Genomic DNA, 144,179 nt, shown 5'->3' on the forward strand with positions numbered 1-144,179 from the left:
TGCTCGTTGTCATGGGGGTTGTGGGCATTGCAGCTAATAGGCCCCTTTATGCTCGTTGTCATGGGGGTTGTGTGCATTGCAGCTAATAAGCCCCCTTTATGCTCGTTGTCATGGGGGTTGTGGGCAATGCAGCTAATAAGCCCCTTTATGCTCGTTGTCATGGGGGTTGTGTGCAATACAGATAATAAGCCCCCTTTATGCTCGTTGTCATGGGGGTTGTGGGCATTGCAGCTAATAAGCCCCTTTATGCTCGTTGTCATGGGGGTTGTGTGCAATACTGCAAATAAGCCCCCTTTATGCTCGTTGTCATGGGGGTTGTGGGCATTGCAGCTAATAAGCCCCTTTATGCTCGTTGTCATGGGGGTTGTGGGCATTGCAGCTAATATGCCCCTTTATGCTCGTTGTCATGGGGGTTGTGGGCATTACTGCAAATAAGCCCCCTTTATGCTCGTTGTCATGGGGGTTGTGGGCATTGCAGCTAATAAGCCCCTTTATGCTCGTTGTCATGGGGGTTGTGGGCATTGCAGCTAATAAGCCCCTTTATGCTCGTTGTCATGGGGGTTGTGGGCATTACTGCAAATAAGCCCCTTTATGCTCGTTGTCATGGGGGTTGTGTGCAATGCAGCTAATATGCCCCTTTATGCTCGTTGTCATGGGGGTTGTGTGCAATGCAGCTAATAAGCCCCCTTTATGCTTGTTGTCATGGGGGTTGTGGGCATTGCAGCTAATAAGCCCCCTTTATGCTCGTTGTCATGGGGGTTGTGTGCAATGCAGCTAATATGCCCCTTTATGCTCGTTGTCATGGGGGTTGTGTGCATTGCAGCTAATAAGCCCCTTTATGCTCGTTGTCATGGGGGTTGTGGGCATTGCAGCTAATATGCCCCTTTATGCTCGTTGTCATGGGGGTTGTGGGCAATGCAGCTAATATGCCCCTTTATGCTCGTTGTCATGGGGGTTGTGGGCATTACTGCAAATAAGCCCCTTTATGCTCGTTGTCATGGGGGTTGTGGGCATTGCAGCTAATAAGCCCCTTTATGCTCGTTGTCATGGGGGTTGTGTGCAATACTGCAAATAAGCCCCCTTTATGCTCGTTGTCATGGGGGTTGTGGGCATTGCAGCTAATAAGCCCCTTTATGCTCGTTGTCATGGGGGTTGTGGGCATTGCAGCTAATATGCCCCTTTATGCTCGTTGTCATGGGGGTTGTGTGCATTACTGCAAATAAGCCCCTTTATGCTCGTTGTCATGGGGGTTGTGGGCATTACTGCAAATAAGCCCCTTTATGCTCGTTGTCATGGGGGTTGTGGGCATTACTGCAAATATGCCCCTTTATGCTCGATGTCATGGGGGTTGTGTGCATTGCAGCTAATAAGCCCCCTTTATGCTTGTTGTCATGGGGGTTGTGGGCAATGCAGCTAATAAGCCCCTTTATGCTCGTTGTCATGGGGGTTGTGGGCATTGCAGCTAATATGCCCCTTTATGCTCGTTGTCATGGGGGTTGTGTGCATTGCAGCTAATAAGCCCCCTTTATGCTCGTTGTCATGGGGGTTGTGGGCAATGCAGCTAATAAGCCCCTTTATGCTCGTTGTCATGGGGGTTGTGGGCATTGCAGCTAATATGCCCCTTTATGCTCGTTGTCATGGGGGTTGTGGGCAATGCAGCTAATATGCCCCTTTATGCTCGTTGTCATGGGGGTTGTGTGCATTACTGCAAATAAGCCCCTTTATGCTCGTTGTCATGGGGGTTGTGGGCATTACTGCAAATAAGCTCCTTTATGCTCGTTGTCATGGGGGTTGTGGGCATTACTGCAAATATGCCCCTTTATGCTCGTTGTCATGGGGGTTGTGTGAATTGCAGCTAATAAGCCCCCTTTATGCTTGTTGTCATGGGGGTTGTGTGCATTGCAGCTAATAAGCCCCCTTTATGCTCGTTGTCATGGGGGTTGTGTGCAATGCAGCTAATATGCCCCTTTATGCTCGTTGTCATGGGGGTTGTGGGCATTGCAGCTAATATGCCCCTTTATGCTCGTTGTCATGGGGGTTGTGGGCATTGCAGCTAATAGGCCCCTTTATGCTCGTTGTCATGGGGGTTGTGTGCATTGCAGCTAATAAGCCCCCTTTATGCTCGTTGTCATGGGGGTTGTGGGCAATGCAGCTAATAAGCCCCTTTATGCTCGTTGTCATGGGGGTTGTGTGCAATACAGATAATAAGCCCCTTTATGCTCGTTGTCATGGGGGTTGTGGGCATTGCAGCTAATAAGCCCCTTTATGCTCGTTGTCATGGGGGTTGTGGACATTGCAGCTAATAAGCCCCTTTATGCTCGTTGTCATGGGGGTTGTGTGCAATACTGCAAATAAGCCCCCTTTATGCTCGTTGTCATGGGGGTTGTGGGCATTGCAGCTAATAAGCCCCTTTATGCTCGTTGTCATGGGGGTTGTGGGCATTACTGCAAATAAGCCCCCTTTATGCTCGTTGTCATGGGGGTTGTGGGCATTGCAGCTAATAAGCCCCTTTATGCTCGTTGTCATGGGGGTTGTGGGCATTGCAGCTAATAAGCCCCTTTATGCTCGTTGTCATGGGGGTTGTGGGCATTACTGCAAATAAGCCCCTTTATGCTCGTTGTCATGGGGGTTGTGTGCAATGCAGCTAATATGCCCCTTTATGCTCGTTGTCATGGGGGTTGTGTGCAATGCAGCTAATAAGCCCCCTTTATGCTTGTTGTCATGGGGGTTGTGGGCATTGCAGCTAATAAGCCCCCTTTATGCTCGTTGTCATGGGGGTTGTGTGCAATGCAGCTAATATGCCCCTTTATGCTCGTTGTCATGGGGGTTGTGTGCATTGCAGCTAATAAGCCCCTTTATGCTCGTTGTCATGGGGGTTGTGGGCATTGCAGCTAATATGCCCCTTTATGCTCGTTGTCATGGGGGTTGTGGGCAATGCAGCTAATATGCCCCTTTATGCTCGTTGTCATGGGGGTTGTGGGCATTACTGCAAATAAGCCCCTTTATGCTCGTTGTCATGGGGGTTGTGGGCATTGCAGCTAATAAGCCCCTTTATGCTCGTTGTCATGGGGGTTGTGTGCAATGCAGCTAATAAGCCCCTTTATGCTCGTTGTCATGGGGGTTGTGTGCAATACTGCAAATAAGCCCCCTTTATGCTCGTTGTCATGGGGGTTGTGGGCATTGCAGCTAATAAGCCCCTTTATGCTCGTTGTCATGGGGGTTGTGGGCATTGCAGCTAATATGCCCCTTTATGCTCGTTGTCATGGGGGTTGTGGGCATTGCAGCTAATATGCCCCTTTATGCTCGTTGTCATGGGGGTTGTGGGCATTACTGCAAATAAGCCCCTTTATGCTCGTTGTCATGGGGGTTGTGGGCATTGCAGCTAATATGCCCCTTTATGCTCGTTGTCATGGGGGTTGTGGGCAATACTGCAAATAAGCCCCCTTTATGCTCGTTGTCAGGGGGGGGCTAATCATGCTCACGCACGTGTCATGCTCGTTGCCGAGGGGTGATGTCCGGTATTTACATTAGCCGTACAATGCCTTGTTGCAAATGGGGGAATAAATATGCTCGTCTCTAGGGAGTTGAAATAGACTTACCTGCAAACGATGCTGCTGCGGAATGAACCGGATCCTCTGTCGCCTGCTGCCGATGTGTCCTCCTCGCTCGTCCGACAGGATGTAGCATCTGGGGCAGGAAGTGAGTGACGTCACAGCGTGATCTCTCGAGACCACGCTGTGTGTCTGTGCACTGCCAGAAGCTGGGCGTTAACGAACAGAAGTGGATGATGCTGATTCGTCAGCATCATACACTCCCATTCACAACGCCCAGCTAGTAAAAGTACTAACAACGCCCCGATGTACGCACATAATACACACCCACTTGGACTTTTACTTTTAAACACACCCACTTGGACTTTTGCAAGCCTCATTTGCATAACTATAAAAATGGTCATAACTTGGCCAAAAATGCTCGTTTTTTAAAAATAAAAACGTTACTGTAATCTACATTGCAGCGCCTATCTGCTGCAATAGCAGATAGGGGTTGCAAAATCTGGTGACAGAGCCTCTTTAAATCCAATGCGCATAATAATTTGGAACACGGTGTATTTATATTTTTTCTACTCATGGGAGTAGTTGGCATTCATTGTAAGCATCAATACATAGTAATCTGTTCCTTGCTGAAACGTGTTAATTACAAAGTATTCGATTTACTGACTCCTCTGGGCTATCGGAATACAGTCAACTAGGCATTTTGGTGATACCGAGGTGCAAGTATTACATGTGTAAGCGTATAATTCAATGTACGTTGTGGGGGTTTAGCATCAGGAGAAGTTGGTACAGCGGTTTCTTAGTAGCCAGAGACAGGGACACCGTGCATTAAAGTTCATAACAGGGCTTTGCCTGTGTTTTATTTTTGTCAAATAAACAGCCTCTTGTACAACAAGGCAAAATACAAAATAAATCCTGCTCGTCTGAGCACTAACTAAGGCCTCATGCACACGACCGTATTTTTTCCCACCCGTAAATACTGGCGTAAATACGGGTCCGGTGTCACACGTATTCCACCCGTTTTGCACCAGTATTTACGAACCCGTGCTCGTAAATATGGGTCCGGTGTCACACGTATTCCACCCGTATTTACGAGCACGTTTTTGGCGGAAAAATAGCACTGCACTAATCGGCAGCCCCTTCTCTCTATCAGTGCAGGATAGAGAGAAGGGACAGCCTTTTCTGTAATAAAAGTTAAAGAAATTCATACTTACCCGGCCGTTGTCTTGGTGACGCGTCCCTCTCTTCACATCCAGCCCGACATCCCTGGATGACGCGGCAGTCCATGTGACCGCTGCAGCCTGTGATTGACCTGTGATTGGCTGCAGCGGTCACATGGCCTGAAACGTCATCCAGGACGTCGGGCCGGATGTCGAGAGAGACGCGTCACCAAGGCAACGGGCGGGAGACCGGACTGGAGGAAGCAGGAAGTTGTCGGTAAGTATGAACGTCTTTTATTTTTATTTTTTACAGGTTTATACTGATCGGTAGTCACTGTCCAGGGTGCTGAAAGAGTTACTGCCGATCAGTTAACTCTTTCAGCTCCCTGGACAGTAACTATTTACTGACGTCGCTTAGCAACGCTGCCGTAATGACGGGTGCACACATGTAGCCACCCGTCATTACGAGTGCTCCATCGACTTCTATGGACTGTCCGTGCCGTTATTACGGCCTGAAATAGGACATGTTCTATCTTTTTCAACGGCACGGGCACCTTCCCGTGAGAAAACGGGAAGGCACCCGTCGCCAATAGAAGTCTATGAGCCCGTTATTACGGGTCGTAATTACGACCCGTAATAACGGGAGTTTTTACGGTCGTGTGCATGAGGCCTAAACAAGATATTATCTAACTATACCAAGTGCCTTCCTACCAGGCACTGGACACAAAGTAACACAGGTCTTTACTCACATAGAATACAGGCTACTCCAGACTTAGTAGTCTCCGGTCTGAGTCAGGGGTGAGACTCACACACACTGTGTCTGCACCTTTTTATACACAGGCTGCAGGTGCAGCTAATTGAGCAGCAGCCTTGTCCTACAAACAGAGATGGACTAGGGATTGGGGAACCCGCCCTGCTCTTCCCCAATCCAACTCCAGGCCCTTTTTCCGGCTTTTCCTTAAGCCGAGATTGGAAAGCTAGAGCTTTCTGTTGCAAAAAATACTCATTCCCTGGAGCCTAGGATACATATGACAGGATTCTAGGGGAAATGTACCTTCCCTCAATGACTTTACCTGTCACTGTCTCACATACCCTCTTCCTCTGTTCGAGCCCGTGGGAACGGACACATTTAGCTACAAGGCAGTGTGTCCTAGACAAAGCGTCAGCATTGCCCTGCAGTTTTCCTGCTCTGTGTTCCACAGTATATTTGAAGTTCTGCAAAGTAAGGAACCACCGTGTAACTCTTGAATTTCTCTCTTTAGCTTGACACATCCACGTAAGAGGAAAGTGGTCTGTAACCAACCTAAACCGACGACCCAATAAATAATATCTCAGGGACTCAAGTGCCCACTTAATTGCCAAGCACTCACGTTCAACTATGCTATAGTTTTTCTCAGCCGGGTTAAGCTTTCTGCTCAAATAGGTCACAGGATGTTCCTCACCACCCACCTCTTGTGACAGAACTGCTCCGAGCCCCACATCAGAAGCATCAGTTTGGACAACAAACTCCTTTTTGAAGTCAGGAGTGACTAAGACTGGTTGGTTACACAGGGCCAGTTTCAACTCTTGAAAGGCGCTTTCAGCCTTCGTGTCCCACTTGACCATGACAGACTTACTTCCCTTTGTAAGATCTGTCAGGGGCGCTGCTGTGCTGGCAAAGTTTGGAATGAACCTGCGGTAATAACCTACAATTCCTAGGAAAGCTCTGACCTGCTTTTTGGTTGAGGGCTGGGGCCAGTTTTGGATAGCCTCAACTTTGTTGACCTGTGGCTTTATCACCCCTCTCCCAATTATGTACCCCAGATACCGTGCTTCCTCCAAGCCTAAGGAACATTTCTTTGGGTTTGCTGTTAACCCCGGGGCTCTGAGGGAGTTTAGTACTGCTTATACTTTTGGTAAGTGGCTTTCCCAGTCATCACTAAAGATTATAATGTCGTCCAGATATGCCGAAGCATACCGACGATGGGGTTTGAGGACTATGTCCATTAACCTTTGAAAGGTCGCTGGAGCCCCATGTAGCCCAAATGGTAAATAAATATATTGAAACAGACCATCCGGGGTGATGAACGCAGTTTTCTCTTTGGCGCCCTCCGTGAGGGGTACTTGCCAATAGCCTTTGGTTAAATCAAGTGTTGAAAAATACCTTGAATGGCCCAGTCTCTCTATTAACTTGTCAACTCTTGGCATTGGGTATGCGTCAAACTTTGACATCTCATTTAACTTGCGGAAGTCGTTACAGAAACGTAATGACCCATCTGGTTTCGGAATCAATACAATGGGACTTGACCACTCACTTTTTGACTCTTCAATAATCCCAAGGTCTAGCATTTTCTTGACCTCCTCAGATATGGCTTGTCTGCGAGCTTCAGGGACTCTGTAGGGTTTCAAGTGGACCCGAACCTTAGGCACGGTCACAATGTCATGTTTTATTATACTAGTCTGTCCTGGCAGTTCTGAAAACACGTCTGTTTCTCTGCACAAACTCTTTTGTCTCTTGTTTCTGTGGCTTTGCGAGTGATTCTGACACATACACATCTGGGTTAAGACTATAGGGGGTACTTACTGCCACGAGGGTCTCTTTCTTTCCATGGCTTAATTAAGTTTACATGGTATAACTGCACTGTCTTCCTTTTACCTGGTTGGTAAACTTTATAATTTACATCCCCCACCTTTTCAATTATCTCATACGGCCCTTGCCATCTAGTAAGAAATTTGCTTTCTACGGTTGGCACTAAGACCAACACTCGATCACCAGAGTTAAAATTTCTAACTTTAGCAGTTCGGTTATACACCCTGCTCTGAGCATCCTGAGCTTGCTCCAAGTGTTCCTTAACTATCGGCATGACCGCAGCGATTCGGTCTTGCATCAACGTGACATGCTCAATTATACTCTTATAAGGTGTGGACTCTTGCTCCCAGGTTTCCTTGGCTATGTCCAGGAGACCATGGGGTTGTCTGCCGTATACAAGTTCAAAAGGAGAAAACCCTGTGGATGATTGAGGAACTTCACGTACAGCGAACATCAAATAGGGCAGAAGACAGTCCCAATCCTTCCCATCCTTACTAACCACCTTCCTCAACATGCCTTTTAATGTCTTATTGAATCTTTCGACAAGACCATCAGTTTGAGGGTGATATATAGAGGTACGCAGGTGTTTAATTTTCAGCAGTTTACATAATTCCTTGGTGATTTTGGACATAAAGGGAGTTCCCTGATCGGTAAGGATTTCCGTAGGTAAACCAGTACGGGAAAACATGTAAAACAACTCTCTTGCAATGGCTTTTGAAGAGGAATTTCGCAAAGGGACTGCCTCAGGGTAGCGTGTGGCATAGTCCAACACCACTAGGATATATTGATGTCCTCTAGAGGATTTGACTAAAGGGCCGACCAGATCCATGGCAATTCTTTCAAAAGGGATCCTAATGATAGGCAAAGGCACCAGCGGACTCCTAAAATGTGGCATAGGAGCAGTTATCTGACACTCCGGGCAGGACTCGCAATACCTCTGAACTTCCGTATATACCCCCGGCCAAAAGAATCGTTGTAAGATACGCTCTCTGGTCTTTTCGCAACCTAGATGTCCACCCAGAACGTGTTTATGAGCCAGGTCCAACACCGTTCTACGATACGGTTGGGGTATCACCAGCTGTTAAATAACCTCCCGACGTACGTTATCTATCCGATACAGCAAATCCTGGTTAACCGCCATGTGTGGAAACACCTTATCAGCCCCTGGATGTTGAGGCACTCCATTTAATACCTTAGTATTTTCCCTGGCTTTTACCAATGTAGGATCGCTAAGTTGAGCAGTCCCAAAATTGTTACATGATACATTTAACTCTGGTATATCAGAAATTTCCTCCTGCTCATCTGTTTCACCAGCAAAAACAGCCAGAGGAAATTTATCAGGCTCAGTGGCCACCCCTACTGCTGGCACCTCAGCATCCTCGTTAAAGGGTTCTGGGCTAATCACAGTGCACACATTAATACCATCATTAACATTTACAGTGGAGGTTACATCTTTCTTCCTCCACAAGTCCCAGAACACTGGGAAGTCTCTCCCCAGGATCACACTGTGCATCAGGGACTTGACCACACCCACTTCATGGCAAGCGGTTCCACAGGAAGTCTCTAGAGTGACCAAAGCGGTGGGGTATTCTTTAGTGTCCCCATGAATGCACAGGACCCCTATACTATGTCCTCTGAATGTTCCAGGGTCTATCAGGCTGGCATGCACCCGGGTAACCAGACTCCCAGAATCCAGCAAGGCACTTACAGTACACCCTTCCACTTTTACGACACACATTTGTTGTTCAGTCTCGTAAACCGTCTCAGCAGAACAAACAGGACGTGCAAACAAGGATATTCGCCTTGCTGCATCACACTCCATTGGCTCAGTAGTCAGGGGACAATTGGCAGCAATATGCCCAGGTCCATAACACCGCCAGCACTGTAACGTGGCCCCGGTCCCCAACTTGAGACCCTGGTCTGGCCTTCAGTGTCTCTCTGGGATTTCTTCCCTCCGTCTGCTCTTCTTCTGAGCCACCTCCCTTAAAGACATTTCTCACCCCTCTAGTAAATGGAACAGTCTTACCGGGTGCTCCGCACGATTTGCTGTTCCTGGGGTTAGAACATCCAGGCGGTACTTTTTGGAGTAGATCCTGAATAGCTCTGTACCTTTCAATCAGGTTCACCAGCTGTTCCGCACCTGTAGGATCTCCTTGACCGACCCAACGCTGAACCTTCGGTGGTAAGGAGCGGATATATTTGTCAAGCACCACGATCTGCGCAGGGGTTGATTCCTCTGGCTGTAGCCATTTCCTTGCAAGATGGACAAGATCATACATTTGTGATCGGGCAGGTAGGTGTTCCACAAAAGTACAGTTGTGCACCCAGACGGGCAAGGATCTCACCCTTCAGCTTGGAGTAATCCTTGGCATCCTGCTCATTGAGATCAAAGTACACCTTTTGCGGCTCTCCGGTTAGGAAAGGTGCCACCACTGCTGCCCACTGATCTGAAGATCGTTCTGCCACTCGCTCAAACACCATGAGATAGGCCTCAACGTCGTCGGTGGGTGTCATCTTCTGCAGAGATGTCTGTACCACTGCACGAGTGGTTTGGCGCAAACCATGAGGCCCCGCTGACCTCTCCACTGAGGCCTGAATTTGGTCTTGCAAATGGCGATTAATTTGCTGCTGTTCTTTTAAGGCCAGTCTGTGGGCTTCACCCAGCAGAATATTAGTTTCAGCCTGTGCACGCATGGCTTCCTCATGCACCATTCGCTGAGTCGCGCTGGCTTCTTGCAGAGCTGTGCTTATCTTCCCCTGGTTGATATTAGCCTGAATCAGCTGTTTAAGTATTTCATCCATTTTAACAGTCTCTTTTTCTAGCCCTTGTGCCGCCTTCACCCAAGACATATGCTTCCAAGCACTCTCGGGGGGGAATTGTGTTGTTGCCCCTAGCAACGATTTTCCGCTTGGAGCAGCAAAAGTCCTTTTAAATAGGTGTATGTCTCTTTAAGACCGTGCCCGCATCGGCCACCATATGTGGGGGTTTAGCATCAGGAGAAGTTGGTACAGAGGTTTCTTAGTAGCCAGAGACAGGGACACCGTGCATTAAAGTTCATAACAGGGCTTTGCCTGTGTTTTATTTTTGTCAAATAAACAGCCTCTTGTACAACAAGGCAAAATACAAAATAAATCCTGCTCGTCTGAGCACTAACTAAACAAGATATTATCTAACTATACCAAGTGCCTTCCTACCAGGCACTGGACACAAAGTAACACAGGTCTTTACTCACATAGAATACAGGCTACTCCAGACTTAGTAGTCTCCGGTCTGAGTCAGGGGTGAGACTCACACACACTGTGTCTGCACCTTTTTATACACAGGCTGCAGGTGCAGCTAATTGAGCAGCAGCCTTGTCCTACAAACAGAGATGGACTAGGGATTGGGGAACCCGCCCTGCTCTTCCCCAATCCAACTCTAGGCCCTTTTTCCGGCTTTTCCTTAAGCCGAGATTGGAAAGCTAGAGCTTTCTATTGCAAAAAATACTCATTCCCTGGAGCCTAGGATACATATGACAGGATTCTAGTGGAAATGTACCTTCTCTCAATGACTTTACCTGTCACTGTCTCACAACGTATATATGGAAGCAAATTAATAAACAATTGAGAAGTTCGTGGATGGGATAAAATGCAGATGCACATACATCATAAATACTAGAATAACAGACACAAAAGTACATATACTCACATGTACTGTACACATATATGCATAAAGTTAAACTACAAATAAACGTAAATAGACGGATGTAGGTAAAAAAGGGAGGGTGATGGGTTAAGGGGAGCTATGTTCAGCCTCGTTAAGGCTGATGGTCATTTTAGTGAGAGTGGGGAGCTGATGATCATTTTACTGTGAGTGGGGGCTGATGGTCTTCAAGTGGTTTCCACCTCTGACCTCCAATTGAAATTACTGTGAGGCAGAAAAAACCTTTGGAGTGTTTTTTTTACTGCGTTTTTTGCATTACCTTCAACTCCTAAAGGAATTTTGAGGCAGATTTTTTCTGCCTTACAAAAAACACTGCGTGAACATACCTTAAGGCCGGATTCACATGAGCGTGTGATTTTTACTCGCGCAAAAGTTCAGTGTGGCATATGTATATGGTGCGTGGCTGCATGATTTTCGCGCAGCCGCCATCATTATGACACCCTGTTTTTATGTTACGAAACAGTAAAGAAGGGGGGGCTTTTATGTTTCCCTTCACTTCTTTAACAACTGTAGCGCGAATCACGCGCGCCACCAAGAAGTGCTTCCGTGTGCCGTGCGCGATTTGCACGCACCCATTGACTTCAATGGGTGCATGCTGCGCGAAACACGGGCAAGTATAGGACATGTCATGAGTTATACGCAGCGGACACACACTGTGTGAAAATCACTGACAGTCTGAACGTCCCCATAGCCTAACATACTGTAGGTCCGTGCGACGCGCGTGATTTTCAGGCGTGTATCACGGACGTAATATACGTTCATGTGAATAAGGCCTAAGAGTGCAGTGCAAGTTTTTACCAGTTTTCTGTCTTTCTCGAAACAATTTTTGGTAGGGGTGCCGAGGAATTTTTTTTTTCCAGGGGTGCCTCGAGTCTGAAAAGGTTGGGAAACTCTGCTATAGACAGTTTCTCGAGTATATTGTTGACAACTGATACGTGGACTGATTTCTGTATATATGTGGGGAGATTTTGCATTGTGTCTGTATAATGGATGAAAGAACAATAGCAATTTACATTGGCTTTCATTGTATTTTTGCAGTTCCTTGATTGTTTTTTTGATGGGTTGGAAATACTAGTAGTTTGTGTCAAAAATTCCTTCCAGCATGCTCTTGACATATTTTTAGATATTTTAGTTAACTTTATAGCCTTGCTGATATTTGGATTGGTGCTATATTTTCAGTAAGTCCTGTAAACTGCCTCTCCTACAATCTGTGTTTTCATTCGAAAGCTGCATTTTTCATAAAGCTGTGGTATGAATAAATGCCTTTTTCCATGATTGGCTCAAAAGGATCATGTGGTACGCCTTAAATCGTAACGATTATAGAGTATATTATTATGTGCAATTTATTTCCTTTTAACCCATACGATCTTATGCATCACGTTGTTCATTCATCCATTAACAGTTTTATTTTGGGGTATATTTTATAAGTATGAATATAAAAGTATAGTATAGTCATGTGGTCATTATAAATGTTTTAAGCTCAATGTTTTGACTTACATATAAATTTAATAGGCATTCGGTTATATCTCTAAAGATATAAAGCTTGTATATTGCATACAACTTTAAAATGTACACATGTCTCGTAAAATAGACGAGCAGGCAAAACTCGAGTTGGGCTATTTGCACATGGACCTTTGATGTTCTGTTGCTGTTTGTATGTGATATGACTATTTTAAATTGAAAGTCTGTAAGTATAATAAAAACTGAGCTTTTCGAGAAGCGTAGTATTGTGTTACAGTATTTCACAAGTAGAGACCTTTATATCCACCCTTCTGTGTTTCAGGAGTTTTTCCAATGGCAACCTGTGACTTTTAGAGATAGAAAATGTTCATACCAACCAAGATAACACTTTGATGTTTGCATAAGGATTTCCACCCCTATGTGTCGTAATTGGAAATTCAAGCTAAGTTTCTCAGACTGCATCTATCGTTTTTATATTTGTGAATTATTTGTAATCTGACCAACTACAATGACTGTGCTGCGTCTGAGGATTATTATCCAGTTATTTGCTGTTAAAGCTCCATTGTATCCCACTGTAGAGGCATACAGGGGTATATGTTGCCTATACAGCCCCCTCCACCTTGACCCTTCCCCCAGCTGGAGAAGTATCTCACTGCTCTTCTGCAGGGTTGTACTACCTGCATAATTGGAGAAGTGCGGGACTGTAGTGTCTGCCTCCGCACACCCATTACTTGCCCTCTATTACCGACTTGCCGTTTCAGTAGAGTAGGATGGGCATTGTCACACTGTGAGGGGACTCTGAGTCCTGTCCACCCAAAAGCCGGGGTGAGTACTGAGGAGCAAGTTCCGGTACATCCCGAGAGAAGCAACAGTAACGTAACTGTTCATAAATGGACAGTTACGTAATTAGAGGTTCCCGGAGAAGCTCCAGTGAACTAGCTAGGCAACTCCAACAGCAGCAACTCGGCCTGCGAGCCCCCAGAGCTTTCCCCGCCGCAGTACCCACCACCGGCCAAGAGCCTGCCAAGGTATAAAGAACAGGCCGCCCACAGCTTCCCCCATATCCAGCAAAAGATCCAAGAAGGATGACGGCAGCCTGGAGGAGAAGTGTGCACTGCTTGGTATCTTCTGGCCAGCGAGTGTTCAGGCGTGCAAAGACTCCATATACCCAATTTTCCTGGTCACCGATCCTAAAACCGGGGTGCTCCTCGCTTTCTCTCTATGCCTACAGAAGCTGTGATGTCCATAAGTGGACAATGACATCACTGGAGCTCTCTGAGGTATCCGTTTAACAGAGGTATGTGACGGATGTCAAACAGCAGCACCCGTCACCCATAGGCTATTATGGCCTCTGTTAAAGGTATACATTTTGGTTTTTTTACAGGACACTGTGGAGTACAATAGCATAGTCTACTACGCTATTCCATCCTTTTTTGGGGGGGGGGGGCGGTACACCGATATACCAGCCAGATGGAGGCCAAATGGATACTCTTTTGGCTTTTGTCTGACAGAGGAAGGCTGTGTCCAAAGCCTCATATTTTATTATGGACTTTAAAGTAACATCTGGCCTCAGCGTTTTACGGCCAAAACATGCCACCGCAAACGCTACTAAACAATGAGTGAATCCATTCTAAAAGTAGTGTTCCCACAGTTCACTTTTTTGTCATATCGACTAGATATACCATAAAGATGTGATTAGTTCATATACCATGTCGCAATCCATGGGTATGTGGACCCACTAGGCTGCACCGCCATAGCGGAGTAGCAGATGGCCAAACAACAGTCCTAGTGCAAGAGTACCTTTGATAGTCCAGACAGTAACGGAGGCTCGGCACAAATTAACTTGCAGACACCAGACGTGGTGTATATCAGCAGACTTGACAGGTGGAACAACACGACTCCAACACTCTAAGGCACAGGAACAACTATAGCATGGGATACAGGATACAGGTAGCAGGTACGGGAACACTGGGAACAGGAGAACACATTTGCAACACTGGGAACAGGATAAGACATTTGCAAGACTAATACGGGTAAACACAACAACGCTCAGGCAATGAGTGAAAGGGCAGAGCCCTTCTTATAGTCCAGGGTGATCATAGGTTAATTAATGATTATATTCATGTGCGCGCGCTGGCCCTTTGAGGCCAGGCAAGAGCGTGTGCGCGCACCCTATAGGACACAGCATAACGGAGCAGAAGTAAGCGCTGGTGTCTCCTGGGGAGGAGATGTGGACCAGCGTTCATAGATCCTTGGCTGCGGCCATCGGGGGGTAAGTAATCCCGATGGTCCGCAGCCGTGGACGCTACACCATACTGTTGTACAGTAAGAAAACCCATTGACCCCTTAAAGGCCATAAAAAAAGCAAAGATTTGTTTTTGGCTCTCTGCATTACAAAAGCCATAAAAAAAAAGTCATTGTCATAGCTGTATGAGGTCGTTTTTTTTTTGTTTTTTTTCAACAAGATGTGGTTTTTTTAGGAACCATTTTGGGGTACAAATAAATTAGCATTTTAAGGGATATCCTTAACATATACATAGGGCCTCCAATGCAGTCACTGGAAAGCTTGATGGCGCAATAAAAGTGTGGACATTCTTAGAATTATGCCACGGTCAGTATTGTCCATGTAGATCAAGAGATTAATCGACCTGGATCAAAGGATTAGGGTGGCCGTATACTTTAAATAGTTGTTGGCCGAAAAGCGGCTATTCCTCTTGCAACCGACCCCCCCCCCCCCAAACCAATACACATGTACGCTTGGCTCAGTGAGAGCAAAGGATCAGGAATGCTGAAATCCAACATGCCTGATCCTACTTTCCCCCAACATCTGCTGTCAGGGTAGAGTCGGACCCCCCACATACACATAAGATGGTCAGCTGGTCATGGGAAATTGGTGGGTTTGTCTTACGTGTATTCGAACCGTTACTCAGCTACACTCTTGCTATAACAATCACTTGCATGCTGGTGTGTGTTAAAGGGGCCACTCCTTTCCTAAATACAGACGATCGACTTGAACATGGCGGCTGAAACCCTTGGTTGTTATTGCCATGGCCTCCAGATTCCCACTGTATAGAACCATATAAACGCATCCACCAATATCAATCCTGCCAACCTAATTATCACACAGGACAGACAGATATGGCTAGTGGGCACAGAAGAATTGCCTACATAACTTTGTCAATTACAAAAGCTTTTGCACTTTTATTCTACTTAAAGGAAAGGTGTCATGATTTTTTTTTTTTTATTAATTGATGTTTTTATTCAATAAAATGTTATATTGACTTTATTTATTTTTTGGCAATAAATGTTTTTTTTTTAAATTTAAACTTTTTTACTTAACTGGGGGCTGCCATTTTTTATTTCATCTGTGTATGTGTCTGTACACGGCACACACACAGATGGAATGTGGCAGCTATGGGCCATAGTACATATGAACAGCTCCCGTTCGCATGTCCTCTGCTACTGCCGTCTAGCTCTGTACTGCGCATGTGCAGTTCAGAGCGACCAGCATAGAAGCTGGTTTATAGGCGGAAAGCCTGCGCCATTTTGGAGACCGGCCACACTGCAGGTAAGTGTGTGTGTGTTCTTTGCATGTTTGTGGCGGGGGTGCTGCGCCCCCTATCGTCGCGGGTCCCCCCTCATCGCGGGCCCCTTCCTTTCTTCCCCCAAATATCTATCTATCTCATATCTATCTATCTAACTATCTAAAAAGAAAAATAGGAGCAGCACAAATGATATTGAAATAAATATAATTGTGTGTGCACAAGCCTTAGGACCTCAGACTCCAGTCCCACATTTGTATTTCCAAAAGAATAGGCAGCACAATACAGGTTCCAATTCAGTGAAAAAAGGTTTTATTCACACATACGACAGTGCAACGTTTCAGCCCCCATGGGCTTTTCTCAAGCATTGCGTATGTGTGAATAAAACCTTTTTTCACTGAATTGGAACCTGTGTTGTGCTGCCTATTCTTTTGGAAATATCTATCTATCTATCTATCTATCTATCTATCTATTTATCTATCTATCTATCTATCTATCTATCTATCTATCTATCTATCTATCTATCTATCTATCAATCATGTGTGGAGGGAGCTCCATGATGCGCCAGAATTATTAATAACTATTAATATGTCTGCTGCATCTCTAGTTTCTGTCCCAGTTCATTGACCTATAGTTTCTTTTGCGGTGCAGGGGGAAGACAGGCATCTGCTATAGGTGAGTATAAGTATTTATATTTTTCCTATTACTAACTTTTTTTTTTTTTGTTTTGCTGGTTCCACTAGATCGTTTGGACTACATCGTAGATTTGTTGGACTACTGCGATCTACGTAGTTTTTTTAAAATAAATAAAATGGTCAAAGAGGGTTGAGTGGGGGAGTTTTTATTTAAATAAAAAAATATTTTCTTATTTCTGTGTTTTTTTTAATACTTTATTAGCGACTTAGTAATGGCAGTTGTCTGACAGCGTCCATTACTAAGGCGGGGCTTAGTATTAGCCAGTAAAAAGGTTAGTACTAACTGCCCATTATTACCCTGGTACCCACCTCCACCAGGGGTATCGGGAAGAGCCAGGTACAATCCAGTCCCCGACCATCTGCAGTGATGGATGGGCACTGGGGCGGCCGCAGGCTAGTATTATGAGGCTGGAAAGGGCCAAAAACAGTGGCCTTCCCCACCCTTGTAATGCTAGGCTGCTGCTGCTTCCTTGTATCTGGCTGCCAATTTTTTCAGCCACATGGTGAAAACGTGTCAAAACCGCACTGTGTGAATACACCCTTACAAAATATTTTTTATTGAAATAGAAACTCCCCCACAGAACCCTCGGTAACCATTTTATAAAAAAAACAAAAACGTAGATCGACGTAGTCCAAACAGTCTAACGGAACCTGCAAAAAAAAAAAATTGAGATAGTAATATGAAAAATGAAAAAAAGTACCTACAGCAAACTTCTGTCTTCTCCCTTTTAAAAACGCAGGCGTTTTTCGCATGTTTTTTGTGCGCTTTTTGCACTTTTTTGGCGCACGATTAGGACTCCCATTGACTATGGGATCACTTGGAGCATTTTACGCACAAAGAGTTGACACGACGCCTCTTTTTTCCACAACGCGGTTTTTGACAATGCTTGCGTAAAAAAGCGTGTTGTATGTACTAACAGCACGCTTTACCATTGATGTAAATGGAAAGCTTAATCAAGCGGGTTTTTTTCACATTTTTTGGTGCATAAAATGTGCCGAAAAACACGTAAAATACACGCCGTGTGAACCTGTCAACTGATAAGAGTACAGTAGAGGCATAGTGGATGAGATTTAACAAATCTCATCCACATGCTGCGTAAAAATTTAGAGCAGAAATTGACCTGTGATGCGTTTTTTTCGTACTGCAGCATGTAAATTCTTGCTGCGGAAAGTGTCCAGAATTGCTGCGTTTTAAAGAGATGTCACCATCTCCCATCATTGAGTAAAAAGCAACAAAATACGCACCATTTTCTGCCGTAAAATACAGAGGAAATGCTGCATTTTTTCCGCAGCAGAATGTCTGCTATTTTCAACGGAATTGCTGCAGACATTTTCTGCAGCAATTCTGTTGTGTGTGGACAAGCCCTTAGGCCCCATGCACACGAACGTGCTTTTGCGGCCGCAATTCCCCTGAAAATCCACGGGAGAATTGCGGCCCCATTCATTCCTATGGGGCCACGCACACGACCGTGGTTTCAATGGTCTGTGCATGGCCCGGGAGCCTGGACCGCAGAAAGAACGGGCATGCCTTATTACAGCTGTGTTCTGCGGTCCAGGCTCATTGAAAACAATGGCCCGCTGACAGTCCGCTGCCGGCCGACCTGAAAATGCACATGGCTACGGTCATGTGCATGAGGCCTTAGCCTTTTGGTGTTCTTTAGCTTCAGTCAGCTACCGTTTGTACAATCTCTTCAAAAATGTAGCTGGACAATGCCTAGCAATTTGAAGACACCTTTTCCTGGCTTCTAGTCAAAAATAGGGAGGGGGGTGAGTCTCCCGCTCACATTTACAGCATACAGCAGCTGTTAGTCAGGTTGCTTCTGCCTGATTCACCTTGTTGTAATTCTTGGAAGTGCTCCCTCTGGCGGCCAACATAGGAAAACATGTTAATTTATTATAAAATTTCTACATATAATAAAAGTGTAAACTTTGCGTGTCTGTACATTGAAAATATTTGCGAAAAAAAATAATCGGAGGGATGAAGGATAAGTGATAGAATACATTAAGATCATTTTTGGAATTTTTGTCTGTTTGTGCACGAATCACGTAAAAACTACTGACCCAATTCGGATGTAGTTATTTAGAAAATATAGGGGTCAACTCATTTCGCTTTTATTTCATCGCAATCGGTTGAGTCAATCAGAAGATATGCGAATTTAATATTTTAAAAAATGTATTTACATTGCATTAGTACAACAAACACATGGAAACCATGGCAACCAATTACATTTTTACTTCCATTTTGTATTGTCTTGTAAAAATAGACACTAGTAGGTTGCTATGGGCAACTGCTCCACATTTCATCTATACTGATTGTTAGATAAGGGAGAGGTTGCAAACAATGGATGCGGCGCAAGTGATAGTGTTTTTATACCTGAATCCCCCTCATTCCAAATAATTTTCCCTTCAGTCAGCTTATGTTACGCTATAACCATCAACAAAGCGCAGGGCCAAACGCTGTGCGTTGCGGGCGTTGCCCTCAGTGTCAGCTGCGTTGCGCACAGCCAGCTCTCATGTGGCTCTCTCTCGTGTTAGCCACTCTACCAATCTTTATACACACATCCCTGGTGGTTCTACCGCTAACATTGTTTACAGGGAAGCGTTGTCGTAGTCAACCTGACTACTGAAAGAAAACTATTTTTAACCCATTTTGCGCTTTAATGACCAAGGATTATTTTTTGTTTTTTCTCGTCGGTCGCATTCCAAGAGTCGTAACTTTTTTTTTATTCCGTGGACATAGCCGTATACGGGCTTGTTTTTTGCGGGACGAGTTGTATTTTGTAATTGCACCATTTTTAGATGCTTATAATATATTGGTTAACTTTTATTAACTTTATTTTAGGAGAGAATTGAAAATAAGCAGCTATTCCAGCATTGATTTTCACGTTATAAATTTACGCCGTTTACTATGCAGCGTAAATAACATGTTAACTTTATTCTATGGGTCGGCACGATTACGGGGATACCAAATATGTAAAGGTTTTATATGTTTTTCTACGTTTGCGCAATAAAAACCCTTTTAGAAAAAACGTACTTGTTTTTGCATCGCCGCATTCCAAGAGACGTAATTTTTTTATTTTTCCGTCAATGTGGCCGTATGTGGGCTTGATTTTTGCAGGCCAAGGTGTAGTTTTATGGGGGGAATGGGAGAAAAGAGAGAATTTTGCTGTTGCGTTTTTTTTGGACGCCGTTCATCCGGCGGTTTAATTAATGTGTTAATTTCATTGTTCAAGTGGTTACGATCGCGGGGATACCGTACATGTGTATGTGTTATTTGTTTGGACACTTTTACTAAATAAAACCACTTTTTGGGCAAAAAAAGTAGTTTTTTTTTTTATTTTGACTGTATTTTTTTTTTTTAAAACTTTATTTAACTGCTTTACATTTTTTTTTTTTAGTCCCACCAGGGGACTTCACTATGTGATCTGCTGATCGCATATATAATGCTTTGGTATACTTAGTATACCGAAGCATTATTGCCTGTCAGTGTAAGGGTATGTGCACACACACTAATTACGTCCGTAATATACGGACGTATTTCGGCCGCAAGTACCAGACCGAACACAGTGCAGGGAGCCGGGCTCCTAGCATCATAGTTATGTACGATGCTAGGAGTCCCTGCCTCGCTGCAGGACAACTGTCCCGTACTGTAATCATGTTTTCAGTACAAGACAGTTGTCCGGCAGCGAGGCAGGGACTCCTAGTGTCGTACATAACTATGATGCTAGGAGCCCGGCTCCCTGCACTGAGTTCTTGCGGCCGAAATACGTCCGTAAATTACGGACGTAATTAGTGTGTGTGCACATACCCTAAAACTGACAGGCAATCTATTAGGTCATGCCGGACGCATGGGCTATTAGGCGGATGCTGAAGACAGACCTGGGGGCCCCCAGCTGCCATGGAAACCCGACGGCGACCCACGATTTCTTTGCGGGGGCGCCGATGGGGTGACAGAGGGAGCTCCCTCCCTCTGTCAAACACATTAGATGTCACTGTAGCTATTGACAGCGGCATTTAAGGGGTTAAACTGCCGGAATCAGCGCGCGCTTCGATTCCGGCAGTCGCCAGGCTGTGTATAATAGCCGTGCTCCTGCCGCTGATCGCGTGTGTACACTGGCGGTACCCACGCGATGAGAGGACGGATATATCCGTCCTTTTACGGGAACTAACTCCTGCACAGGACGGTTATATCCGTCCGTTGTAAAGCGGTTAATTCACGTTTATTTATTGTCTTTGTTTTTTTTACACTTTGTTTTGAGTACGGTCCAAGGCTAGTAGTATACTTATAAAAAACGGTATCGGTACGTTTTTCAGTGTTCTGCGCGTATAAAGTCACGGGCACAGCTAGTTTGTAACACTTTACAGTTTGTGGAGGAAAAAAAAAATACACCAAAAAATATAGAATAAAAATAACTAACATGCTTGAATTTTTTTTTTAATTTGTGACACATTCCGTTTAAACTCGCCATGTCACCTAACTAAAGCTATTTTACCAAGATGTCAATGGAGTTTACAATGTAATTTAGTTTATAAATGAATGGGTACTTGTACACAAGCTGTGGCCTGCTTATGATTCTAAGGAATTGGGATAGCGTTTATCCTTGCAATAAAACATGGGTGTCCTAATGTACAACGTTAGCTTTCTTCATCTCAGTCACACGCGAAAACAAAACCTCTTCTCACACATTGTCAGACACAGGTTCCAATTCTTTCGCGCTCAAATAATTTCGACAAGCCTTGCTTTCTGGTGTGGCCCCGCCCATTCCTCTTCATCTCCTTACTCCCCACCTCTACAAAGAGGACGCTCGCCATTGGTCCACTTCTGAGCTCGAGTTCCCGGATGTTGGCAACGCCATATAAATGGTAGCTGTGGCCGCGGGACGGTTTATGCTTTGAAACCGGGGTGTGTGTAGTGGGACGTGCTCTGAACATGGTAAGTGTGCGCCTCTATTAGGTTACGTACAGGGCCAACTCTGTTGTAGTGAAGCGGCTGGTTTCGCGCGCCGTATGTTGTGTTTTCATCGCAAGCGCGTTAATATCCGTGTTCCCAGCCTGAGGCTTGAAGTAAAACGTGCGCTGCTCATGCTAGAGGCTGTAGTTTGTTTTTCTTTAACACAAAAAATAAGCATTTTTGTGAGCCCCATCACCAGTGTCGAATTCTCCTTTACCGCGTTTTTCCGGCTTCCTGTAACTACTTTCTAAAATCCTTTGTCTGAGAGTTTTCAAATTGCCGTTTGTAGGCCTCCTTTTATTGTGTATGTTAGGGTTACTGTTTCATATAAGGATGATAATAATCTCCCTCAAACTTTCATGGTTAATGCATCGCCATGTTTTCTCGTGCTTTCTTTGTGTATTCAGTCTAGCCGAGATGTGCAGTGGCTTCAGTTTTTTTTTTTTCCTTATTTGCAATCTATCCCCCCCTCCCCCATATGCCCAGAGCCCCCTATGAGATCGCTGAGAATTGTGCATTCCTTGTAGTTCTGATGGTGTCCTAAGGATAAGCGGATCCTGCTGCGGGGCCCTCACTATTCAGATGTTATCTGTGGGGGAATCTGCCAACCAGTGTTCATTCCTTCTGTAGTAGAAATGAAGCTATAAAGTGCCCATTGCAATCAGTGGGCTGTCTCTCTAACGCATGGAAGCTTTGTGGCTGATAGAGGGGAGCCCTAGGTGATGTCCCGAGACCTGTGCATATAATCCATGCATAATAAAGCTGCCTGTGTAGGGCCATCTTATTAACCCTTAATACCGAGGAAATCTTAGCGATCAAGCAGTTATTTTTTTTAAAGTTCTTTCATCTCATTCAAAGAGCTATAACTCTATTTTTGTGTTAACACCCGTATAAGGTTCTCGTGTTTTTGCGGTACAAGTTGTATTTTTTAATAGCACCATTTTGGGGAACTTATAATTTATCGATTAACTTTTTTGGTGGGGAAATAGGAAAAAATACTGAGATTTCGCCACTTTTTGTGTATCGAACTTATTCCATTTTCTATGGTATAAATAACAACTCAGTGGGTCGTTCTGACTGCAGCGATACCAAGTTTAGTGTTTTTATTTTACCACTTTTTTTTTTTTTTTGCTTTTTGCCATATTTATGTTTTATTATTTTTTAGCTATAACTTTATTTTTCTGCTGCCAGCTGTATGAGGACATTTTTTTGTGTGGCGACTTGTAGTTTTTTATTAGCATTTTGGAGCACATGTGACTTTTTGATCACTTATTATAAAAAAAAAATTGAAGGCGTTCTAAACACAACCACAATTCTGGCATTGTTTAATCTTATTTTTTACGGCGTTCACTGCATGTTACATAATGCAAGCGTTTTATAGTTGCGGATGTTACGGACTCTGCAATACCAAATGTGTAACTTTTCACTTTTTTCCATGTATTTTGTAAGCGGAGAAAGTGGGTTTTTAATTTTTTTTACTTGGAACTCCTATTTATTACAAAGTAGGGCTGCACGATGCGTCTCAACTTCGATACTGTGCATCCGCAAACGGTTCGATACCGTTATTTCATGTATTTCGATACTAAGCTGTGTGCCTGCACAGCTCAGTATTGTAACACATGAATGTAAGAGCGGGGCTGCGGTTGTGTAATGGTCATTGCCCCGCTCCTGAGTCCTGACGTGTGTGTGCGCCATCAGGATGATGCGATGCTGTCAGCGCTGCACTGAAGACAGAACATGGCGGGTGCACTACAAAACACCCCCATGTTCTGTCGTGTCTGAACCGCCGCTCATTATTCCATTGTCACATTCGAAGAGCTATAACTTTTTTTATTTTTGCGTCGACATAGCTGTTTAAGATCTTGTTTTTTGCGACATGTCTTGTAGTTTTTATTGGTACCATTTGAGAGTAGATGTGACTTTTTGATCACTTTTTGACATTTTTTTTAAAGTCAGGATTAACAGAAAACAGCAATTCTTCCATAGTTTTTTTATTATTTTTTTACGGCGTTCACCGTGCGGGTTAAATAATGTAATCGATTTATAGTCGGGGTCGTTACGGACGTGGCGATACCAAATATGTACAACTTTTTTGCTTTATTGTTGGTTTTTAATAGTAAAGCAGTTTGTAAGGGGAAAAAGTGGGTTTTTCATTATTTTTTTTTCACTTTTTTTAAATTAACTTTATTCAACTTTTTTTTACTTTTATACTAGTCCCACTAGGGGACTTCACTATGCGATCCTCATAACACACTGCAATACTTTTGTATTGCAGTGTATTATTGCCTGTCCATTTAAAACGGACAGGCATCTGCTAGGTCATGCCTGCAGCATGATCTAGCAGGCATTCATTACAGGCAGACCTGGGGGCCTTTATTAGGCCCCCGGCTGCCATTGGAGACAGACACTCGGCGATCGTATCGCCGGGTGTCGGTAGGAGAGAGAGGGAGCTCCCTCCCTCTCCAAAACCACTCAGATGCGGCGCTCGCTATTGAGCACCGCATCTGAGGGGTTAAACGGGTGAGAGCGATACTTATATCGATCTCACACGGCAGAGCAGGGACGCCCTCAGCTGCCTCTGGCAGCTGAGAGCACGGAGATTTGACAGCTCCCTGCTCGGTTTACTTCTAATGCAGCGCCGTGGAATAGCGGCGCTGTAGAATAAAGCCCATTAATGACCGCCGTGAAAAGGCTTATTGGCGGTCATTAAGGGGTTAAATAAAAAACTCCCATTACAATAAATATTCAAATAAGTCTCGATACATAAAATATACACATTCGGTATTGCCGCGACCGTAATAACATTTATAGCGCCATTCAGGTTTACGCGGTTATAAAATAAAAAAAACTTTCACTTATTAATGTGAGGTATTATGCATTTTGAACCTCCATGTACTTCACATTAATATCAATTAACCCCATCATGTACCTCACACATTAACCCAATGTTGTCCATTATGAGGCACGTGGCGGTTCCAAATTCATCACACCATGCTCCTCACATCAGAAAATGGAAGAATTTTTTTATTATTGGAAAAAGTATCGTCTTGGTATCGCAATACTACACGAAGTATCGGTATCTAAGTCCAAATTCTTGTATCGTAAGATTCCTATTACAAACGAAACCTTTTTAGTCCCGCTAGGTGACTTCACTGTGCAACTTTTTTTTTTTTTTTTGCTTTCATACACTGCAATACTTCTGTATTGTATTATGCCTGTCAGTGTAAAACTGAGGCATCTGGTAGGCCATGCATCTGGCATGACCTAACATGCATTTACTAAAGGCATGCCTGGGGGCCTTTGTTAGGCCCCCATTCCGCCATAGAAACCACCCACACTCCGGGCTTCCATCGCGGGATGTTGGTGGGGTGAGAGGGAGCCCCCTCCCTATAAAACCACTCAGATGCAGGACTCTCTACCGAGTGCTGCATCTGAGGAGTTAAGTATGATCGGAGACAACTGCCAGTGGTCTCCGATTGTTGCATTGAAGCCAGAGGCTGTTAGCGGAAACTTCTTCTGAAGTGCAGACGTGAAAAGGCGGCGCTTCATAAGAGCTGCCATTAATGGCCGACGTAGAAACACTATACGCCAGGTGTTAAAGTTGTAATTTAAAGTATTCTATTAATTCATATAATAGGAGATCATACACCTAATATTAGAAATATTTATTTAAAATTCTGTGTAGTTGCCGCTGTTTATTTTTTTTTTAATGGTTTAGTTCATAGTAATGCACCAGTAGGATAACTGAATGGACTAAAGATGGTGTCAGTCATGTGACCCCCTGGCATTCAGGTAACACTGTCCAGGTATATATCATTTCAGCTCCTCAATAAATTATTATAGTATTTCTACCTCCAACCACACTATCGGTGAGGAGCGTCCTATGTTCTTCCTCTCCTGTGTCTTTTTAAAAATATATTTAATTAACATGAACATCTGAGACGGGCAGCCATACTTTCTAGATTTATAAGTCATCTAGACCGTAAATAAAGGCACCGTGATCTAGTTGTTTATCATAATTCCACTATTGGGTCTCGTTCAGAGTTTTTTGCAGGAGGAAAATTCTGCCTCAAAATTCTGTGTCAGGATTTTGAGGCAGATTTTGCCCTTTCTGCATGTTTGCCGCGATTTCCGCTGCATTTTTTGCTCGTGCCCATTGAGTGCTACGGGCAAAAGTCCTAGTCACTTAGCCCATGCATGTATTTGTTGCCCCAACACGTGTGTTGGTCACATGACTGACCCCTTATGTTTAGCCATATTCAGTTAGATTGTGGATGCATTACACAGGACTAATCTGTGCGCTATACCATTCTACTGTGACAGGGGCCTCATGCACTAAAAAGTCTGTGAGCAGATTGTCTAATACATGTATATTAGAAAACTATTATTTCCTAGTCTACAAGCAAGACAAAAAAATACTGGACAACCCATTTAAGACGGCTTTCACAAATCTCTATTCCTCTTTTTTACAAAAACGTATTTGCAAAGTTATGAGCCTTTTTCTAAATATTTTAATTTGGCTATACTTTCCAAATGGGAGGTTACTCGTTCTTTTCACTCTGGGCGGTGTTTTCTGTATGTCGCTGTCCAATCAGCGTCATACAGTTCTACTCTTCCCAGCCCGGCAAAACAGTGTGATCATATAGTATACAGCTTCCATTCCATGTCTCTGGTTGTTTCACAGCTAGAACTTCGGTCCTTGTAGCATATGAATTATTAGAACTGCTGTTCAAGGTCGTCCACAGCCTCAGATATGGCTATTTGAAGTGACCCCCCCCCCCCCCCCTCCCTCTAGCCTCAGTCTCTCACACTGTGTGAAGCAGCTTCATGCTGTTAGGACAGTGTCAGAGGCTGTGAGGTAGCTCCACCTCAGGAGAATCGCTGCTGTTTACACCCACTTGTCTAGTATAGCCTCATTTGCATATAAAGAAAAAATCTCATAACTTTTAAAACCATAAACATTTTGGGGCACAATTTTCACTAGAATGATCAGTGTGACAGCGCCTATTAGATTAGCTGGGACATTGGGCATTCCTAAACGAGTAAATGTATTTCCACTTTAAATACCCAAACTGAAAGATCCTTTTTAGACGCCTAAATGAAAATCCCATGTAGTGCCATATTTGTGTTGGAGAGCTGACACTCGGCTTATTTCAAAGTTTTTTGACGCGGAAATCGCATCTGTATCCGTGACAAAAAAGGTCGAAATCACAATAGGAAGCAGAGGTGTCTTTGTTTCCCGGATGGCTTTTGGCTGCTCGTGGGGAAAAAAGCGGCATGTTTCTTGCTTCAGTCAGATAGATGCGGGTCCCACCTCTGGGACCCCCCGTACCTATCTCCAGAACGGGGCCCTCTAAACCCCGATCAGCCTCTGTTGTGTGGCTGAATGAGGTGAATTCTGACGACGAAAGGTTATGTGGTCGTGAGTTACGAAAAGCTATGCTGTTTCCGTAAGTCGTCTTGAACTGAATGGTAGTTACGGAAACCGCGTAGCTCCCATGCTATACTGCTTTCTTAACTGCCGTTCACTACTATGGGAGTTACGGAAACTGCATAGCTCAGTGGGCTATGCGGTCTTCATAACTCCCACCTATATAACCAGGAAGCGGCTGGGAGTCAGCGAGATCAGACAAAGCCAGAACGGGGTTTAGAGGGGACCTGTTCTAGAGATAGGTGGGACCCACATCTATCTGACATTTATGACATATCCTTTTTAAGGATTTTTTTTTTCAGCCTACAAAAACTGAACAACCCTCAAAGAGGCTCTGTCACCACATAAGTGCCCTATCGCCTACATAATGTGATCGGTGCTGTAATGTAGATAAAAGAAAAACAATCAATTCTGAGCAATTTTAGATTTATGCTAATTTGTTAATAGACAACTGTGTGTTTTTACATTTTTACCAACGGTGTTGTAAAGAGAAGTGTATGATCACGTGTTCTATCATTCACAGAAACTATACCGAAGTGTCAAGAGGCATCACGTCCTGGCTGGAGGTGATGTCTATTCACTTCCCAAGACACTTCGGTAAAGTTAATGTGGGAGTATGTGACTGCACAGCGTGATCTTGTGAGATCGCGCTGTGTTGCGAGTACTGCTAAAAATGAATGGAGAGAAGTGTATGATGCTGATTGGTCAGCGTCATACACTTCTCTTTACAACGCCCAGTTGTCTATTAACCTAATTAGCATAAATCTAAAATTGTGCATAACTTGCTCAAAATTGATTGTTTTTCAAAATAAAAAACACTTCTCTACATTACAGCACCGATCACATTATGTAGGAGAGCACTTATGTGGGGACAGAACTTGATTAATGATTTTGTTCTAGGATTTTGTACTTTCATTCAGGTATAAGGTTAATACTGTTGCTTTTTTAACTTTTCTTTTTCATAATTATTTTTTTTTACAGGCTGGTGGTAAAGCTGGTAAGGATTCTGGCAAATCTAAAGCAACTTCTATTACCCGCTCTTCAAGAGCAGGACTGCAGGTAAGGGAATGTTAAATGTTGGTATTAAATTCCTCTTCGTGTCATTAGAGTTCTTTGGTCTAGTGTAAAGGGATATTCCAACAAGAAACCCAGGCTATGCCATAAGTGCATTAGCACCTAGAGGTTAGGGCAGGGGTGGGCAAACTTTTTGACTCGCGGGCCACAATGGGTTCTAAAATTTGACAGAGGGGCCGGGCCAGGAGCATTTGGAGGGAGTGTTTGGGCCGGATATACTAAAGCATTAAATGTAGTGTGTGCAAACCTCATAGCACAGTAAGAACACTACAACCCAATTTACTAACTGTCTTTCAAATGTGAAAAATAGCCCTTATCAGTTAATAAATTTGTCTCAAGGAATATGCAAGATATGGCATTTACATACTATTTCGCAGATACTGGGAGAAGGAAATGTAAATAGATAAAAATAACATACGCACTGTGATTTATCAAGAAAAAGTTCTGTTGACTCTGTAAATTAGCTGCCAACCTCTGAGCAGTAGCCGCCCGTTCTTGTGTTGACTGCTTGCTAGCATAGTTTGCATGCTTCGTGGCAAAGTGACGGCTGATATTGTACTCTTTGAAAACCGAAGGGCTTAATGGTGACGTGAAACGAAGTGAAAATTAAAGTGAAATAAAGAGAAATACGCGCCACATTAACCCCTTAATGACCGGGCCATTTTGCACGTTAATGACCAAGGATTATTTTTTGTTTTTTCACGGTCGCATTCCAAGAGTCGTAACTTTTTTTTTATTACATCGACATAGCCGTATAAGGGCTTGTTTTTTGCGGGACGAGTTGTATTTTGTAATTGCACCATTTTTAGATGCTTACAATATATTGATTAACTTTTATTAACTTTATTTTAGGAGAGAATTGAAAATAAGCAGCTATTCCAGCATTAATTTTCACGTTATAAATTTACGCCGTTTACTATGCAGCATAAATAACATGTTAACTTTATTCTACGGGTCGGCACGATTACGGGGATACCAAATATGTAAAGGTTTTATGTTTTTTTTCTACGTTTGCACAATAAAAACCCTTTTAGAAAAAAATTACTTGTTTTTGCATCGCCGCGTTCCAAGAGCCGTCATTTTTTTATTTTTCCGTCGATGTGACCGTACGTGGGCTTGATTTTTGCGGGCCAAAGTGTAGTTTTCATTAGTACTATTTTGGGGTACATAGGACTTATAGATTAACTTTTTATTTTATTTTTTATGGGGGGAATGGGAGAAAAGAGAGAATTTTGCCGTTGTTTTTTGCGGGTTTTTTGGACGCCGTACATCCGGCGGTTTCATTAATGTGTTCATTTTATTGGTCAAGTTGTTATGATCGCGGGGATACCATATATGTGTATGTGATTTGTTTTGACACTTTTACTGAATAAAACCACTTTTTGGGCAAAAAAAGTAGTTTTATTTGATTTTGACTAATTATTTTATTTTTTTTCAACAAACTTTATTTAACTGATTGACATTTTTTTTTTAAGTCCCACCAGGGGACTTCACTATGCGATGTGCCGATCGCATATATAATGCTTTGGTATACTTAGTATACCAAAGCATTATTGCCTGTCAGTGTAAAACTGACAGGCAACCTGTTAGGTCATGCCTCCGGCATCGCCAAACAGGCAGTTGCGGAAGACAGACCTGGGGGTCTTTGTTAGACCCCCGGCTGTCATGGAAACCCGACGGCGACCCGCGATTTGTTTGCGGGGGCGCCGATCGGGTGACAGAGGGAGCTCCCCCCTCTGTCAAACACATTAGATGCCGCTGTCACTATTGACAGCGGCATTTAATGGGTTAAACTGCCGGAATCGGAGCGCGCTTCGATTCCGGCAGTTGCAGCAGGAGCCAGGCTGTGTATAACAGCCGTGCTCCTGCCGCTGATCGCGTGGGTACAGTCTCAGTACCCGCGCCATCACAGGACGGATATATCCGTCCTCCTGCGCGAACTAGCAGCTGCTGAGGACGGATATATCCGTCCTTCGGCGTTAAGGACAACGGTCAATGTGTTTTGAGTGCGCCCTCTATTGGGAAAACGTGGGCATTGCAGGGAAAGGGGGAAAAAAAGGAGGTTTTTACTATGATTTGGACAAGTTCGGCGGGCCGGATTAAAAAGCCTAACGGGCCGTATGTGGCCCGCGGGCCGTAGTTTGCCCATGTCTGGGTTAGGGCCATGGGAGCCAGTAGTTAAACACTCAGCTAAGAGGCGCGCGCCTTGCAAAATAAGACCTATTTATACCACATACTATGGATTTGCCAAATGTCTTTAAAATACCCCTTGAAGGCCCTGTTCACATTAGGGTTGTCTGCCTATGTTGGCGATATAAATCGGGAGGACACCAGACTGTATCTTAGACAGAACGTTACAACATATAGCCCCTAAAACAGGAAAGAACGAGAGGGACATATGAGCTGGAGAAGCAACAAGGTGCTTAGTCAGAGAAATTGTTTGATGTCAGACCTTTCCCCAATGTTACCACTTTCTCTGGAGCAGTGGCAGCTGTCACGCTGGAGGTGCCCAGCTCAGTGGTGGACTTCAGCACCTACCTGTATGACACACAGAAGTTGCTAAGGACAGTTGCCGAGGTGGCACAGGCATCCAGAGTTATTTGGCTGCTAGTGCAATCCTGCAATTGGTCCCTGCAATTAGAAGGTGACTGACATCTTTCACCCCATTACCTGTACCTTGTATGTGACCGCCACTTCTAAAACCTATGTCCCCCATGTACCCTTACCTCTATTCCGGTTACACACCCCTCAGATGGGTGTCTGATTGCAATAGTGACATCTGCCACCAATTTTTCTCTGCTGTATACTTGCATATACTGCTCCCAGCAGAGGATAAACATACACTTTTGGCTTCAGCCAGGTTACGCATGTATGTCGGGAGCTTTTCTAGTGTATACACTAAACGTACAATATAAATATCAGGCAGAGCGAAGGCCCTGTTTGCATCTTTAATTTCCCTCTGTTTTCAGGATCTCTACAGTAAATGGTAACACTTTTTAAATACAGAAGCTAAAAGCTCTCCTGGTCTTGTTATTAAAACACAGACCGGTCTTTTAAATAGTTGGTGTAAGCAAACAGGATCAGCCTGCACTCCAGAAAAGATTGGTGCTGCTGTTTGGCTTTGTTCAGTATCCTCACATGTGAGTTGCAGTTGAGCAGCAGCGCCACCAAACGGTTTAGTTTTGAAATTGCCACAGTTTGGAGCACAACTGCAACTAATACTAGACAATCCTATAAGCTGAGATATTGAAAAAGGAAATAAAACAAAGTGTATTAAAGTTTTGCAACTCTACCGAGGCTGGACAACCCAGTTGATCATTCTAACTGTTAATGTGACTGGTATTTCTACTAGTGAAGGTTGGCAACATTTCTTAAGGACTGCTCCTGCTGTGTGGCTATAGAGGTGTTTACCTGGTTAGGATACTTGCTGAATCTTGCTGTAAGGGGTTATTCATATGGTTATCTAAACTTCTCATTTAATTCAGTTTCCAGTGGGTCGTATCCATCGGCTTATGAAAAACAGAACTACCAGTCATGGGCGTGTTGGTGGAACGGCTGCAGTGTACACCGCAGCAATTCTGGAGTATCTTACTGCCGAGGTAAGACTAAATTATTTCTTGAGTGAAATGGGAGAGGTATTTAAACAAATGCTTCTCATCCCCACAAACTCATGTCTAGGCAATACGTAACTTTAACCCCTTCCCGTCGTAAACAACTTTTAGATTTTCGTTTTTTCCTCCCCACCTTCCAAAAGCCATAACGTCTTTATTTTTCCATCGATATAGTCCTTTGAGGGCTTGATTTTTGCGGGATGAGTTTGTAGGACACAGGGAAAAAATTATTTGTGGGGTAGAAAATGAAAAAAACGATTCCTCCATGGTTATTTGCGTGCCGTTTTTACAGATTTCACTGTGCAATTAAAACGACATGTTAACTTCATTCTGTGGGTCAATACGATTACGGCGATACCAAATATATAGTTTTTTCTATATTTTACTACTTTTACATGTAAAAACCGAAGTGTAAAAAAGAATTTATATTGCGTCGCCAAATTCCGAGAGCCATAAGTTTTTGTTTTTTTTTCGTCTAAGTGGCATGAGGGCTTATTTTTTGCGTGATAAGCTGTAGTTTTTAATACCATTTTGGGGTACATGCAACGGTTTGATCACTTTTTATTTAATTTTTTGGTGGGAGATGAGGTAACCAAAAAAATAGACATTCTGGCGTATACAATTTTTTATTTTTATTTTTTATTAAACCGTGTTCACCGTGCGGGTTATATATTGTGATAGTTCAGACTTTAACGGACGTGGCGATACCAATTTTTTATTTTATTTTTTACTATGCTCTAGTGGGAAAAGGGTGGTATTTTGAACTGTAAAATGTTTTTTTGTGTAAAAAAAATTAATTTAACTCACTTTTTTTTTTTTAGTCCCCCTAGGGGACTTCAACCAGCGATCGTTAGATCGCTTGTACGATATACTGCAATACTAATGTATTGCAGTAGATCATGATTCTAACAGGCACCTATTAAGCCCTGCCGGAGGCAAGGCTTAATAGGTGTACAAAGATGGCGGACCTTGGGGGCATTCATTAAGCCCCCAGGCAGCCATAGCAACCATCGCCTCCCCGCGATTGCCTTGCGAGGGGCGCAATGAGCTGTTAGAGGGGGCCGCCCCCTCTTTCTGACGATTTAAATGCTGCGGTCGATATTGACCGCAGCATTTAACGAGTTAACATAGCGGGCTCGAGCGCGATGCCGCTAGTTACTCTGAAGTGTCGGCTGTAACATACAGCCGACACCGGCATTCCCTAACCGACTTTGGTGTATGGATACGTCAAACGTCGGGAAGGGTTAACTATTGCTCTGAATGCTAATCTAATGGAGTTTAGGACTTGTGATCTCTTCTGAGTCTTTGGGGCTTGTCAGGTTAATTTTAAGTGCTAGTCATAGATATCTAGATCTCATTCTAGCAGAAGGTTTTATATTAAAAAAATGAAATAAAAAAGCTGACAATTGATAACTGGTCAGTGATGACTAGCCCACTGCGCAATCTTAGTTCATATGAACAATATGGTAGAAAATAGTGCTGTATGTTTCTGAGATCAGTTATTGATTTACACTGCTCTGAAATTTAACGCCAACTTTACTGGATTCCACAAATTTCACCCAGTGTTCAGTGTATCCATACCAATGTTTAGTTTCTTCATTGTGACTACTAACGGTTTTCAGACAACCTTATGCAATTCATCCAACCGAGTGAGGCCTCATGCACACGTCTATTCTGGTCAGTATTTTTCTTCGGTATTTGGAAGCAAAAACCAGGTGTGGGTCCAAAGCACAGAAGAGGTGCAAATCTTTCCATTATAGGTTTTCTCTGTTTGTTCCACTACTGGTTTTGGCTTCCAAATACTGACATGTGCATGAGGCCTTAATGTTGGAGTGAGCTGTAGATGTCTTAAATATATCAAACTGTCCAGAAGGCGTGCTACCGTGTCTTGTGTAATGCAGTCAAATGCTGAAGACTTCGTTTACTCTTTGCTTTAAGGTACTTGAATTGGCAGGAAATGCTTCAAAAGATCTCAAAGTGAAACGTATTACACCACGTCACTTGCAGCTTGCTATAAGGGGTGATGAAGAACTGGATGCCCTCATTAAGGCTACTATTGCTGGTGGTGGTAAGTATACAGATTGCTTCTTTCAGATCTAGTTTGTTCAAGCAGACTACTTATCATTGGGGTTAAAGGGGTTGTCCAGTCCTAAGAAATTGATGGCCTATCCTCAAGAAAGGCAATCGATATCTGATCGGTTGAGGTTAAACTTCTGGCACCCCCCACCAAACAGCACTTTTGAAGGGGCATTTTCAATCTTCACATTCAGCAGACGATGCTTGTGAATAGGGTATTTTACTACCACCATTTGCACACACTAGAAAAACTCAATGTATAATAATGACCGTGCTGCAGATTTTTAAATTTGCTGCTTGTTCAATACTTAAAATCTGTGGGTTATCTGTGTTGAATTACAACAGAGCCAACCCGTGTGTAGATCTGCTGCCCAGTCTGCAGCAGAAACTGTTTCTAAAAAAAAAAAAAATCCTTGCCAGATTTGCCTGACAATTGTAGAATACATTGGCCTGGTGACTTGTATCAATTAAACCATGCTCACTGACGTTGCATGCACAAAGTAAAGAAGTGGTAACACATGTGGTTCAGTTAATAAACTCGTTGCTGTCCATCTTTATTAAACCCCCATGTGATTTTTCTTTCTAGGTGTCATTCCTCATATTCACAAATCCTTGATTGGCAAGAAAGGGCAGCAGAAGACTATTTAACGGAGTTGTATTCATCAAACATGTATGTGGACTTGACGTCTCTGGAATTTGCTTGACTCCCCATCTGAGTTACAACCAGATATTTGTCATTTGGAATGTAACCAGTTAAGTTTTGGCTTCAAAGAAGCCAGTTCTGCATTGCGTCGGCTGGGATATTTTTTTTTTTTTTTAACTTTTTAAGATTTGGAGATTATTTTTTTTATTTTATTGAACTATAAACTTTTTGCTGACTTTGAATAAATGTAAACCATTCTTTGTGGCTCTGTAGTTGTCATAGATATGATCTAGTTGTATGGGTTGACTGTTTAATGTAGTCATTGCACTATGAAATTACTAGTGCAAGTGGTTTTGTAAATCACCTCAATTTGTGACCGTGAATGCATCTTGTAAATTGAAAAGCTGATTTTGTATTATGTTTTAAAGTAAAACTTCATGTGAAGCCGAGGATCTTCTAGCCTTGAGGTAGTATCCTGTGAAGTACACTACAGAACCGTAGTTGTATTAGTCTTGTAATACTAGACTTGTGTTGCATGACCAAAATGTAACAAACCAAAAGGAAAATTTCACTAAGCTAATCTTCCAGATCCATGTGTGTGTGTATATACAACAAATGTAACACTTTACTTATGGTGAGTTGAGTAGAAAACACTAGATTCTTTCTTAAAGGGGTTTTCCCAGAATCCTAAGTCACCTATCCACAGGATAGGTGATAACTTTCTGACTGCTGGGACAACCACCCATAGCAAGAACAGTGGATCCTGAACCCAGCACTTAAAAAATATTACCTATCCTGTGGATAGGTGATGATTTTGTTTCTGGAAAAACTTCTTTAGCGTGTGTTTACACAGAGTTCTTTGCAGGTGTTTTGTGGCATTATTCTGTTGCGGCAAATAAAATAAATGTTGCCAACACTTTTTCTTCCTCATTGATGTCAATGGGAGGTCAGAGACAGAAAAACCGGAAAGAGCATGTCGCCGTTCTGCTCATGGGAAAAAACCGCCTCTGCCTCCAGTTGAAATCAATGGGAGGCATTTTATGGGGTGCGGTGCCAAAAAAATTGTGAATAGGCCTTAGTCTGTCACCAGTTTATTAATTCCATATCTCCTAACTAATCTAATAGGTGCTTTGCTTTTAGTGTGATTTGTTTTAAAGTTTATTTGCAAAGTTATGAGCATTTTTCTAAATATGCTAATGTGGCTCTAATAACCAAATAGGTGGTGACTTTCTTTTCACTCTGGACAGTCATACAGCTTCTCACTTGCCCAGCAACATGGCCTGATCTTCTAGTATACAGCTTCCATTCCCAACTGTGTATTCAACTGGTGATATCTCTGGTTGTCACAGCTAAAGCTCTGATCCAGGTGTCCTATGAAAGATTAGAATCTCCTTTCATATGCCTCCAGTGCTGTTCTCGGTGGTCCTACATCTTGAGATATGGCTTTTTGAAGTGATTCCCCCTTGCCTCCCGCCTCAGTCTCTCACACTGTGTGAAGCAGCTTCATGCTGATAGGACAACATAAGAGGCTGTGAGGTAGCTCCATCTCAGGAGAATCGCTGTTGTTGACACCCACTTGCCTAATAAAGGCTCAGTTAAATATTTAAAAACTAAAAGAGCTCAAACTCTTAAAATAAGCGTTTTGGGACACAATTTTCACTAGTCATCTGTGTGACAGCGCCTGTCAGACTAGCTGGGAGATAAAGCATTACTAAACTAGTGACAGCCTAACTGGCTTTGTTCATATCTGCGCCAGGGTCCCATCCTGTCGAACGGGACCCTGACTGAAACTGAAACCTTTGGTTTCCGTTTGTCAATCACTATTGCTTTCAATGGTGACTGATCCGGCGCAAATGGTTTCCGTTTGTTTCAGTTTTGCGACGGTTCCATCAGTTTGACTGAATCAACAGCGTAGTCGACTATGCTAGTCATTTTGTCAAAACGATGGAACCCTTGCACAACTGAGACAAACTGAAACCATTAGCACCGGATCTGTCACCACTGAAATGAATGGTGATGGAAACCTGTGATTTACCCTTTCACCTATGAATGCACTCCTGGAGAGACCTTCCATTTGCTGGACAGGAAGCCTGAGGATATAAAATAAAAGGACACCCCTCCACACACCCAGTCAAGTTTCCTGTCCTCCGGATGGGATTGTCCTGTTCAGGAAAAAAAATAACTTCTCCATGGGTTGCAGACCCCCTAGCGAGGTTACCTTTTCTCACTAGGGGTGTTCTGGAAGGTAGGACGCCTCTGGAGGGAGTAAAACCTGGGTTTGGTTACTCCCTCCTCTCCCAGTCTATTGCTTCCCTCACTAGAGGTGGTTTTAGGTCCCACGAGGTTAGACCTGCCTCTGACGGGAGAGCGTGTCTCCTGGGGCATACTCTGTTCTGGTGGGGCCGGTATGCATGCCCAGCGTTGGCGGGTTCTGGCACACTGCAAGACTTTCTGTTGTGGTGACGTGTCACTTCTGGCAGGGTGATGCATCCTATGCTCCAGGAAGTGGTGGTGCTGGTGACCCTAATGGTGAGGTAGAGCTCTAGGTGTCTGGAGCAGAGAGCCTCTTATTCAATTTGTTCTTAGCAGAAGACTTAGACCAGCTCCTTAAAACTGTAAGAGCAACTATGAATATCGATGACCCCCAAAGACCTTTGTTCCGTCCAGGACCTAACAATGTTTTAAGGCTTAGGGCCTAGTAAACAGAGACCCTATTCATAAGGATGTAGTAAGCCTCATTAACCCCTTAGTGACCAGCCCATTTTAGGCCTTAATGACCAAGCTATTTTATTTTTCTATAGTCGCATTCAAAGAGCTATAACTTTTTTTTATTTTTTCGTCTACATAGCTGTATGAGGACTTGTTTTTTGTGGGATTAGTTGTGCTTTTTAATAGCACCATTTTTGGGTACATACTTATTATTTTTATATTAACTTTTATTAACCTTTTTGGGGGGGATTATAAAAAAAAAACTGAAATTCCGCCATTGTTCTATGCATTTTTAAATTGACGCCGTTCACTATACGACGTAAATAACATGTTACTTTTATTCTATGGGTCGGTACGATTACGGCGATACCACATATGTAGAGTTTTTTTTTATGTTTTACGACTTTTGCACAATAAAAACACTTTTGAACTAAAATTATTTGCTTTTGCATCGTCTCTTTCCAAGAGCTGTAATTTTTTTATTTTTCCATCAATGTAGTGATTTTTTGGGCTTGTTTTCTGCGGGACAAGACGTAGTTTTGAATGGTACTGTTTTGGGGTGCATGGGACTTATTGATTCATTTTTATTATGACTTTTTTGGGGGGCAATGGAAAAAAATTGCAATTTCGCCATGGTTTTTTGCGTTTTTTTTTTTACGGTGTTCACTTTGCGGTTTAAATGACATATTAACTTTATTAATGGAGTCATTACGTTCGCGGCAATACCACATATGTGTACTTTTTTTTTTTTTTTTTTTACACTTCTACTAAATAAAACCACTTTTTATGGAAAAATGGTTTTTTTTTTTTTACTGTACTTTTTATTAATAATCTTTATTTCACTTTGACTTATTTTATTAGTCCCACTAGGGGACTTTACTGTGCGATGTTCCGATCGCTGCTATAATGCTCTGGTATACTTCGTATACCAGAGCATTATTGCCTGTCAGTGTAAATCTGACAGGCAATCTGTTAGGACGTGCCTCCGGCGCGTCCTAAAGGAATATGTCCAGGGCAGACCTGGGGGCTTTTATCAAGCCCCCGGCTGCCATGACACCCCATCGGAGACCCGCGATTTCATTCGCGGGCCGCCGATGGGTGACAGAGGGAGCGCACTCCCTCTGTAAACAAAGTTAAATGCCGCGGTCGCTATTGCAGGCGGCATTTAACGGGTTAAACGGCCGCGATCGAAGTAAACTTCATCAGACAGCAGAGCCCCGGCTCCTGCCTGCACAGGAGACCCGTGCAGGACTTAGACTAGGCTGACGTGAAAAGGCATCAGCCTAGCCTAAAGCCCATTAGTGACCGACGTAAAAAGGCGTATTAGTGGTCACTAAGGGGTTAAAAGGGAATGGAAAAATCCAGATAGGAAAATTGGTATTCTCACATTTCTTAAAAGAAAATATCCTATTGAAGAAGAGGTCTGCAAGGACTGGGATAATACCCCAAGACTTGATGCCCCAGTGGCAAAAGTATCGAGGAAGATTTCTCTTCTGTTTGAGGATCTAGGCTCTTTGATCCCATGGATAGGAAAGCAGATTACTACCTCAAGAGAACCTGGGAAGCTTCTAGGGGGACTTTTAAGCCAGGCATTGCAGCCAGTTGTGTGGCTAGGTCTCTAAAGATATGGCTAGTGCAATTAGAGCTCCACATTCAAGATAAGACTTCTAGGGATCAGATCCTCCTCCCTTCCAATGTTATCTAAGGCAGCAAATTTTTTGGCCGATGCCTCGGTAGAATCTGTAAGCCTCTGCCAGATCAGCGGCTCGCAACTGGGCATGTTTTTACCTTTTACCAACTTGGCATTGTACAGAGGAGTGTATGACGCTGACCAATCAGCGTCATACACTTCTCATTGTTCCAGCCCAGTGTGATTGTGCAGTGAAATAAGCTGGACTGGAACAATGCGAAGTGTATGACGCTGATTGGTCAGCGTCATACCCTCTCTACAATGCCCAGTTGGTAAAAAGTAAAAACACGCGAAGTTGTCTATTAACCCCTTCCCGACATACGCCAAAGTCGGGTAGGGGAAGTATGGAGCAGGACACGATCACTGTGTCTGCTGTATGTTACAGCCGACACTTCAGAGTAACTAGCGGCATCGCGCTCGAGCGTGATCCCGCTAGTTTAACTCGTTAAATGCTGCAGTCAATACCAACCGTAGCATTTAAATAGTCAAAGAGGGGGCGACCCCCTCTAACAACTAATTGCGCCCCTTGCAACGCAATCGTTTTTTGCGGCATTAGTTGTACATTTTGATAGCACCATTTTTGGGTGCATATAATTTTTTTATTAACTTTTTTTGGGCGGATTATAAAAAAAAAACCTGAAATTCTGCCATTGTTCTATGCGTTTTTTAAATTGACGCTGTTCACTGCGACGTAAATAACATGTTAACTTTATTCTATAGGTCGGTCTGATTACGGCGATACCACATATGTAGAGGTTTTTTATGTTTTACAACTTTTGCACAATAAAAAACACGTTTGAACTAATTATTTGTTTTTGCATCGTCTCATTCCAAGAGCCGTAACATTTTTATTTTTCCATAAATGTAGTGATTTTTTTGGGCTTGTTTTCTGCGGGACGAGACTTAGTTTTGATTGGTACATGGGACTTACTGATTCATTTTTATTATGACACCCCTTCGGAGACCCGCGATTGCATTTGCGGGCCGCCGATGGGTGACAGAGGGAGCTCACTCCCTCTGTAAACAAGTTAAATGCCGCGGTCGCTATTGACCGCGGCATTTAACAGGTTAAACGGCCGCGATCTAAGTAAACTTCGATCGTGGGTGTTGGAGCAGGAGCTCAGCTGTCATCAGACAGCAGAGCCCCGGCTCCTGCCTGCACAGGAGACCCGTGCAGGACTTAGACTAGGCTCACATGAAAAGGCGTCGGCCTAGCCTAAGGCCCATTAGTGACGAATGTGAAAAGGCGTATTGTTGGTCACTAAGGGGTTAATAGGTGCCTGTCAGAATCACGATATACTGCAATACATTAGTATTGCAGTATATCGTGCAAGCGATCGCTGGTTGAAGTCCCCTTGGGGGACTAATAAAAAAAAGTAAAGTTTTTTTTTTTGTTTTGTGTAAAAAAAAAATGTAAAGTTCTAAAGACCTCCCTTTTCCCATTTTTCCCCCTAGAGCATAGTAAAAAAATAAATAAACATAATTGGTATCGCCGTGTCCGTAAAAGTCTGAACTATTACAATATATCATTATTTAACCCGCACGGTGAAAGCCGTAAAAAAACAAAACAATTGTGAATGCCTATTTTTTGGTCACCTAATCTCCCACAAGTAATGAAATAAAAAGTGATCAAACTGTCGAATTTACACAAATGGTATTATTAAAAACTACAGCTTATCCCGCAAAAAATAAGCCATCACACCAGTTACTCGACGGAAAAATAAAAAAGTGAGGGCTCTCGGAATTTGGAGACGCAAAATAAATTATTTTTTTTTACTTAGGTTTTTACATGTAAAATATAGAAAAAACAATATATATTTGGTATCGCCATAATCGTATTGACCCACAGAATAAAGTTAACATGTTGTTTTAATTGCACGGTGAATTCCGTAAAAACTAATAATTTTTTTTCCTGTTTCCTAGTACATTATATGGCAAAATAAATGGTGCTACGAGAAACTACAACTCGTCCCGCAAAAATCAAGCCCTCATAGTACTATATCGACAGAAAAATAAAGACGTTATGGCTTCTGGAATGTGGGGAGGCAAAAACGAACATTAAAATCAAAGTTGTTTACGACGGGAAGGGGTTAAGAAACGAATTAGCATAAATCTAATTGTAACTTGCTCAAAAATGATAGTTTTTCAAAATAAAAAAACACTTATCTACATTACAGCGCTGATCACATTATGTAGGAGACAGGGCACTTATAATCTGGTGACCGCCTCTTTAAATCAAACGTGTTTTTTGTGGGGTTTTTGTACGGCCGGTTTTGGAGCTGGTTTTCTATAGAGCCAATGAAAAATGGCTCAAGAAGTGACATGCACTTTTTCGTGGGTGTCTTTATGTGCTGTTTTCTGAAAATGAGGCGTAAAAAAAAAATGCCCCGTTGGAACAGCGCCGTATGTTCTGTTTCCGATTTTTACCTATTCACCTATGACAGCACCCCTGGAGAGACGTCCCATCCGCTGGACAGGAAACCTGAGGATATAAAAAGGACACACCTCTCCACACACCCAGTCAGGTTTCCTGTCCTCCGGATGGAAGATTCTCCTGAGGAAAAGACACTTCTCCCAGGATTTCAGACCTCCTAGCAAGGCTTACCTTATTCCACTAGGGGTGCTCTGGAAAGGTATAAGTCTCCCTCTTGGGAGCAACCTTAGCCTGGGATAGGTACTCCCTCCTCTCCCGGTCCATCGTCTCCCTCCTGCTGCAAAGCAGGATGGTGGTTTAAGGTCCACAGAGCGGGCCTTTCTCTGGCGGGGAGCGGTTCCCCGGGGCTCGTTCGGTTTGGAAGGGACCAGACCCAGTGTTGGCGGCTTTCCGGCGCTCTCACTGGCATGTCCGGTCGCCGCGACGCGTCACTTCCGGGTGCGTCCAACACTCCAGGGTTTGGTGTTCCGGTGGCCCACGTGGGGAGGAGGTGCTCCAGCGTCCGGAGCGAGGGCCTCCCAGCCGATCCTTGGCCTATTTTAGGCCAGAAACAGGAGTTCGTTCTCCAGTCGTCTTCTGCCATGGAGTCGCCAGGAGAAGTACCAGGACGCACTGAACGCTCGGATGCCAAGTCCTCCAGTCTGGTACTTGAGGACGCCAGGAGTGGGGTAAGAGAAAAACCTCTCCCTTACTTAATACTGTTCCCCTTTCTCTTGTGCATATGTTTAGGCCAGGGATTGTCCTAGGAAAAAACGGGATAAGGCATCATTTAGACGAGCGTAATATGCGTGCGTGCTTTTCACGCGTGTCGTACGCACCTATATTAGGCTATGGGGCAGTGCAGACAGTCCGTGAGTTTTGTGCAGCGTGAGTCCGCTGCGTAAAACTCACGACATGTTCTATATTTCTGCGTTTTTTGCGCATCACGCACCCATTGAAGTCAATGGGTGCGTGAAAACCACGCAGGTCGCACGGAAGCACTTCCGTGCGAACTGCGTGGTTCGCGCAACAGCTGTCATTCTCTGAATGTAAACAGAAAAGCACCACGTGCTTTTCTGTTTACAAACATCCAAACGGAGTGTCAAAATGATGGCGGCTGCGAGAAAATCTTGCAGCCGCGCATCATACACTGATGACACGCAGCTGTTAAGTGCCTTTTGCGCACGCAAACTGCCTCGTTTTTTGCGTGCGCAAAACGCACACGCTCGTGTAAATAAGGCCTAAGGCCCATAACAAGGAATGTGCGATATGTAAAAAGAAACTCACATCTTCCTATAACAAAAGACTGTCAGAAATGTCTAGATAATATTATATCGGAAGAGTCCACAAATTTAGCCACAAGCATTAAGGATATTGTAAGGGGTGAAGTGAGGAGCTCATTAAGGTCCCTTTGGAAGAGATCCTCCGGCTGCTTCTTCTAGCAGGATGGATTCCCCAGCCGAAGGGGACCCCCAGCTAGGTGAAGAAGGGGAGTACAGCTCCTACGACTCCTCAGGCGAGGAGGAGGGAGAGAGAAATATGTTCCCAACGGAGGACGTTGACCTACTCTTAAAAACAGTCAGGGCGACTATGAATATAGACGACCCCAAAGAACCACGGTCCAGCCAGGACGCTATGTTTCAAGGGCTAGGACCTAAAAAGAATAGAACCTTCCCCATCCATAGGAACATATCTAACCTTATTAAAAAGGAATGGAAAGCTCCTGATAAAAAGATAAGCATTCCCAAGTTTCTCAAAAGGAAGTATCCCTTTGAGGAGGACGCATGCAGGGACTGGGATAGCATCCCCAGGCTCGACGCTCCAGTAGCCAAGATCTCAAGGAAACACTCCCTTCCCTTTGAAGATCTAGGCTCCTTTTCTGACCCTATGGATAGAAAGGCCGAATTCTACCTTAACCCCTTTAGGACACAGCCTGTTTTGGCCTTCAGGACACAGCCTATTTTTTCAAATCTGACATGTGTCACTTTATGTGGTAATAACTCCGGAATGCTTTTACCTATCCAAGCGATTCTGAGATTGTTTTCTCGTGACATATTGTACTTTATGTTAGTGAAAAAATTTGGTCGATAAATTCAATATTTATTTGTGAAAAACTTCAAATTTTAGCAAAAATTTGCAAAAATTTGCATTTTTCTAAACTTAAATGTATTTGCTTGTGAAACAGATAGTAATACCACACAAAATAGTTACTAGTTACCATTTCCTATATGTCTACTTTATGTTTGCATCATTTTTTTTCACGTACTTTTATTTTTCGAGGACGTTACGAGGCTTAGAACTTTAGCAGCAATTTCTCATATTTTCAATAAAATTTCAAAAGGCTATTTTTTCAGGGACCAGTTCAGTTCTGAAGTTGCTTTGAGGGCCTTATATATTAGAAAGTCCCCATAAATCACCCCATTTTGAAAACTGTACCCCTCAAGGTATTCAAAACCACATTCAGAAAATATTTTAACCCTTTAGGCGTTTCACAGGAATTAAGGCAAAGTAGAGGTGACATTTACAAATTTCATTTTTTTTGCCGAAATTCATTTGTAATAAAAAAAAATCTGTAACACAGAAGGTTTTACCAGAGAAACGCAACTCAATATTTATTGCCCAGATTCTGCAGATTTTAGAAATATCCAACATGTGGCCCTAGTATGGTAATGGACTGAAACACAGGCCTCAGAAGCAAAGGAGCACCTAGTGGATTTCGGGGCCTCCTTTTTTTAGGAATATATTTTAGGCACCATGTCAGGTTTGAGGAGGTCTTGTGGTACCTAAACAGCCGAAACCCCCCCAAAGTGACCCCATTTTGGAAACTACACCCCTCAAGGCATTTTTCTAGGGGTATAGTTAGCATTTTGACCCCACAGTTTTTTTGCAGACTTTAGTGGAATTAGTCTGTGAAGATGAAAATCACCTATTTTTCTGTGGAAACATAGAATTTTTTCATTTTTACAAGGAATAAAGGAGAAAAAGCCGCCCAACATTTGTAAAGCAATTTCTCCCGATTACGCCAATACCCCATATGTGGTCGTAAACTGATGTTTGGACCCACAGCAGGGCTCAGAAGGGAGGGAGCGCCTTTTGGATTTTTTGAAGCAGATTTTGCTGGATTGGTTTTCAGTGCCATGTCGGGTTTGCAACGCCCCGGAGGGACCAAAACAGTGGAAACCCCCCAAAAGTCACCCTATTTTGGAATCTACACCCCTCAAGGAATTTTTCTAGGGGTATAGTGAGCATTTTGGCCCCTCAGGATCTTTTTTAGAGCTAGGGTGACCAAAAAACAGCGATTTTGGCGCTTTAAATTCTTTATTTATTACAGCGTTCACCGTGCGCAATAAATTACGTTTTAATTTATTCTGCCGGTCGGTACGATTACGCCGATACCATATGTGTATAGTTTTTTTTAAGTTTTGCAGCGTTTGCACAATAAAATGAAGTTTCTATAAAATAATTTATTTTCTGGGACACGCTATTCTGAGCCGTAACTTTTTTATTTTTTCGTCAAAAAAGCTGTGGGAGGTCTTGTTTTTTGCGGGACGGGTTGTAGTTTTCATTGGTACCATTTTGGGGTAAATGCAACTTTTTGATCACTTTTTATTCTATATCTTGGGAGGGGTGGTGACCAAAAAATAGCGATGCTGACCGTTTTCAGTTTATTTTGTTTGCGGCGTTCACCGTGCGGAAAAATTAACATTATAGTTTCATAGATTGGGTCGTTACGAACGCGGCGATACCAAATATGTGTACTTTTTTTTAACGTTTTCATTTTTTCCCTATAATAAATGACTTATTATAGGAAAACAAAACCTTTTATTTTTACACTTTTATAAAACATTTTTCTTAACTTTTTTTTACTTTTTACACTTTATATTTTTGTTTATTAACTTTTTTTTTTACTTTTTACACTTTCTTTTTTTGACCTGCAGCTCTGATCGCTGCTAGAATACATTATACTACCTAGGTAGTGTAATGTATTCCAACTGTCAGTGTGACGTCACAGTCACTCTGACAGTTGGTCTACGAGGATCAGCAGAGGCTAATCCTCATAGGCTGACATACATGGCAGACCTGGGGGCCGTTGTCTGGCCCCCAGGTGCCATCACAAGCATCAGAAGCCCCCACGATTGCATGGGGGCTGCTGATGCGCTACAAACCCGCTACATGCGGAGATCGCAATCGAGCCCCGCATGTAACGGGTTAATTGCCGAAATCAGCGGCGATGAGCCGCTGATCGGCAACACTGGAGAGTGTCAGCTGTCGGGGACAGCTGATCTCCAAGTTCCCGATGCACACTGTCGCCGACAGTGTGCATCGGGAACGGCACAGTGACTTTCTGTCACTCTGACAGGAAGCCTATCAGGACCAGCCGAAGGTTGGTCCTGATGGGCTTCTGTCCATGGCAGACCCGGAAGCCATTGTTTGGCTTCCGTTTGCCATACTAACTATCGGCAGACCCCGCGATTTCGGACGGGGGTCTGCCGATATGTTAGAAACCCCTAAAATTCGGCGATTGCACCCGATCGCCGAATTTAAGGGGTTAATGCGCCGAAATCAGCGGCAAAGGACCGCTGGCCGGCAAGAGGGGAGTGTCAGCTGTCGGCGACAGCTGACCTCCTGGTTCCCGGTGCACACTGTCGCCGACAGTGTGCACCGGGATTAACTCAGTAACTGTACGTCCTCGTGCGGGAAGTAACTTCCTGCAACGACGTACAGTTACGTCCTGGTGCGGATAGGGGTTAAGAGAACCTGGGAAGCCTCTACGGGGGGGTTTCAAACCAGCCATTGCAGCCACCTGCGTGGCCAGATACCTGAAAGTGTGGCTTGCACAACTGGAGGTACATCTGAAAGACAAGACCCCTCGGGACCAAATTTTAGCCTCCCTCTCAACACTTTCTAAAGCAGCAGACTTCTTGGCAGATGCCTCAGTAGACGCGGTACGCCTTTCCGCCAGATCAGCGGCCCTGGCGAATTCAGCTAGACGAGCTATCTGGCTAAAGACCTGGAAGAGGGACACCGGATCCAAAGGGAAGCTGTGCGCTATCCCCTGTTCAGGAGATTACCTTTTCGGGCCCCCACTTGATGACCTGCTGGAAAAGGCATCAGACAGTAAAAAGGTGTTCCCGGCACAAACAAGGCCAACAAGAGAGTCCTTTCGTCCCAGAGGGCCAAGTAACAAAAGGGGGGTACGCTAACCCTAGGGCACAGGACTTTAGACCCTTGAGATTTCCAAGGAAAAACAAGTCCTTTCTTTTCAGGCCCCAGAAGGACCCTAAAAATAGGGACCAACAATGACGCCAAGGAGGCAGTGGGGGAGGGGGTCGCCTTTCCCTGTTTCTCAAAGATTGGCGGAAGATTTCAGCAAATCCTTGGATTCTGGGAATCATAAAAACAGGGTACATACTAGAGTTCACAACCCTCCCCCCAGACCGATTCCTTCCCACGAGGGACCTAAGGAACCCAGTCCAACAAAAGATCCTAGAAATAGAAGTTCTGTCACTTATAAAAAAAAAAGAGGTCCTAATCCAGGTTCCAGACACAGATAGGTCGAGGCTTTTATTCCGCCCTCTTCCTAGTGAACAAACCAGGAGGAAAACACAGGGTCGTTATAAACCTTAAGAAACTGAACTGCTATCTGACCTACAAAAAATTCTGCATGGGGAGTATCATGTCAACTATAAACCTCCTCTCCAGAGACTGCGTGATGGTCTCAATAGACCTAGAGGATGCCTATTATCACGTACCCATATGTCATCGTCATCAAAAGTATCTAAGGGTAGCAGTAACACTCAACGGATCCGTATGCCACCTACAATACAGAGCCCTCCCCTTCGGCATCTCTCAAGCCCCAAGGGTATTTTACAAGCTGATAGCGGAAATGACCTCATACATCAGGATGAACGACATTCTCCTGATTCCATATCTAGACGACTTCCTGGTAGCAGAAATAGTTCCAACTCTGACCCTACACATACAGATAGTCCGGGACATACTGACAAAATTAGAATGGAACATAAATTTAAAAAAATCGAATCTAAATCCATCGAAAAGATGTATATTCTTAGGAACCCTGCTGTAATAATGTTTTCAGTACGAGACAGTTGTCTTGCAGCGAGGCAGGGACTCCTAGCATCGTACATAACTATGATGCTAGGAGCCCGGCTCCCTGCACTGTGTTCGGTCCGGGACTTGCGGCCGAAATACGTCCGTCAATTACGGACGTAATTAGTGTGTGTGCACATACCCTAAGAAGATGTCATGTCCAGTACCTAATGGTTACCCAAGATCTGAGATCATCACAAAACTTGTTTATCCAGTTTCAGGGTCACAACAACGGTTCAGCAGCCAGCAAAGCTACCATAGCAAGTTAGATCAAGCAGGTCATACGGCTAGCCTACATAAATCAAAAACTCAAATCCCCAGAATTCTTTGGGGCACACTCGACTAGGGCCGTATCCACTTCATGGGCAGAAAGAGCAGATGCATCCCTAGACCAAATATGTAAGGCTGCCACATGGAGTTCTCCTCATACCTTCTTTAACCCCTTAGTGACCACCAATACGCCTTTTTACGTGATTCACTAATGGGCTTTAGGCTAGGCTGACGCCTTTTCACGTCAGCCTAGTCTAAGTCCTGCACGGGTCTCCCGTGCAGGCAGGAGCCGGGGCTCTGCTGTCTGATGACAGCTGAGCTCCTGCTCCAACGCCCGCGATCGAAGTTTACTTCGATCGCGGCCGTTTAACCCGTTAAATGCCGCCGTCAATAGCGACCGCAGCATTTAACTTTGTTTACAGAGGGAGTGCGCTCCCTCTGTCACCCATCGGCGGCCCGCGAATGAAATCGCGGGTCTCCGATGGGGTGTCATGGCAGCCGGGGGCCTGATAAAAGCCCCCAGGTCTGCCCTGGACATATTCCTGTTAGGACGCGCCGGAGGCACGTCCTAACAGATTGCCTGTCAGATTTACACTGACAGGCAATAATGCTCTGGTATACCAAAGCATTATAGCAGCGATCGGAACATCGCACAGTAAAGTCCCCTAGTGTTTTTATTGTGCAAAAGTCGTAAAACATAAAAAAACCTCTACATATGTGGTATCGCCGTAATCGTACCGACCCATAGAATAAAGGTAACATGTTATTTACGCCGCACAGTGAACGGCGTCAATTTAAAAACGCATAGAACAATGGCGGAATTTCAGGTTTTTTTTATAATCCCCCCCCCAAAAAGGTTAATAAAAGTTAATATAAAAATTATATGTACCCAAAAATGGTGCCATTAAAAAGCACAACTAATCCCGCAAAAAACCAGTCCTCATACAGCTATGTAGACGAAAAAATAAAAACGTTATAGCTCTTTGAATGCGACTATAGAAAAACGAATAAAATAGCTTGGTCATTAGGGCCTAAAATGGGCTGGTCACTAAGGGGTTAAACACTACAGATTACAACTACATACAGCCTCTGACTTGGCCTTCGGTAGGAAGGTACTACAAGCTGTGGTCCCACCCTAAAAATATTGATTCCTATTTTACATCTCCAGGGGTGCTGTCATAGGTGAATAGGTAAAAGATCGATTACTTACCGGTAATCTGTTTTTCAAGAAGCTATGACAGCACCCCACTGTTACCCTCCCATGTCTGTAGTAGATGACCCTCATAAACTGGATCGCTACGTTTAATTTGAGCATCCCTGTAAATATTGTACATATTAAGGTGTGAGGGACTCTCACAAAAAAAAAAAAAAGCACACATATAAACTAAACTACTTCTCATCCTGAGTTCTTCCTAAAGACTGGGTGTGTGGAGAGGTGTGTCCTTTTTATATCCTCAGGTTTCCTGTCCAGCGGATGGGACGTCTCTCCAGGGGTGCTGTCATAGGTTCTTGAAAAACTGATTACCGGTAAGTAATCGATCTTTTTGTTTTTTCCAGCCATTTTTCGAGACGTTTACGGCCAAAATAACGGCTGCAAACACTACGCGTGCACATCCCCTAAGGCTATGATCACACGCTTACTAAAACAGCCTCTGATTTTCAGGTGTTTTTGAAGCTGAAAATGAAGCTTTTAACTTGGAGCTTCTTTTCAGGCGTCTGAACACTATGAAAAACGCCTCAAAAAATTACTCAATGGAAAATCAGCTCCAAAAACGGCCGTAAAAAACGCAAGTTGCTCAAAAAACGTCTGAAAATCAGGAGCGGTTTTCCCTTGAAAACGGCTCCATATTTTCAGACTAAGGCCGGATTCACACGAGCGTGTGTGTTTTGCGCTTCACACTTAGCAGCTCCGTGTGTCATCACCATATGATGTGCGGCTACGTGCTTTTCGCGCAGCCGCCATCATTATGACACTCCGTTTGGATGTTTGTAAACAGAAAAGCACGTGGTGCTTTTCATTCATCCTTTTCACAGCTGTTGCGCGAATCACGCGCGTCCCACGGAAGTGCTTCCGTGTGGCATGCGTGATGCGTGAAATACGCACAAAGAACGGACATGTCGTGAGTTTTTCGCAGCGGACTCGCGCTGCGTAAAAATCACACAACTGTCTGCACGGCCCCATAGACTAATATAGGTCTGTGCGACGCGCGTGATTTTGCACGGACGTATATCCCGTTCGTCTGAATAAGCCCTTATTTTGTTAATCGTGTGCACATACCCTAAGGGTATGTTCACATGCTTACCAAAAAACGTCTGAAAATACGGAGCTGTTTTCAAGGGAAAACAGCTCCTGATTTTCAGAAGTTTTTTGAGCAACTCGTGGTTTTTGGAGCTGTTTTCAATGGAGTCTAAGGCTATGTTCACACGGGGTCTTTTGCCGAGTTTTTTGACGCGGAAACCGCGTCGCAAAACTCGGCAGAAACGGCCCGAGAACGCCTCCCATTGATTTCAATGGGAGGCGTCGGCGTCTTTTTCCCGCGAGCAGTAAAACTGCCTCGCGGGAAAAAGAAGCGACATGCCCTATCTTCGGGCGCTTCCGCGTCCGACCTCCCATTGACTTCAATGGGAGGCAGGAGAAAGCGTGTTTTATGCCCGCGGCGCTCAATGGCCGCGGGCGAAAAACGGCGCGATAATTGCTATTCACACGGAGTATTTTGGGGGAGGAATATCTGCCTCAAAATTCCGTTTGGAGCTTTGAGGCAGATATTCCTCCCCCAAAATACTCCGTGTGAACATAGCCTAAGGCTTCCTTTCCAGCGAATGGGATGTCTCTCCAGGGGTGCTGTCATAGGTTCATGAAAAACCGATTACCGGTAAGTAATCAATCTTTTCCGTTTGTGTCAGTCAGGGTCCCGTTCCGAAGGAAAGCTCCGACGTTCCTTCGGAACGAAGCCCTGGCGCAGATGTGAACGAAGCATAAGCTCTATGATTTCAGATTTTTACTGCAATAATTAACTGATGCCCAACAGGAGTATAAATTCCATGTCCTAGATAGAAATTGGTGCTTGATGCTGTCAGCTGGGCAAAAGATCCGTTTATTCATACAGCTTCAAATGTACCCAACAGGCATAGATCCACCTCATACAGGACAGCATAAAGAATTGGCTTTAAGCACTTACTAAGGATGTTCATATGTGTTTTTGTTCTGTCAAATATCCAGCGCTTCCTTCATTTTCTTCATGTTTGTCACATGACGGACACTAATGGTGCCTGATGGGAACATATTGACTTTAACCCCTTCGCGCTCAGCAACGTACTTTTCCGTTGCGCTAAGTGCATCGTTCGTGCTCAGCGCCAGAATAGTACGTCCCCCGGCGTTTCATCGAGCTGTGATGCCTGCTGTTTCCGACAGCAGGCTATCACAGCTCAGTGTGCAGGGACCAATCGCAGTGGTCCCGCCTCCGCGATCGCTGCTATTGGTTAGTTAGTGATGACTGACCAATAGCAGCGATCGCATACGTAATTTCCTGCTGTGACCTCAGATCCTGCCGCACCTGCTCTCTGTTGAAGTTTGAGAGAGGTTGTGGCGGGAGGCAGTGCAGTTTAGTTTAGAAGAAAACATGCAGCGTAGTTTACAAAACCTTTCCCACCTTCTATCCACTTCCCACTCCTGTCCTTGTGTTCCCCTTGTCACCCACGTTTTTGGTCAGTGATCTCTATCACTAACCACTTTTGAGTCTTCAGGGCCACATTTTTTGGTCCCTGGGGATTTTTTATTTTTTTTATTTTCTTCAAAAAATATAATAAAAACAAAAAAAAAGTCAGTTTAGAAAGTCAGCAGATAGCTTAGTATAAGGCTGGATTCACACGAGCACATTACATCCGTAATGGACGGAACGTATTTCGGCCGCAAGTCCCGGAACGCACACAGTGCAGGGAGCCGGGCTCCTAGCATCATAGTTAAGTACAATGCTAGGAGTCCCTGCCTCTCCGTGGAACTACTGTCCCGTACTGAAAACATGATTACAGTATGGGACAGTTGTCCGGCAGGGACTCCTAGCATCGTACATAAGTATTATGATGCTAGGAGCCCGGCTCCCTGCAGTGTGTTCGGTCCGGGACTTGCGGCCGAAATACGTCCGTCAATTACGGACGTAATTAGTGTGTGTGCACATACCCTTACATCTAGGCAGTTAAACTGTTGTTCCCTCTGATTCTTTGGGGAGTCACAAAAGGAGGGAAGGACAATGTCTTGGTTTAGGTGAAAGGGTGAAACCACTTTAGGAAGGAATTCTAGTAGGGTTTTTAAGATGACTATCATCTAGCAGTAGGGTATGTGGAGGAAAGGCAGAGAGGGCCTGGATCTCGCTCACTCTACGGGCTGATGTAATGGCTAATAAAAAGGTAATTTTGAGTGTTAGCATCTTCAAGGAAATAGAGTATATGGGTTCAAAGGGTGGTTTTATCAAAGCCGTCCGTCCATTATGGACGTAATGTGCTCGTGTGAATCCAGCCTTAGGGTTCGTGTCAAAAAGCGTAGTTAGGTATAGTGTGAGGGAATTTAGCGTCAGCAATCAGTCTCAGTTAGTTAGGTTTAGCGTCAGAAATCCATCATCGTAGTTAGGTTTAGCGTCAGGAAAGCTCAGAAAATTCTAGTTCGGTCTAGTGTCAGGGAATCGTCGCCGTACTTAGGTTTAGAGTATGTGCACACGATAACTGCATTTACGTCTGAAATTACGGAGCTGTTTTCAGGAGAAAACAGCTCCTGAATTTCAGACGTAATTGCCATGAATAAGGACGCAAGAAGCGTCTGAAACGCGTAGGCGCACATCACATACGATATTTTCTCCTTATTTTCTCCTTATACTATGGGATTTTACAATTCAACTAAGTCCTATTTTTTAGACTTTAACGAAATTAAACTTGGAACGATTTTTCCGTTTTATACATCCACGCTGGATCCAACCTTTCACCCTATCTGCTATCTATTTGCCGTGTGCCGACACGAGGATCCCTGCGGGTTTATCTGAGCAAAATCACAACAAAGGTGAGCTGGAGGTCTTCTCTCTATATTGTGCTAGTAATTGCTCGTACTCGCGTTTTGCGGGGCATCCATTACGGACGTAATTTGGAGCTGTTCTTCATTGGATTCAATGAAAAACGGCTCCAATTATGTCCCAAGAAGTGTCCTGCACTTCTTTGACGAAGCTGTTATTTTACGCGCCGTCTTTTGACAGCGACGTGTAAAATGACAGGTCGTCAGCACAGTACATCGTAAAGCTCATTGAAATAAATGGGCAGATGTTTGCCGACGTATTGGAGCCGTATTTTCAGGCGTAATTCGACGCGTAAAACGCCTCCATTACACCTGAAAATAGGTCGTGTGAACCCAGCCTTAGGGCTTATTCAGACGAACGGGATATACGTCCGTGCAACGCGCAGGATTTTCATGAGCGTCGCACGGACCTATATTAGTCTATGGGGCCGTGCAGACAGTTGCGTGATTTTTACGCAGCGAGTCCGCTGCGAAAAAGTCACGACATGTCCGTTTTTTGAGCGTATTTTGCGCATCACGCTCCCGTTGAAGTCAATGGGTGCGTGAAAATCACACATGGCACACGGAAGCACTTCCGTGGGACGCGCGTGATTCGCGCAACAGCTGTAAAACTATGTAAACAGAAAAGCACGTTGTTCTTTTCTGTTTTCATTCAAACATCCAAACGGAGTGTCATAATGATGGAGGCTGCGCGAAAATCGCGCAGCCGCGCATCATACTGGGCTGACACGGAGCTGTTAAGTGCCTTTTGCACACGTGTGAATCCGGCCTTAGTGTCAGGGAAGTTCACATAAAATCTAGTTAGGTATAATACGTCTGTGCTACACGCGTGATTTTCACGCGCCTCGTACGGACCTATGTTAGTCAATGGGGCCGTTCAGACTGTCAGTGATTTTCACGCAGCGTATGTCCGCTGCGTAAAACTCACGACATGTCTTATATTTGCCCGTTTTTCGCGCATCACGCACCCATTGAAGTCAATGGGTGCATGAAAACAGCGCACTGCACACGGACGCACTTCCGTTTGCCGCGCGTGATGCGCGCTACAGTAGTCAAAACTATGAATGAAAACAGTGTCATAATGATGGCGGCTGCGCGAAAATCACGCAGCCACGCATCATATGGTGATGACACACGGAGCTTTTATGGACCATTTGCACGTGCAAAACACTGTGTTAAGAACCCTCGCCCTAGTTAGGCTTAGGCCTTATTTACACGAACGTGTGCGTTTTGCGTGCGCAAAAAACGCAGCGTTTTTGCGCGTTGCAGTTCCGTGTGTCATAAGTGTTTGCTGCGAGGCTGCGTGATTTCCACGCATATGCCATCCTTATGACACGCGGTTTTGAGAAAAAGAAATGAAGGAGGTGGTTTTATTTTTCCCTTCGTTTCTTGATCTACTGTTGCGCGAATCACACGCAGCACACGGAAGTGCGTCCGTGTGCTGCACGTGATTTTCACACACCCTCTGACTTCAATGGGTTGCGTGATGCACAAAAAACGTTTAAGTATAGGTCATGTGAGTTTCAGCGTGTGTCCGCTGCGTGAAAAACACTGACTGTCTGAATGGCCCCATTGACTTACATAGGTCCGTGTGACGCGCGTGATTTTCACGCGTGTATCACGGACGTGAAACACGTTTGTGTAAATAAGGCCTTAGTGTCAGAGAAGTCCACTCGTTCTATAAATCAAAAACACGGAAAAAAAAAATATATATACAGTGAAGGAAATAAGTATTTGATCCCTTGCTGATTTTGTGCGTTTGGCCACTGTCAAAGTCATGAACAGTCTAGAATTTTTAGGCTAGGTTAATCTTGCCAGTGAGAGATAGATTATATAAAAAAAAAAAAGAAAATCACATAGTCAAAATTATATATATTTATTTGCATTGTGCACAGAGAAATAAGTATTTGATCCCCTACCAACCATTAAGAGTTCAGCCTCCTCCAGACCAGTTACACGCTCCAAATCAACTTGGTGCCTGCATTAAAGACAGCTGTCTTACATGGTCACCTGTATAAAAGACTCCTGTCCACAGACTCAATTAATCAGTCTGACTCTAACCTCTACAACATGGGCAAGACCAAGGAGCTTTCTAAGGATGTCAGGGACAAGATCATAGACCTGCACAAGGCTGGAATGGGCTACAAAACCATAAGTAAGACGCTGGGTGAGAAGGAGACAACTGTTGGTGCAATAGTAAGAAAATGGAAGACATACAAAATGACTGTCAATTGACATCGATCTGGGGCTCCATGCAAAATCTCACCTCGTGGGGTATCCTTGATCCTGAGGAAGGTGAGAGCTCAGCCGAAAACTACACGGGGGGAACTTGTTAATGATCTCAAGGCAGCTGGGACCACGGTCACCAAGAAAACCATTGGTAACACATTACTCCGTAATGGATTAAAATCCTGCAGTGCCCGCAAGGTCCCCCTGCTCAAGAAGGCACATGTACAGGCCCATCTGAAGTTTGCAAATTAACATCTGGATGATTCTGAGAGTGATTGGGAGAAGGTGCTGTGGTCAGATGAGACTAAAATTGAGCTCTTTGGCATTAACTCAACTCGCCGTGTTTGGAGGAAGAGAAATGCTGCCTATGACCCAAAGAACACCGTCCCCACTGTCAAGCATGGAGGTGGAAACATTATGTTTTGGGGGTGTTTCTCTGCTAAGGGCACAGGACTACTTCACCGCATCAATGGGAGAATGGATGGAGCCATGTACCGTCAAATCCTAAGTGACAACCTCCTTCCCTCCACCAGGATATTAAAAATGGCTCGTGGCTGGGTCTTCCAGCACGACAATGACCCGAAACATACAGCCAAGGCAACAAAGGAGTGGCTCAAAAAGAAGCACATTAAGGTCATGGAGTGGTTTAGCCAGTCTCCAGACCTTAATCCCATCGAAAACTTATGGAGGGAGCTGAAGATTCGAGTTGCCAACGACAGCCTCGAAATCTTAATGATTTACAGATGATCTGCAAAGAGGAGTGGGCCAAAATTCCATCTAACATGTGTGCAAACCTCATCATCAACTACAAAAAACGTCTGACTACTGTGCTTGCCAACAAGGGTTTTGCCACCAAGTATTAAGTCTTGTTTGCCAAAGGGATCAAATACTTATTTCTCTGTGCACAATGCAAATAAATATATATAATTTTGACAATGTGATTTTCTGTTTTTTTTTTTAATATAATCTATCTCTCACTGGTAAAATTAACCTAGCCTAAAAATTCTAGACTGTTCATGTCTTTGACAGTGGGCAAACTTACAAAATCAGCAAGGGATCAAATACTTATTTCCTTCACTAATATATATATATATATATGTTTAGATACTGTGTTATCTGCAGCATCTCAGCTAGTATTAGGGCATGACCACACGTGGCGGATTTCCTCCGCAACTGTCCGCATCAATGCCGCACAGAATCTGCGTTGCAGATTCTGCTGCGGATCTGCACAAAATGTGCAGTAAATTGATGCGGACTAGCTGCTGCGGACTGCGGGAAAAGTGCTTCCCTTCTCCCTATCAGTGCAGGATAGAGAGAAGGGACAGCACTTTCCCTAGTGAAAGTAAAAGAATTTCATACTTACCGGCCGTTGTCTTGGTGACGCGTCCCTCTTTCGGCATCCAGCCCGACCTCCCTGGATGACGCGCCAGTCCATGTGACCGCTGCAGCCTGTGCTTGGCCTGTGATTGGCTGCAGCCGTCACTTAGACTGAAACGTCATCCTGGGAGGCCGGACTGGAGACAGAAGCAGGGAGTTCTCGGTAAGTATGAACTTATATTTTTTTACAGGTTGCTGTATATTGTGATCGGTAGTCACTGTCCAGGGTGCAGAAACAGTTACTGCCGATCGCTTAACTCTTTCAGCACCCTGGACAGTGACTATTTACAGACGTCTCCTAGCAACGCTCCCGTCATTACGGGAGCCCCATTGACTTCCTCAGTCTGGCTGTAGACCTAGAAATACATAGGTCCAGCCAGAATGAAGAAATGTCATGGCAAAAAAGCAAGACGCATCCGCAGCACACATGACATGTGCATGACAGCTGCGGACTTCATTGCGGAACTTAGAATCTCCATTGAAGTCAATGGAGAAATTCCGCCATGAGTCCGCCACTGCTCCGCAACAGACAGAGCATGCTGCGGACACCAAATTACGCTCCGCAGCCTATGCTCCGCAGCGGAATGTTACGCATCGTCTAAACGAACACTTCTAAATAGAAGTGGAAGTCAATGCAGAAACGGCTCCGCTGCGGATTAACGCTGCGGAGTGTCCGCAGCGGAATTTAAGTGAAATTCCGCCACGTGTGAACCCAGCCTTAGGGTATGTGCACACGATAACTGGCTTTTACGTCTGAAATTACAGACTGTTTTCAGGAGAAAACAGCTCCGTCGTTTCAGACGTAAATGCTGCTCCTCGCATTTTGCGAGGCGTCTTTGGCGCCCGTAATCTTGAGCTGTTCTTCATTGAATTCCATGAAGAACGGCTCAAATTACGTTTCAAAGAAGTGTCCTGCACTTCTTTGACGAGGCAGTCATTTTACGCGTCGTCGTTTGACAGCTGTCAAACGACGACGCGTAAATGACAGGTCGTCGGCACAGTACGTCGGCAAACCCATTCAAATGAATGGGCAGATGTTTGCCGACGTATTGTAGCCGTGTTTTCAGGCGTAAATCGAGGCATAATACGCCTCGTTTATGCTTGAAAATAGGTCGTGTGAACCCAGCCTTAGGGTTTGTTAGTGTCAGGGAATCGTTCTATAAAAAAAAAAGTTTTAGGTAGCATTCTATTACTTCTACTAGTACTAATAAAAATACTTTTATTTTGTTCTTGTCAAGCACACACGCTCTGCCTGTGCAAGAGAACACATTTTGCTGTATACACAATACACGTGTCTAAGCACACAATTTACACGTGTGACACATAAATACTAAAATATGTCCCAAAGGTCATTTTCTCTTGAAGAGGCCTATGCGTTTCTTGCCTCTGACACAGACTCGTCAGATGGCGAGACTCTCTTTTATTTATCAACCTCCTCATCCAGTGATGAAGAGGAAGGACCCCATAGGAGACGCCCCAGGTCCTCCACCACAGTTAACCCCTGAGAGAAGTGACCCTGCAACAGTTGAAACCTCCGAGCGAAGTGACCCCATTTGGACCACCACACCAGACAATTACAAGCCTCAAATTCCTGAGTACACGGGCAGCCCAGGGATAAAATTTAATGTGGCAGGGCTCAGTGAGATGGACTTTTTCAAGTTCTTTTTCACGGATGAATTTATAGAGCTTATGGTGTCCCAGACCAATTCAAATGCCCAACATTATATTACAAAGAACCCCACATCATTTTATGCCCAATTCCACAGGTGGACTCCTGTAGATGCAGCAAAATTGGGCAAGTTCTGGGGACTGCTCTTGAACAAGCCATCCATTAGGACCTACTGGAGTATAGACATATTATACCACACCCCGATGTACCGCATGGCCATGTCCAGGATGCGTTATGAGGTAATACTTTGCTTCTTACATTATGCTGATAATGAGCAGTGCCCAACCCGAGATGACCCCAGTTTTGACCGTTAGTATAAACTGAGACCCCTATTAGACCATTTCAGTGCCCGGTTTGCCCAAGCATACACCCCCGAGAAGTGTATTTCTATTGATGAGTCCTTGGTACATTTTAAAGGGAGGCTTCAATTCTGCCAGTACCTGCCGAGTAAGAGGGCAAGGTATGGCGTGAAGATGTATAAGCTGTGTGAGAGTGCATCAGGATATAGCACCTGGATAACTTTTATACCAGTGTCCCACTCTTCTAGTGCCTTGCTTCCAGAAGTCCTGCGGCATGCGGCACTGCTAGAAAAAAAAAAATCTGAGAGGCCTCCCCCAGGGCACAATCCAGCAGCAAGATATTGTGTGTCAAGTACAAAAGAGATATCTTTGTATTGACAACAATACATGGCCACACCAGTACCCATGTACCTGTACGAGGTACCAGTACAGAGACCCCCAAACCAGACTGCATCCTGGACTACAATAGGTACATGAGGGGGGGACTTGTCAGATCAAGTCCTGAAGCCCTACAGTGCCATGCAGAAATCGAAGCTGGCCGTGCGCATCATACAGATGGCATTGTACAATGCGTACGTGCTACGTCGATGTGCAGGCCAGAGGGGAACTTTCCTGGAACCTAAAGAGGTGGTTATCACGAACCTAATCTTTAGAGACCAGGAAGGACGGCCACATGCATTGTACAAGGGCAACACTTTCCAGGAGAAGTTCCCCAAACTGCCATGAAGGGAAAGAATCAAAAGAGGCGCAGAGTCTGCTCAAAGAGGGGGATAAGAAAGGACACGATATAACAATGTCAGACGTGTCCTGAAAAACCAAGGCTCTGTATAAAGGAGTGTTTTAAAATTTATCATACATCACTTGATTTTTAATTTACCCCAGTTTTATTTACCATGATGCATTCCGCACAGCTTATCCCCCTCTGAACCCTGCCATGTGCCCAGGGGGCAGATAAGCTGTAATGAATATGAGCATTTCAAATTCATTCCGAATTTCCCAAAAGTTTTGGGATCCGTCCCACATGAATCACTTAAAATGACAGAGAAGAAGGATCACTTGACCTACCTAGGTCCTAAAGACTATCATGGACTGTTGTTTGGCCAGCTGCTACGGCGGAGTGGCCTAGTGTGTCCACACACCCCATAGCCATGACAGTACGCTCAGGCCATGGATCCCGCTGGTCAACCCAAAACCGCGGTCCAGATGATGCAAGCGGACATGCGTGACCTCTGGACACGTCAGGATCAGCTCCTACAAGCTGTAAACTCCATAATTACCTGTTTGGATCTTCCTTCCTGTACTGCCTCTGGCTGCTTCAGCTGCTCCTCCACCTGCTATCCCTCCTGCCTGTCCCGGGTCTGTAATTTCGTTGCCTCTACCTCCTCGCTACGACGGGGATCCTAAGACCTGTGGCCACAAGGGACATTTCGTGCACCAATGCCCGCAAAAGCTGGGAAACTCCAGCACCTAGGTTTGATTGGAGAGACAATAGTAGGTGAATCTCCCTCGACTACTAAATTCTCTCCAAGACTTTCTATTCCTGTATCGTCACGGTGAAGGATCACACTCTGTTAGGGTATGTTCACACACAGTGTTTTCAGACATAATTCAGGCGTTTTACGCCACGAATTACGCCTGAAAAAACAGCTCCATTACGCCTACAAACATCTGCCCATTGCTTGCAATGGGTTTTACGGTGTTCTGTTCCCACGAGCCTTAATTTTACGCGTCGCTGTCAAAATACGGTGCGTAAAATGACGGCTCGTCAAAAGAAGTGCAGGACACTTCTTGGGACGTTTTTGGAGGCGTTTTTCATTGACTCCATTGAAAAACAGCTCCAAAAACGGCCATAAAATACGCTGCGAAAAACGCGAGTTGTTAAAAAAACGTCTGAAAATCAGGAGCTGTTTTCATCTGATAACAGCTTCGTATTTTCAGACTTTTTTGGTCACTGCGTGCGAACATACCCTTACCTGCTTACTTGAATTCTGGAGCAGCTGCAAACTTCATCCAGTAGGACTTAGGCCCCATGCACACGACCGTGTTCGGTCCGTGATATACGGTCCGCATGTCGGCTGCATGTCCCGGACCGAACACAGTGCAGGGAGTCGGGCTCCTAGCATCACACTTATCTATGACGATAGGGGTCACTGCCTGTCCGCGGAACTACTGTCCCGTACTGTAATCATGTTTTAGTGTGTGACAGTAGTTACGTGGATAGGCAGTGACACCTAGCGTCATAGATAAGTATGATGCTAGGAGCCCGGCTCCCTGTACTTTGTACGGTCCGGGACAAGCGGCCGACATGCGGACCGTATATCACGGACCGAACACGGTCGTGTGCATGAGGCCTTAGTAGACCGTCTCCACTTGGCTACTGTTCCTCTAGAAAATCCTCTGGCAGATGCTTCTGTTGATGGACAACCTCTGCCGGACCCTTTCCTGTCTATCACCAAACCTCTGAGACTACAGATAGGAGTCCTTCACTCTGAACTGATAACTTTCTATGTCCTAACCAAAGCAATAAACCTTGCCATGGCTACGCCAGCACGCTCCAGTTAATTATTGTAATTCTGGAGGGGTCCTCCAATAGGGTCCCTGATGTCTTTACCGCTGTCTGCCTCAGGTTCGTACTGTTCTTTCTCCACTACCTCTGTCTCTCACTGGACTACCTCCTCAATATGCTAATTAGGCAGATGTCTTTAGCAAGAAGGAGGCAGAGGTCCTTCCTCCTCATTGTCCCTATGACTGTCCTATTGAGTTGCTCCCTGAAGATTCACCTCCTTGTGGACGAGTTTATCCTCTCTCCTTGCCTCAAACCCAGGCCATGTCGGAGTGTGCCAAGGATAACCTGAGGAGGGGGTTCATCAGAAAATCTTCTTCATCAGCCGGTGCCGGCTTCTTCGTGACCGTGCATCGATTACCATGGGTTAAACCTAATCATGGTAAAAAAAACAAGTACCCCTTGCAGCTTATCTTCGAGAGGATTCGTGGAGCCAAGATTTTGAAGAAGCTGGATCTACGCGGGGCCTATAACCAGATCCATATTCGCAAGGGTGATGAATTGAAAACCGCATTCAACACCAGAGACGGTCACTACGATTATCTCGTAATGCTCTTTGGACTGTGTAATGCTTCAGCGGTGTTTCAGTACTTTGTAAACTACATCTTCCGTGATCTTCTGTATGGCCTGATGCACACGACCGTGTTCGGTCCGTGATATACGGTCCGCATGTCGGCCGCTTGTCCCGGACCGTACAAAGTACAGGGAGCCGGGCTCCTAGCATCATACTTATCTATGACGCTAGGTGTCACTGCCTATCCACGTAACTACTGTCACACACTAAAACATGATTACAGTACGGGACAGTAGTTCCGCGGACAGGCAGTGACCCCTATCGTCATAGATAAGTGTGATGCTAGGAGCCCGACTCCCTGCACTGTGTTCGGTCCGGGACATGCGGTCGACATGCGGACCGTATATCACGGACCGAACACGGTCGTGTGCATGAGGCCTATGTCTGTGTGGTGGTTTATCTGGACGACATCTTGATCTACTCCCCTGATCTGACGGCGCATCGGAAGCATGTTCGCCAAGTCCTGTCGCGGTTAAGGAGTAACAGCTTATACGCATCTATCTTCTCAGATTGTTTCTCATCGAGCGCTGTGTATAGAATAGAGGCAGTGGCAGCGCCGCTGCTTTTATTGGTCCTGGTGATCATGTGACTGGTCACATAATCATCGGGATGCCGTTAGTGGCAGGCTGATGCTGGGTACAGCCCTATTAGTGACAATAGTTCACACTGAGTTTTTTGCAGGCAGAAAATTCTGCCTCAAAATTCCGTTTGGAATTTTGAGGCAGATTTTCAGCTGCCTGCACACAACGTTCGTCTGATTTACAGGGCAGCAACACTCGGACGAGCTCCGAATCTCTATCATTGTTTACCAGGCACAGCACCGTACACTTTGTAGTGGCTGTGCCTGGTATTGCTGCTCACTGCCGTTCAGTCTCATTGAAGTGAATGGAACAGAGCAACGATACCGGGCCCAGCCACTACCAAATGTATGGGAACAGAGGCCACTACCAAATGCATGGGGACAGAGGCCACTTCAATCAGCTGAAGTGCAGGGAGTGGGACACCCAGCGATCTGATATTGATGGCCTATACTAGGGATAGGTCATCAATATCAAAGTCCTGGAAAATTCCTTTAATGTTTGTGAGGAGCCTGTAAACCCCTCTTATATAACTATACATGGGCTGGCTCTTCCAGGGTAGTAGCCGTGCCCGGGCCCACATGTCCCATAAGAAGACAGCAGTATTATAAATGACACGTAGTAGGCGGCAGATGCCAGGCTTTTATGCTCATTGGTAGGTAAACCTTTACTGCAGACCTTAGTAGCTGATGACAGAGCGTTGTGTATACGGGAAATGCTCGAGTCATAGACACGTATGTTTCCTACTGTCCCTGCTCTTCCGTGTATACATGACAGTGTGGGTGTGGTAAAGCGTACGACGACTCCAGCAGCAGCCACCACACACAACACAAATTGTAGGTGTAAAAAAGATGGAGGCCGCGGGGAGGAGCCGTCCGACCTAACCCCTCCCCATTATTCTTCCTACCGACTGAGCTGCCGGGGCCGGAGGAGGAGAGGAGCCCCGGGACCATGGAGAGTAATAAGGATGAAGCTGATCGCTGCCTGCAAATTGGGAGGGTGGCGCTGCTGAAAGGTGACCGGGGGAAAGCCCGGAAATTCCTCAGCAAAGCGGAGCGGCTGTACCCGAGCACCGAAGCCCGAGGTGAGCAGAGAGCGGCCTGTCCTGTGTATTGGTAATGCTGACAGGACATGTCTATGTATGTATAGCATGTGTAGGGTTAATGTGCAGAGGTCATACCTGTGTCAGCGGAGGTGGAAATGGCCTCAGCCCTAATATATATATATATATATATATATATATATATACACACGCTATGGAGGTGACTACCCATGAGCACTGAGATGTCACCCTACTCACACAGGAGAATGGAGGTAGGAAGATGTGGTGTCCTGGCCCCGTGATTGTCCTGTTACTAAATAGTAACATATGGAAAGTGCTGCTTTATTTTAGGCCTGTCATGTTTGTGTTGTCACTCTACTGTCCGGGATCTGTGACGTGAACTTAAGGGGGTCCTCTGTCTGCTTGTAGTAAGATCCCTCCCAATACACTACTATCAGTTGCCCCTCCAGCCTATTGATAACGTATATACCACATACCGCCGCAGAATATTGCGTAGTCTGCTGACATACTACAGGGAGTTTTCTCCGAATCTGCCCATTACTAGTCCCAAATGCCTTCCGTGTACATCAGGAGCGATTTGGGGTTCCTTTTCTATATCTTGTGTGTTGGAGGTTCCCTTTATTAATTCTACTATGTGGCTGCACTGCTGTCGTGCTTGTATATGGAAGATTGCTGCAGAAGAGATGGACGGCCATGAAATCTAATATTGTTTAATGCTAGATGAAGCGCTACTTACCACAAAGGTCCATTTACGTAAGTGGTGCCCTTCCATCTTCTAGGCCTCAGCTGAAGCCTGTACCGGTATGACAACTCCGCAGCATGGTTATAAATGATCCCGTGTACAGGAGGTAGTTCAGCTGCAATGGTTACTGGTCCCAGTTGCTGCTCCGTTGTCATCACTAGCACAGGCCTCAGCTGTGTCCAGTAGGGGGCTGCTTTTCTGGTAAACGTTGGGGGCAAATAGAGCTCTAAGTCTAGACGAAAGCTAAGGCCTCATGTACACGACCGTAGCCATGTGCACGGCTTGGATTTTCGAGTCGGCCGGCCGCGGAGTATCACCCGCGAGCTGCCTGCAAATCGGGGGCCGTGCACATGGCTACGGCCATTATTTACTATGAGCCTGGACCGCAGAACACGGCCGTAATAAGACATGTCCGTTCTTTCTGCGGTCCAGGCTCCCGGGCCATGCAAGGACCACGGTCATGTGCATGGGCCCATAGGAATCAATGGGGCTGCAATTCTCCCGTGGATTTTCGTGTGCATGGGGCCTTATACTGTGACAGGCAGGAAAACCAATTAGAAACTGATTGGAAATATATAGAATCAATCAACTCCTCAAAACACATGGTAGACCATCATTTTTTCTCCCTCTTTACTATAACAAATATGCGTGGCCCTAAACGTCACTTATTTTTTTTTGTTTTACTTCATATTACAGTAGGTTCTTTGAGATTGTATTTGCATGTTATAGCATTTACCCCAGCCATGCAATGGTCAACATCCATGTAATTGAGGCCGGAGCATTTACGATGGTCAAATATGGGCCTATATTGTGGGACCAGGATGCCACTGCCTATCCAGCAGGTGTGTGTGTGTGTGTGTGTGTGTGTGTGTGTGTCTTTCAAATGAGTCCCGACGTTATCCTCCGACAGAAGGCACCAACGTATCTCACTGTATAAGCTTACAGTAAGATACGTCGCGTGAACTCCCCGGGCATCGTGCTAATTTAAGCCCGGAGAAAGCCTCCATATATGGACAGTGATGTCAGGGACTTTCAACCATGGAGTCCCTAGCCAGAGCATTGTAAGCTCACTGGCCGGGGACTCCTTTCCTGGGAAATCCCTTAACATCACTGTCCATATATAGACACTGACTTTGGGGATTTGTAATGCGATAATCCACGGCCAGAGCTTTGGCAATGCTCTGGCCAGGGATTCCGCTCCTAGATGGAGCCTCTGATGTTACTGTCCATATATAAACCGTAACGTCAGGAGATTCTCTAGTCCCTGAGTTCTCGGCCAGAGCGCTACCAATGCTCTGGCCGGGGACTCGTAATTGAAAGCCCCTGACATCACTGTCCATACATGGACAGTAATGTTCGGGGCTTCCCCAGGGCTGGAATCCCTGGCCGAGCGCTACCTGATGCTCTTACTGGGAATTCCAGCCCTGGGAAAGCTCCCTAAGGTATACGTTTAACATATACCTGTGACAGATGCCATATGTCACACGTAGGCTTCCATGTAAAAAAAAAAGGATACAGCGCGGTATACGTTTTTTTTGTTTTTGCGGTATCCCTCAGGATGGAATAGCATAGTGTGTTACGTTATTCCATTCTCCAAAAAAAGGTATATTGGCGTGTATGAGCGCGACCGGGGCCAAAATACTCTTCTGGACTTAGAGGCTCTGTCACCACAGTATAAGTGCCCTATCTCCTACATAAGGAGATCGGCGCTATAATGTAGGTGACAGTAATGCTTTTTATTTCGAAAAACGATCTATTTTTACCACTTTATTAGCGATTTTAGATTTATGCTAATGAGTTTCTTAATGCCCAAGTGGGTGTGTTTTTACGTAGACCAAGTGGGCGTTGTACAGAGGAGTGTATGACGCTGACCAATCAGCGTCATACACTTCTCTCCATTCATTTCCTCAGCGCATAGGGATCCTGCCAGATCCCTATGTGCAGTCTTATACTGACACATTAACAATACTGAAGTGTTTAGACAATGACTAGACATTCCTTCCAGCCAGGACAAGATGTCTTTTCACAATCCTGGTACTTCGTTAACGTTTGTGTGTGACTTACAGCAGAGCAAGCGCAATCTCGCCAGATCTTGCTGTAAATGACAGGTTACAATGAGATTACTCTTGCTCTGCTGTAACTACCACAGACAGAGTAACGAAGTGCAGAGATTGTGAATAGACATCCCGTGGAATGTCTACTCACTGTCTAAACACTTCAGTAATGTTAATATGTCAGTATAAGACAGCACATAAGGATCTAGCAGGATCCCTATGCACTGACTAAATGAATGGGGAGAAGTGTATGAGGCTGATTGGTCACTGATTGGTCAGCGTCATACACTCCTCTGCACAACGCCCACTTGGTCTAAAGTAAAAACACACCCAGTTGGGCATTAAGAAGTAATTAGCATAAATCTAAAATTGCTAATAACGTTGTAAAAATTGTTTTTCTAAATACAAAGCACTGCTGTCACCTACATTACAGCGCCGATCACATTATGTAGGAGATAGGGCACTTATAATGTGGTGACAGAGCCTCTTTAAGTCAGGCTAATGGAGCCCTATGGACCGGTTTAGCTTGTACGTAGGTAGCTTTCCCAACATGCACGCTAAACGTAGGACTAAAACGTGATGTTAACAGCTCCTAAGCCGCATTGCTACTAGTGAAGCCTTGTAGTTACGTGTGGGGATGAGCACTTCTTCTCTCCACATTGCCCTGCTTAGTGTAGATGAATGGGCAGCATTATACCATGCTTCTGCCAGTGTCACACGTGTCAGGAGCTGTCATGTAGCCAGGGCCTTCATCGGAACTGTTATAATTGTGTAATATAGTATGATAATGACTTGTGGAACTAGTAGCTAGATGGCATTCTTCATAATTATGGAAGGAGTACTTGTGTCACACCATGTAATATAGGTACCTTTCTGGCCACTGTAGTATAAGAAAGACATAGGATAATTTGAGTGTTTAGAATGTAAATTGGGAATTAAAAAGGTGACCTAATATGTAAAACATATAACCGGATGATCTGTTATGTTTACACCTCGGGAAGTTCATGTGACTAAGGCCATACTCACACGACAGGGATAATCGGCCGTGTGACTGCTGTTTTTTTTGTTTTTTTCTAACGTCCGTAACAAGACTGCATTAAAATCAATACTCTTCTACAAGGCTATTCACACGGACAGTTTTTTAACCCCTTAAGGACGCAGCCTTATTTTGGCCTTAAGGCTCAGAGTCCATTTTTCAAATCGGACATATTTCACTTTATGTGGTAATAACGTCGGAATGCTTAAACCTATCCAAGCGATTCTGAGATTGTTTTCTCGTGACACATTGGGCTTTATGTTTGTGGTAAAATTTGTTCGATATATTCCGTGTTTATTTGTGAAAAATTGCAAAATATAGAGAAATTTAGAAAAAATTTAATTTTTCTGAATTTAAATGCATCTGCTTGTAAAACAGACGGTTATACCACCCAAAATAGTTACTAGTTCACATTTCCCATATGTCTACTTTAGATTGGCATTGTTTTTTGAACATTCTTTTATTTTTCTTGGACGTTACAAGGCTTAGAACATAAACAGCAATTTCTCATATTTTTATGAAAATTTCAAAAGCCTTTTTTTTAAGGTACCAGTTCAGTTCTGAAGTGGCTTTGAAGGGCCTATGTATTAGAAACCCCCATAAAACACCATTTTAAAAACTAGACCCCTCAAAGTATTCAAAACAGCATTTAGAAGTTTTTTTTAACCCTTTATGCATTTCACAGGAATTAAAGCAAAGTGGAGGTGAAATTTGCAAATTTCAATTTTATTCCATTTTTTTTCCTGTAACACAGAAGGTTTTGCCAGAGAAACACTACTAAATATATATTGTCCAGATTCTGCAGGTTTTAAGAAATGTCCCACATGTAACTCTAGTGTGCTCGTGGACTAAAACACATCTTTCTTTGACGAGTTAAAACATGCATCATTACGCCGTATTGACACGAACGGGTGTCAAATCGGCTGTGAAAAACTGCCATTTTTCGCGGGCGATTTGCATTCGCGTGGGACCCGTTTTCACGGATTCCTCAAAGACTTGGGTCTATTGAGGGATTTGGGAAAATGGGCAAAAATATTACTCGTCCTATTTTTTACGGGCCGTTCACACGGTCCATTAACCCCTTGGCGCTCAGTGACGTACTATTCCGTCATGATATCCATAGCATTCGCGCTCCATGACGGAATAGTATTGGGCAACAAAATGGGGTATTTTGTTCCTTGTGAAAATAAGAAATGTTGATGAAAAATTACATTTTATTGGAAAAAATTTCATTTTTTTTAAATTTCACAGCCCAATTCAAATACGTGCTGTTTAAAAACTGTGCGGTCAAAATGGTAACAACAACCATAAATGAATTCCTTGAGGGGTGCAGTTTCCAAAATGGGGTCACTTTTGAGGAATTCCTACTTTTTTGGCACCTCAACACCTCTTCAAACCTGGCATGCTGCCTAAAATATATTCTAATACAAAAGAGGCCTCAAAATCCACTAGGTGCTCCTTTGCTTCTGAGGTCTGTGTTTCAGTCCATTACCGCACTAGGGCCACATGTGACTTTTCTCTAGTAAAACCTTCTGTTTTACAGAAAACAATGGAATAAAAAGGATTTTCTGAGAAAAAAAATAAAATGTACATTTCACCTCTACTTTGCGCTAAATTCCTGTGAAACACCTAAAGGGTTCATAAACTTTCTAAATGCTGTTGTGAATACTTTGAGGGGTCTAGTTTATAAAATGTGTGTTTGATGGGGGTTTCTAATATATGGGCCCCTCAAAGCAACTTCAGAACTGAACTGGAACCTAAAAAAAAAATAAGTGAGGCAATACTTCGCTTCTTACATTATACTGATAATGAGCCGTGCCCACCCCGAGATGGCCCCAGTTTTGACCGTTTATATAAACGGAGACCCCTATTAGACCCTTTCAGTGCCCGGTTTTCCCAAGCATACACCCCTGAGAAGTGTATTTCTATTGATGAGTCCTTGGTACATTTTAAAGGGAGGCTTTAATTCCGCCAGTACCTGCCGTGTAAGAGGGCAAGGTATGGCGTGAAGATGTATAAGCTGTGCGAGAGTGTATCAGGGTATACCTACAGGTTTAGGATATATATAAAGGGAAGGACACCAGTGCTCAGCCCCCAGAATGCCCCCCCCTTACTGGGAGTTAATGCAAAAATTGTGTGGGATTTGGTGTGCCCACTGCTGGACCAGGGTTACCACCTCTACCTGGATAATTTTTATACCAGCGTCCCACTCTTCAACTGCCTCACTCCCAGAAGTCCTGCGGCATGCGGCACTGCTAGAAGAAATCTGAGAGGCCTCCCTAAGACACTGCTTGGGCAAACACTCAGAAGGGGTGAGAGCAGGGCACAATCCAGCAACAACATATTGTGTGTCAAGTACAAGGACAAGGGAGATGTCTTTGTATTGACAATACATGGCCACACCAGTACCCATGTACCTGTACGAGGTACCAGTACAGAGAACCCCAAACCAGACTGCATCCTGGACTACAATAGGTACATGGGAGGGATGGACTTGTCAGATCAAGTCCTGAAGCCCTACAGCGCCATGCGGTGTGGTATAAGAAGCTGGCCGGGCACCTCATACAGATGGCATTGTACAATGTGTACGTGCTACGTCGATATACAGGCTAGAGGGGAACTTTCCTGGAATTTCAAGAGGTGGTTATCAAGAACCTGATCTTTAGGGACCAAGAAGGGGGGGCACCCAGTACTTCTGGAAGCGAGGCCACACGCACCGTACCAGGGCAACACTTTCCAGGAGAAGTTCCCCAAACTGGCAAGAAGGGAAAAAGTCAAAAGAGGTGCAAAGTCTGCTATAAGAGGGGGATAAGTAAGGACCCAATATATCAATGTGACATGTGTCCCGAAAAACCGGGGCTCTGTATGAAAGTGGTTTAAAATTTATCATACATCCCTTGATTTTTAATCTACCCCAGTATTACTTACCCTGATGCCCTTCCGCACAGCTTATTCCCCTCATCTTTCCCTTCTGAGCCCTGCTGTGTGCCCAGGCAGCTAATAGCCACATTGAGGGTATTGCCGTACCCTGGGGAACCCACATTACAGTTTATGGGGTGTATGTCTCTGGTCAAAATGCTCACTACACCTCTAGATGAATGCCTTAAGGGCTGTAGATTTTAAAATGCGGTCACTTCTGGTGGATTTCCATTGCTTTGATACCTCTGGGGCTCCGCAAATGCAACATGGCACCCGAAAACCAATCCATCAAAATCTGGACTCCAAAGAACAAATAGCGCTCCTTTCCTTCTAAACCCTCCCATGGGCCCAAACGCCAGTTTATCACCACAAATGGGGTATTGCCGCACTCAGGACAAATTGGACAACAAAATGGGGTATTTTATTTTTTGTGAAAATAAGAAATTTTGAACCAAAACGACATATTATTGCATTTTTTTTAAAATTCACAGCCCAATTCAAATAAGTTCTGTGAAAAAACTGCGGGGTCTAAATGATCACAACACCTATAAATGAATTCCTTGAGGGATTCCTACTGGTTTGGCACCTCAACACCTCTTCAAACCTGGCATGCTGTCTAAAATATATTCTAAAAAAAAAAAGAGGCCCCAATATGCACTAGGTGCTCCATTACTTCTGAGGCCTGTGTTTTAGTCCACGAGCGCACTAGAGCCACATGTGGGACATTTCTAAAAACTTAAGAATCTGGACAATACATATTTAGTAGTGTTTCCTCTGGTAAAACCTTCTGTGTTACAAAAAAAAATTGAATAAAATTGAAATTCAGCAAGAAAAATGAAATTTGCAAATTTCACCTCCACTTTGCTTTAATTCCTGTGAAATGCCTAAAGGGTTAAAATAAACTTTCCAAATGCTGTTTTGAATACTTTGAGGGGTCTAGTTTTTAAAATGGGGTGTTTTATGGGGGTTTCTAATACATAGGCCCCTCAAAGCCACTTCAGAACTGAACAGGTACCTTAAAGTTTTTGAAATTTTCTTAAAAATATGAGAAATTGCTGTTTATGTTCTAAGTCTTGTAACGTCCAAAAAAAATTAAAAGAATGTTCAAAAAATGATGCCAATCTAAAGTAGACATTTGGGAAATGTGAACTAGTAACTATTTTGGGTGGTATAACCATCTGTTTTACAAACAGATGCATTTAAATTCAGAAAAATAAAAAAAAATTCTACATTTTTCACCAATAAATACTGAACATATCGACCAAATTTTACCACTAACCTAAAGCCCAATGTGTCACGAGAAAACGATCTCATAATCGCTTGGATAGGTTTAAGCATTCCCAAGTTATTACCACATAAAGTGAAATATGTCAGATTTGAAATATGGGCTTTGAGCCTTAAGGTCCAAACTAGGCTGCGTCCTTAAGGGGTTAAGTGATTTAAGTTGGATATACAGTATAATTATACTTTTTAATAAGTGGTTCAAGCTCTGTTCACACCATGTTTACACTTTCGGCACAGGGAAATCTCCCTACATATTTGTCAAATGTAAAGCCTTAAAGAGGCTCTGTCACCACATTATAAGTGCCCTATGTCCTACATAAGGAGATTGGCGCTATAATGTTGGTGACAGCAGTGCTTTTTATTTAAAAAAAACAATCTATTTTTACCACTTTATTAGCGATTTTGGTTTATGCTAATGAGTTTCTTAATGCCCAAGTGGGCGTGTTTTTACTTTCGACCAAGTGGGCGTTGTACAGAGGAGTGTATGACGCTGACCAATCAGCGTCATGCACTTCTCCCCATTCATTTACACAGCAGCATCGCGTTCTTACTAGAACGCGATGTGCAGCCACATACACAGACATTAACGTTAATCAAGTGTCCTGATAATGAATATACATTACCTCCAGCCTGGACGTGATGTGCATTCCGAATCCTGACACTTCTGAATCTTTTCTGTGAGATTTCCAGCAAGGGAAACGAAATCTCGTTTACCTCGTAATCTCACGAGATTACGCGTGGTTTGCTGGAATCTCACAGAAAAGATTCAGAAGTGTCAGGATTCTGAATAAACATCACGTCCAGGCTGGAGGTCATGTATTTAGATTGTGAACCCCAATGGGGACAGTAAAAAAAGAGGACCTCTGTACAGCACTGCATAATATGTTGGCGCTATATAAGTAACTGAAATAAATAATAATATCAGGACACTACGGTAATGTTAGTGTTTGTGTATGTGGCTGCACATAACGATATAACTATATCGCTAGTGCGTGTAAATGAATGGAGAGAAGTGCATGACACTGATTGGTCACTGATTGGTCAGCGTCATGCACTCCTCTGTACAACGCCCACTTGGTCTAAAGTAAAAACACTCCCACTTGGGCATTAAGAAACTCATTAGCATAAAGCTAAAAAACGCTAATAAAGTGGTGAAAACAGATAGTTTTTCTAAATAAAAAGCATTACCGTCACCTACATTACAGCGCCGATCTCCTTTATATAGGAGATAGGGCACTTATAATGTGGTGACAGAGCCTCTTTAACGCATCTGCATATGTTGTCCATAGGCCACCATTGTAAAAAGAAAGAAGGAATGAGTATTTTGCAGTGGTCAACTGTACATGAACGTGCTGTAGGCTGTACCAATGTATACCTGCCCTGTGGATGCCAAAAGGATGCTCTTTTGGCATCTATCAGGCCGCTGGGAGTCTATGAACCGTTCAGCGTATGCCCACGCCTTCCATTTATTTTTTTGTGGCAAGCCTTTTTGTTTTGTATATATTTTCGGTGGGTACATTACATGCATATGTTTGTATGTAAATATCTTGCTGACTTTCAGGAGTTACTAGGTTGGGACCTAAGCAAGTTGCTGACAGTTTAGACTGGCTCGGGTAATAGTCTCTGTACTATATGCAATGACTTGGCTTCTAACTTCGTAATAGGACCCTTCGCTTTCATTAATTTACGGAGATCCTGTCTAGAGTTCCATGTGCTAGAGTTGGTGATCAAGTACAAAATAAGACTTCACTGCAATGTCTGAACTACAGAGTTTTTAATATAAGGGAAAAAAAAGTATAGTTAGTTATTCAATAGGGTCAATCTCCACCTCGGTTTCCAATGATGTGGCAAGTAATGGACGTAGTGGCATGGTCTCCTTGTTGGAAAAGCAAACCATAATGCCATCCTAGGAAGTTTCTTGCCCTGGGTGGTATTGGCTCTATGGCAGCAGGCAGAGACTAGGATAGGGCACGTTAGATTTCAGTATGCCTGATCCTTTGTTCTGCATTTTTATGGGGGAATGCGGGAAGATGGCTGTCAGCTGAATGACCGTTTGACCAGCCGCTATGTAGAATGTGTAGTCGGAATTCTTTTTACTGCTATATATGTCCCCCTTTATCTGTAGTGTTCCGAGGTCACACCAAACCATGTTTTAACAGTGCAAAAGATGCAAAGTTTAGTACGTGCCGATAGGGCATTATAAAACTATTACAAAAGGACGTTGTATACTTGTGTTTACAAGGTAGTGTAAAAGGAAAACTCTGGAATGCTCACCTGTAATCCTGATATCGGACGTCTCTGCAGAGTCCTTTAGGCTTTTGAATTATAAAATATCAGGCAAAATGTGCGCGTGCCATCACATAACAAAAATCCAGGAATGCACTGGGTAAAAACTGCCCATGACATGGATGCTGCTGCCCAGGTCAGTCTGCAGCCTCTCTTCTGCCCTTTCTGTGCATTGGACCTTTAAGGGTAGGAACACACTAGGCAGAATCCGGATGCATATGCTGCGTAAAATTACACCGCGTATCCGCCCTGGTAGCCACAGGGAATTTTGCCCAAATAACTCACCAAATTTACGTTTTCCGGCCAGTCTCTCTCTCTTTCTCTTTTTCTTTCTCTTTTTTTTTTTTTCTCTTTTTTTTTCTCTTTCATCATCATCCCAGGAGGCCGGGCTGCGCTCCGAGGAGAGGATTGCGTCGCCGTCGTAACACACAGCACTTTGTTGCAGGTTTTACCACTGCAGCGGGAGAGCAGTGATTCCGCAGCATTAATTGAAATGCTGCGGCGTCAGACACCGCACCTCAGGTCATTTTATGAACTTTTTTTCGTCTGATATGTGTGGAGATGAGATTTGTTTAAATGTCACCCACACTGCTGCTACTGTATTACACTGCGGATTTTCCCCAATGAAATCTGTTGCGGAAAATCCGCAATGTTTACGCTGTGTCTGTTCCTACCGTTACTGCGGCTCGACAGTGTCCTGCTCATAATTTGGAATGATCTTTAACAGGGCTAATCGAGCTTACCTTCCAGGGTCTCCCCAACAAAACCATGGTAACACCTAGTTCTTACTAGCAGTCTGAATCCAGAAATGTAGAGTGCAGCTCCAGTACCAGCCTCTGTGCATGCAGTAACCGCCAATGTGTCAGCACAACACAACTTTTCCACGCTCCGGCTGAGAGAAGGACGTTAAAGTGGTTTTCCAGTACATCCCTCATGACAGCACTACAGGAGGTTGCCCTATTGACCTCTGTAGGGACAGGAAGACAGAGAGGTTAAAAGGCCCCTCCCACCACCCACTTGCCAGTGTTCTTCCTGTCCCCACAGGGTCAGGAGCAGAGAGCGTCGCTCCTGTGTTAGTGCAGGAAAGAAACTCGGGCAGGGGGCAAGAACGGGGGGTCCGTGCACTCCCCCTCCTCTTCCCCCTAAAGCCCAGGCTAACACCCCTCAAGCGAGGGGTCCCTTAGCTCCCTCCCTGAGACACCTACCTAAGGAATCCTAAGCAGGGTTCTGGTAGTGTGTGGGGGCTGGGGTTTCCCAAGCAGGCTTCGGACGGGCCGCGGACCAGGCGGGGACCGGCAGCTCCATAAACATGGACGCACCGGCAGGGATCCTCGCTGCACCGCATAGCAAGCCTCAGTCGCCGGCTATGGCGGCTGCACTCCAGGAACACGCTGGACGAATAGCCGACCGAAAATGACGTCGGGCTACTTCCGGTCCGCGGCCATCTTGGAAGGCGGGAAATTCAAAACGCCCGCATTTAAAGGGACACGCACAGGTATGTAGTTAGAGCTGATAACTCTAACTTGGATTATTTTTTTGTGGATTGCATATTGCATTGCCTGTTACCTGTCGCGGTATGGAACTTCCTCGTCCTGATGGAACTCCAGATATGTCCCAGGGTCACGAGAGTCTCACCCTTGGGGAAGGGTATGACCCCTTATGTATGTACACCATACTTTACCTACCTTCTGTTTTCTCTAGGAAAAAGATTCCTCTCAGAGACAAACTGATAAAAAGAAGGTTAAAAAATGTGCGACTTGTGCAAAAAAATTGCCAGAGTCCCATAGGAAACAATTGTGTCAAGATTGTATTGCAAAAATACTAAAGGAGGAACAACCAACGTTCATGTCTGAACTTAGGTCTATGATTCGTGAAGAAGTGGGTCAGTCAGTAGCCTCCCTCGCCCCTCCGCAAGAAAGTCCCTCACACTCCTGGGCAAAAAGACCACGGCTTGAAGTGGATCAAAAATATTGTCCTCCTTCTCAGGGGTCTGACTCTGAGCAGGAGTGTTATTACCTATCGGAGGATGAGTTAGAAGAAAGAGAGGAACTCTTGCCTTCAACTTCTTCCACTCAAGAGAAAAAAAATTTCTTCTCTTCCGAGATGTCGGATACCTTAATTCATGCAATACGGGAAACTATAGATATTCCCGAAGAAGACCAACCACATACCATCCAGGATGAGATGTTTGGAGGTCTAACGAGAAAGAAAACAAGGGTTTTTCCGGTAAACTAAAATCTCAAAAGAATGGTGACAACTGAATGGGAAGATTCAGAAAAAAGGCTCTTCATTTCAAGAGATTTTAAAAACAGACTTCTCTTTGATTCAGAGGACACTAAGCCTTGGGATGAGATCCCAAAAGTAGATGTCCCAGTAGCCAGGGTTGCTAAAAAAACCGCAATCCCATTTGAAGATACCTCTCAGTTGAGGGACGCCATGGACCGAAAGGCAGACAGACTACTGAAAAGAGCGTGGGAATCTTCCTCTGCCTTGATCTCAACTAATATCGCGGCCACATCAGTAGCAAGAGCAATGTTTATATGGTTAAACCAGCTAGAGACCCATTTGATGATGAAGACATCACGACAAGATCTATTAGAATCTCTACCTTTACTAAAAATGGCAACCGGATTCTTGGTAGACGCTTCAGCGGAATCTATTAGATTTGCTGCCAGGAATGGGGCTCTCTCAAATGCTGCTAGAAGAGCATTATGGCTCAAAATGTGGTCAGGAGATACGAAGTCCAAGAACAAGTTGTGTTCTATCCCATTTACAGGGTCTCTGATGTTCGGTCCTCTCCTCGATAACATGCTGGAGAGTGCAACAGATAGAAAAAAGGGGTTTCCTGAAGAGAAACCAAGAAAACCCCCTCAGTTTGGAAGATTTCGCAAACAGAGGGATCCTACCTCACAGAACTACAGCGGGAAAGGGAAATCCGGTCGCTGGAGTTACCCCAAAGGAAAAGGATTTCAGCCTCAGAAGATTCACCAAAGCGGTCTCTAAACTGAAACCTTCCCTAAAGAAATCAGTTCCTACCTGGGATTTGAATGTGGTGTTAACGACTCTTTGTGAGCCCCCCTTTGAGCCGCTCGACACAATTAGTATGCATTTTTTAACTCTAAAAGCTGCATTCTTAGTCGCTATTACTTCAGCAAGAAGGATTGGAGAAATCCCATCTCTGTCAATCATAGAACCGTACCTAAAAGTACAAGAGGATAAGATCATCCTAAAGCTGGACCCTTCCTTTATTCCAAAGGTATCTACTGCTTTCCATAGAGAACAAGAAATAATTCTACCTTCCTTTTATCCAGATCCAAAAAACCAACAAGAAGAAAAATTCCATTGCCTGGATGTCAGGCGAACAATTCTTCAGTATCTGGATAGAACCTCCTCCTGGAGACAAGATAAAAATCTATTTGTCCTGTTTGGGGGAAAGAATAGAGGAAAGAAAGCCTCAAAAGGCTCTCTAGCGAGATGGGTAAAAACCACCATACAAGAAGCCTACAAATCCCAAGGACTATGTGCCCCACAAGGCATCAGAGCCCATTCAACGAGGGCAGTCTCGGCATCCTGGGCAGAAAGAAGAGAAGCCTCTATGGACCAAATCTGCAGAGCTGCCACTTGGTCAAGCCATCATACATTTTGCCAACATTATAGGCTCGATGTTCTGTCCGATACGGATTTAAGTTTTTGATGGAAAGTCCTTCAATCCATAGTCCCGCCCTGAGCATTATAATCTGGTATTGCTCCTGTAGTGCTGTCATGAGGGATGTACTGGAAAATAGCAATTAGACCTACCGGTAATTGTATTTCCAGGAATCCATCATGACCGCACTCTTACATTCCCTCCCTTATTGAATTCTGATTTGTGCAATTAACATGTCAGTTATTATCCCTAGAAATAAAATAGGGTTGCATCCATCCTGGTGTAGTAATTGAAAAACACTGGCAAGTGGGTGGTGGGAGGGGCCTTTTAACCTCTCTGTCTTCCTGTCCCTACAGAGGTCAATAGGGCAACCTCCTGTAGTGCTGTCATGATGGATTCCTGGAAATACAATTACCGGTAGGTCTAATTGCTATTTTCTAGTGCCTAAAAAATGATAGCAGATCACTGGGGGTTCGACTCCCAGGATCCCTGGCGATCAGCTGTTTTGAAGGGGGTGCAGTGCTCATATGAGTGCTGCTTTCCCTTCATTTCTACTTACTCACTGTGAATCGTCGACACACATGTAGCGGCGATTCACAGTATTGCAGCCTTCTCCCGTTCACTGCTGTGTCGGTGATTCAAAGTACGACAGTAACCGGAATGAAGGGGAAGCAGCGCTTCAGAGCCCGAGCGATCAGCTATTGATGGCCTATCCTGAGACTTTTTAGGGACTGGAAAACCCCTTTAGGGGTATGTTCACATGCAGGGTTTTTATGGCCTCCAAATACGCCTGGAAAAAATGCTAGCCAAACGCCTACAAACATCTGCCCATTGAATTCAATGGAAAAAAATGGCGTTTAGTTTAGACGCAGCCCTTGTTACAGGGCAAATCAGCCCTCTAAGGGCATGTTCACACGCAGTGTTTTCAGGCGTTCTTCAGGGCGTAAACACCTCGAAATATGTCTTGAAAAATGCTAGTGAAAGGCCGATTAACAGCTTCCCATTGTAATCAATGGGAAAAATGGGGTTTTATCCAGACGCAGCGTGTTGTTTTTTTTTAAGCCGCTATTTTAAAAAAATTTAAAAAAGATGCCACCGTAAAAAGAAGCGTGTCTCTTGAGCCGTTTTTGGAGCTGTTTTTCATTGTGTCAATGGATAAACAACTCCAAAAAAACGTTTTCGGCTATAAAAGCGGCTGAAAATCAGAGGATGTTTTCCCTTGAAAACAGCTCCGTCATTTTCAGCCGTTTTTGATTTTGCGTGTAAACATACATAAGTGGGTATGGGGGCCTAGTTACATGGGGGAAAATAGAAGAACACGGTTATAATGTGGCCTAGATTAGGAGTGGGGAGGTGTTTGCGGGGGTTCCTCTTCAAGGAAAGTTTTTGACAAAACTTCACTACATTTTTGGAGAGTTAGGCTCTGTTCACATCTGCTTCGGAGACTCCGACGCGGTCATCTGTGACGGGAAGTATATTTCAGCACGCAGTGCTATACTTCCAGTCAAAATGACAGACGATGGACCCCATTATGTGTCAGTAGGGTTCGTTGGGCACCGTTGGCATGCGACGGATCCAGCGTTTTTCTGCTCCTATAATGGAACAGGACAACAGCATTGATAACGACGGTGTTTAGTTTTTACTTCTGAAGAGTATACAGACCAAACTTCTCAGTGCAAGTCGACGCATACGCTTTATAGACCATGAAGCAGCAATAAATGTGGAGATGTGCACTCAATATTGATGCATCTTGGGAGAGATCACACTTGCAGTCAAATGGGACTTGTATAGGATAAGACCTCTGCAAAGCGAGTGACCCTGTAGTAACAATAATGGAATAGGAAGGACATAGAGAGGAGCTTTAGATAAAATACAAGATAATCTAAACTATTAAAGGGGTTGTACCAGATTCCACAATTATCACCTATCCACATGATAGGTGATCATTGTCTGATAGCAGGGAGCCCCACTGCTGAGAGTCTCACTGATCGTGAGAACTGTTCCTGTCCCGTACCCCCTGTTCCTCCTCACTCCTCAACCACAGTGAGGAGGACATTGAATGGAGTGGCAGTAAGCATGCTCTACCGCCGCTCCATTCAGTCTATGGGAATGACAAACAGCCGAGCACAGCGCTCAGCTGTTTGTCAGTCCTATAGACTCTGAATAGAGATGCAGGCACATGCCTCCTCATCACTGGAGGGGGGGGGGGGTGCAGTGAAGAGGGACGGGATTCGGGACCCCTATTCTTGCGTTCGGTGGGGGTCCCAGCAATCAGACAATTATCACCTATGCTGTGGATACTGTAGGTGATGATTGTCGACTCTGGGAATACGCGTTTAATGGCTTTGTGTGAAAAACAATGTGTTTCAGGGTTATAAAATCTTGTTTGCAGTTTGATATCTTTTTAATGATCTTTACTTTTTTGTCTTTCTTGTTTTAAGAGCTGCTGGAAAAGCTTGAAAAGCATGATGGAGCATCAGGAAATGGACCAAAATTTGCAAAGATGTCAAATGGAGTGGAGCAAAATAAAACCAGTGCAGAGAAAGACCGTTCTACTGGGGACAGTGGCAAAAGTTTTACTAAAGACCAGATAGAATGTGTAAAAAGGTAGGCAGTTTTATTTATCACTTTCATGACAGGGGGAGTTTGGGGCCTTCATGCCCAGAGCAAAATTTCACCTTTTGGAATGCTGCACTGTAGAGGTTGGTATTTTCCCAAATTATTATTATTATTTTTTTTTTTTTTTGCGGGACACGTAAGGATTTTTTATTATTTAGCAGATTATTTAACACCTTATCTATGTGTTCCCTGCTTTCCCCATATACAGATCATTTATAACCGAGATCTAATGGTGACCGGCTAATGAGATCAGTTATCTGTATACAGAAACAAGCAGAGAAGATCCCATGTTCTCCTAATGCCTCCAAGCCCCCTCTACACAGGGAATCCCTGTCTGTAATGACATTGTCACAGGGTTTCCTAGCAATAGCCGAGTGCAGAAGTTGGAAACGGCAAAGTAAATTAGCACTATATTGGTTGAGAATATGTAAAATGTGATTTAAAGAACTGGCTTGGTGTTCGTTTCTATACTACATACCAGTAGAGGCGACAATGCAGCTTGTGACTCCTGTCCCCAAAGCTTCATTGTATCTGACGCTTATTAAAGTTGATGGCCCGTGCCGCCACCAGCACCTGGCAGATCAAAGTGCAGTGATGCCTCTGACTGTGAGTTGGTCACGAGCTAATACACGGGGCCAGAGGGTGGACTGCGGGCGGCATTGTTACTTACCTCCGCGCTGGATAATTTTCCTCCTCCTGCAGACCTACATGCACCATTCAATAGGAGTTGGAGGAGGGCAGGCTAAACCAGTGAGACTGGAGGGAGAGGTAGGGATTTGTGTCATCTGGCTGGTGTAGTATTTTAGTCTGGTCTGCTGAAGTGACGGTTATTAATATTTGGTGGAAAATAGCATGTTAAAAATACTTAGCAGTTTAGCAAAACTGGGCATTTTTTCTTGATTTTGCAAAACTGCTGCATAATTTTCGCTACGATTTTGTGCAAATTGTGGGAAGGAAAAAAATAAAGCCACAAAAATGGCAATTGTAAATACAGTCTTTAAATTCTCTAACAAACCAGACAAAAGTTATACTCCCAACTGGGTTCTCAGGGTCCAAAGGTGGACTCCAATCCCATTCAGTAGTACAAACAAGACGAGCTAAAACTGCACTCTAGAAGAATACAAAAATATGGTCTAGACTTTATTCACCCATGGTAAAAATTGATTTCTGGTGGTGTTGCAAACATGTTAGCATAATTCCATGATTATGGCTCCTGAAAAGCAGCCAGCAATTTTTGTGGCTCTTAACCACATTAACTCCCCGATGATAGTTCCCAAACTATTGGTGTACGTTCAGTCAGGGCGGAAAGTATTGTCGTGAAAATCCAGAAGAAATCTACGACAAAATCCGCAGCTTGCCCTAAAATCAGGGCAGATTATTTTTTTTTTCCCTCTGGCGCGAGTGAATGGGGTTTTGTAAAACCCCATTTCTTTACATTGCACTTTACTTTAAGTTACTGTAATGACACCGGCTGATTACAAGAAAAGCCGGATTGTGAACCAACCTGATAGTCGAAGGGAAGGAAATTATGTAGCATGTATCGCAATACTGACAGGCAACAAAAATGCAAGAAACAAGGACTGGCGATAAAAGACAGGGATAGAACAAGATGAAGAGGACAGAAGGATGATGGGAACAAACAAGTGATTGGTGATAAGTCAGGTGATGGTATCCATGAACGATGGATCATGGAAACCAAATGGATGATGATAAATGATAACAAGCGAAATGTAACTAGCTCTCTCTATATCTATTCCTAAGCACTGACCCTAACACTATAGCACTAACCCTCACTGTCCCAAACACTGTACCTTATGGAGTCCCTAATGTGCAGACACTCAGGAAAATACTCGGAGGCAATAAAACCGCACAAATCATTCTCAAACTCAGGGAAGCTAGGTAAGCAGAAAATAGAATAACGAAACAGAATGAAGATAACCAATTAACAAGACTTAACAGAAGCAAACGTGGACTGAGGAAATACTTAGGCAAAGCTGCAAAACACAACACTAGGCTGCAACATGATCTGATTCTCACATGGCAAACACACATAGCAAGTAATATAGCAGACACCCGAATACTGAGGCCAGGGATTATTAAAGAAGCATCCCCCCCCATTTGAAAATGTGATGACGTGCAAGTTAGTCTGGTGTATTGGCTTTCGTGGTCCTTTTATTTCACGCGTAGCCGCTCCGTTCAGGCTGCTGTTGGGTCTCGTAATCTCCATTCTGACTCCACGAATCCTCCTCCTGCGTCCACAGTCTTGGCCAAAAGTTCTAACACTGACACAAATTTTGGCTTTCACAAAGTTTGCTGCTTCAGTTTTATTGTGGCAATTTCACAAAAACCCCATTTCCACTGCATTTCAGGCCTGCCACAAATTGACCTGCTGACATCATTTCAGTGATCTTCTCGTTAGCTCAGGAAAAAGTGTTAATGAGGACAAGGCGGCTTATATCACTCTGTCTTGCTGATTGAATATAAGAGCAGACTGGTTGCTTTAAAAGGGGGATGGTGCTTGAAATCATGGTCTTCTTCTCTTAAAGAGGCTCTGTCACCACATTATAAGTGCCCGATCTCCTACATAAGGAGATTGGCTCTGTAATGTAGGTGACAGCAGTGCTTTTTATTTAGAAAAACAATCTATTTTTACCACGTTAGGAGCGATTTTAGCTTTATGCTAATTAGTTTCTTAATACCCAAGTGGGCGTGTTTTTACTTTAGACCAAGTGGGCGTTGTACAGAGGAGTGTATGACGCTAACCAATCCGCATCATACACTTCTCCCCATTCATTTACTCAGCGCATAGTGACACAGTGTTGTTCACTATGTGCTGTCTTATACTGACACATTAACGTTACTGAAGTGTTTGACAGGGAATAGACATTCCTTCCAGACAGGACAGGATGTCTATTCACAATCCCGGCACTTCGGTAACGTTTCTGTGGTACTTACAGCAGAGAAAAGCATAATCTCGCTGTAACCTGTCATTTACAGCGTGATCTCGCGAAATTATGCTTGCTCTGCTGTAAGCACCACAGAAACGTTACCGAAGTGGCGGGATTGTGAATAGGCATCCCGTCCTGTCTGGAAGGAATGTCTATTCACTGTCCAAACACTTCAGTAACGTTAATATGTTAGTATAAGACAGCACATAGTGAACAACGCAATGTCACTATGCGCTGACTAAATGAATGGAGAGAAGTGCGTGACGCTGATTGGTCAGCATCATACACTCCTCTGTACAACGCCCACTTGGTCTAAAGTAAAAACACGCCCACTTGGCCATTAAGGAACGAATTAGCATAAAGCTAAAATCATAAAAATAGTTTTTCTAAATAAAAAGCACTGCTGTCACCTACATTATAGCGCCGATCTCCTTATGTAGGAGATAGGGCACTTATAATGTGGTAACAGAGTCTCTTTAACCATGGTTACCTCCAAGGAAACACATTGTCATCATTTCTTTGCATCAAAAGGGCTTTACAGGCAAGGACATTGCTGCTTATAAGATTGCCCCTAAATCAACCATTTATCGGATCATCAAGAGCTTCAAGAAGAGAGGATCAATTGCCGTGAAGAAGGCTTCATGGCACCCAAGAAAGTCCAGCAAGTGCCAGGACCATTTTCTAAAGAGGAATCCGCTACGGGATCGGTTCAACACCAGTGCGGAGCCTGCTCAAGGAATGGCAGCAGGCAGGTGTCAGTGCATCTACACCCACAGTGAGAAGGCTTTTGTAGGCTGGCCTGGTGTCAAGAAGAGCAGCAAAGAAGCCACTTCTCTCCAAGAAAAACATTAAGGACAGACTGATATTCTGCAGGAAGTACAGGGATTGAACTGCAGAGGACTGGGGTAAAGTTATTTTCTCTGATGAAGCCCCCTTCAGACTGTTTGGGACATCTGGAAGAATGATTGGCTGAAGAAGAAAAGGCGATCACTACCGTGAGTCCTGTGTCATGCCAACAGTAAAGCATCCTGAGACCATTCATGTGGGGGGGGGGGGGTTTCCTTTTCATCCAAGGGAGTGGGCTCACTCACAATTTTGCATAAGAACACTTCCATGAATAAAGGATGTTTCTAAACCTCCTCCAAGAGCAACTTCTCCCAACGATCCAGGAACAATTTGGTGTTGAACAATGCTTTATCCAGTATGACGGAGCACCATGTCACAAGGAAAAAGTGATCACTAAGTGGCTCGATGAGCAAAACATTGAAATTTTGGGTCTGTGGCCAGGAAACTCCCCAGATCTCAATCCTATTGAGAACCTGCGGTCGATCCTCAAAAAGAGGGTGGACAAACAAAAACAGATCGTGTTAAACGGAGCACTGATTCGGCAAGAATGGGTTGTCATCAGTGAGGATTTGGCACAGAAGCTGATATCCAGCATGCTAGGGCGAATTGCAAAAGTCTTGAATAAACAGGTCAACGCTGTAAATATTGAGTCTTTGCATAAACTTGATGTATTTGATGTAATAAAAGTTTAAAAACTTATTAAATGCTCCTAATTGTACTTCAGTATACCATAGAAACATCTGACTAAAAGATCTAAAAACACTGACACAAATTTTGGTATTCACAAAGTTTGTTGCTTCAGTCTCAAAACGTTTGGCCAGGACTGTACTTTAGGAATCGGAGGTCAGTCTCCCAATGCAAGTCTATGAGACTCCTTCAAATACGAGCCGACTCTTCAGACATCTTTGCTTCAAGCACAATGGCACAGAGACCTTAATAAGAAAAATACATCCCTGATCTGAATGTCTACAAAGGAATATATCCTAATCTAATTCTGATTACACCCCAAAAACTGGTGGGGAAACGTCTTTGCTGGATAACCACTCCCCTTGGGCGCAACTGAAGCCTGGGCTGCTCATGACAATTTGAGCAGTTCTGTCATGAGCCACTTGGAAGTACTACAACTGTCAGCTACATGAGTTAATGACCATGTGATAATTGAGAAGAGCGCAGAAGTTTTTATAGGAAATACTCTAACTGATACCGGTTATTATAGATATTATGCCGATTGCATGTATAGACAGTATGTTCACAATACAGTAACTCATTAAAAGCTGGGCAGAAAAAGAGAAAAGGGGATCTGAGGGGTAAAAAGATTAGTTGAGATAAAACTGGTTTCCTAAATAAAAAAAGTATTGAAAATGGAACTGTCATGGTGTAAGCAGATCTCTGTTTGGGCTATACTGCAGGTATCAAAGCCTGAATGATTGTCAACACAGAGTGATGGCCGGTATTGTCACAGCAGACCCTGGATGTGTGATTCAATGGAATGTCAACAGAAATCACTTTTCCTTGCTGTCATGCACTGCATGGGAAAGCCTGAAGATCAATCCTTGCTGTGTATATTCGGTGACATCAATATTCTGCGTTTTTGTTTCTTTTGCAGGATGAAGTGCTGTAAAACATTTTATGAGGTACTGGGAGTGACTAAAGATGCGGGAGAGGAGGACTTGAAGAAATCTTATCGGAAGCTTGCACTTAAGTTTCATCCAGATAAAAATCATGCTCCAGGAGCCACCGAGGCATTTAAAAGTAAGGCCGGCAGGTTGTCAGTCTACATGTGCATCATCATCATCCTCATCACGTTCTTATCACATGATCAGTTTTCTGAGAGCCCTGCATTGCAGAACCACTGTGAAAGCATCAAATCCTCCCTCGCAGCAGGATCTTAAAATAAACCATTCACTCATTTTCAGTAGTTGTTTTTGCTTTTCAAGGCCTATCCATTCATTTATACATTAAGCAACAAAGTATTTCTTGAAGCCCCTGCATTGACTTCTTTTCAATAGCATAACACTGATATTATTGCTCTTCTGTCACGCGTTCTATGTCCGCTTCCATGCTACCCACACAGCGATTACTATCTCGAGATCCTCACTTCAAGCTAATTTATGTGCCATTTGTCTTGTAGTCAAGGCCATCCTTCTACAAAGGCTCTGTTCACACCTGCATTGTGGTCTCCGCTTATAACAGAAACCGTAACGCACAGCCGGATCCTGCGAATCTGGGATACCACCAGCAACTGAGGAACCCCATTGACTTACAAGGGATCTGTCTGGCTCCGCTGAGTGCCTGTCCTTTTGAGATGTAAAATACTGCTGCATACAGTACTATTTTACTTCTCAAATTTGATGGAATCTGCGAACTGAGCCTTAAAAGCAGATGTGAATAAAACCAAAGCTGTACAAAGTGTATATTTCTTTCCTAAATTTCTCCTACACAATAAATGTAATATTGATTGTAATAGTAATGGATACAATTGCTTTATTCATTGACAAATTCAATATAGATCATTATATGCTTGTGTGGGGTCACCTGTCACATTAACAGGCAGCAGGGATGCTGGAACTAATCCATCTGTTTGGCCCTTCTCCATCTCTGAGGGATCAGTGTCGCAGCTATACTTCCTATTTTGTAACTTTAACTGAAGACGTCGACATTTTGTTTAAAGGGGTTGTCCAGTTTCAACAAATACATTTTATCCTGTCATTCAATAGGAACCTTCGTATTTACTTCCAGTGAATACAATTCCGTTTATGGTCATGTGATGGACACACAGGTGTATGCCTTGTCACAAGACACCGCTTTGATAGACAAACTGCAACGAGCTGTGCACCTGCGAGTCCATCACATGACCCTGGACAAAATTTCATCCACTGGAAGCAAACCATGAATGTTCCTACTGAATAACAGCAAGCAAAGGTCTTGAAAACCGTGAGGATTGATACAGAACGTATATTTAAAAATTGTAGAACTTTTTATTCAATTTGCTTAAAACGGACAACCCCTTTTTGTAAAGGTTTTGTACTGTAATTCGGTACAGTAATCCTGTGTCCTCGGAATCTGGTTGCTGTATCAGTAGTGGAAATATCGGAGATCTGCTGAATGCATCATTATTGGCTTTGTCATTTTTTTTTAGAAGTCTGTCTCAATGAAAGTGCTGCTGGTGTTCTTATTTTATGTTTAATATAAATGCCACTTGAATTCCATCCATTTCTCTTTTGACGTCCGTACATGGACCTTCTATAGTCATGTGTGCAGTTGTGGTGGGACTACGTGATCATCATCCTAATCCCATCAATTTGTGTTTTATCTTTCTGTCATAGAGATTGGAAATGCATATGCAGTACTAAGCAATCCAGAGAAACGCAGGCAATATGACCTAACTGGAAGCGAGGAGCATGTGCGGAGCAACCACAGAAATGGTGGTTTTGACTACCACAGGGGATTTGAAGCAGATATAACTCCGGAGGATCTGTTTAACATGTTCTTTGGAGGAGGTTTCCCTTCAGGTATGTATATTCAGGCTTTCTAAAAGTTTGTCATCTAAAATATATTTGTACAAAAGTAGCCATACAAACAAGGCCTGCTGCTTGTGTGCGCACCGCTTTAACTTCTGCTCAGCGTGGTGGCTCGGTGGTTGGCACTTTTGCCTTGCAGCACGGTGATCCAAAATTTGAATTTGATAAAGGGCCACGTTTGTTCTCCACATGTTTCCGTGGGTTACCTCCATATTCCAGTTTCCTCCCACAATCCAAAAACATAAGTGGCCTTGTATGAAACTGGCCTGTGTGCGTCTGTCATTCGAAGATGTCCGGTCACTGGAGACAGGAATTCTAATGGAAGCTCAACCCATAGTTATCCCTAGGCATAATGTTTTTTCACTTCTTCACTGAAATAGCCAAGTGCATAAAACACAACTTTTATTAGTCCGTTTGTTAACTTGTTTTTGTTTTGTGGGCTAAGCTATCAAGAACAAAGTGGTAAAATTACGGTCTATCTTGAATATCCATATTCTCCCTGCAATTGGCTTCCCTTTAACCCCTTCCCGCTCCTGGACGTACTATTAGGTCATGGCAGCTGTATCGTTCGCGTTCCATGACCTAATAGTACGTCTCGGGAGTAACGGCCGTTTCGGCCGTCCTCCCGACACATACAGGGGCTGTGACAGCTGCTGTCTCGTACAGCAGCTGTCACAGCTCCTACAGCGGGGACCGATCGCTGTGTCCCCGCTGATTAACCCCTTAAAAGCCGCGTTCTATAGAGATCGCGGCTTTTTAGGGGTTAAGCTGCCATCGCCGGCCTGCTACACGATAGCGGCCGGCGATGGTGACTATGGCAACCGGACACCAAACAATGGCATCCGGCTATGCCATAGACGGAAGCCTAGTGGGTCCTGACAACGTCAGGACCCACTATGCTTGCTGTCAGTGAGTAGCTGACAGTTCTAATACACTGCACTACGCATGTAGTGCAGTGTATTAGAATTGCGATCAGGACCTCCTGCCCTCAAGTCCCCTAGTGGGACAAAGTAAAAAAGTAAAAAAAAAGTAAAAAAAAGTTGTGTAAAAATAAGAAAATAAAAGTTTTAAAGGTATTAAAAGTAAAAATCCCCCTTTTTCCCTTATCAGTCATTTATTATTAATAAAAATATATAAACAAATAAACTATACATAATTGGTATCGCCGCGTCCGTAACGGGCTGAACTACAAAATTATTTCGTTATTTATCCCGCACGGTGAACGCCGTAAAAGAAAATAATAATAAACCGTACCAGAATCACAATTGTTTGGTCACTTCACCTCCCAAAAAATGGAATAAAAAGAGATCAAAAAGTCGCATGTACCGAAAAATGGTACTAATCGAAACTACAGTTCGTTACGCAAAAAATAAGTGCTCGCACGGCTTTATTGATTGAAAAATAAAAAAGTTCTGGCTCTTAGAATAAGGTAACGGAAAATGTGAATGATTTTTTACAAAACGTATTTTATTGTGCAAACGCCATAAGACATAAAAAAGCTATAAACATCTGGTATCGCCGTAATCGTATCGCCCCGCAGAATAAAGTGAATATGTCATTTATAGCGCACGGTGAACGCTGTAAAAAAATTGAATAAAAAAACAATAGTAGAATTGCTGTTTTTTAGTCACCACGCCACCTAAAAATAGAATAGAAACTGATCAAAAAGCCGCATGCACCCCATGAAAACTGCAATGGATTCCTCAAGGGGTCTAGTTTCCAAATTGGGGTCACTTTTGGGGGGTTTCCACTGTTTTGACACCACAAGACCTCTTCAAACCGGACATGGTGCCTAATAAAAAAGAGGCCTCAAAATCCACTGGGTGCTCCTTTGCTTCAGAGGCCGGTGCTTCAGTCATCACCGCACGAGGGCCACATGTGGGATATTTCTCAAAACTGCAGAATCTGGGCAATAAGTATTAAGTTGCGTTTCTCTGATAAAACCTTTTGTGTTATAAAAAAAAATGGTATAAAGAGGATTTTCTGACAAAAAAAAATTTTAAATTTCACACCTACTTTGCTCTAAATTCCTGTGAAACACCTAAAGGGTTCATAAACTTTCTACATGCTGTTGTGAATACTTTGAGGGGTCTAGTTTCTAAAATGGGGTGTTTGATAAGGGTTTCTAATATATGGGCCCCTCAAAGCAACTTCAGAACTGAACTGTAACCTAAAAACATAAATAAATGAGGCAATACTTCGCTTCTTACATTATGCTGATAATGAGCCGTGCCCACCCCGAGATGACCCCAGTTTTGACCGTTTGTATAAACGGAGACCCCTATTAGACCGTTTCAGTGCCCGGTTTTCCCAAGCATACACCCCCGAGAAGTGTATTTCTATTGATGAGTCCCTGGTACATTTTAAAGGGAGGGTTCAATTCCGCAAGTACCTGCCGGGTAAGAGGGCAAGGTATGGCGTGAAGATGTATAAGCTGTGCGAGAGTGCATCAGGGTATACCTACAGGTTTAGGATATATGAAGGAAAGGCCACCCCCAAACCAGACTGCATCCTGGACTACAATAGGTACATGGGAGGGGTGGACTTGTCAGATCAAGTCCTGAAGCCCTGCATCGCCATGCGGTGAGGTATAAGAAGCTGGCCGGGCACATCATACAGATGGCTTTGTACAATGTGTACGTGCTACGTCGATGTGCAGGCCAGAGGGGAACTTTCCTGGAATTTCAAGAGGTGATTATCAAGAACCTAATCTTTAGGGACCAAGAAGGGGGGGCACCCAGTACTTCTGGAAGCGGGCCACACGCATCGTACCAGGGCAACACTTTCCAGGAGAAGTTCCCCAAACTGGCAAGAAGGGAAAAAGTAAAAAGAGGTGCAAAGTCTGCTATAAGAGGGGGATAAGGGAGGACACACTATATCAATGTGACACGTGTCCCGAAAAACCAGAGCTCTGTATGAAAGAGTGTTTTAAAATTTATCATACATCCCTTGGTTTATAATTTACCCCAATTTTACTTACCCTGATGCACTTCGACAGCTTATCCCCCTCATCTTTCCCTTCTGGGCCCTGCTGTGTGCCCAGGCAGCTGTTAACAGCCACATGTAGGTTATTGCCATACCCGGGAGAACCCACATTACAGTTTATGGGGTGTAGGTCTCTGGTCAAAATGCTCACTACACCTCTAGATGAATGCCTTAAGGGTGTAGTTTTTAAAACGGGGTCACTTCTTGCGGGTTTCAACTGTACTGGTACCTCAGGGGCTTCTGCATACATGACTTCACACTAGAAAATCCCCAGTAGGCCAAATAGCGCTCCTTTCCTTCTGAGCCCTCCCATGGGCCCAAACGGCAGTTTATCACCACAAATGGGGTATTGCCGCACTCAGGACAAATTGGGCAACAAAATGGGGTATTTTATTTCTTGTGAAAATAAGAATTTTTGAGCTAAAACGACATATTATTGGAAAAAAAGATATTTATTTTTTTAATTCCCAGCCCAATTCAAATAAGTTCTGTGACGAAACTATGGTGTCTAAATGGTCACATTACCCATAAATGAATTCCTTGAGGGGTGTAGTTTCCAAAATGGGGTCACTTCTGGTAGGTTTCCATTGCTTTGATACCTCTGGGGCTCTGCAAATGCGACACGGCACCCGAAAACCAAACCAACAAAATCTGCACTCCAAAGAACACACAGCGCTCCTTCCCTTCTGAGGCCACCCATGGGCCCAAACGGCAGTTTATCGCCACAAATGGGGTATTGCTGCACTCAGGAGAAATTGGGCAACAAAATGGGGTATTTTGTTCCCTGTGAAAATAAGAAATTTTGATAAAAAATGACATCTTATTGGAAAAAATTTTTCATTTTTTTCATTTCACAGCCCAATTCAAATAGGTGCTGTGAAAAAACTGTGTGGTCAAAATTGTAACCACAACCATAAATGAATTCCTTGAGGGGCGTAGTTTCCAAAATGGGGTCACTATTGGGGGATTCCTACTGTTTTGGCACCTCAACACCTCTTCAAACCTGGCATGCTGCCTAAAATATATTCTAATAAAAAAGAGGCCTCAAAATGCACTAGGTGCTTCTTTGCTTCTAGGGCTTGTGTTTTATTCCACGAGCGCACTAGAGCCACATGTGGGACATTTCTAAAAACTGCAGAATCTGGACAATACATATTTAGTAGTGTTTCTCTGGTAAAACCTTCTGTGTTACAGAAAAAAATAGAATAAAATTGAAATTCAGCAAGAAAAATGAAATTTGCAAATTTCACCTCCACTTTGCTTTAATTCCTGTGAAATGCCTGAAGAGTTAGGGCGGGTTCACACATAGCGGAATTTCACTTAAATTCCGCTGCGGACACTCCGCAGCGTTAATCCGCAGCGGAGCCGTTTCTCCATTGACTTTCACTTTAATTTAGCAGTGTTCGTTTACACGATGCGTACAATTCCGCTGCGGAGCATAGGCTGCGGAGCGGAATTTGGTGTCCGCAGCATGCTCTGTCTGTTGCGGAGCAGTGGCGGACTGGTTGCGGACTCATGGCGGAATTTCTCCATTGACTTCAATGGAGAGTCAAAATTCCGCAATGAAGTCCGCAGATCTTATGTGTGCTGCGGAGCGTATTGTTTTTACTACCATGACATTTCTTCATTCTGGCTGGACCTATGTATTTCTAGGTCTACAGCCAGACTGAGGAAGTCAATGGGGCTCCCGTAATGACGGGAGCGTTGCTAGGAGACGTCTGTAAATAGTCACTGTCCAGGGTGCTGAAAGAGTTACGCGATCGGCAGTAACTGTTTCTGCACCCGGGACAGTGACTACCGATCTCAATATACATGTATCTGTAAAAAAACATATAAGTTCATACTTACCGAGAACTCCCTGCGTCTGTCTCCAGTCCGGCCTCCCAGGATGACGTTTCAGTGTAAGTGACGGCTGCAGCCAATCACAGGCCAAGCACAGGCTGCAGCGGTCACATGGACTGGAGCGTCATCCAGGGAGGTCGGGCCGGATGCCGAAAGAGGGACGCGTCACCAAGACAACGGGCGGTAAGTATGAATTTCTTTGACTTTCACTAGGGAAAGTGCTGTCCCTTCTCTCTATCCTGCACTGAATAGGGAGAAGAGAAGCACTTTTCCTGCAGTCCGCAGCGGCCAGTCCGCATCAATTTTCTGCACATTTTGTGCAGATCCGCTGCAGAATCTGCAACGCAGATTCTGTGCGGCATTGATGCGGACAGTTGCGGAGGAATTCCGCCATGTGTGGTCATGCCCTTAAAAAACTTTCTAAATGCTGTTTTGAATTCTTTGAGGGGTCTAGTTTTTAAAATGGGGTGTTTTATCAGGGTTTCTAATACATAGGCCCCACAAAGCCACTCAAGAGGTACCTTAAAAAAAAGGCTTTTGAAATTTTCTTAAAAAATGAGAAATTGCTGTTTATGTTCTAAGCCTTGTAACGTCCAAGAAAAATAAAAGAATGTTCAAAAAACGATGCCAATCTAAAGTAGCCATATGGGAAATATGAACTAGTAACTATTTTGGGTGGTATAACCGTCTGTTTTACAAGCAGATGCATTTAAATTCGAAAAAATGCTATTTTTTCAAAATTTTCTCTACATTTTGCCATTTTTCACCAATAAACACTGAATATATCGACTAAATTTTACGACAAACATGAAGCCCAATGTGTCACGAGAAAACAGTCTCAGAATCGCTTGGGTAGGTTTAAGCATTCCGACGTTATTACCACATAAAGTGAAATATGTCAGATTTGAAAAATGGGCTCTGAGCCTTAAAGAGGCTCTGTCACCAGATTTTGCAACCCCTATCTGCTATTGCAGCAGATAGGCGCTGCAATGTAGATTACAGTAACGTTTTTATTTTTAAAAAACGAGCATTTTTGGCCAAGTTATGACCATTTTTGTAATTATGCAAATGAGGCTTGCAAAAGTCCAAGTGGGTGTGTTTAAAAGTACAAGTCCAAGTGGGCGTGTATTATGTGCGTACATCGGGGCGTTTTTACTACTTTTACTAGCTGGGCGCTGTGAAGAGAAGTAACATCCTCTTCTCTTCAGAACGCCCAGCTTGTGACAGTGCAGATCTGTGACGTCACTCACAGGTCCTGCATCGTGACGGCCACATCGGCAGCAGAGGCTACAGTTGATTCTGCAGCAGCATCAGCGTTTGCAGGTAAGATCGACTTACCTGCAAACGCTGATGCTGCTGCAGAATCAACTGTAGCCTCTGGTGCCGATGTGGCCGTCACGATGCAGGACCTGTGAGTGACGTCACAGATCTGCACTGTCACAAGCTGGGCGTTCTGAAGAGAAGAGGATGTTACTTCTCATCAGAGCGCCCAGCTAGTAAAAGTATTAAAAACGCCCCGATGTACGCACATAATACACACCCACTTGGACTTGTACTTTTAAACACACCCACTTGGACTTTTGCAAGCCTCATTTGCATAACTACAAAAATGGTCATAACTTGGCCAAAAATGCTCGTTTTTTTTAAATAAAAACGTTACTGTAATCTACATTGCAGCGCCTATCTGCTGCAATAGCAGATAGGGGTTGCAAAATCTGGTGACAGAGCCTCTTTAAGGCCAAAACGAGGCTGCGTCCTTAAGGGGTTAACTGGTTGATGACGCATGGCGGGTATGCTCGTCATGAGTTGCCGCAACATGAAGACCATACTCCTCATGCTGGTTGCACGGATACAACCAGTGTGCCCATGCAATCAGGAGTAGGCCAACAGCTGTAATACACAGCCGCAGCCCGCTCTAACGGCCGAGAGCAGAGAAACCTCCAATCTCTGTTGTTAACTCTTAGAATGCTGCAATCAAAGTTGATTGCAGCATTTAAAGGGAAAGGGTCAAGGGGGGACCGCCCGTTGATCGTGTCACAGGAAACCTACCTTGTATGGATAGACAGCCCAGGGTCCATTGAAGGACCCCAGGGCTGTCTGACCATATTTCTTGTTGTTAGGGCATACTTAGGTATGCCATAATAAATGCCTGTGTACTATCACTACACAGGCTAATATACTGGCATATAGATATATATGGCAGTACATTTAAAGTTTAAAAAATAAAAATCTAAATAAAATCCGCCTATGGAATAAAAGAAAAAGTAATGTCAAATAAAATACACGCACGTGCATATTTTTTACAATAGACAAACTTTAAGTCCCAAAACATAAAATAATACAAATTTGGTATTGCCACGGCCGTAACAACCATCACAATGCGTTTTTTTGTAGCATAATTTATGAAGATCGTTGTATGCTGTAAAAAAATAAAATAAAACACTGCACCGAAACTGCTTTTTTTTTTTTTTTTTTTTACACTTTTGCCAAAATAAAAATTCAAATACATAATGGTTTGATTTGTGTACTGAAAAAATGGAACCAACATAAAGTACAACTTGTCCTGCAAAAAAGAAACTCTGTCGAACAATAAATAAAGTTATGAGCGGCCTGATGACAAGTGAAAAAAAAATTGTTCTGGTTCTCAAGGCCAAAATTGGGGGTTAAATGGGAGAATTCAGGGTGCTGTCCTGAAAAGGGCACGCCTAACATGGAACATCAACCTCCACAAAATACTCCTTTAAACTGTCCACCGGCTTGGGAGGCTTCGAGAGCTAAAAGACTGCATTTACCTGGAAGCACCGGTGTAAAGCGTGAATGACGACACAAACGTATGTATTTTACTCTCCTCAGCAAATGTTCGGACGTTTTCCAGTGGACCGACAACGTGTAACCACCACCATCAGCATCAGCATCACAGTGGTCATGAAAGGGAAGATGAGAGGGGTGATGTAAGTATCGCGAATGTTCTGGTGAACTATTATCGAACATTCACAATTCCTATCGGGATGTCCTGATCTGTAAATCCTGACCATATGGGCCCGGGCGGTTGTCTTGTCACAATGGAGTCACTTAGTTGTTCGTGTACAATCTGCATTGTGCTGCGTGTTTGGGTATGTTGGGGTGCTTTCTAGTCTTGTGTGTGACACTTGTAATTCCTGTCCCTTGTCTTTTCCCTCCACAGGGTGGTTTCTCCATGCTAATCCAACTACTGCCTATAATTGTGTTGATACTTGTGTCTTTGCTTAGCCAGTTATTGGTCTCCAACGCACCATACAGTTTGTATCCCAGATCGTAAGTAAAGTTTGCCATGAAACGTCACATTTAAATTCCGCTTTCCGATGTACATGAATTTATAGTGTCAAGTGAAATGAATATATCTTTGTCTTATCGTACTGGAAGGACCATTTGTATTTACAGTCTGCTGGATTCATGGATATGGATTTCTACACTATACAGAATCCATAAGTAATATAAGGCTAAGACAAGAGTTTAATGAAAAAATCACCTTGCTTCCGAAAAATAATACGAAAAGTTGTATGTACTCCAAAATCGTACCAATAGAAACTACAACTCGCCCTATGAAACCATATAAATTTGGTATCGCCGTAATCGTAATAATACGCAAAATAAAGTTAACATGTTTAAACTCATTGCTTTTTTTTTTTTTTTTTTTTCCCCACAAAGAATTTTTCAGTTTCCCAGTACATTATATTGGACATTAAATAGTACCATTTAACCCCTTGCCGCACCAGGACATCACCCTACGTCCTGGTGCAGGGGTTGAAGTATGGAGCGGGCTCACAGCTGACACCTCACACTAACTGGCAGGAACAGAGTACTCTGATCCTGGCCGTTTAACCTCTTAGGTGCCACAGGCAATAGTGACCGCACCATCTAAGCTGTTTTAATATGGGGGGCAAACCCTTCTGTCAGCCCGCGACGTGGGGAGCCGATGGTTTTCATGGCAGACCGGGGACCTAATGAAGGCCCCCCAGGTCTGCCTTCTTTCCAATTCCACCCCACAAAGGAATTTTTCCCAGTACATTATATGGTACTTTAATTGTGCTAATAAAAACTACAACTCCTCCTGCAAAAAAAAAAAAGCTCTCACTACTCCATTGACGAAAAATAAATAGTTATGACTCTTCGAAGGCGGGGAGTGAAAAACGGAAAAAAAGCCGGTGGAGCCAAGGGGTTAAAAACTACAACTTGTCCCGCAGAAAATAACCCCTAATATGGCTGTCGACGGAAAAATAAAAAAAAGTATTTTTTATATAAATTGCAATGGAATGTTGTTTTTGTTTTGTTTTTTTCTTGTTTTTCAAACCAAAGCCAGTAGAGGATAAGTATTTTCTTCATCCTTTTCCTGTCTTTAGGATCCGCTCCGGACTATAAAAACTGTATCGAACTGTGTGTACCTGATGTGGGCATTGGAGGGCTGCTCTTATAAATGGTAGCGTGTTGTGTGCAGAGATTATTTTAGGCTGTACTTTTTTGATTATTTCAGTCAGTAAGGGCTAGTTCACACAGCAGATTTTGTGCGGCGGTTCCCGCTGAATTCCTGCCAATGGCACGAAGACTCCTCCCTCCCATTGATATCAATGGGAGGTTCGGGCGGAATCCGCCCAAAGATCGAGCAGGATTCTTCTTTTTCCTGCTAGCTGAAATAATCAGCTAGCGGAATAAAGAAGCATCTGCCTCTGAAATGAATGGGCGGTGGAATCGGCAGAAGATTCTGTCGCAAAATACCTCCATGTGAACATACCCGAAGTGTTTCAATCTTCCTTTTTTACGCTGCTTATTTCTGCATTAGATGATAAATAATGCCTTCCCTGTGGTCCTTCAAGTTTAATATGACACTCTCCTTTTAGCGGTCAAACTATAAAGCGTGTGACAGAAAATCTTCACGTAGCCTATTATGTCAGCAAGGACTTTCAGTCTGAATACAGTGGGATGTTACTACAGAAGCTGGAGAAGAACATTGAAGAGGATTATGTGGCTAACGTGCGGAATAACTGCTGGAGGGAAAGACAGCAGAGTAAGTGACTACCGTCTTTAGCCTCGGTAACTTGTCCCCACAGTAGAGATCATGTCTTGAAGTCCTGCATTACTAGCCAGCGCCATTTTAGTTGGATATTGAAAACACGTCAAGTGAGATATATTTAGCTTAGACACCACATATTCAGTGCAGATAACTCTCCATGGCATTGGCGTTACAGAACTTTGTACAGGGACCCAGCCACTTATAAGTGTAAAGGCCGAGTATAAATAACACAATGTGAACCGGTCAATCCACATTCTATTGACAAGGGGAATGGTAACGCCCAATAGTCAATGTATTTATAAATTTCCAGGAGTAATAACAGAGGAACGGCACAATGCAGAGTTCTAAGAACTGATGCTTCAGAAATGTTGTTTCATGATGAATGCAAGTATTTACTAAAACAGACATGTCAGAAGAGGTGACTGGTCCTCTTTACATCTGACCATCTGACACCCCCCCCCCCCCCCCCCCTGTGCTGATTGATTGATTCCTCAAGTTTGAGATGTTAAAATCTTTTTACATGACTTCTTGTTGTGACGTTTGTACTCTTGTTTTTAGAAGCAGATTTAATACATGCAGCAAAAGTTTACCGGGATAATAGACTGAAAGTGAAAGCAGAGTCGATATCTATGGATAATTGTAAAGAACTCCAGCGACTGACCTCAATCTACCAAGGTGGATGATGGATGACAGCAGCCCCCCCTAGTATACGTACTTTCTTCCCTGTAATATCAGAACTATACATTTTATCATGAAGCGGGAGTGAGACATGACCCATCCGTCCAGCTAATGCGGCTCATCGTTCAACTTCCTGACAACTTGAAGGTCACGGTCCATTTTTTTTTTTTCTTATTTTTTTTAATATAATTTTTTTTTTTTTTAGTTCCATTTAATTTGGTAACTGATTAACAAAGTGTAAAAATGATAGAGTTCCATGAACATGATTTTTCCTGTGTTCATGGGTATCTTGTAAATATGGCACTTACTTGTCTTGTGTATATAGGAGCTAATGAATTTATATGTGAAGTTTTTGTTTTGGGCAGATGTTTGTTTTTGTTTGTTTTTTAATTTACAGTAACTGTGAAGAATCTCTGCACCAAAAAAGTATTTAATTTCCAATATAATTTATTTATTTCTTCCAACACCATTTTAACCTCCCAGCTCATATTAGGGTCTATTGCCCAGCATTTGCCATGTACGGCGAAGGTGAGCGTCGGGAATATTTCCACCGTCTTTCCTTTCCTAATACGAATATGATCCGGCACTACATGTGCATGAATTGTTGCCATTGCGGTGACTATTATTTTTATTGTTTAATTATCCATTTTTGGAATATGATCTTCCTTCACTAGAAAGCTGGGTACAGGACCCATTTTACTCATTGTACTTTAGGTAAGAACGTGGACAGCAGAAAACCAGCTACATAGACATTCCTTTCTCTTTGGTTTCATTAAAGAGGTTTTTCACCTAAATCTGCTTTTTAAAAATCTGATGAATAATTCTGCCTTAGATGTTGCAGAGCGGAGACGGGGATCAGCCGTTTACCTACAGTCAGTCCCTGTCGTCTGCACAGGGCCAATCCAGCTTTGGGTAGAACATCTGAATCATGTGAGTCGATCAGGCAGCGGCGTAACTGTAGCGACCAAACAAATGGGGTTGTCAAGCATCACCTCCTTAGCAACTTCCATTACTTGGGTCTTCAGCTTCGTGCAGATCGCCACTAAACTTAGGACAGACACGTAGCAAACAGGCTTGGCAACATTCAGACCATCCCTTTTTTTTTTTTTTCTTAAATCTCTTGCTTCTGCACTAACCATATTTTTCAAAAAAATAATTTAGGCTTAAATATAAAGCAATCCAAGACTAATCTGACTGTTGTTCCATAAAGCTGTTGTGCATAGCCGTACACGGCATTTACAGTCTCTTTTTTACAAGAAATTATGGGAAAACACTACGAGTTTATCAAAGCTAGTCGGGCAGACGCCCATAGCGCCAAATCTAATTTTATTTTTTTCCTCTAAAGGGCCTCTAAAATACAAGAGCAGGAATCTGGTTGGGCACCTGCCCCACTTTTTTTTTCTTGAACCAGTTTTGATAAGGCTGTGCTCACATGTTGTGTACAAATGGAGGTATTTTCTGGCGATTTTGCGACTTGTGGTGGAAATAAACACTATGACCACACCCTTAAAGGGGTATTCAAGTTTCAGCAAATTAATGTTATTGTTTGTGTAATTTAAAAGTTATACAGTTTTCTAATATATTTTTTGTAGCAATTCCTTATGGTTTTCAAGATCTCTGCTTGCTGTAATGTGATTGGAACCTTCACTGATTACTGGATAAAAATCTGTCCTGGTCATGTGATGGACACCGTTGCACAGCTCTGATACACATACTGTAATCAGCCCTGCACCTGTGTGTCCATCACATGACCAGGACAGATTATTATCCACTGGAAGTAAACAATGAAGGTTCCTATTGAATGACTGCAAACTGAGATCCTGAAAACCGTGAGGATGTTGATATAGAAAGGTACATTGGAAAATGTTAACTTTTAATTATACGAAGAATAACATTTATTTGCTGAAATCGGACAACCCTTTTAATCTACTCCAATATTCTTAACAATGAACTATAACGATGGAAAATCTTTCTCATGGGCTTATCTAATGTTTCATATTAACTTATTATTCTCCGATTTTTAAATATACAAAATAACGTTATTTTAGAATAGACCTGCAGCACGTAATTTCCACTTTCCATTAAAAAGGATTATTATTGATGATCCTGCTAATTAGTCTAGTGCTACCTGGCGATTCGGGAAATGTGCGACACACGACATCTAAGCCTCGACAAATAGAGTTTGGTGGTAGAATTTACTAGAGTTTATGCCCAACATGACAGACGTGTGACTTTTAGGCTAGATTCACACGAGCGTAGCAAACCTCGGAGGTGAAAAACTGCAGTTTTTCACATCCGAGGTGCATGCGCGCTCCATCCCTGCGGGACGCGTTATCTCACATCCCCCATAGACTTGTCTATATAGGGATGTGTGAAGTCCAAAAAAAATAGGACATGCCCTATTTTTTTTACGGACCCTTCACACGCTTTGTTGAAACGACCGTGTAAACGGCCCCATTGAATTACATAGGTCTGTGTGACGGCCGTTGTTTCAACGGCCATCACACGGACGTATTCAACGTTCGTGTGAATAAGGCCGTACGCTCGTGAAAGTGTTGACCGCAATAATCGGACCAAATTTGCAATTCAGTTCTATTGAAGTGCAACTGGAGGATATAAAAAAGCTTGCCCAATAGTCACATCATGCCTTTCTAGGCACGTGACCCACCTGGGGTTAGGATTGAATGGCTAAAGTTGCCTTGTTACTATACTGTGTATCCACAAAATAGCAATATCCTCCCATGGTCTGTCCTGCAACTAGAAATAACGAGGAAGAAGTTTTATCAAAAATGGTGCGAAGGAAAAGTAGGAGTAGTTGTTTCTAGCAACCATTCGGGCCTCTGCTTTCATTTTCCAAAGGACCTTTGCAATGTGAAATCTGATTGGTTGCTCCGGGCAACTACTCCACTCTTCTTTTACGCGAGTTTTGATAAATTTCGGCATTGTTACGAACTACCCCCTCTGTGCCTTTCCCCCTCTCCGTGTGTATGCAGCATTTCAGCATTTAGTGCTGCCACTTATCTCCATGTTGTTCTATGCACTTTTCAACACCCATTCTATCATTTAGGACGTAGACTAGTTATGCAAACAATATTTTACCAATGTAGAATTTTAAATGGTATTCCATGTTAACTGGGCATTAAAGAGACTTCATATCTAGTATCAAATATTAACGTATCCACTACTTATTCTTCTATAGTATTTCTCTCAACCTCCTCAAAGTCTCATTTTCTTTATCTATTATCGATCTATCTCATTATTTTTGCTGGACAAAAATTCTCTTAAGATTTTACATTCCCCAACGCTAAGGGTGCGGTCACATCAGCATTCGCGTTCCGTTCGACCTTTCTGTCGGAGGAACCGATGAAAGGCAAGCCAAACGGAAACCATAGCTTCTGTTTGCATTACCCTTGAGTTCAATGGTAAATCTTCCGTTGCAAATGGGTTCCATTTTGTTTCTGTTCTGTAAGGTTTCTGTCTTTATTAGCGGAATAGCGTAGTCTACTGCGCTATTTTTCCGCAAAATTTTTTTTTTACAGAACGGAAACAAACGTTTGTATTTCCATTCATTGGTTACTCTGACGGAAAGGTCTAATGGAACCCGTGAACGGAACCAGACACTGATGTGAACAGGCCCTAAGCAAGAGAAGCGAGACCCTACTAGACAGATACACCCACCAAGTAACCTGTGACCATCTTGTGACTCTCCGCAATAGTTTGCAAGTAGGAAGGTTTTCTCAGGAGCAGGAACTTGATCATGTGGTGCGTTGTGAACACTGAATTGTATGAGCCAGTAATAGTGACTTTCACTATGGAAGCCATGTTAGGGCATCCATAATCCATACCAGAAAATGACCAGAATGACTTTGGTTATATGTTTGTACACTGTCTTTGAATAAAACGTATGTGTTAATTCCATACTCGTCTTGTCTCCTTCAGTCAGAGGTTACATTGTAATATCGGAATATTCGCACTTTATGATTACTTGTGGCCTCATGCTTTTTCATAGCGTGGGTAAAATTAGGAGTACATAACATATCTATAGATCACTTCAATAGAATGGATATTCTCATACAGGGAAGCAATATAGTGCCCACATCAGCTGTCCTTTTTCTGAAAATCTCATGCTCCGTATATATGCATATGTTTTATTTTCACGTGTTTTACCATAAATAATGGCGTACACTACACCTCTCCTCGATGCCGCCAGACTCGTCTTGGTAACTTCTAAGTTCCTTTATTAATTATTGCAGAAAAGGGCAGTCTTGATGTGTTTTAGAACACTAAATCCCAGCTGCATAACGGCATGCTGGTGGTTGAGTAACTCCGAACATAGTGACAGGTTCCCTTTTAAACGTCAGCATGTAAAAATGCATTTCTTAGTGATCTTAAGCGCCACTTCATAAAGCAATAGAGCACCAAGACAGGCAGGAACGAGTCCTTTGGGAAACGGTCACAGATTTGTAGAACTATGTATTTTTTTTCCATCGCTCATGACAGCACCCATGTGAGGAGACCGCTTATCCCAGGACACGAAACCTTAGGAGATAAAAAGGTTCACCCCTCCGTTTCAAGTTTCCTGTCCTCCGGATAGGTTATCCTGGGGAGCTTCTGCTCCCATTGGGGAAATGTATCTCATTTTTTTATTTTTTCTTCACACCCGGGACTGAGGACTGGAAGCTGGAGTGAATTTGCCTTCCTTTCCTGGTATGTCTTTGTAAAATGCAGCCTATTTACCTAGTCTGCTTCCCTGTGTGCTGCATCCTGTATGTCTGCTGTGGCTAGGTTGGCAGCATGCTTGTCCGGCGACTCTTCCCTTCTTGGAAGGAGGAGTAGTAAACACGCTGTGGGTAGGTAGGATTCTCAGTGTGGGCTGGGAAGCGTCTGGCGTCTCTTCCGGTGGCGTCTGACGTGCCAGTAACAGGTGGGAGGAATCACAGCACTGCTGGGCGCTATATAAATAGGAGGCGGGGATGCAGCCGGCTCCTGCAGGTCCTCCGCAAAACTAAGTTTTCAGCCTATAATTACTATGAGCTGTAAAACCAGAGACATCACAGTGGTGAAACACCATGACTGATACTGGTGATGTCCATTCAAGAAGTGCTGACCCATCAGAAGCTCCCAGGCCTCAGAGCTCGGTATTTGTCCTGTGCGATGATGGGATCCACTCAACATTTGGTAAGATGCCTGTTCCATTATCTTAATAATTATTTTCTATGGTTAAGAAGTCCAGCTCTAGTAAAGCCAGGACTTGTGGAATGTGAAAAAAGACTTTATCATCCTCTATATCTAAACCCCCTTGTCAAGTTTGCCTGCATAAGGTCATTGCTGAGCAGGCGCCTTCTTTATCCCCTTCCCGCTATGTGATGTAATAATCAGTCACAGGAGTTGTCCTGTTAACGCAAACTGACGGACTATTACGTCACAGCATTAACGGTACTGTGTCGGCAGACGCATCTGCCGACAGTTTTAAAGCAGTGATCGCTTAACGCTATCACTGCTTCAAGGCCAGGACCAGAGCTAGCCTCCGATCCGGCCGATTAACCCCTTAGATGCAGCACTCAAAACCGAGCGCTGCATCTATGGTGTTTACAAGCAGGTCGGAACCCTGCAATGAAATTGCGGGGTTCCGATGACTGCTCTGGCAGACCGGAAGCCTAACAACGGCCTCCTGTCTGCCTAGAATGGATGCCTGCTAGGTCCCGCCCAGAAGCGGGGCCTTAAAGGCGTCCGGCCACAGTTTCAAGATGGCTCAGAAGCTGAGCCTGCGACATCAGCCGTTGGTGTCCACTGTATTTTACAGCTGACACCGTGCTGGAACGGATCTAGCTCTGATCCCTGCCATTAACCCCTCAGATTCCGCGATCGCGACATCTTAGTGGTTTGCAGCGATCGGCATCGACACTGTTATTGGGACGAATCCGATCGCTGCTGTGGCAACCAAATAATGGCCTCCTGGTCTGCCACGTACCATACCCTATTAGGCCCCGCCCACAGACGGGACCTAATAGGCTTGCTGTCAGTGAATGACTGACCGCTCTAATGCCTTGCACTACGTGGGTAGTGCAATGCATTAGAGTAAAGATCAGAGGTGCAGGACCTTAAGTCCCCTAGTGGGACAAAAAAAAAAGCTGAATAAAAGTGTAAACATAAAAGTTCAAGTTAATAAAAACAAACACTGCCTTTTTTCCTATAATAAGACTTTTATTATTGGGATGAAAATGTAAAAAAAAAAAGGTACACATATTTGGTATCGCGCATCCGTAACGACCCAAACTATAAAACTATAATATTATATTTCCCGCACGGTGAACACCGCAAAAAAACCAACAAATGCCAGAATCCCTATTTATTTTTTTTTTTTTATCACCACCCCTCACACAACATGGAATAAAAAGTAATCATAAAGTTTCATGTAGCCCAAAATAGTACCAATAAAAAGTACAACCAATCCCGCAATAAACAAGCCCTTACACAACTTTTTTGACTGAAAAATAAAAAAGTTCTGGCTCTCAGAATATAGTGACACATAATGTGCAGTGTCCAAAAGCGGATAAGATCAGGCACCATTTATCAGTGCGACACTGGCCACATGTCACTGAAATATTATTTATTTACCGCATTATTATGTCCTGATGTGCCCCTCACAGCTTACATATACCCTCACATTATAAACTGAAATACCAGTAAAACTTCCAAGCAAAATCTGCGCTCCCTCTCTTCTGAACCCTACAGCGTGCCCAAACAGCAGTTTACGTCCACATATATGGCATTGCCTTGCCCAGGGAGAACCAGCTTAGCAGTTTGAGATATTTGTCTTCTGTGGCACAAACAGGGCACAACATATTGCGCACTAAAATGGCATCTCAGCGGAAAATTTTAATTTTCACTTTGCATCATCTGCTGCGCATTAATTACTAATGGAAAAACGCCTGTGGGGGCAAAATGCTCATTACACCCCTTAAAATGCCTTGAGGGGTGTCGTTTCCAGAATAGGGGTCACTACTTGGGGGTTTGTTTTGCTATTTGACCTCAGAGCCCTGCAATTGTGGGCCAATGCTGTGAAAATCACCAAAATGGACCTCAAGTGCGCATGTTGCTCTTCACTTCTGAGCTCTGTCATATGTCCAGGAAAATGTTAAATGCCTTGAGGGGTGTAGTTTCCAAAATGGGGTCACTTCTTGAGGGTTCAGGGTTATGCAGATGCAATCTGGCACCCAAAAAACAATCCAGCAAAATCTGCATGCCAAATAGCGCTCTTGCCTTTCTGAGCCCTGCCGTATGTCCAAACAGCAGTTTATGACCACTTGTGGGGTATTGCCGTACTCTGGAGAAATTGCTTTACAAATGTTGGGCTGCTTTTTCTCCTTTATCGCTTGTGAAAATGAAAAAATTCAACTTTTTAGTGGAAAAAAATGCTGATATTCATTTTTACAGCCCAATTCCAATAAATTTAGCAAAAGACCAGTGGGGTCTAAATGCTTACCATACCCATAGATTCCTTAAGGGGTGTAGTTTCCCAAATGGGGTCACTTTTGGGGGGTTTCCTACTGTTTTGGTCCCGCAAATGTGACATGGCACCCGAAAACCATTCCAGCTAGATTTGAGCTCCAAATGGTTCTCCTTCCCTTTTGACCCATGCCGTGTGTCCAAGCAGCAGTTTATGACCGCTTATGGGGTATTGCTGTAAGCGTGAGAAATTGCTTTTCAAATGTTGGGGTGCTTTTTCTCCTTTTTATGCCTTGTAAAAATGTCAAAATTTTATTAGAAAAAAATTTAGATTTTCATTTTCACGGCCTAATTCCACTAAAGTCAGCAAAAAAACTGTGGGGTCAAAATGCTCACTATACCCCTTGATAAATTCCTTGAGGGGTGTAGTTTCCCAAATGGGGTCACATTTGGGGGGTTTCCACTGATTTGGTCCCTCAGGGGCTTTGCTAATTTGACATGGCACCCAAAAATCATTGCCGCAAAACTTGAGCTCAAAAAGCCAAATGGTTCTCTTTCCTTTCTGAGCTCTGCCGTGTGTCCAAACCGCAATTTATCACCACATATGGGGTATTGTCGTAATCGGGAGAAATTGTTTTCAAATCTTGGGGTGCTTTTTCTCCTTTTATGCCTTGTAAAAATAGAAAATTTCTTAGTTTTATTGGAAAAAATGTAGATTTTCATTTTCACGGCTTTATTCCACTAAATTCAGCAAAATAAACGTGGGGTCAAAATGCCCATTATGACTCTATTGGCAGGATGGAGGAGCTCTTGAGCTGGGAGCTAAGAAAGCATGATGGCTATTTGAAGGTGTGGACACAGTGGTTGACTTTCCGTGCCTCTAATACCTCCCCATCCTGAGTTTCCCTTTACACCTCAGGATCTTTGGTGGGTAGCTGAAGTTGATTACCTTAAGATTGCACAGATTCCCTCCACATGTGAAGACCCTAGCGCTACTCCTTTCCTCTCAAACGCTGTAAGACATCGGACCTCTCTCGTATCATTTTCTTGACTTAATTTTCTCATGTTATGACACGGGTAACCTGTTTATAGTTACTAACGTTTCTACTTCATTGTTTCTCATCCTGCATAGTCATTATTGAAAAGAACTTCGGCCTGCGTGCCGTAAACTTTCTCTACTGTTCCAAATGATCTATGGACGGATGTTCTTTTGTTGTATATCTTGTTATATATCTTCAATAAAACAAAGATTTGATAAAAAAATAATGCCCATTGTACCCCTTGATAAATTCCTTGAGGGGTGTAGTTTGCCAAACGGTGTCTTTTTGGGGTGTTTCCACTGTTTTGGCATCACAAGACCTCTTCAAACCTGACATGGTGCCTAAAATATATTCTAATAAAGAGGAGGCACCAAAATCCTCTAGGTACTCCTTTGCTTCGGAGGTCTGTGTTTAAGTGAATTAGCACACTAGGGCCACATGTGGGATATTTCTTAAAACTGAATCTAGCCAATAAATATTGAGTTGCGTTTTTCTGGTAAAACTTTCTGTGTTACAGAAAAAAAAAAGGATTAAAAATGAATTTCTGCAAAAAAAAATGAAATTTGTACATTTCATCCCTACTTTGCTGTAATTCTTGTGAAACGCCTAAAGGGTTAATAAACTTTCTAAATGCTGTTTTGAATACTTTGAGGGGTTCAGTTTTTAAAATAGGTGTTTGCATTGTATGGGCCCCTCAAAACCACTCCACAATTGAACTCGTCCCTGTAAAAATGGCCTTTTGAAATGTTCTTGAAAATGTGAGAAATTTCTGCTAAATTTTTAAACATTGTAATGTCCTAGAAAAAGAAAAGGACGTTCAAAAAACTATGCCAATCAAAAGTAGACATGTGGGAAATGTTAATTCGCATTTATTTTGTGTGGTATTACTATCTGTCTTACCAGCCTTTAAATTAAGAAAATTGCTAATTTTTGCATTTTTTTTATTTTTTTTTTATACATTTTGGTGTTTTTCACAATAAAATGCTAAATGTATAGACCAAATTTTGCCACTAAAAATCCAAAAATATACCTGATGTATAAATAACATCAAGTAGACAACAAGAATAAAAATGTATAAATCTTTATTATCCCATACGGGAAAAATTACCCACAAAAAAACATACGTTTAAAACACAAAAAATTAAAAACACCCCGGATGGGAATGTTCACCAAGTCCCATGGTAATAGCCATGAAATGTAACAGTATTGCAACAATGTAATGGTGTGATAGAGTCAAACCAGAAGATCAGGTATCTAGAATGATCAACTTTAAACGGCAAAATACTATCATATAACTCAATGAGTATGAAAGATGACATCAATATATCAATGGGCTGTTCATTTACCTAAGGTAGACATGGTGAAAAGAGCACACTCCGATCCGAGGACCACCTCGACGCGCGTTTCGCTTCCTTAGTCAGGAGGTGAAGTATGCTTAGTGTTTCCCCTCTTAAGTACACCTCCAAATGAGGTGATGTTTGCCGGCGCATGACAGATCACGCCCATCTCCATGCGTCAGACCATCCGCGTCACGGCCGGAAGTTGTACCTGGAAACCAGGACTCGTTCTCAGACCTAGAGACAACTTCCGGTCTGACGCACAGGAGATCACGCGACCCGCACGCGCACCCATCTAGTACCCAGTAAGTAAAACACGAAGCGTACTATCAATAGGCAAAAAGTGTCATTTATAGTACCGGTCTCTAAAAAGCAAAAAAATCCATGTACGTGCACATGAAATAGACCTGATTATATCAGAATGTCCTTATGAGTATTACAAAAATGCCAGAAATAAATCATTCATTAAATAAATAAATTAATGTCAAATGCATGACTATATAAATACTTAAATACCATCCATATATTAAAGTTCCATAAAAGATTATTATATAATACAAAATAGGACAAACGCTATACCACCAGCTAGTCCAAATAGAAAAAATTAATTGATTAAATAAAATTATACCAATTCTGAACGTAAAAACCATATGTGTTAAAAAAATAAAAATAAAATGTAAATTAGGAGGACCAAACCGGACCAGACCCTAATGTAATTAATAAATATAAAGTGCACATTTATAGGTTAATGGATTCATGGATGATGATCTCAATCGGAAACCCGACCTGAGACCAGGAATCACGGGTTCCGACCCAAATGAGCATCCCGTATCCAAAAAGAAGGTGAAAAACTAGTTCATACACATAGAATTATACGTACATAATATTTACAATAAATTATAAGACATTTTCATATCATAAAATAAACACAATTGAATACATAATAGCAAAAACCCATAGTGATTACAATAAATATACATATGTATAAGGATACATAGTTAAATATCAAAAAAATAAATATAAAACTAAAAGTGAACAGAATAGTACACATACAGCCACAAATAATTATATAAATAGATAAACATTTATGCCCAGTGAAAGAGCGCTGAAAAGTGTATACGCGCATAAACTACCCATAATATGAAAAAATATATCTATACACACATATACAATTATATAAAAAAGGAGGGGAGGGACATACATACATATACATATACAAATTCATTACTCATATGACCGCTTATACATACATAAAACCACATACATATACAACTCATATATATTCTATACAGCCCTGCATTTTGTTCGTAACTTCATATCCTCCAGCATATATGATCATAGGCACTGTTCCATATAATTCAGACCTTTTCGATATTCGCTTTCTACAGAAATCCATTATTTCGACACTAGCAACAAATTAAAAAACAGCATTAGTCCTAAACAGAATAATTACAAAAAGGATGTAAAACTTTGTGATTCATTCAGACCCCTTGGGGACAATGTGTCTAAGGTGACAATCCATTTCATTTCCTTTCTCAGGAGATTTTTCACAGTATCTCCCCCCCGCCACCCCTCCCCCCCCCCGCGGTTCCCAGAATAAATCCGATCAATTCCCTTTACTTTCAAAAGTCTCCAGTTGCTGTTATGGAACTCCTTAAAATGCCTTTCCAAGAGGCTTACTTATATCACCAAAAAGGGTATCCTCATCTCCATTATGTCTATGTTGAATGCCCTTAATGTCCCTGATATGTTCCATTATCCGTATTTTCAGGTCCCTTGAGGTCATTCCGATATATATCTTATTACAAGGACAGCGTGCGTGGTAAATGACATTCCTAGTATTGCAATTAACAAAATGTACAATTTTATACACTTTGGTGCAATCTGAGCCGGAGAACGAATCAGTTCTCTCCATTGTTTGACAAGCTCCGCATTTACCACATGACACGTTGCCCCATTTCGGCCCTCTTGAACCAAATAGATATTTATTAGATGTGGAAGGAACATAATGACTCTTTGGTTCAAGAGGGCCAAAATGGGGCAACGTGTCATGTGGTAAATGCGGAGCTTGTCAAACAATGGAGAGAACTGATTCGTTATCCGGCTCAGATTGCACCAAAGTGCCACCGAACTTTGCGCCTCGCATGGACCTATGTTAGTCTATGGGGCCGTGCAGACAGTCAGTGATTTTCACGCAGCGTGAGTCCGCTGCGTAAAACTCATGACATGTCCTATATTTGTGCGTTGTTCGCGCATCACGCACCCATTGAAGTCAATGGGTGCAGGAAAATCACGCGCACCACACGGAAGCACTTCCGTGCGAACAGCGTGATTCGCGCAACAGCAGTCAAACTATGAATGTAAACAGAAAAGCACCACATGCTTTTCTGTTTACAAACATCCAAACGGAGTGTCATATGATGGCGGCTGCGTGAAAATCTCGCAGCCGCGCATCATACGCTGATGACACGGAGCTGTTAAGTGCCTTTTGCGCACGCAAAATGCCACGTTTTTTGCATGCGCAAAACGCACACGCTCGTGTAAACCAGGCCTAACTCCAATAAATATAGCAAAATACCTGTGGGATCAAAGTGCTAACTATACACCTAGATAAATTCTTTGAGGGGTCTAGTTTCCAAAATGGGGTCACTTTTGGGGGGTTTCCACTGTTTTGGCACCACAAGAACTCTTCAAACCCGACATGGTGCCTAAAATATTATCTAAAAATAAGCAGGCCCCAAAATCCTGTAGGTGCTCTTTTGCTTCTGAGGCCGGTGTTTCGGTCCATTACCGCACTAGAGCAACATGTGGGATATTCCTAAAAACTGCAGAATCTGGGCAATAAATATTGAGTTGCGTTTCTCTGGTAAAACCCTCTTACAGAATTTTTTTTATTACAAATTAATTTCGGCAAAAAAAAATAATTAGTAAATTTCCCCTCTACTTTGCTTTATTTCCTGTGAAACGCCTAAAGGGTTAAGAAACTTTCTGAATGTGGTTTTGAATACTTTGAGGGGTCTAGTTTTTAAAATGGGGTGATTTATTGGGGGATTCTAATATATAAGGCCCTCAAAGCCACCTCAGAACTGAACTGGTACCTGTAAAAATAGCCTTTTGACATTTTCTTGAAAATATGAGAAATTGCTGCTAAAGTTCTAAGCGTTGTAACGTCCTAGAAAAATAAAAGGATGTTCAAAAAACGATGCAAGCATAAAGTAGACATATTGGAAATGTTATCTAGTGACTATTTTGTGTGGTATTACTATCTGTTTTACAAGCAGATACATTTAAATTGAAAAAAATACAAATTTTTGCAAATTTTCTCTACATTTTGGTGTTATTCACGAATAAATATTGAATTTATCAACCAAATTTTTCCACTATCATAAAGCACAATATGTCACGAGAAAACAATCTCTGAATCGCTTGGATAAGTAAAAGCATTCCGGAGTGATTACCACATACAGTGACACATGTCAGATTTAAAAAATCGTCTGTAAACAGGCTGCGTCCTAAAGGGGTTAAGGCTACATGCACACGTTGCATATTTTACTGCGGAAAATACGCACCAAAACTGCAGCAATGTGCAGATAATTCGCAGGTAAAAACCGCACCTAATCGTGCGTTTTTTACGTTTTTATGCATTTTTTGGCGTATTTTCATGCAGCGGGTTTTGGTGAGATTTTCCAAAGCACTAGGCAGATACAATTCGCAAGCGGAAACGCAAGATAAATTGACATGCTGCAGATTTTAAAATCCACGCTGCAGGTCAATTTATGTGTGGAAAAATACTGCAGTGTGTACATGAGATTTCCTGGAATCTCATTGACTATGCTGGTACTGCATTACGCTGCGGTTTTGCTGCACACAAATACGTGTGGCAAAACCGCACGTAATACGCGTCGTGTGCATTGACCCTAAAAGTAACATGTATTCTTTATGGTATTTGTACCAAATTGCTCCAAACTTGTGAATCGTTTCAACAGCAAAAAAATTCTATAAGCAGACATCCTGTTTACACTAGTCCTTATATTAAAAGGGTTGTCGACTACTGGAAAACTGATGACCTATCCACCGGATAGGTCATCAGTATATCATCAGTGCGGGTCCAGCACCCGGGCCCCGCACCGTTAAGCCTCTCCGGTTACCTCCGGGCACTGGACATACATGCTGGAAGCAGTTCAAGTGAATAGGAACAGAGCTGCAGATCTGCAGCACGACTGCCAAGCTATGTACGGGGCCAACTGCTTCCAGCTCCATACATCGCATAATGGGCAAAAACATCCTGTGCCCGGAGGCAGCTGGAGCAGCTTAATGGTGCGGGGTCCGGGTGTCTGACCCGCACCAATGATATACTGATGACCTATCCGGTGGATAGATCATCAGTTGTCCAGTAGTGGAAAACCTCTTTAAGGACATGTTCATCTTTTGAAGGTATTTTATTTCTCTATTGTTTTTGTTTTGTGTTCTTAAGGCTATGTTCACAGCATATTACAATAGCAGCTAAGTGGATAAGATTTTAACAAATATCATCCAAATTCAGCATGTCAAAAAATGCTATGGAATTGTTGCATTTTTGTTGCAGATTTTCCCTATTAGGCCGGGAAACTCCCACGATTTTCCCACATAGCGTAAACGCTGTGGAATTTCTGCAACGGCATTCTGTGAGGAAATTCCGCAGCATTTACAGTGGTTGAGATTTAGTAAATCTCATGCCCACGCTGCAGCAAAAAAATGCAGCGTAGACGTTAATAGATTTATCTGCGGTGCGGAATTGAAATCCGCACCGTGTCAATTTATGCTGCATTTTCGTTGATTTTCTGTTGCGGTTTTCCCCATTGAATTTAATGGGGATGCAAAACCCGCAACAGAAAGTAAAGTGTTGAGATTTTTGGAATTGCTGCGATTCCACCGCAAAAGTCGCAACTCAGGAAAAAAATAAATCATACTTGCCCAGAGTTCTCTCCTTCTTTCTGCAGTCCAGCCTCCTGGGATGAGGTTTAATCCCATGTGACCACTGCAGCCAATCACAGGCTGCAGCGTCACATGGCCTGTAGTCATCTTGGGAGGCCTGACTACGTGCAAAAAAGCGGGAGGCAGTAAGTATGGTTGTTTTTTTTCTACCCTAGTGCTGCATCCCCCCGCGGAAATTCCATTTGAAAAACCGCACCACAATGTGGTTCGGTTTTTCAAACCGAAGATGCTGCAGATTCCAGGTCGGATACGCTGCGCAGTTTTTACGCAGCGTATCTGACCCATGGGAACCCGGCCTTAATGTAAATGGGGAAGTCTGCAGCAAATGTTGCTATTGTTTCTGCCAAAAAGCTGTGAATCCGCAGCAAAAATCGCAAGAAGGGGGGAAAAATACCTAATTACTGCTTAAATTAGAAAGCGGTCCATACTCTCCTCCTGTGGAGTTCTGGACTAAAATCTGCACCAAATTAAACACAATTTAGTGCGGACTTAAGCCTGTAATTCCCTGCGGGTTCTGGGTCAGATATGTGCCAGTCTTTTCCGCATATCTGACCAATGGGAACATAGCCTTACAACTCGTACCTCATGTAAAATTTGAGTACAAGACTTACATTGGCTACTGTGGAATTCACGTATCGGGTGTCATGGTGACGCAGAACTATAGATTGTCAATCTTCTTTTTCTGTACGTTCTGTCTTGCTTCAGATTCCATGGTGACAGCTTGTGCATATTAATGAAAGTCTTGCAATGTTAGGAAATCTACGGAGAGGGATTAGTATAGAACTGTACCAGTAAAGACTTCAGTTTTTCTTTTTAATGTGGTTTCTGTAACATCTGAATAAAATTATTTTCAATGTGAATACTCTTTTATTGTTTACTTTTTAGTTTTTGTTGCATTTAACAAGAAGCATAAAGGAGAGGAATGTGCACGGAGCCCGTACAGTGGCATATGCAGAACCTCTTATTCATTTCTTTGATACAAGTTGATGGCATCAGTCTTGTTTTGTTATAATCCACTTTTTTGGCTATAGGCTATGTTCCCACATGGCAGATTAGCTGTGGATTTTATTATTATTCTTATGTCCTTCAAAATGCTCAAATGGCTGTCTGGCTAAATGCCCAGAAATAAAGTGCAACTATTTCTCTTTATCTTATGTACTCCCTGTAGCGTCCATGGCCTTGGACCGTCTGGATTACTCAACCCCGGCGGCCGCAGCCATGGATATGTGAGCGCTGGCCCACATCTCCTCCCCAGCAGACGCCAGCGATCACTTCAGCTCCGGTCTGCTGTGTCCCGTAGGGTGCGCTCGCACCTGGCCTTAAAGGGCCAGCGCGCGTTCATGGGAATTATCATAGATTAGCCCATGATCACCCTGGACTATAAGAAGGGCCCTGCCCCTTTGCCTGAGCGTTGTTGTGTTTTCCTATGTTAGTCTTGCAAATGGTCCCTTAGTGTTATCCTGTACCCGTTGTTCCCGTGCCCTGCTTACCTGTACCCTGTATCCCGTGCTATTTGTTCCTGGGCCTTAAACCTGTTGGAGTCGTGTTGTGCCACTGGATCCGCCTGCTGTGTTACACCACGTCTGGTGTCCACTGTCAATGTCCCATCTGTGCCTAGCTCTTGCTACTGTCTGAACCACTACAGGTACCCTTGTGCTTGGACTATTTATATATTGACTTGGTAGTCTGTTGGCCAGCTGCTATCCCACTACGGCAGTAGGGCCCAGTGGGTCCACAGATCGTGACACTCCCTCTATGGAAAGAACAGCTAACACCACCCCATTGTATGCTTGCCTCCAGGTGCAATTCTGATGTCAACATTTTAATGAAAAATTATAATAATGCATTTGAAATATTCTCATGGTCTGCTATTGGCTGAATAAGAGTTATTGTCACATTGCCTCTGATTGGTTAACCTCAAGCCTACACCCTTTTTGAATGATACTATTATAATTGAGTTTGGCAATAAACCTCAGAGGAGTATTTTGGGCATACCAGCAGCGTCTGTGTTTTTTATTCTTTCTCTCTCATATCGATATGAAATCTACTGATTAGGATGCTGGACTCCTGGCGTGAGGGTCTGCTGGAACACTCATCTAGATTTCATTCTAATGTATTTTGACCCATTGACTCCCACAACAATATGTACTCGAAGATCAACTCTTCCAACAAAAAAATAAAATAAAAAAACAAAAACCTTTCAAGGCGCCACTAAAACAGAAAAGTTATGGCTTTCAGGATGCCGGGAGGCAGATCCTGAAGGGGTTAATGTTTGCTATGTAGTAACTTCCGTGATACTGGGGGGGTAATACTAATTTCTACTATAGACGATGACGTGCATATAAATAATATGGTCGCATGAGAAACATTGCCCACGTTACCCCTAGACTGTGTACACATAATTTAGCCCCGCACGTAAACACGTCATGTAGGCGCAGCTCAGCCCTCAACAAACATGGCCGCCCGGAGCTACCGGAAAGCGAGTGTCACAGCAGATCATATGACCGCGGCTTCCGGTCAGCTGACAGCGGTGGCGACAGTCTGGGGAGCTGGAGGTAAGTGGTGGAGGGAGCTCCGCTCGTGTCTCCGGTGCGTATACGGTACTAGGATTGTGCATAGAGGACGGTACACGTAGCGATCAGCGGTCCATATATTGCTCCTCAGGCGGACGACGTAATGGTAGATGTGAGGACACTGCTGAGACTGTTTATGCCAGCAGCTGTGCCCATGGTATATGTAGGAAGTTCAGATATCAGCAGGACAATACTGTATAGTGACAGAGCTGAAGCATTCTCTGATGTCCTAATTGTATGTGGACAGTCTATCATTGTAGACTAATGGACGAGACCACCTCTAGGGATGGAAGAATGACCCCCACAACGGTGCTCGCTTCCTAGCTCCTGTATTCAAACTACTCCTGACTAAGGCCTCATGTACACAACCGTAGTGGTGTGCGCGGCCGTGGTTTGCAGCTCGGACAGCCGTGCGGTGTCACCTGTGAGCCACCTGCAGATCGCGGGCCGTGCACATGGCCGCGTGCATTAATTTCTATGAGCCTGGACCGCAGGATGCGGCCCTAATAAGACATGTCCGTTCTTTTTGCGATCCAGGCTCCTGGGCAAAGTACGGACCGTGGAAACCACAGCTGTGTGCATGCGCCCATAGAAATGAATGGGGCCGCAATTCACCCGCAGATTTACGGGTGACACTCCGCGGCCGTCCGAGCCACAAATCACGGTCGTGTGTATGAGGCCTTAGAGAATTTGAGAGCTCCGTATCCCCATTGACTTCTATACATGGGAACTGTAGCGTGGATGTTCCAGAAGAACGCCCGTGTCGTAATAATCCTCTGATAGGTGTAGACCGCTCCTGACCTGGATCATTTCCCATAGACCACTATGTTTGGGGGAGTAGAGACTATTCCTATAAGTATCACACACACACACACACACGAGTTCTCACCCTTTAGCTCCTGGGTTCTAAAAGCTCCCGACTTGCACAGCCGTGCACCTTGCGGGCAGCTCTGCTTCCCTGTAGACTTCTATCTATGGGATAAGCCAGGTCAACCTCCTAAATTGACATCCATGGGATGGTCCCATTTTGCACAATCTGTATCTACTTATTTCTCTACTGTCAGGAAACTTGCAGAGCGCAGGCAGCGCCACAGTTATGAGTCCAAGTATGTTCATATATTCCTGCTGCCCTCGGCCGCTAGTTGACCCTCTTCTCCCTATGCAGAGTAATAAAGAGAAAAGTATCAGTCAGCGGCTGAAGGACGAGGGGAGTATGAATATATCTGGACTCATACTATCTGCACGTCGCAAGTATAAGGGCTTGTCCGCGCGTAACGGAATTGCGTATTTTCCATCCGGAATGGCGGACTGAAATTACGCAGCAGAATACGGTCGCAGCAAAGTGGGTGTGAATGAACCAACCTCACCCACACGCTGCGGAAAATTTCAGTCCAGAAATTCACCGACGTTGCTTAGTTTTAGTTACGCAGATTGTCAATTCCTGCTGTGGAAAGTGGACCGATTCCCTGCGTTTTTCAGAGGAGACGTCACCATCTCCCAGCATTGAGAAAAACGCGGCAAAATCCGCCGTATGCTGCTAAATACTTCACTTTTTTTTATGCTGTACTCAGACTCGGCAGCATCAATATCTGACAGATCCCCTTTAGTCACTGTGTAAATGAAAAGTTCTACAATTTTGAAATGTATTTGTGTTTCAATCCTCCTTGTTTTTCAGATATTTGTTTGCTGTCAGTGAATGATGACACATTTTTAATTTATTTATTTATTTATTTTAAAATTTAAATTCCCAGGTGGAAAACCAGGTACATAGAGTAGCTAGTCCTGCCCTCCGCTATAAAGTGGATACAATTGTATCCAGTGTAGGATATGCTCTGTAAGGCTGGGTTCACACCTGCATCAGTTTTTCCGTTGTTCTGCTCTGTCAGAGTAGCAGAACAAGAGAAGACCTGAAGCAATGGTTCTATTGCACAACGGATACCTTAGACGGGAACCATTGTTTTTCCGTAGGGGTGTCCATAGCTTTACCGGAAACAATAGTGAAGCATGCTGGTAATCTCGGCCGTATCTGCGACGAAGGCCCTGAACAGAGCCTCCGACGCAGATGTTAACTAGGTCGCCTGGTTGATCGCAAACTATCAGAGATTTGTGCAGATGCTACTGTATTTAGCTCACAGAGCATTGCCTCCGGACGAGTCGCATGAAGCCACAACCCATGGCGATGTGCGGCTTTACAACAAATCAATATAGTTTTGCAATGTTTTTCATGTACACACGTTTTTTGCTTGCAAAACTGCAAATTTACCTCCAAAAAAACACGGCCGACCTAAATGAGCATTCTAAAACCGGGCTGATTTGGGGTAAAACTACGTGCCGCCATAGTGTCAAATCTCCTCATTAACCATATGTGTGATTTCGGTTTTCCTTAGGTTTCCGTGTAGCGAAAGCATGGCTGAAGTAAGTAGCCGCACTGTGCGGGGTTCCTTTTCTGCACAATCTTGTGTTGACATTTAGTTTGCAGTATAATTCCATATTAATGTACAATGTCTTGCAAAATTATTTCTGTTTTTCCTGTTTTGTTGCATTACAACCTTTGAATTAAAATCGATTTTTGGGCGGTATGTACCATTTGAGTTACACAACATGTTTACCAATTCTTTTTTACTGTGACACAAACGATAATTGCAAAAAAGACATGCGCAGTGCATAAGTATTCACCCCTGAGGCCCCATGCACACGAACGTAGAAATGCCCGTAATTACGGACCCATAGACTTTTATTGGCCACGGGTGCCTCCCCGTATGCTTACGGGAAGGTGCCCGTGCCGTTGAAAAACATAGAACATGTCCTATTTCAGGCCATAATTACGGCACGGGCAGGCCCATAGAAGTCTATGGGGCTCCCGTAATTATGGGTGACTACGTGTGTGCACCCGTAATTACGTGAGCGTTGCTAGGCGACGTCAGGGGATAGTCACTGTCCAGGGTGCTGAAAGAGTTAAACGATCGGCAGTAACTCTTTCAGCACCCTGGACAGTGACTTCCGATCACAATATAGATCAACCTGTAAAAAAAATAGAAGTTCATACTTACCCAGAACTCCCTGCTTCTTCCTCCAGTCCGGCCTCCTGGGATGACGTTTCAGCCCATGTGACCGCTGCAACCAATCACAGGCTGCAGCGGTCACATGGACTGCCGCGTCATCCAGGGAGGTCGGGCTGGATGCCGAAAGAGGGACGTGTCACCAAGACAACGGCCGGGTAAGCATGAATTTCTTTTACTACGGAAAGGGCTACCCCTTCTCTTTATCCTGCACTGATAGAGAGAAGGGCTTCCGATTAGTGCCATGCAATTTACGGGCACGGGTCCGTAAATACTGGTGCAATACGGGTTGAATACGTGTGACCAAGGACCCGTATTTACGGGAGGAAAAAAATCAGTTCGTGTGCATGAGGCCTGATAGTTACTACTTTGTGGAGTCGCCTTTTGCTACAGTTACAGATACAAGTCTCTTGGTCTCTATTAGCTTAGCACATCTAGACACTGGGATTTTTCTCCATTCTTCCAGGCAAAACTGCTCCAACTCCTTCAAGTTCCGTGGGTTGTGTTGGTGCACAGCAGTCGTCAAGTCAAGCCACAGATTCTCAATCGGCCGTTCCAAGACATTTATGTTTCCCCTTAAACTACTCCAGTGTAACTTCAGCAGTGTTTAAAAAAAAAAAAAAATCTTTCTTAGTTAACATTTTAATCAAATTGTACAATAGTAAATATAAACACATTAGGTATCCCCACATCCAAAAATGCCCGAACTATAAAAATATTTATCCAATACGGTTACGGGGGTCACAATATGGCGATGCAAAATATTTTTTAGTTTCTTTTAAACTTTTACATTGTTTTTTAAAGGTACTAAAACATAACAGAAATGACATGAATTTGGCATCACTGAGATCGTTCTGACGCGCAGAATAAAAATAACATGCCATTTTCACCGTACAGTGAACACTGTAAAAATGAAAAACATCAGAAAATGGAGTAACTGCTGTTTTTTTTTTTTTTTTACAATTCCACCCCATTCTGAAATTTTACCAGCTTCCCAGTACATTACACACCCTATTAAATAGTACCATTAAAAAGTACTTGTCCCGTAAAAATTAAGCCTTCGTATGGCTGTGTCAACAGAAAAGTAAGAGTTATGACCTCCTTGAAGGCAGGGCGGAAAAAACAAAAGCATAAAAAGGATAATTAGTCTGGTCCTGAAAGGGTTAAAATCTCTGTCCGTCTAAGGCTGGGTTCACACGAGCACATTACGTCCGTAATGGACGGACGTATTTCGGCCGCAAGTCCCGGACCGAACACACGGCAGGGAGCCGGGCTCCTAGCATCATAGTTATGTACGACGCTAGGAGTCCCTGCCTCTCTGTGGAACTACTGTCCCGTACTGAAAACATGATTACAGTACGGGACAGTTGTCCTGCAGCGAGGCAGGAACTCCTAGCATCGTACATAACTATGATGCTAGGAGCACGGCTCCCTGCACTGAGTTCGGTCCGGGACTTGCGGCCGAAATACGTCCGTCCATTACGGACGTAATGTGCTCGTGTGAATCCAGCCTTAGGCCTCATGTACACGACCGTAGTGGTGTGCGCGACACGTGATTTGCGGCTCGGATGACACTCTGTGGCCGTCCGATCCACAAATCATGGGCCGTGCACACCACTACGGTCGTGTACATGAGGCCTAAGTCTGGACTCCCACAGTGCAGATTTTGCCTGCATTTTGTAAGCCAAAACCAGATATGGATTCAGGAGGGGATACCTATTAGGCCGGCCTTCTGTTTAGGTTCTATTCCTGGTTTTGGCTTAAAAAATACTTGCAAAATCTGCAGGAAATCAGCACTGTGGGAACCCAACCTAAAACAGGCTTTCCTAAAGAATTACCTGCATTTACTGCCCTCCATCTTTCCTTCACTCCTGATCAGTTTTCCAGTCCCTGACAATGAAAAGCACCCCCACAGCATGATGCTGCCACCGCCGCGCTGCACTGTGAGAATGGCGTTCTTAGGGTGATAGGAAGTGTTGGGTTTGCGCCACACATAGTGTTTTCCATAATGGACAAAAAGTTCAATTTTAGTCTCATCTGACCAGAAAACCTCCTTCCATGTGTCTGGGGCGTCTGCCATGTGCTGTTTGGTCAACTCAAAATAGGTTTATATATATACCTATATATATATATTGAGGTATCTGTCCATAAGACCACTATGAGCCGTACACTCCACAGAGTGGGGCTATGGAACACTGGCCAGAAAAAAAACTATTTCTTAAAAAATATATATATATATATATATTTATATTTTTTTTAAGCAATAGTTTTTTTTCTGGCCAGTGTTCCATAGCCCCACTCTGGAGTGTACGGCTCATAGTGGTCTTATGGACAGATACCTCAATCTCTGCTGTTTATCTTTGGCGCTCTTTCACTATTATCATTGGTATCTTTGATTAATGCCCTCTTGTGCCCACACTGATTAACTGAACGTAAAGTCCACTTCTAACAACTGAACGACTCTAACATCTAATCGAAATGATAAACTACCCTAGCAACTGACCTGTTGACAAATGACCCTAATAACTAAGGGCCCTTTTACACGGGCCAATAATCGGCAAATGAGCGTTCATATGAAGGTTTGTTCCTGATCGTTGCCCTGTGTAAACAGGGCATTGATTAGCCGTTAAATGAGCAAACACTCGTTCATCAGCTGATTGGTATAGTTTATGCAGCAGAAAATCTCGTTGTCAGCAGGACATATTTCGGTGTAAACGGGGAAATGTGCTGCTGACATGATAGAAATGTATGGGGACGAGCGATCGGAGGAACGATCGCTCGTCCCCATACATTACTGATCATTGCTCCTTCTGAGAGGAGATGAGCTTCCTTGTTGATCGGCGCTCGTTTTCACGGGCCATGTAGGAGGGCAGGATAGGCGATCAATATCTGATTGGTCGGGGTCTAACTCCCGGGACCCCCGTTGAAGTGAATGGAAGAAGGCTGCAATACTGTGAATCGCCACTACATGTGTTTCGACGATTTACAGTGTGTAAGTTGAAATGAAGGGGAAGCAGCGCTCATTGGAGCACTGCACCCCCTTCAAAACAGCTAATCAGCGGGCGTCCCGGGAGTCGGTCCCCGACCAATCAGCTTTTAATGGCCTATCCTGAGGAGACACCATAAATTTTTGGAGACTGGAAAACCCCTTTAACAACTAATTTGTTTGGCTGAGGTTTTACCTCAAATCTTTGTGGTTTTCAAAATCTAATATCTGCATGATTTTTGCAGGTAAAACTTCTGTTTACCTGCAAACGTACAGACTTAGGCTTCGTTCACATCTGCATCAGGGTCCCGTAGTGACGTTCTGTCGGAGCTTCCATTCAGAACGGGACCTTTGCCGAAACAAACGGAAAACATAGGTTTCCGTTTGCATCACCATTGATTTCAAAGGTGACGGATCCGGTGCCAATTTTTTCCGTTTGTCTCAGTTGTTGCAAGGGTTCCATCGTTTTGACGGAATGAATAGCATAGTCAACTACGCTTTTGATTCCATCAAAACAATGGAACCATTGGCACCGGATCCGTCACTATTGAAATCAATGGTGATGCAAACGGAAACCTACGGTTTCTGTTTTTTCCGGCAAGGGCCCGTTCTGACGGTAAGCTCCGATGGAACGTCCGAACGTGACTCTGACGCAGATGTGAACGAAGCCTTAAACAATCGTTTGAAAAGCACAACAATTTGCGGTAAAACTACATATCGGCAGTTTTTGGCTGCTGCATGTGTCTATACTATACCTTATGTATAAATTATTTGAAAAAACGGGACCCCATACGGCGCTGCTACTCAGGAACGGATACAGTAGTAGTTTAGAATTGAAACTTTATTGTAGGCTACGCTGAGGAAGATGCCGCTGCGGCATTGAAACGCGTAGCCTACAATAAAGTTTCAATTCTAAACTACTACTGTATCCGTTCCTGAGTAGCAGCGCCGTATGGGGTCCCGTTTTTTCAAATAATTTATACATTTACATCGCGGTGGTCCTTCAAGATTGACCGGCTGGGATCTCGGCAGCAGCACTCATCCATTATCTACCTACTATACGCTCCTGACATTTTCACCTGTGGTAAGCCTCCATCTGTCAAACTAAGTTTGTTATTTCTTGGGCTTACTCACACTATGTGGCGCCGTGCTTTTCTCTCTCAATTCTCTATACTATACCTTAAGAACTGATCAATTGACGAATGATTTACAGGACCATACTGATCTGCTTTATCTTTTCCTAGGACTTAAGACGGTTCTTGTACAAAAAGCTTCCAAGGTACTGTATTTGGCTCATTTTATGTATGACAAATTATTCTGGCCCTTGAAAAATTGTATGTTGTCATGTGTTTGGCTAAATGGATTTGTTCTGCATGTACTATCCCTCCACATTGAGATCAGTGGGAGTGATGGAAACCTTTGACAGCCCCTGTAATAGAGGTTTTGATAGAATTCCAGTGTATGCGTTAAATGTGGACTCCCACAAGATTTATATAAAATGTCATCTAGCGTGGTTTAGAAATGGTGAACAAATGTAACGACTTCAAATCCGCGCTATCCCCTACTGAATTGTCAGGCCTTCTGTCACAAGCAAGTGTATGGCTAAGTGCTAATGACAACACTTCCAGCCTCCGCAGCTCTGGTGGTACATTGTTGTCACGGGGGAATTGTGTGAATTCCAATTCTTTATTTTGTTATGTAGACATCCATGTGTTGACTCATTGGAAAAATAATTGTGACAATCCACATTATGGTAAAGTGATTGAGAATTTGTTCTGCAGGCATAAATGTAGTAATATGAGCTACTTAACAACGTTTTAATTGTCGTTTTAATAGTGTTGAAGGACTTCATGGCATTGTAGTGTCAGACAGAGATGGTGTGCCTGTTATTAAAGGTAAGAGTCAAGAATGGATGTAAATACAGCAGTCTTCCCCAACCAGCGGCTCGAGAGCTCCCCTCTATATCTCCAGCACATGGCTGAGCACCGTATCTCTACTGCTTGTCTGCTGGGTGTGTGAATTAGTAATAATGTGTTTTTTTGCCTCAGTTTTTTACTGCGATTGCGGTCCAAACCGCAGCTAAATCAGATGTATTTGCGTGTGGCTTTGCCATGGTGTGGGTCTTTGCGTATGAAACCCGCCCTTATAGCCAGTTTACACATTTAAATTTTTCTAAACTACGATTAACCGTGATGCTATTATATGTAGAAAAAAATGAAGGTAAAAAATTATTGTAGGATCCCTTGCATAGGTTGAATGTTGTGCACGGAGTCACACGTTTTTGTCAAAGCCTGTTTTAATATTTATGCATCCCTTCTACAAAGCGTCTGGCCGTTGGTCCTCTCCGGTGTTCCCATCGGGGGCCAGTAGAGAAAATGCACATTGAAGAAAATAGTGAAATTTAGACCTCCCCCTTTTTTTTTTTTTTTATATTTTTGAGCAGTGTAGCTGTGAATCCAGCACTGGGGTGAGCGAGAACTCTTACTATAAGCTGCAGCAGCATCTCTGTGTGACTTTCTGCCTCTCTCTCTCTGTTCCGCTTCCCCTCGCCTCCCCTTAAACATCTATGGGCAGCTGTAAACTGATCCCTCAGTAAGCGGTTAGTCTCTCACCTTTTGAGAGGATGGGTTTAGCAATAAATTCAGAGTGAGTGAACGTTTGGGGGGGGGGGGCGTGATAAATAGAAAGAGAGACTTTTTCTCTAATAAGATACATTACAAAGTTGTTGTTTTATGTTTGGATATATCATTTATTCAGTTTATTTATGGCCATCAATGTAATACATGGATGGCTCGAGTTCTCTCTGACTTATTAACCCCTTAATGACCGCCGATACGTCTTTTTACGGCGGTCATTAGTGGGCTTTATTCTAGAGCGCCGCCAAACTACGTCGCTGCATTAGAATAAAGTAAACAGAGCAGGGAGCCGTGAAATCTCCCTGCTCTCAGCTGCCAGAAGCAGCTGAGGGCTGGGGGCGTCCCTGCTCTGCCGGGTGAGATCGATATTAGTATCGATCTCACCCGTTTAACCCTTCAGATGCGGTGCACAATAGCGAGCACCGCATCTGAATGGTTTTGCAGAGAGGGAGGGAGCTCCCTCTCATCTCACTGACACCCGGCGATAAAATCGCCGAGTGTCTGTGTCTTCTATGGCAGCCGGGGGTCTAATAAAGACCCCCAGGTCTGCCTGCAGCGAATGCCTGCTAGATCATGCCGCAGGCATGACCTAGCAGATGCCTGTCCGTTTTAAACGGACAGGCAGTAATACACTGCAATACAAAAGTATTGCAGTGTATTATAATAGCGATCGGAGGATAGGGAAGTCCCCTAGTGGGACTAGTAAAAAAGTAAAAAAAAGTTTAATAAAGTTAATTAAAAAAAAAGTGAAAAAAAAAAAAATGAAAAACCCAGCTTTTCCCCTTACAAAATGCTTTACTATTAAAAAAAACTACAATAAAGCAAAAAAGTTACACATATTTGGTATCGCCGCGTCCGTAACGACCCCGACTATAAAGCTGTTACATTATTTAACCCGCACGGTGAACGTCGTAAAAAATAAAATAAAAAACGATGGAAAAATTGCTGTTTTCTGTTAATCCTGACTTAAAAAAAATGTGATAGAAAGTGATCAAAAAGTCGCATCTACTCTCAAATGGTACCAATAAAAACTGCAAGTCGTCCCGCAAAAAACAAGACCTTATACAGCTATGCCGACGCAAAAATAAAAAAGTTACAGCTCTTCGAATGTGACAATGGAAAAATGTAAAAAATCGCTTGGACATTAGGGCCCAGAATGCCAGCAGGGGGAAGGGGTTAAGTGGGGTTCTAATAAGGTCTCCATGACGTCCATATGTCCTTATTCGGCATATCTACGGGTTTTCTTCATGTGACGACTCCTTTTTAAGGAGAAAAAAATAGAGCATTGTTGCATCCATATTTGTGATGGAGTTTGGTGTCTTACCATTTATCCTGTGAACTCTATCCCAGGAAAAAAATAGGTGTAAGCCCTATCTGAAATGCATTGGCTTATTGGAGATGTTGACATTCAGACACTGACTATTTCGTGCCTTGTTGTTTTCGGTTTCTTTGTCATCAGTTGCTAATGAGAATTCCCCTGAACATGCCTTGAGGCCATGTTTCCTATCCACATTTGCATTGGCTACTGACCAGGGAAGCAAGTTGGGACTCTCTAAAAACAAAAGCATCATATGTTACTACAACACGTGTCAGGTATGTAACGTTGTAGAACAAGAGCTGCGCCATGTCTCGCTTACCATACAAGTAGTCACTCCGATATGGAAAAATATATCTCTCAGCAGCGACCAAAAAAACCATGAAACCCCCATTTGGAACAAGCAACTCAGAAAGTGGGATACGTAGATAAGAGAGGGCCCAATATTTGCAAAAATCAAACCGTGGCTGCCTCTTGTGGTAGTCAACAGTCAGCACACCCCTTCCTTACTTTTTGTTTTGGAGAGAAGAGTGGCTTGACTCTGGTTTTCTTTCTTTGGTGATCTTGCATTACAGTACCCATCAGGAAGAATAAAACTGAGGTCACCCCCTCCATGTCCATGGTCCACATAACATACAGGCAGTCTATGCGGCTGCTATGTACTCCCTTTGTCTTCTGTTGCAGGTGTCAAAAAATCTCTCTAACGTTTGTTAAATATAGTGTGCACACGCACGATCATATCATTCTAGTGCTTAACTTAAAACAATGGGGGACTACGCTATTGATTCCGTCAAAACGACGGAACCCCTTCACAACTGAGACAAACTTAAACCATTGGCGCCTTATCCGTCACCATTGAAGCCAATGGTGATGGAAACGGAAACCTTTTGGTTTCCATTTGTGTCAGGCAGGGTCTGACCGGGACCCTAGCGCAGATGTGAACGAAGCCTTAGATGTGAGCAGGACATGATCAAGACGGGTTATTAGATTCTATAAGGCTATTTCCTAATTGCAGATTTTGGCGTGTATTTAGCGCCAAAATATTAGTTAGAAAAAAAGTCCCACTCGTGAAAACCATATTTTGCGCAGAAATGTGTAGAAATGCAAAAATCGTCCCATGCTTTAAAAACACGTGACCTGTCACTTTTTGCCATGATTTGCGCGCGTAATCCGCGTGAAACTGTCGGTAAGCCACACGCAAATTAACCCTATTGAATGGGGCTGATCTGTGTGAAGACCTGCAGTCCATCAACTGCAAAACCAAAGGCTGTGTTCAGACATGTTTCTTTTTGAAAAATCCGTTGCTGATTTGCTAAAAAATCCACCCTTGGATTTCTGCCGCGGGTTCTTTGGAAAATCCGCAACGGAAATATGTCTGAACATGGTCTAAGGGTATATTCAGACAGTGCGGTGGTGCTGCAATTGTTGCCACGCGCCCATAAACTAGCAACTGCACTGTACAGTAGAACGCTTTCATGCACGGACAGCGAACGGATCCTGAAAATGGGGGGGGGATTGAAAGTATATTGGAAAGTTTCCGACATCTTTCATTGGAAACCCCCTTTAAGTACCATGGAAATGTAAAAGTTCCATAAACCTCTCGATCATTACCTTCTGTGAGTTATTGGTTATGTGTTTCAGATCGTCCAGTTCAACAGGCTGCCATTGGTTGTGAGCTTCATAGCTAGCAACGATGCCAATACAGGTGGGCATTTGTTGTAAACCTCCGTCTTTATTACTTATTTAGCTGGGTGAGGTGTGTGTGATGTTTGTTTTATATAAATTGTGCACATAATACACATAAGATGGTCTATAAATAAGCACATTCATCTTGGCTATCTGTGAAGGTTATTTCAGGTGGTGGATGGAGATTCTCTGCCAGAAACAAAGTATACGATGGGTATAAATCCAACCTGCTTGCGTCATTGATATCAGACAAGGTCCTGTCCAAATCGATGTGATCCTCCAAACAATATTCAAGGCGTCTGACCAGGTTTACGTTGCAGGGCAGCCTAACTGCTACTAAACTCATTTTACTTTATCCTGCAATGTCCTCGATCTCCTTTTTGCACAATCTGTAGCACAATGTAATCTTATACAAAGGAAATACGATGTTACGTTGTGCAGTCAGTGAAATAAAATGGCTGATAAATACACACATGAATTAATTACACCTTACATTTAATGAACAGCGCTCTAAATGTTCGGCAAGGTGAGCGGAAGAGGTTAAATTGAATAAGTTAGATTATATAGGGAAATGGTGGCATTTTAAAAATTGTTCTTTAAAGGCACGGACAACTGATGACTTATCCACAGGATAGGTAATTGGTATATGATCGCTGGGGGTCTGACACCCGGACCCCGCACCGATCTGCTATGGCTTCCTCTGAGCATCGGAGGCAGATGGCTCCGGTCACGGAATAGCGGCACGGCTGCTATGCAGTGGTCGGAGCCATCTGCTTCCGTCTCTGAATATTCCATACCCTGCATAACATCCGTCAGCCGGAGCAGCTGATTGGTGTGGGGTCCGTTGTCTGACCCCCACCGATCATATACCGATGACCTATCCTGTAGATAGGTCATCAGTTGTCCATCCCTGGACAACCCGTTTAAGTGACAGGATTGCTATAAAAATAATGAACAAACCTGTTGAGTTCCACGTGTGAAAAACACGTCTCAGAAAAATCATCGCATTTATTAAGACCTTATGAGTTAAGAATATATTCAGCAATTGCAAAAGGAGTAACATGTTATGGAGAATATAATGAGTTCTACTTTAAGCTGTTGGAGGGTTTTATACAGAGATGTTGGGATTCTGAAATGCCCACAATTTCCCTTGGAAGCAGAATACAGGAGTATTTTCCAGCAGCCTGCAGTCTTTCAATGAGCTCTGGACTACAGATGTTCATACAATCCCTTTCTAATGCATATCACCATTGTACCTATTGCCAGGATATGCCATTGTTTTCTGATCATGGGGTTCAGATTGCTGAGACCCCCCCCAAGGTCCTAAAGGGGGTTTTACGCAGGACGATTATCGGGCAGACAAGTGATAATATAACGCTCGTTGCTGATAATTGCCCTGTGTAAACATGGCAGTGATCAGCAGATGAACGAGTAAAACGCTTGTTTTTCTGCTGATCGTATAATTTAAAAAAAGTTTCATATTATCGTTGTTGGCAGCACATCTCCCTTTGTAAACAGGGAGACGCGCTGCCGACATGATGATAATGTATAGGGACTAGCGATCGGAGTAATGACCACTCATCCCCATCCATAGCTCCGTGTGACAGGAGCAAACGAGCGCCGATCAACGATGCCTCGCTGATCGGCGCTCGCTGCACCGGCCGAAATCTGCCGGTGTAAAATGCCCTTGACAGTGAATATTTTCTTACATCGTGATACTTCACTTAAATGTTGCCTTTTCCCTGCTGGGAATTACCAAGAGGAAGTTGGAGCCACACTGATCAGAATGTTCTGGCATTCCCCTTATAAATATGTCAATAAGGACAACTTCTTCTTTATTTATCTTCTAGGTCTAATCCTTAGTTTAGAAAAAGAGCTTGGTCCCTTGTTTGAGGAGCTGCGGCAGGTGGTGGAGAATTCGTGATCTGTGGGGTCAGCAAAGCAAATCCTCAACTTTTGCTGTGGAAAAAAAAAAGTGACATTTGCAAAGTAATCCGATGCTTCGCACTTGTAGTTCCTCCAGTGCACTGAAAAACGCTCATATCCGCTGGGGAAATGGAAGACCTCTTCTTCTTTACTTGTAGTACGGATAGGTCACCCAAAAGAAAGCGCTACCAACTGTCGAGGAGATGCGTCCTGTTGTAGTTACGCTGGGCAATGTACCAAATAATTCCTTGCATAGTCCGATACTTCTCACTGAACTGTATATAGCTTTTGCTAACCACATTAAACTTTAACCTGCTGATTGTTTCCGTTCACTTGGATTCGTTTTGATGAAATCCGTTTTAGCTTCTCAATAATATCACAATTTGCTAGGAGTTTGGTATTATTTCTGTACACAGGCATTGTAATAACTGCTTAAAATGACATATTACTGGCAGGTCTTTCCTGTATAGCAAGTTTTTAATAAATATTTCAGCTGACATGTAAGCTTATATAAGTGGGAACATTTTTTTTTAGAAATCAATAAGAAAATATCTTTACAATGTATGCCACTTGGGAAGGAGACACAGAATCGGGTACATGAGCGCTCTCGGCAGCTGGGTCAGAGCTGTGGATTGGCCCGTGTGTTGGAGGGCAGTTTTCACAACGCGCAGTCACAGGTAAAACCCAGGACTGGAACTCCATGCTCTCCAGCTCCCCCTGCTGTCTGGCCTCCGTGTCACATTAGGTCGAGGGGGACAGTTACACATGAAGACATGAGCAGGGTAGCGCTGATGTCCCCCCTTCCCATTGTCCATCTGTTTACCAGCAGCTATTGTGAGTTAAGAAAGCTAACCCCGTACTTATAGTGTAGTCTACATCCCTGCAGAGAAACCCTGGTGATATTTAAAGATGGCCACGTGTTCCAGTAAACAGCAGAGAAACAAGCGGACAAACTCCTTAGATAGTGGCGCTTTTCAGAGTGTGAACTGACGTATACAGCTCAGGGTGCATCTCTCAAATCCACCTTTAAAGGGATCCTGTCATCAACATCTTACCTGTTAAACTCGCCTGACCCCTCAATGGCCGCAGCTGTCCAGAGTGCGTTCCTGTTCTCTTCTTTCCTGAAATCCTCCTCTGTCTGTAAATATCGTCGTTTAAACTCTTCCCGCCTTTTATGGTAATTATTTTTCCCTCTGGGATGCAGCTTCTTAACCCCGCCCACCGTTGCCACCTGTCTGGCCCTGACTGGCTAAGGAGCTGTCAATCAAAAAGAAGGAGGTGGAGTCCACTCTGAGATGCTGGAGGAATGAAAATCTGACTCTTTTCAGATGAAGATTTGACTCTTTTCTGCTCATTTGCATATGGCTTGGGACCACTGAAAAACGGAATACTAAAGCTACAGAGCTTACTTAGAACATATTTATAGCTTAGATGACAATGATTTTTCACCCACTTTCACCAGGTATTGCTGGCTTTATAGCTAAAATGCTGGTGACAGGTTCCCTTTAAAAATCTAAATAGACTGCACAAAGATTATACTAGAAGTTGGTGGGAGATCCAGAGTCTGGAAAACTATTTAAAGAATAAGATAGTTCCCAGAGGTCTCAGGGTCCCCATTGTCCCAGCATTAAGATTAAAAACCGCTAATATTAAAGAAAGGTGGGAACAGGAGATTACAGGGAGCTCACTTAGGCTGATGCAGATCTTGGTAGAGGAAGAAAAAGTCCAGTTTGACTTTATTAGTGTTGAGCTTAAAAAAGAGATTGAGGCAGCCAAGTCCTTGGTAGATACCCCAGGTTTTGAAAAAAGGGACAAAATCCTCCAACAAACTTTGGAAAGGTTTACTAATCATCTTAAGGAACGAAAACACTTCCAATTCCAGAGAGACCTACAGGAATTTAGGGAGAAAAAAGCGTATGATTTTGTCACTACACAACAACAGCAATATCAACAGACCAATAGGGGGCCGAGGGAATCTGACCCTTCCACATCAGAGAGTGAAACTACAGACTCTGAAAGAGTGGGCCCATTCTTTGGCGGTAGTGGTGGGAAACACAAATTTAGGGGAGGAGCAAGAAGTAGAAATAGAGGCCGTGGGAGAGCCTCTTCTAATAGTGGCAATAATTTTTTAGCCAACAATCCTCCCATTTCCCGCTATATGCTGAGGGGTCAAAAGGATTAGTGAAGGGGAATAACATGGATAGGCTTCAAATCATTAACCTTTCTGAATATAATTTGAGTGCATCAGAGATTACACTATTAGAAAAGGGACTTTCCTTTGTCCCTACAGTTAAATTTGACTCATTTTCGTGGATAAAAGATCTCAATTTATTTGCTCGCAAACTTAAATGGATAAAATTTTTTAAACACCATAATAGAAAAAAATGCATGGAATTAGGCCTAGAGGAGTCTGATATGGAAGGTCTTTCGGCCCTTGAGGGGCTATTAGAGGAATCTGGACGCACTCCAGGTATAGGTCCCTTCACTAACCTTAAAATGAAGAGTAGGAAATTGCCACCTATAGGAGACTTTACCAATGTGGATTTATTTGTGGATATGGTGGGAGATGAGATCAAAAGTCTCAGTCAGGATAGCAGGGGAATGGATAATAATTTGTCTTGGTCTGAACGATTAGCTCTGACCACTTTAGAGAAAAAAGAGAATATTGTTCTCAAATCATCCGATAAAGGTGGGAACATTGTGGTCATGAGCAGGGATGGCTATAAGAAGATGTGTGAGGACATTTTATTTAACCATGACTGCTATACCATTTTAAAGGATAACCCCACGGCATTATTCAAGAAAGAGTTGCTGAGCATTTTGAGTGATGCAAAGAGCAGATCTTTGATTAGTGCAGGGGAATTTGGGTTTTTATACCCACAATTTCCTGTTATGGCGTGTTTCTATAGCCTGCCCAAAATCCACAAAGGTTATCCTCCTTTACGTGGCAGACCTATTGTTTCAGGCATAAATAATTTAACTCAAAATGTGAGCACGTATGTTGACCAAGTGTTGCGTCCCTTTGTTTTGAGTCTCACATCATATGTGCGTGACACAATGGATGTCCTGAAACAGATTGATGGCATTTCCCTGGAGAAAGATACAATTTTGGCGAGTCTGGATGTCGAGGCGTTGTATTCATCCATACCGCACAAATGTGGCTATAAAGCGGTCGAGTACTATTTGGGATCTAGAGGTACCCAGTTTGTAGCTCATAACCAGTTTGTCATGCAGTTATTACAGTTTGTTCTTGAAAGAAATATATTTATTTTTGAAGACAAAATTTTCCATCAGAAATGTGGTACTGCAATGGGGAGTCCTGCTGCTCCCACCTATGCAAATTTATTTCTTGGCTGGTGGGAGGAGACAATTGTCTTTGGGGACAAATTTGTCAATTGGACTTCATCTGTTGGATTATGGATTAGATATATTGATGACGTGTTGATCCTCTGGAACTCTACAGCGGATGAGTTCCATAATTTTGTAGCAGCCCTCAACAAGAATGATGTAGGACTTAAATTCACATGTGAGATCAGTGAGAAAGAATTGTCTTTTTTAGATTTGAAAATCACAAAAACATCAGATGGCACAATCCACACTAAGGTACATAGGAAAGAAACAGCAACAAATAGTTTCCTGCAATGGAATAGCTGTCATCCCCATTCCCTCAAAAGTGGCATACCAAAAGGCCAATTTATGAGAGTACGTAGGAATTGTAGTTCTATGGGTGATTTTGAGTTCCAGGCCAAGGAGCTCAAAACAAGATTGAAGGACAGAGGTTTCCCCGAGAGGGTTATCAGGAAGGCCTATGAGGGAGCAAGGGATGCTGATAGGCAATGTCTTCTGGTCCCTAAAAAACGGAAAGAAGAACAGGTCACAAGACTCATAGGTACCTATGATTCCAAACAAAATGATATTATGCAGATACTGAATAGGTATTGGCGTATTCTCAGTTCTGATACAGATTTGGTAGATCAAATCACACAGAGGCCGTCTGTCACCTATCGGAGAGGGAAAAATATAAGGGACAGAGTCATGCACAGCTGTTTTGACCCCATTTCACCTAGGGGCACGTGGCTGGACAGACAAATACCAGGCACCTTTAGGTGTGGTAGCTGTAAAGCCTGTGATTTCATTTTTAAAGGTAATAGCTTCACTAGCGTCACCACACAGAAACAATACACTATTCGGGATTATGTCAATTGCAAGACTGCGGGAGTGGTCTACCTAATCACATGTCCATGCCCCCTTAACTATGTGGGAAAAACAGCACGACAATTTCGTCGCCGTATTAGGGAGCATGTTGGAGACATTGTCCATGATAGGGACACCCCAATATCTAAGCATGTGCATGCCAAACACCAAGGCCAGGCAGCATGTTTAAAGTTTCAAGCTATTGAACTTGTTAGACCCCCCAAAAGAGGAGGTGATTGGGATAACCTGATTTTACGCAAAGAAGCACAATGGATCCACAGACTGGAATGCATACATCCAGCAGGTTTAAATGAGCAGACTAATTATACATGTTTTATTTAACACTCCGTATGGACGACCTATCTCCCTTGGGTTGCCCAGGGGGTGGGTGAGTTCATTTTTGCCCAACACATGTAGGTTTGAGATGGCCCTATTGGTCTGCCGTTTTTTAACGGCGATCGTCTCTCGGTCCCCCATGTCATGAGGGATCGTATTTCCTTCCACCCTACATGTGATTAATTACATTTTTAGTTGCTTTGTGAGGTAGCCTACTTGCGGTGTTTAACTGTCCCGCGAGATTTACTTACAATCCATTATCGTGTAGCGCTTACCTTCTCCTATTTTGGCAGTCTGGGCGAATTGTCCCTGACTTCTACTGCGCCTGCGCGTGCGGCTTGATGCGGCCGATGATGACCCCTGGTTGTCAGCTGACGGCGGGGGGTCACATGGGCAGGTGTCACTAATCGTGAGGGTGTGGGGATTGGTCAGTTCATGTTTGCCGCTAGAATACGAGGGGTGGAGTTTAGCGTTTATAGTAACGTAGCGCCTGCAATGAAGTATGCCGTTGACATCAATACGTGCATCTTTGCCGTGACGCACAGCAGAATATCTGCTGTTAAAGGATTCTATCGCTGGTGTGAAGGCCAGAGTTACCATTATACGGACCCCTGAGGATGAGTACCTGAAACGCGTAGGGTCGTTGTACTGTTTATGGAATGTTTGCATTGGGGATAGTCATATCGTGTTACACCCAGCACTAGGAGACCCGATCTATTCGGACGCCTGTGCTTTATTTTGGGATTGTACTACTGATGTGCCCTGGATATATGCTGTTTCCAGACATAATATTGTTATAAACACCGAGTTAGATGTATCACAATGACTCAGTGTTTTTTGTTTAATACGTTTTTTAACAATCACGGTGGGGCTTATGTCACAGTGGTGTGTTACCCCTGTTTTTAACTAGTTACTAATTAAAAGGTATTTTTTACTTTATTGTTACTTCAGTGAACTATATAATTTACTCATATTGTGGGAGCACAATTAGATTTCTATCAAACTAGACAGTGAAATTACATTTAATCCATACAGTTAATAATTTCAGTTTATCTAGGTATGGCAGCCTTTGCACTTTCTGAATTAAACACAGATGGGTGGATGAGTGAGGCCAAAAGCGTCTTTTCAGAGTGTGAACTGACGTATACAGCTCAGGGTGCATCTCTCAAATCCACCTTTAAAAATCTAAATAGACTGCACAAAGATTATACTAGAAGTTGGTGGGAGATCCAGAGTCTGGAAAACTATTTAAAGAATAAGATAGTTCCCAGAGGTCTCAGGGTCCCCATTGTCCCAGCATTAAGATTAAAAACCGCTAATATTAAAGAAAGGTGGGAACAGGAGATTACAGGGAGCTCACTTAGGCTGATGCAGATCTTGGTAGAGGAAGAAAAAGTCCAGTTTGACTTTATTAGTGTTGAGCTTAAAAAAGAGATTGAGGCAGCCAAGTCCTTGGTAGATACCCCAGGTTTTGAAAAAAGGGACAAAATCCTCCAACAAACTTTGGAAAGGTTTACTAATCATCTTAAGGAACGAAAACACTTCCAATTCCAGAGAGACCTACAGGAATTTAGGGAGAAAAAAGCGTATGATTTTGTCACTACACAACAACAGCAATATCAACAGACCAATAGGGGGCCGAGGGAATCTGACCCTTCCACATCAGAGAGTGAAACTACAGACTCTGAAAGAGTGGGCCCATTCTTTGGCGGTAGTGGTGGGAAACACAAATTTAGGGGAGGAGCAAGAAGTAGAAATAGAGGCCGTGGGAGAGCCTCTTCTAATAGTGGCAATAATTTTTTAGCCAACAATCCTCCCATTTCCCGCTATATGCTGAGGGGTCAAAAGGATTAGTGAAGGGGAATAACATGGATAGGCTTCAAATCATTAACCTTTCTGAATATAATTTGAGTGCATCAGAGATTACACTATTAGAAAAGGGACTTTCCTTTGTCCCTACAGTTAAATTTGACTCATTTTCGTGGATAAAAGATCTCAATTTATTTGCTCGCAAACTTAAATGGATAAAATTTTTTAAACACCATAATAGAAAAAAATGCATGGAATTAGGCCTAGAGGAGTCTGATATGGAAGGTCTTTCGGCCCTTGAGGGGCTATTAGAGGAATCTGGACGCACTCCAGGTATAGGTCCCTTCACTAACCTTAAAATGAAGAGTAGGAAATTGCCACCTATAGGAGACTTTACCAATGTGGATTTATTTGTGGATATGGTGGGAGATGAGATCAAAAGTCTCAGTCAGGATAGCAGGGGAATGGATAATAATTTGTCTTGGTCTGAACGATTAGCTCTGACCACTTTAGAGAAAAAAGAGAATATTGTTCTCAAATCATCCGATAAAGGTGGGAACATTGTGGTCATGAGCAGGGATGGCTATAAGAAGATGTGTGAGGACATTTTATTTAACCATGACTGCTATACCATTTTAAAGGATAACCCCACGGCATTATTCAAGAAAGAGTTGCTGAGCATTTTGAGTGATGCAAAGAGCAGATCTTTGATTAGTGCAGGGGAATTTGGGTTTTTATACCCACAATTTCCTGTTATGGCGTGTTTCTATAGCCTGCCCAAAATCCACAAAGGTTATCCTCCTTTACGTGGCAGACCTATTGTTTCAGGCATAAATAATTTAACTCAAAATGTGAGCACGTATGTTGACCAAGTGTTGCGTCCCTTTGTTTTGAGTCTCACATCATATGTGCGTGACACAATGGATGTCCTGAAACAGATTGATGGCATTTCCCTGGAGAAAGATACAATTTTGGCGAGTCTGGATGTCGAGGCGTTGTATTCATCCATACCGCACAAATGTGGCTATAAAGCGGTCGAGTACTATTTGGGATCTAGAGGTACCCAGTTTGTAGCTCATAACCAGTTTGTCATGCAGTTATTACAGTTTGTTCTTGAAAGAAATATATTTATTTTTGAAGACAAAATTTTCCATCAGAAATGTGGTACTGCAATGGGGAGTCCTGCTGCTCCCACCTATGCAAATTTATTTCTTGGCTGGTGGGAGGAGACAATTGTCTTTGGGGACAAATTTGTCAATTGGACTTCATCTGTTGGATTATGGATTAGATATATTGATGACGTGTTGATCCTCTGGAACTCTACAGCGGATGAGTTCCATAATTTTGTAGCAGCCCTCAACAAGAATGATGTAGGACTTAAATTCACATGTGAGATCAGTGAGAAAGAATTGTCTTTTTTAGATTTGAAAATCACAAAAACATCAGATGGCACAATCCACACTAAGGTACATAGGAAAGAAACAGCAACAAATAGTTTCCTGCAATGGAATAGCTGTCATCCCCATTCCCTCAAAAGTGGCATACCAAAAGGCCAATTTATGAGAGTACGTAGGAATTGTAGTTCTATGGGTGATTTTGAGTTCCAGGCCAAGGAGCTCAAAACAAGATTGAAGGACAGAGGTTTCCCCGAGAGGGTTATCAGGAAGGCCTATGAGGGAGCAAGGGATGCTGATAGGCAATGTCTTCTGGTCCCTAAAAAACGGAAAGAAGAACAGGTCACAAGACTCATAGGTACCTATGATTCCAAACAAAATGATATTATGCAGATACTGAATAGGTATTGGCGTATTCTCAGTTCTGATACAGATTTGGTAGATCAAATCACACAGAGGCCGTCTGTCACCTATCGGAGAGGGAAAAATATAAGGGACAGAGTCATGCACAGCTGTTTTGACCCCATTTCACCTAGGGGCACGTGGCTGGACAGACAAATACCAGGCACCTTTAGGTGTGGTAGCTGTAAAGCCTGTGATTTCATTTTTAAAGGTAATAGCTTCACTAGCGTCACCACACAGAAACAATACACTATTCGGGATTATGTCAATTGCAAGACTGCGGGAGTGGTCTACCTAATCACATGTCCATGCCCCCTTAACTATGTGGGAAAAACAGCACGACAATTTCGTCGCCGTATTAGGGAGCATGTTGGAGACATTGTCCATGATAGGGACACCCCAATATCTAAGCATGTGCATGCCAAACACCAAGGCCAGGCAGCATGTTTAAAGTTTCAAGCTATTGAACTTGTTAGACCCCCCAAAAGAGGAGGTGATTGGGATAACCTGATTTTACGCAAAGAAGCACAATGGATCCACAGACTGGAATGCATACATCCAGCAGGTTTAAATGAGCAGACTAATTATACATGTTTTATTTAACACTCCGTATGGACGACCTATCTCCCTTGGGTTGCCCAGGGGGTGGGTGAGTTCATTTTTGCCCAACACATGTAGGTTTGAGATGGCCCTATTGGTCTGCCGTTTTTTAACGGCGATCGTCTCTCGGTCCCCCATGTCATGAGGGATCGTATTTCCTTCCACCCTACATGTGATTAATTACATTTTTAGTTGCTTTGTGAGGTAGCCTACTTGCGGTGTTTAACTGTCCCGCGAGATTTACTTACAATCCATTATCGTGTAGCGCTTACCTTCTCCTATTTTGGCAGTCTGGGCGAATTGTCCCTGACTTCTACTGCGCCTGCGCGTGCGGCTTGATGCGGCCGATGATGACCCCTGGTTGTCAGCTGACGGCGGGGGGTCACATGGGCAGGTGTCACTAATCGTGAGGGTGTGGGGATTGGTCAGTTCATGTTTGCCGCTAGAATACGAGGGGTGGAGTTTAGCGTTTATAGTAACGTAGCGCCTGCAATGAAGTATGCCGTTGACATCAATACGTGCATCTTTGCCGTGACGCACAGCAGAATATCTGCTGTTAAAGGATTCTATCGCTGGTGTGAAGGCCAGAGTTACCATTATACGGACCCCTGAGGATGAGTACCTGAAACGCGTAGGGTCGTTGTACTGTTTATGGAATGTTTGCATTGGGGATAGTCATATCGTGTTACACCCAGCACTAGGAGACCCGATCTATTCGGACGCCTGTGCTTTATTTTGGGATTGTACTACTGATGTGCCCTGGATATATGCTGTTTCCAGACATAATATTGTTATAAACACCGAGTTAGATGTATCACAATGACTCAGTGTTTTTTGTTTAATACGTTTTTTAACAATCACGGTGGGGCTTATGTCACAGTGGTGTGTTACCCCTGTTTTTAACTAGTTACTAATTAAAAGGTATTTTTTACTTTATTGTTACTTCAGTGAACTATACACTTGGGAAGGAGACACAGAATCGGGTACATGAGCGCTCTCGGCAGCTGGGTCAGAGCTGTGGATTGGCCCGTGTGTTGGAGGGCAGTTTTCACAACGCGCAGTCACAGGTAAAACCCAGGACTGGAACTCCATGCTCTCCAGCTCCCCCTGCTGTCTGGCCTCCGTGTCACATTAGGTCGAGGGGGACAGTTACACATGAAGACATGAGCAGGGTAGCGCTGATGTCCCCCCTTCCCATTGTCCATCTGTTTACCAGCAGCTATTGTGAGTTAAGAAAGCTAACCCCGTACTTATAGTGTAGTCTACATCCCTGCAGAGAAACCCTGGTGATATTTAAAGATGGCCACGTGTTCCAGTAAACAGCAGAGAAACAAGCGGACAAACTCCTTAGATAGTGGCGCTATGTGGAGGCACGAACTTTGAGAAGTCTTTACAGAAATCTTACTGTTGCATCATTCGCAACCCTTTTTTGCTTAGAAAGGCAATTCGGGGACCTGAATGTTTCACCACAACTTAAAGGAGAACTACGTGAGGTAATATTTAAAAACTGTTTTTTTATTCTCCCAACTATGCTGAGAAATGATTGATTTACTGACTGCACCGCTGAGCGTTTCTAATGATGGCATATCGTGTTCTGTCTGCTGCCGTGTTGTCATGGAGACATTGTATAGAGCCAATGTCACCCCATTGATGCAATTCTGAGGTGCCCATGGGTTGCTAAGGCAGGTGGGGGCCAGAAGAAGGTCCCCAGAGCTGCCGGGTGCATGCTGATTGTAATAGGCTGCCTGTCCGTTTTACACTGGCATCATGATACGCTGCAATACAGAGGCATTATGTAAGGCCTCATGCACACGACTGTATTTTTTCCCACCCGTAAATACCGGTCACCAGTATTCCACCCGTATTTACGGGCACGTTTTCGATGCAAAATTGCACTGCACTAATCGGCAGCCCCTTCTCTCTATCAGTGCAGGATAGAGAGAAGGGGCAGCCCTTTCCGAGGTAAAAGTAAAAGAAATTCAATCTTACCCGGCCTTTGCCTTGGTGACGCGTCTCTCTTTACATCCAGCCCGACATCCATGGATGACGCGGCAGTCCATGTGACTGCTGCAGCATGTGATTGGCTGCAGCGGTCACATGGGCTGAAACGTCAACCAGGGATGTCGGGCCGGATGTCAAGAGGGACGCGTCACCAAGGCAACGGCCGGGAGACCGGACTGGAGGAAGGAAGTTCTCTAAGTATGAACGTCTTTTTTTTTTTTTACTGGGTGCTCTATATTGTGATCGGAAGTCACTGTCCAGGGTGCTGAAACAGTTACTGCCGATCAGTTAACTCTTTCAGCACCCTGGACAGTGACTACTGACGTCGCCTAGCAACGCTGCCGTAATGACGGGTGCACACACGTAGCCACCCGTCATTACGGGAGCTCCATAGACTTCTATGGGCTGCCCGTGCCGTTATTACGGCCTGAAATAGGACATGTTCTATATTTTTCAACGGCACGGGCACCTTCCCGTAAGAAAACGGGAAGGTACCCGTGGCCAATAGAAGTCTATGAGCCCGTTATTACGGGTCGTAATTATGACCCGTAATAACGGGAGTTTCTACGGTCGTGTGCATGAGGCCTAAGCGATCAAACTATCGCATGGTCCTAGTGGGTCTAAAAAAATAATTTAATAAAATGTTTTATGAACTTACAAATCCAAAGACAAACAATTTTTTATTTATGTGTTTTTTTTACCCTATGAAATGCTTTATTATAGAACAAAAAAAAAAGTTTTGACTCCGAATGTTTCGTGTGTGTGTGTGTGTGTGTGTGTATATTACACGCTGTCGGACTGCTGCAGCATTTACAGCAGAGTGTGTAATACTACTTATATGCACGCACAAATATCGGAAAAAAAATTATACATATTACATATACATGCTTAAAGTTTGCATTAAAAATGTTTCAGCCCATTTGCTATTAATTTAAAATATCGGAAATGAAATGCCCCTTAAAAATGCTAGGAGGAATATTTTTACTCTGCTGGAAAATACGTAGTGCGACTTCTGCACACACCCATATCCACACAGTATATAGTTATAATAATGATGACTTTATTAGTCATCTGGGAGAAGGACAAATGACATGGTTGAATGTAATTGTTTCCAAGACCCTGTAAGAAATGTCGGAAAACATATTCACCACTAGATGTCAGTAGTGGGCCTTTGTAAATCTGTTCTGAAAGCACCCCATAGTAACCTGCTTGTTGCTGTAGTACTGTATATTGTCACAAGCACTCCGCACCAACTCAGAAGGGCAAGTCTATTGGTCTTAGAACTATAAGTGCAAGATGGGGGAGGGGATAGTTTCCGGTGCATAAATGAATAGGCCACTGATGATTATGTACACTACAATACAGTTGTGCCATCAGTAAGGTTTTTACATTAGAAAATAAATTAAATTAATTGATTGAAGTGACAAAGATTTTGAATGGAGTGGTATTCACGCATGTCATACTATACTCATCTGTCTCTCTGCCCCATAGAGGTTGAATAAAGCAGCAGTGCACATGCACGACCGCCGCTCCATTTAAAATCCTCACTGCGATCATGCAGTGAGGAGGAATGGGGGTTGGGACCCCGGTACTAGAGATCGTTTAATTAGGAGCAGATTAGAAAGCTATTTTTTCAAGAAGCTACTGCTTATCTTATTAGGGCGGATTTACACGAGCATGTGCGTTTTGCGCGTGCAAAAAACGCAGCGTTTTGCGCGCACACAAGGCAATTAACAGCTCCGTGTGTCATCACCATATGATGTGCGGCTGCGTGATTTTCGCGCAGCCGCCATCATTGACACATCATACTTTTTACTGCTGTTGCGCGAATCACGCGTGTCCCACGGAAGTGCTTCCGTGTGGTGCGCGTGATTTTCATGCACCCATTGACTTCAATGGGTGCGTGATGTGCGAAAAACGCACAAATATAGGACATGTCGTGAGTTTTATGCAGCGGACACACGCTGCGCAAAAATAACGGACTGTCTGCACGGCCCCATAGACTAACATAGGTCCGTGCGACGGGCGTGAAAATCACGCGCGTTGCACGGACATATTACACGTTCGTGTAAATCCGCCCTTATTCAAACAGATATTTTAATAAAACTTGTTGAAAAAAAGAAAATCTTTGTGTGAAACTGCCGACTTATGACGCAAATTTCTAGATATAGGATAAACAGATACGTGTACATCGATCAGCCATAACATTAAAACCACTGACAGGTGAAGTGAGCTAGGTTTAGATCAAAATTATTAATTTTAATAAGGAATTCAGGAGAAAAAGCACCCCAATAATTGTTGGGCAATTTCTCACGAGTACGGCAATACCCCATATGTGGTCTTCTACTGCTGTTTAAACACACGGCTTGGCTCAGAAGGAAAGGAGCGCCATTAGGCTTATGGAGTAAAGATTTTTTTCTGGAATGATTTTCTAACGCTATGACTTATTTGCAAAGCCCCTGAGGTACCAGTACAGTGGAACTCCCCCGAAAGTGACTCTATTTAGGGAACTACATTCCTCTAGGACGACTTCTAGGGGTAAAGTGAGCGTTTTGACCCACACAATTAAAATTAAGCTGCAGAAATTTAATTCTATAGGAGAAAAAGCACCCCAATTACGTTTATGGAGTGACCCCATTTTTTGGAAACTATACCACTTAAGGGTTTAATCTAGGGGTGTAGTGATCATTTTGTACCCTCAGGTGTTTTATAGATTTTATAAAAATTGGGCTGTGAAAATGAAAAACTAAGTTTTTCGAATAATATGTAGCTTTAGCTCATAATGTATAATTTTACAAGACATACACAATTTCTCCATAGAAGGCAATATATGGTCATAAGCTGCTGTTTAGAAACAAAAAGGGCTCTAAGGCTAGATTCACACATGACGTTATGATGCAGTTTTTATTTTTTTTAAGTCCAGACCAGAAGTGGATCTAAAAAGAAGAAAAGGGCATAAAGAAAAGACTGATGCATCTCCTTTCTTTTGTGTCCACTCCTGTGCTTGGTTTAAAAAAATGGAGCAAAAATTAGTGTCAAAAACTGCATCAAGACTGTGTGTGATATCCTGGCCTAAAAGGATTTGGTTTTTGGATGCCATGTTGAATTGTGCTGTGATACATAGGGTATGTTCACACGCTTAACAAAAAACGTCTGAAAATACGGAGCTGTTTTCAGAGAAAACAGCTTCTGCTTTTCAGGCGTTTTTGAAGCTGAAAATGAAGCTTCTTTTAGGCTATGTTCACACGGCGTTTTTTGACGTGGAAACCACGCTGCAAAACTCGTCAAAAACAGCGCGAAAATGCCTCCTGTTGACTTCAATGGGAGGCGGGGCGGTTTTCTCCCGCGAGCGGTGTAAACGCCTCGCTGGATAAAGAAGCGACATGCCCTATCCTTGGGTGTTTTTAAGCCTCAGACCTCCCATTGACTTCAATGGGAGGCAGAGAAAGCGTATTGCGCTGCGTTTTATGCCCGCGGCGCTCAATGGCCGCGGGTGAAAAACGCTGCGAAAATCGGCGTGCTGGGAGAGGAAAATCTGCCTCAAACCTCCAAACGGAATTTTGAGGCAGAAATTCCGCCTGCAAAAAAACTCTGTGAACATAGCCTTAATTTGGAGCTTCTTTTGAGGTGTTTTTTGAGGCGTTTTTCATAGTGTTCAATGGAAAATCAGCTCCAAAAAACGCCTCAAGAAGTGACATGCTACGTCTTTTTACGGAGCGTCTTTTTACGCTCCGTTTTTTAAAACCACGGCGTAAAAAGACACCCCATATGAACTGAATGCTGTTTTTCCCATTTATTTCAATGGGCAGATGTTTGGAGGCGTTCAGCTTCCGTTTTTTCAGGCGTTTTTCGAGGCGTAAATGCCCCGAAATACGCCTGAAAACACTGCGTGTGAACATACTCTTAGGGTATGTTCACACGGCCTATTTACGGACGTAATTCGGGCGTTTTAGCCCCGAATTACGTCCGAAAATGCGGCTCAATAGCGTCGGCAAACATCTGCCCATTCATTTGAATGGGTCTTACGATGTTCTGTGCAGACGGTCATTTTTTTTACGTCCCGCTAAAAAAGACGCCCGCGTCAAAGAAGTACCTGTCACTTCTTCAGACGTAAATGGAGCCGTTTTCCATTGACTCCATGGAAAAACAGCTCCATTTACCTCCGTAATGGACGCAGCAAAAAAGCGCCTCAACATGCCATTACGGCTGAAATTACGGAGCGGTTTTCTCCTGAAAACAGCCCCGTAATTTCAGCCGTTACGGACGCTGCCGTGTGAACATACCCTTACTTGTACGGTGGAAATTCCTAAGAAGTGGCCCATTTTGAAAACTACACCCTCAAGGATTTATGTAGGGGTGCAGTGAGCATGTTGACCCCACAGGTTTTTTGCAGAAATTAGTTCACATTTAAATGTTTCAGAGTCAAAATTGCAATATTTCCATAGATATGCCACTGTCCAATATGTTGTGCTCAGCTTGTGCCACCATGAAAAGACGGCTCTCTAATTATTATACGTTGCTTCCTGGTTTTAGAATTTTAGAAACACCCTACGTGTGGCCATAATCTTTTGCCTGAAAATATGACAGAGCTCAGGAGTTAGGGTATGTTCACACAAGGGCATTACGTCCGTAATTGACGGACGTATTTCGGCCGCAAGTACCGGACCGAACACAGTGCAGGGAGCCGGGCTCCTAGCATCATACTTATGTACGACGCTAGGAGTCCCTGCCTCGCTGCCGGACAACTGTCCCGTACTGAAAACATGATAGTTGTCCGGCAGCGAGGCAGGGACTCCTAGCGTCGTACATAAGTATGATGCTAGGAGCCCGGCTCCCTGCACTGTGTTCGGTCCGGTACTTGCGGCCGAAATACGTCCGTCAATTACGGACGTAATGCCCTCGTGTGAACATACCCTTAGGGTATGTTCACATGGCTTATTT

The 144,179-nt window shown here is 43.5% G+C and overlaps 4 protein-coding genes across 4 annotated transcripts in view; 3 read left to right on the forward strand and 1 right to left on the reverse strand.

Annotated features, from left to right (window-relative positions):
- Positions 1–3,811, reverse strand: part of LOC142738540 (uncharacterized) — a 5,946-nt gene extending 2,135 nt beyond the window's left edge. Inside the window, exon 1 of the mRNA XM_075849766.1 lies at positions 3,600–3,811. Within this exon, the coding sequence (XP_075705881.1) occupies positions 3,600–3,687 (88 nt within the window). The 5' untranslated portion in view covers positions 3,688–3,811. The remainder of the gene's footprint in view (positions 1–3,599) is intronic.
- A 17,694-nt stretch (positions 3,812–21,505) lies between these two features.
- H2AZ1 (H2A.Z variant histone 1) lies at positions 21,506–34,911 on the forward strand. Its single transcript, XM_075860624.1, has 5 exons — positions 21,506–21,614; positions 28,045–28,122; positions 31,623–31,736; positions 33,687–33,816; positions 34,411–34,911. Exons 1-5 carry the CDS (start codon positions 21,612–21,614, stop codon positions 34,470–34,472), a joined length of 387 nt encoding a protein of 128 aa, XP_075716739.1. The 5' UTR covers positions 21,506–21,611; the 3' UTR covers positions 34,473–34,911.
- A 27,698-nt stretch (positions 34,912–62,609) lies between these two features.
- DNAJB14 (DnaJ heat shock protein family (Hsp40) member B14) lies at positions 62,610–101,439 on the forward strand. Its single transcript, XM_075860625.1, has 8 exons — positions 62,610–63,089; positions 79,477–79,642; positions 85,055–85,200; positions 86,775–86,960; positions 94,650–94,747; positions 94,981–95,090; positions 96,671–96,837; positions 97,402–101,439. The coding sequence occupies exons 1-8, from the start codon at positions 62,957–62,959 to the stop codon at positions 97,524–97,526; spliced, it is 1,131 nt and encodes a 376-aa protein (XP_075716740.1). The 5' UTR covers positions 62,610–62,956; the 3' UTR covers positions 97,527–101,439.
- A 13,225-nt stretch (positions 101,440–114,664) lies between these two features.
- On the forward strand, positions 114,665–128,834 carry LAMTOR3 (late endosomal/lysosomal adaptor, MAPK and MTOR activator 3). Its single transcript, XM_075860626.1, has 7 exons — positions 114,665–114,876; positions 117,282–117,309; positions 122,184–122,218; positions 122,776–122,834; positions 125,035–125,168; positions 126,532–126,595; positions 128,427–128,834. The coding sequence occupies exons 1-7, from the start codon at positions 114,680–114,682 to the stop codon at positions 128,498–128,500; spliced, it is 591 nt and encodes a 196-aa protein (XP_075716741.1). The 5' UTR covers positions 114,665–114,679; the 3' UTR covers positions 128,501–128,834.
- Positions 128,835–144,179: the final 15,345 nt, after the last annotated feature.

The sequence above is a fragment of the Rhinoderma darwinii genome, chromosome 1, assembly GCF_050947455.1.
Source record: "Rhinoderma darwinii isolate aRhiDar2 chromosome 1, aRhiDar2.hap1, whole genome shotgun sequence".
NCBI lineage: Eukaryota > Metazoa > Chordata > Amphibia > Anura > Rhinodermatidae > Rhinoderma > Rhinoderma darwinii.

Bases quoted from the DNA above. Each gene is read 5' to 3' on its own strand.
- H2AZ1 (XM_075860624.1), top strand. The intron at 31,737-33,686 runs GTAAGACTAAAT...CTTTGCTTTAAG, and splicing joins TGGAGTATCTTACTGCCGAG to GTACTTGAATTGGCAGGAAA. The intron at 33,817-34,410 runs GTAAGTATACAG...TTTTCTTTCTAG, and splicing joins GGCTACTATTGCTGGTGGTG to GTGTCATTCCTCATATTCAC.
- DNAJB14 (XM_075860625.1), top strand. From the start codon at position 62,957: ATGGAGAGTAATAAGGATGAAGCTGATCGCTGCCTGCAAATTGGGAGG. The intron at 79,643-85,054 runs GTAGGCAGTTTT...TTTCTTTTGCAG, and splicing joins CAGATAGAATGTGTAAAAAG to GATGAAGTGCTGTAAAACAT. The intron at 85,201-86,774 runs GTAAGGCCGGCA...TTTCTGTCATAG, and splicing joins AGCCACCGAGGCATTTAAAA to AGATTGGAAATGCATATGCA.
- LAMTOR3 (XM_075860626.1), top strand. From the start codon at position 114,680: ATGAGAAACATTGCCCACGTTACCCCTAGACTGTGTACACATAATTTA. The intron at 114,877-117,281 runs GTAAGTGGTGGA...GGTTTTCCTTAG, and splicing joins GACAGTCTGGGGAGCTGGAG to GTTTCCGTGTAGCGAAAGCA. The intron at 122,219-122,775 runs GTACTGTATTTG...TCGTTTTAATAG, and splicing joins TTGTACAAAAAGCTTCCAAG to TGTTGAAGGACTTCATGGCA.